The sequence below is a fragment of the Rissa tridactyla genome, chromosome 8 (assembly GCF_028500815.1).
Source record: "Rissa tridactyla isolate bRisTri1 chromosome 8, bRisTri1.patW.cur.20221130, whole genome shotgun sequence".
NCBI classification, from domain to species: domain Eukaryota; kingdom Metazoa; phylum Chordata; class Aves; order Charadriiformes; family Laridae; genus Rissa; species Rissa tridactyla.
Window position 1 is genome coordinate 5,595,223 of NC_071473.1, and position 110,274 is coordinate 5,705,496.

At 59.2% G+C, this 110,274-nt stretch overlaps 9 protein-coding genes across 21 annotated transcripts; 6 read left to right on the forward strand and 3 right to left on the reverse strand.

Moving 5' to 3' along the window:
• Positions 1-2,903: 2,903 nt before the first annotated feature.
• MYO15A (myosin XVA) lies at positions 2,904-26,431 on the forward strand. The gene is made up of 63 exons (XM_054212392.1): positions 2,904-5,915; positions 6,831-6,913; positions 7,159-7,222; positions 7,329-7,438; positions 7,696-7,770; positions 7,989-8,079; positions 8,199-8,204; positions 8,550-8,653; positions 9,194-9,257; positions 9,338-9,451; positions 9,640-9,801; positions 9,906-10,019; positions 10,124-10,182; positions 10,456-10,579; positions 10,667-10,762; positions 10,855-10,986; positions 11,426-11,551; positions 11,743-11,820; positions 12,213-12,367; positions 12,522-12,567; positions 12,708-12,832; positions 13,078-13,195; positions 13,287-13,462; positions 13,536-13,620; positions 13,915-13,968; positions 14,154-14,235; positions 14,326-14,456; positions 15,196-15,291; positions 15,382-15,617; positions 16,124-16,302; positions 16,426-16,498; positions 16,680-16,871; positions 17,018-17,112; positions 17,228-17,316; positions 17,412-17,609; positions 17,897-17,960; positions 18,061-18,199; positions 18,535-18,625; positions 18,710-18,806; positions 19,052-19,173; positions 19,309-19,368; positions 19,536-19,611; positions 20,012-20,127; positions 20,205-20,323; positions 20,407-20,548; positions 20,820-20,931; positions 21,079-21,153; positions 21,570-21,775; positions 21,847-21,980; positions 22,059-22,116; positions 22,272-22,344; positions 22,575-22,648; positions 22,751-22,833; positions 23,057-23,187; positions 23,308-23,402; positions 23,814-23,891; positions 24,148-24,244; positions 24,325-24,485; positions 24,585-24,718; positions 24,815-24,948; positions 25,547-25,680; positions 25,990-26,130; positions 26,245-26,431. The coding sequence occupies exons 1-63, from the start codon at positions 2,919-2,921 to the stop codon at positions 26,344-26,346; spliced, it is 9,777 nt and encodes a 3,258-aa protein (XP_054068367.1). The 5' UTR covers positions 2,904-2,918; the 3' UTR covers positions 26,347-26,431.
• A 443-nt stretch (positions 26,432-26,874) lies between these two features.
• ALKBH5 (alkB homolog 5, RNA demethylase) lies at positions 26,875-43,188 on the forward strand. Of its 3 annotated transcripts, none has more exons than XM_054211816.1 (5): positions 26,875-26,916; positions 27,574-28,402; positions 35,000-35,080; positions 39,496-39,651; positions 41,402-43,188. In XM_054211816.1, the coding sequence occupies exons 2-5, from the start codon at positions 27,678-27,680 to the stop codon at positions 41,583-41,585; spliced, it is 1,146 nt and encodes a 381-aa protein (XP_054067791.1). In that variant the 5' UTR covers positions 26,875-26,916; positions 27,574-27,677; the 3' UTR covers positions 41,586-43,188. The 3 variants fall into 3 exon arrangements, with proteins under 3 accessions (XP_054067791.1, XP_054067790.1, XP_054067789.1); XM_054211815.1 differs by lacking the exon at positions 26,875-26,916 and adding an exon at positions 27,055-27,366 and having other exon boundaries at positions 27,571-28,402; XM_054211814.1 differs by lacking the exon at positions 26,875-26,916 and adding an exon at positions 27,056-27,366.
• A 4,259-nt stretch (positions 43,189-47,447) lies between these two features.
• LLGL1 (LLGL scribble cell polarity complex component 1) lies at positions 47,448-60,094 on the forward strand. Of its 4 annotated transcripts, none has more exons than XM_054210781.1 (23): positions 47,448-47,651; positions 50,403-50,500; positions 52,585-52,666; positions 52,744-52,874; positions 53,295-53,453; positions 53,534-53,696; positions 53,795-53,930; positions 54,018-54,072; positions 54,187-54,344; positions 54,426-54,643; positions 54,767-54,834; positions 55,089-55,242; positions 55,660-55,764; positions 55,977-56,269; positions 56,359-56,512; positions 56,591-56,744; positions 56,841-57,124; positions 57,383-57,647; positions 57,758-57,872; positions 57,969-58,063; positions 58,175-58,298; positions 58,404-58,483; positions 58,725-60,094. In XM_054210781.1, exons 1-22 carry the CDS (start codon positions 47,571-47,573, stop codon positions 58,480-58,482), a joined length of 3,171 nt encoding a protein of 1,056 aa, XP_054066756.1. In that variant the 5' UTR covers positions 47,448-47,570; the 3' UTR covers position 58,483; positions 58,725-60,094. The 4 variants fall into 4 exon arrangements, with proteins under 4 accessions (XP_054066756.1, XP_054066755.1, XP_054066757.1 ...); XM_054210780.1 differs by having other exon boundaries at positions 58,743-60,094; XM_054210782.1 differs by having other exon boundaries at positions 58,772-60,094.
• A 21-nt stretch (positions 60,095-60,115) lies between these two features.
• Positions 60,116-70,508, reverse strand: FLII (FLII actin remodeling protein). The gene is made up of 30 exons (XM_054210779.1): positions 70,356-70,508; positions 69,456-69,566; positions 68,206-68,277; positions 67,953-68,033; positions 67,367-67,452; positions 67,051-67,212; positions 66,842-66,945; positions 66,562-66,737; positions 66,318-66,475; positions 66,110-66,194; positions 65,663-65,810; positions 65,396-65,529; positions 65,067-65,279; positions 64,806-64,985; positions 64,650-64,732; positions 64,496-64,570; positions 64,154-64,237; positions 63,915-64,086; positions 63,727-63,831; positions 63,334-63,525; positions 63,040-63,228; positions 62,798-62,937; positions 62,457-62,682; positions 62,106-62,260; positions 61,917-61,977; positions 61,699-61,827; positions 61,488-61,594; positions 61,118-61,223; positions 60,941-61,006; positions 60,116-60,758 (listed from the first exon to the last, which is right to left on the reverse strand). The coding sequence occupies exons 1-30, from the start codon at positions 70,416-70,418 to the stop codon at positions 60,624-60,626; spliced, it is 3,798 nt and encodes a 1,265-aa protein (XP_054066754.1). The 5' UTR covers positions 70,419-70,508; the 3' UTR covers positions 60,116-60,623.
• A 101-nt stretch (positions 70,509-70,609) lies between these two features.
• Positions 70,610-75,199, forward strand: MIEF2 (mitochondrial elongation factor 2). Of its 2 annotated transcripts, XM_054210790.1 has the most exons (4): positions 70,610-71,009; positions 71,139-71,292; positions 71,779-71,956; positions 72,810-75,199. In XM_054210790.1, the coding sequence occupies exons 2-4, from the start codon at positions 71,146-71,148 to the stop codon at positions 73,862-73,864; spliced, it is 1,380 nt and encodes a 459-aa protein (XP_054066765.1). In that variant the 5' UTR covers positions 70,610-71,009; positions 71,139-71,145; the 3' UTR covers positions 73,865-75,199. The 2 variants fall into 2 exon arrangements, with proteins under 2 accessions (XP_054066765.1, XP_054066764.1); XM_054210789.1 differs by having other exon boundaries at positions 70,610-71,292.
• Positions 75,200-76,407: 1,208 nt separating this feature from the next.
• On the reverse strand, positions 76,408-88,003 carry TOP3A (DNA topoisomerase III alpha). Of its 4 annotated transcripts, none has more exons than XM_054210785.1 (20): positions 87,919-88,003; positions 87,378-87,632; positions 86,129-86,188; positions 85,633-85,706; positions 84,946-85,021; positions 84,284-84,392; positions 83,838-83,981; positions 83,128-83,298; positions 82,804-82,904; positions 82,593-82,667; positions 82,393-82,475; positions 82,066-82,273; positions 81,703-81,888; positions 81,143-81,272; positions 80,613-80,726; positions 80,363-80,528; positions 79,791-79,934; positions 79,378-79,500; positions 78,401-79,131; positions 76,408-77,349 (listed from the first exon to the last, which is right to left on the reverse strand). In XM_054210785.1, the coding sequence occupies exons 2-20, from the start codon at positions 87,561-87,563 to the stop codon at positions 77,171-77,173; spliced, it is 3,060 nt and encodes a 1,019-aa protein (XP_054066760.1). In that variant the 5' UTR covers positions 87,564-87,632; positions 87,919-88,003; the 3' UTR covers positions 76,408-77,170. The 4 variants fall into 4 exon arrangements, with proteins under 4 accessions (XP_054066760.1, XP_054066761.1, XP_054066762.1 ...); XM_054210786.1 differs by having other exon boundaries at positions 87,378-87,635; positions 87,919-87,953; XM_054210787.1 differs by having other exon boundaries at positions 87,378-87,635; positions 87,915-87,930.
• A 387-nt stretch (positions 88,004-88,390) lies between these two features.
• Positions 88,391-96,554, forward strand: SMCR8 (SMCR8-C9orf72 complex subunit). Its single transcript, XM_054211518.1, has 2 exons — positions 88,391-90,840; positions 93,048-96,554. Exons 1-2 carry the CDS (start codon positions 88,487-88,489, stop codon positions 93,499-93,501), a joined length of 2,808 nt encoding a protein of 935 aa, XP_054067493.1. The 5' UTR covers positions 88,391-88,486; the 3' UTR covers positions 93,502-96,554.
• Positions 96,555-97,912: 1,358 nt separating this feature from the next.
• On the reverse strand, positions 97,913-104,587 carry SHMT1 (serine hydroxymethyltransferase 1). Of its 2 annotated transcripts, none has more exons than XM_054211520.1 (12): positions 104,485-104,587; positions 102,917-103,038; positions 102,214-102,359; positions 101,793-101,908; positions 101,544-101,704; positions 101,295-101,376; positions 100,833-101,045; positions 100,451-100,567; positions 99,970-100,092; positions 99,558-99,674; positions 99,263-99,373; positions 97,913-98,780 (listed from the first exon to the last, which is right to left on the reverse strand). In XM_054211520.1, exons 1-12 carry the CDS (start codon positions 104,570-104,572, stop codon positions 98,611-98,613), a joined length of 1,566 nt encoding a protein of 521 aa, XP_054067495.1. In that variant the 5' UTR covers positions 104,573-104,587; the 3' UTR covers positions 97,913-98,610. The 2 variants fall into 2 exon arrangements, with proteins under 2 accessions (XP_054067495.1, XP_054067494.1); XM_054211519.1 differs by having other exon boundaries at positions 104,498-104,530.
• LOC128913610 (chemerin-like receptor 1) lies at positions 103,502-108,426 on the forward strand. 3 transcript variants are annotated; one of them, XM_054211522.1, is made up of 3 exons: positions 103,502-105,501; positions 105,660-105,824; positions 106,017-108,426. In XM_054211522.1, the coding sequence occupies exons 1-3, from the start codon at positions 105,418-105,420 to the stop codon at positions 107,118-107,120; spliced, it is 1,353 nt and encodes a 450-aa protein (XP_054067497.1). In that variant the 5' UTR covers positions 103,502-105,417; the 3' UTR covers positions 107,121-108,426. The 3 variants fall into 3 exon arrangements, with proteins under 3 accessions (XP_054067497.1, XP_054067499.1, XP_054067498.1); XM_054211524.1 differs by lacking the exon at positions 105,660-105,824 and having other exon boundaries at positions 103,502-105,526; XM_054211523.1 differs by lacking the exon at positions 105,660-105,824.
• The last annotated feature ends 1,848 nt before the right edge of the window (positions 108,427-110,274 follow it).

A 110,274-nucleotide genomic window follows, 5' to 3' on the forward strand; every position in this document is an offset into this window, starting at 1 on the left:
CCTGGGCACAAATGCCCCTTCCCCAGCTCTGCCATGCCAAAGGCAGGCGGTGAACGCCGTGCCCATGGATGAAGAAGCCAGGGAGTTGTGGTGGGTCTGGTATGGGAGCTGGGACCGTGGAAGGCAGCCCCTGCGTGGCGTGAAGCCTGCTGGGCTGAGGCCAGGCTGCCCACTCTCTCTTGCTCTCCCTTCCTCCGTATCTCCTCTCGGAGAACCCTTATCGCGGCCAGGCACCACGGGCACAGCCATGGCAGCGCAGGGAGCCCTGCCAGCACAGCCGGTCCCTCCTCTGCCCTGCCCGGCTTGGCCCAGGGTGGCGGGGACAGAGGTAGGGGCCGCTGAGGGCAGTGGGATGGAGGTGGGGACTGCACGGGTGGTGGGACAGAGGTGGGGACCGCAGAGGGTGGCAGGATGGAGGTGGGGACCTGTAGCAGCTTGTTGCCAGACAGGTATCCCCTTGCTCGCTGCCGGCAGCCAAGGGAGGGGCCATGTCTGTGGTGGTTGCCCACCACATCGTGGTGCCCAGGTGTCATTCCGTGCACCCGTGCCAGGAGGAGGGACAGCGTGGTGGTGTGGGCCAGGCTGCTGTCCTGCGGGCAGGGCAGGCTGCATCGGCCCCATACGGCACGGTGGCAATGGCAGACCTGTGTGTGGACCGTGCCAGCACCATGGCGGGGGGTCTTGCAAGGTGATGCTCCCCGCGTAGCTCGGGCTCTGCTGATGCTTTTTCCTATTGACCCCGTGTTTGTGTCACTCCATAGACCCTCTCCTGATACCTGCCAGGTGTCTCCTCTCCTGATACCTGCCAGGTGCCTCCCCTCCTGCTCCCTCCCTCTGCTCTCCCTGCAGCTCTGGGGTGACCTCCCTTTGTGCAGACCCCACCGTGGTGTCTCCGGCCCAGAAATCGGTGCAGGGAGGATGCCAAAGCCATCAGGTCACAGCTGATGTCCCCTCTGACACAGGCAGGGACCGGGCTGGGGAGAAGACAGCGCTGTGGGATGCCAGCCACAGGGCTCTCCTGGTCCTGGGGGAGGCCAACGGGTTCGGTCCAGTGACCGCTGATGGTTCTTGGGTATCCCCAGCTGCTGCACAGCTGGATGCTGACGCTGCTCCTCCTCTGATCTCCCCAAATACACCCTGCGAAGGGGTGACGCGGGTGCTGCCCCTGCCCGCACAGCTCCTGCAGGTGATCCGCGCAGGGCAGCAAATTTCCCAGTGCTGCTGCTTAAACTTTTATGAACCTGCGGCCGCAGGAATCCAGTCCTGGCATTAACATTTGATGTGGTCACCCTGCGTCTGGGCACGTGTGTGTGCAAACGCGTCGCCGGCACCGCCATGGGGAACACGTGTGGCACATGGAAGCCCCATTGCCAGCTGCGTGTGGGCACACGTGGCACCCTGCATGCGCCCGCAACGTGCCTGGCACAGCATGGGGGGTGCCTCCATGGGCTCCTGTCTCCTCTCTGCTTCCCAATGGGGCTGCAGGATCTGGTCTGGTATCGGGTCCCTCCTCTGCGGTGCTTCCCTTGGCCGTGCTCCCGGTGCCGGGGTGGCAAGTGCCTTGGGCTGTGCAGAATTGTCACCTCTCAGTGACACAGTTTGGCTTTGCGGGGTCAAACGGGTCCCTGTGCTTCATCCTCCTGATTCCCCCGGGATCTCCAAGGTGTGGGGAGGTGGCAAGGTCCAGTTTTGGGGTGGTGACGGTGCTCTGTGCCGCTCCCTGCAGCGTCCCGCCAGGGGATGCTCCCATGGGGTCCAGGCACTCCCCTGCACCCGCCGCGGGGGCCATTTCTTGCTCCTTCGGAAAAGTCTCGGGGCCGGAGTGGCGCATCCCTTACATTATTCATGCCGCCGCGAGCCCCGGCGGTTGGGTTACAGCCGGAGCCCAGCCGGCAGCACCGCGCTGCCCAGCTCGTGGGGTGCCGCGGGAGGCAGGAGGCAGCTCCCGCCGGGCTGCGCCTGGGCTGCCGTACCCCCGCCCCAGCGCCATGCCAAGCAGGGGGCCACCGGCGGCCAAGGGAGCCACGCACGGGCACGTGCCTCGGCGAAACTGGGCACAGGTAAATACCCCCCCGGGGCAGGCTGTGGGGTCGGGAGCCGGACGGTGTGCCGGGAGCTGCCTTGTGCCGGTGCAGGGCATCATCTCCCAGGGCTCCACTGGGGCCAGAGCATGAGCGCCCGCCACCGTCGGGATGGTTGGCAAGAAGGGGGAGCCCAAAAAGGATGCGGAGGCCAAAGGGAAGGGGGGCAAAGGGAAAGGGAAGGATGGCAAGAAGGGCAAGAAGGATGCGCCCAGCGAGTCGGAGGAGACCTCGGATACGGAGCTGCTGAAGGCGGAGGAGAGCGAGGAGACGGAGGTGGTGGAGGAGGAGAAGGATGAGAAGGTGGAGGAGGAGAAGGAGAAGGATGAGGAGGAGGCAGCTGTGGAGGAGCCCAAGAAGGGGAAGGGGAAGGAGAAGGAGAAGAAGGGGATGCTCAAGGGGGTGGGGATGAAGAAGCCGGGCCGGGGGAAGAAGGTGCAGCTGGAGACAGAGGAGGAGGAAGGCGAGAGCGATGCCGCGCAGACCAAGAAGAACCTTAAGGGCACCTCCAAGTTGGTGATGGGGCTGGCAACCGACAACGCCAAGAAGAAGAAAGGGGCCAAGGGCGTGGAGGCCAAAGGCCAGCCCAAAGCATCCGTGGAGCCCGGCCTGGCCGAGGAGGAGGAGGCAGCGGCAGCGGCACCGAAGGCCCGGGCGAAGCGGAGCCTCCGCAGCACCTCCAAGCTCTTCCTGGGCTTCAAGAAGCTGGGGCTGCAGCGACCCAAGAAGGGGCAGTTCAAGAACACATCCCGCTTCTTCTGGGGGCTGCAGAAGCACAGCACCAAGAAGAGGAAGAAGAAGAAGAACAAGGCGGTGCTCAAGTCCACCTCCAACCTGATGGTCCGCTTCAAGCGCGTGGGCAAGAAGAGGAAGGAGGCAGCCAGCAGCTCCCCGCCGGCCAAGCCGTCCTTCCTGCTGCTGCGGCGGGGCGGGCAGGTGCCCGAAGACAGCGAGTCCCTCTTCCGCCGGCGCCCAGAAAGGAAATTCAAGCCACGGGCACAGGTGTTGAGCAAGGCGGCTGCCGCCACAGGCTGGCTGGCCAGGAAGGTGCTCTCCCGGCGCGGGCGGCTGGTGGGGGGCGGCCGGGCACCCGACGCGGCCTGGCTCACCCGTATTGGTGCCAGGAAGCTGCCGTTCCCCGCGGAAGACGAGATCCTCAGGCACCGGGCCAACATGAAGCGGATCCCCGGTGGCGACGGACTGTCGGCCCCCGGCGCCGCACGGCACAGCCAGGAGAGGCACAGCAGCATGGCGCGGCGCCCGTCCCGGCGGCGCTCCCAGCGCGCATCCGCGGAGATGCCGGTGCCACGCTATGGGTGGGCCGAGGAGGAGGATGGAGCCTACAGCCGCCGGCGTGGCTACACCAAGGAGGAGGATGGAGCCTTTGGCTCCCGCCGTGGCTATGCCAAGAAGGAAGATAGACCCTATGGCACCCGGCATGGCTACACCAAGGAGCAGGATGGAGCCTACGGCCCTCAGCGTGGCTATGCTGAGGAGGATGGAGCCTATGGCCCCTGGCATGGCTACACCGAGGAGGAGGATGGAGCCTATGGCCACCGGCAGGGCTATGCTGAGGAAGAGGAAGGCTACATCCAAACCCCAGCCTACCCAGCAGGGTACGGCTTCGAGGACGTGGTGCCAACCCCCTACACCGACTACCCCGGCTACGAGGCAGAGGAGGAGTATGGCTTCTACGGCGGTTTTTGGGAGGAGGGTGACCCACCGGGGCACCCCTATGGCTACGCGGAGCTAGAGGACGAGGGGCCATTTGGCCGCAGATCTCCCCTCGCCCTCTATGACCCTTACAGCAGTGACCCAGAGTATGGCGAGGAGGCAGCCGGGCCCTTTGGCTATGGCAGGGACCCCTACGAGGACTTTGGGGAGCCCCTTGCCGGAGGGTACCCGGGGGGCGAATACCCCGAGCATCGCATCCAGTACAGCGAGGGCGGGTGGGCGCCGCATGCCCAGTCCTCCTGCAACCCCTACGCCCTGGCCCTGGAGGAGATCGCCGAGGCTGAGGAGCCCGAAGAATGGGAGGAAGAGGAGGAAGAGGATGGGGAGTATCCCTTCTCCATCCTCAGTGCCTCCTCACTCCGGGGTATGCGGGAGACCCTCTCCTCCAAGCTCTCCCTCAATAGGAAATTCAGGCTCTTCCCCCGGCCCCAGGTCAAGCTTTTTGGCAGGGACCGCCTGGACGTCCCCCTCCCGCCGTCCCCCCACCTGCCTGCCGCCCATGATGAGGACGACTACGATGAGTACGAGCCACCTCCACCACCGGCAGCCCCCGGCCCCGTGGCACCCCCGGGACGCCGTGTTTCAGCAGCGCGGGCGTGCGGGAGCCCCCTGGGGCAGTTCCTCCAGCGCTCCCTCTCACAGCCCCCCAGCCGCCCGCCTCGGGGTACAGGGGGATTTCGGGACCCCCACACCCCCCAGTCCTCTTACAGACGCTCCAGCCGCAGGCTGGCGGGGATGGAGAGTGCCGGTTCGGGGGGCCGGGACCCTTCCCCAGCGGCGGGGCCCTGGGGGCAGCCCCCTCTCCGAGAGCCGGGGGCTGCGCAGTGGCTGTCACTCCATAACCCCTTCGCCAACCCTGGGCGCTCCCCATCGCCGCCGCCAGCCCGGCAGCCCCCCGGCAGCGTACGGGGCGAGGGGCCACGGCGATCCCCCTCCCTCAGGGCCAGCCTCCGGCGTTTCGGCCCCGAGCCCCCTGCCCCACCGCCGGCCGCCCCCCGCTCACCGGGGCCGGTGCGGGGGAGGCGTTTGGGGGTGCCCGTGGCAGGGTCGGGGAGACCCCTGTCCCCACGACCGTCACGGAGGAGCAGCCCCCCCGGGCTGCCGCTCCCCCAGGCCTGGCCTCGACTTCCCGAGCCCCCCACCAAGGCGGTGAAGCCGCTGCAGAGGACCCCATTCCTGGCATCGACCTCCCGCCCCGGCAGCCGCCGCCTCAGCCCCCCCGGCCCCTCCTGGGATGCGGATCTGCCCCCCTGGCAGGGTCCCACACGGGGTCTCGCCGAGGTGCCCCCACCCCCGAGTTCTGCTCCCAGCACCCCCAAAACCTTCATCCAGCGCATTGGACAGCCCCTTGCCGGGATGGCCCCCCGCTCCCCCCCGGCAAGGCCAACTCCAGCTGAAGTGGGGGCACGCACCCCCTCCCCGGGGCGCTCTGTGGGGCAATCCCTGGCGTCACTGCTGGTGGAGAGCATGGCCCCCACCGAAGCCCCTCCATCCTCACCGTCCACCCGCCGTCCCTCCTCCCGCTTGCCCTCCTTGCCCCGGCGCCCATCCCGGCGGGATGGGAGCACACGCAGATCCTCGAGCCCACCGGTGGGTCACCGGGCTTGGGCCGACACCAGGCACCCCGTCCCCCCCTCCTCCCCGCGCGGTGACCGCAGCCCCTCGCCACAGCGTCGCGCCGCTTTCCCGGCACCCCGCGGCCGAGCCCCCGGCTCGCCAGCCACCCCCTACCGTGCTGCCCGTACCCCGGGGCCGGCGGAGGCCATCGAGGGCGAGGGGGTGGCCGGGGAGGAGGGCGCGGGACGCTACGCGGTGGTGACGCCGCAGGTGCAGAGGTTGGGTTCTTTCCGACGGGCTTCCCGCATGTACAAGCAGCACTGGTCCACGCAGCACGTCGTGCGGGTGCGGGAGATGCCCGACGCCTGGACGGCTGAGCAGGGTCTCCCCCGGCAGCCCACCCAGCGCGGCCGGCGGTGGGCGAGCCAACGGGGAGCCGACATCGCCCGATACCTGAGCCAGCGCTCGCCGGCGGGCGGCTGGCAGGACAGGCACCCTTGGGCGGCCGGCTACCTGGGCACCAAGCAGCCCTGGCGCAGCAAGGTAACGCCGGCGGGGAGCCCGCCATGGTGGGACGGAGCCGGGGGGCGACCCGGCAGATGGAGGGACCCAGGATGGGGTGGCGTGTTGAGGTGGCTGCCAGCTCACCAGGGCACAAAGCCACCAGAGACGAGGGGGTTGCAGTGCCTGGCGTGGGGGGTAAGTGGCTATGGGGGGACACTGGATTCTGGCAGGGTCCTGCTGTGGGGAGCAGGCTGGAGGGGGGTGGTCATCGCCCATTGCGTGTCCCCCCCTGCCCCATGCACGGGCCCCTCGGGGACACTTGACTCTCGCGTATGGAAATGCTGAGACCTGATCTCCGGCTGGGACGGGCGCAGGTGACACGCTGACCCGGCGGGTGTCCGCTTTCTGCCCGTCACCTGGCTGGCCGCCAGCGTGGCCTCCTGCGTGCCACCCGCCCCGCGTCGCCTCTGCGCCCCTAGCCCCACGGCTCAGCCACCACCGCAGCCCCCTTCCATCATCTCCCCTGGAGGTGCCACCCTGCCCCGGGGGTCTCCATTGACCACCCCTTGCAGCCCCTGCAGGGGTTTAGGTGAACCGCAGGGTGCTGCAGTGCGGGTGGCACAGCCGCCTCCGCCTGTTCCCACCTGCCCACGTCAAGTGGGACTGGGGTTCACCAAGAACAGCCTTTCCTGGGACGGTCCCCAGGGATGCCTTGGTGTCCCCATGTCCCCATTTCCAGCACTGCTGCTCTGCCCTGGTATGCGAGGCTCTTTCCAGGGGACCTGTTTCGGGGCTGTGGGATGCTTGCCCACGTCCCTGCTGTCACTGGCTTTGGGCTGTATGGTTTGGGGTCACAGATGGTGATTTTGGGGTGGTGGCGGTGACTGGGTGGGATGCCGGCGGGGGTTGGCACAGCCCTGCCGTGATGGAGCTGGGCTGGGTTGCTCCATGCAGATGCAGTCGCTGTGCAGCCTGCCCATCGTGCGGTACCAGGAGCCGCAGGAGGAGGACGGGCTGGAGGACATGACCCAGCTGGAGTGAGTGTCCCCGTGTCCCCTTCACCAGCCACTGTGACCCAGCACTGCAGGGGACAATAGGGCTGTAAATGCCCCCCTCCATGCACTCCACAGCCCCCGCTGCTCCCCCACCCCATCCCAACACGGGGTCCACTCTGGCCTCCCGGGCCTGGGGATGCTGGGGGCATGCTGGGGGCATGCTAGGGGATGGCAGACACCTCCTGTCCCCCACCCCCCGCCCCAATGCATCCTCTGCTCCACGCCAGGGACCTCCAGGAGGCTGCGGTGCTGAGCAACATCCGGACACGGTTCGAGCGTCAGCTCATCTACGTAAGCTTAGGGGCACACGGCGTCCCCCAAAGACTCCAAGTGTGGGGTCTTCAGGGAGGTCATCTTTCTCTGAGCGCTCGCAGCCCCAAACCTCGCTCTCCTGCAGACCTACATCGGCAGCATCCTGGTGTCGGTGAACCCGTACCGGCTCTACAACATCTACGGGACAGAGCAGGTGCTGCAGTACGAAGGCAGAGCGCTGGGCGAGAACCCACCGTGAGTACTGGGGTGTCCCTGAAGGCCCTGCGGGGACAGGAGCACCCCTACCCACCCTCACCCACTCTTTAATAGCAGCCCCCAGGCTGGGTGGTCCCAGGGCTCCAAGGACCCTCGGTCGCGGGGTGCTGGAGCGGCTGCGTCCACGCGTGGGGATGCTCAGGGTTCATTCATGGGGATGCTCAGGGTGCAGCGAGGGTCCCCGTGCCGGGGCGATGTGGCACTGCACCCCCCACCTCCGCTTTCTTTCCCCTCAGGCACCTCTTTGCCATCGCGAACGTCGCCTACTCCAAAGTGATGGATGCCAAACACAACCAGTGTATCGTCATCAGGTGGGACACAGCTGTTCCCCAGCACGGCGTCCCCATCGTGGCCCCTTATCAGTGCTGCCGTAATTACTGGTTGCAGGATGATGCCGCCTGCCTGGCCCAGCCCCCGGTGGAGGGGTGCCACTGGGGATGGGGTGCTGGGTGTGTTTGGGGTGGACACACTCGTCCACCTCCTGCTGGGCTGCTGATGGCCCCGGCCATGCCCCTCCTCTGCGTTTCAGTGGGGAGAGCGGCTCGGGGAAGACCGAAGCCACCAAGCTGATCCTGCGCTACCTGGCAGCCGTCAGCCAGAAACGCAGCACTACCCCGCAGGTAGGGTGCTGCCCTGGGGACATCCCTGTCCCCATCCCCTTGTCCCGCTTCCCCGTGTTCTCCTCCACCCTCTGCTCACGACTCTGCTTGTCCTCATGCTTCCACCTGGACCACAGCAGATAGAGGTACCGGGGGACACACATGGGCTGGGACGGTTCAAAGGGACTGAGCGTCGTGGTGGTATCTCTGCCATGTCACCCCAGCGGTGGGGGGACGGCCGGGATGGACAGCAGGAGCTCGGTGCATGCGTGTGCATGGGGTCCTTGTGTTCTCCTGCGCCCTTGTGCAGCCCAGCTGCGGTGCATACCTTGAATTTTGGCACCCATGTGTGTCTGCACGGGGCGGGAGGTGGCAGGGAGGGTGGCACAGGTGGCAGGGTGACAAGGGGGGGCTCCCCTAGCCATGGGGACAGCCTGTGGTGTGTCGGAGTGCCCAGGCTGACCCCATGGCTCTCCCCATGGCCGTGGCAGATCCTGGAGGCGACCCCCTTGCTGGAATCCTTCGGCAACGCCAAAACCGTGAGGAATGACAATTCCAGCAGGTTTGGGAAGTTTGTGGAAATCTTTCTGGAGGAGTAAGTAATGCCGAGCAACACCCGCGCGCGGCTGGCCCCCACCCCCTGTGTCCCCCCCCTACCCCGGGGGTGCCCAACCCGGCCCCCAGCCCCACTGCCAGGCTGCCCCTGCCCCTCGGCGCTGGGGACGAGGCACACGGGGATGCTTTTGGGGACAAATCTTGGTGGGGGAAAGGAGATGGCATCTGAAGACAGGCAGCGTTTGCTGTCCCTGGGTTGCTGTGCCCTGGGCTGGCTCCCTGTGCCCTCCCGGTCCCTGTCCCTGTCCCCACGGCCAGTCCCACCCGCGCTCAGCCCCACCGATCTCAACAGGAGGGGGTGCCTGATTTCACCCCAGGGTGCAGCAGCTCCAGCCCTCACTCACGACCCTGGTGTGGGCAACTCTCCCTGCCCACAGATCCCAGTGGGAGGCACCTGGGGGCTGGTACTGACCCCCCCGTGTGCTGGGAGAGCACTGGGGCAGTGGTGGGCACTGGTGGCGGGGGGCGCAGCCCCTCTGCGGCAAGGTTGCCAACCGGGTGCCTGCGCTTGCCCCTGCAGCGGCTTGATCTGCGGTGCCATAACCTCGCAGTACCTGCTGGAGAAGTCCCGTGTGGTCTTCCAGGTGGGTGGGGGTCCCGCGCTCTGCTTCCCCATGCTGTCCCCCCTGGTCCCCCCACCCCAGCTTGGTCCTCTGCTTCCCAGGCCAAGAGCGAGCGCAACTACCACATCTTCTACGAGATGCTGGCCGGGCTGCCCACCCAGCAGCGGCAGCGGTACTGCCTGCAGGGCGCCGAGACCTACTACTACCTGAACCAGGTAGTGTGTCCCCTGCCCGACGCCCCCCACCACTGCCCACTTTTCGGGGGCCTGGCCAAGCTCGGGGTGCCGGTGGGTTCCAGAGTCCTCCTGGATTCAGCGTGTGGAAGGGGAGGGTGCTCAGGGCAGGGTGTCACCCCCCACACCCTCCCTGGGATCCCCTGATGGCACTGAGGGGGCCATGCCAGGGTGGGAACTGCGAGATCCCCGGCAAGGATGACGCGGAGGATTTCCGTCGGCTGCTCAACACCATGGAGGTGCTGAGCTTCAGCGTGGAGGAGCAGAACAGCATCTTCCGCATCCTCTCCTCCGTCCTCCACCTGGGCAACGTCTACTTTGAAAAATACGAGGTACCCCAAGGGGAGCCGAGCTGCGCTCCTTGGGCCTGATTCGGGATGCGGCGAAGAGGCTGGGGGGGGGTCACCGCATCCCACCACCTCGCCGTGTCCCGCAGACTGACTGCCAGGAGGTTGCCACGGTGGTGAGTGCCACGGAGATCCGGACGGTGGCTGAGCTGCTGCAGGTGTCCCCCGAGGGCCTGCAGAAAGCCATCACCTTCAAGGTGACGGTGAGTGCAAAGTGAGGGCACAGGCAGGGAGGGGGGGTCCCTGGGGACCACAGCTGGTGTTGCTAAAGCTCCATCCCATGGTTGGTTTTGTGCACCCTAACCAGGAAACGCAGCGGGAGAAGATTTTTACCCCTCTGACCGTTGAAAGTGCCGTGGATGCCAGGTAGGGGGAAGGGGGAACCGTGCTGTGTGGGGATGCAGGGGGTGTCTGGCCCCTGGGGACGGGGCGGGACGTGAGATTCCAGGCTGGGAAAGGGGACAGTCGTGTCCCCCAGAGCAGCTTAGGCTCTCTGGTGATTAAAACCGCAGCCTCGAGGGCTGCTCCATGCATGATGTGAGGTTGTGATGGGTGCTGGCGACAGTGGTGGGGGTGTGTGCCATGCTGTGCCACGTCATGACGGAGCTCCAGCGCTCTGCTCATCTACCCCCTCCCCAGGGATGCCATTGCCAAGACTCTCTACTCCCTGCTCTTCGGCTGGCTCACGGACCGCATCAACAAGCGGGTGTACCCGCGGCAGGAGGCCCTCTCCATCGCCATCCTGGACATCTATGGCTTCGAGGTGGGCAGGATCCATCCTGGCTCCATTTCTCCGGCCGCCAGCCCCGGGGTGCAGGGTTTCAGGTGCCACGGACCTTCCTTTTCGCAGGACCTCAACTTCAATAGCTTCGAGCAATTGTGCATCAACTACGCCAACGAGTACCTGCAGTTCTTCTTCAACAAGATCGTCTTCCAGGAGGAGCAGGTGGGCCGGCGAGCAGCGCCAGGTTCTGCCCCATGCCAAGCATCACCGTGGGGCTGGAGGCATTGGGGGCTGACCAAGTGCTGGCCCTGCAGGAGGAGTACCTCCGGGAGCAGATCGAGTGGAAGGAGATCCCCTTCAGCGACAACCAGCCCTGCATTGACCTCATCTCCCAGAAGCCCTACGGCATTCTCCGGATCCTCGATGACCAGAGCTGCTTCCCCCAGGTAAGGGGCTGCGGAGTCAGCAAAGACAGCAGCACCGGGTGGTCACCGTGCCCGGGGTGACACCATGGCCCAGGGGTGCTTTACTCCTGGGCTGTCCTGGACAACCTGGGAGACCTCACGGATTTCTCCAGGCTGGACAAGCCCCAAGAGGTTCCAGATCAGTGCCACTGGCTCAACTTCTTCCTGAGGACTTGCTTTTGCAGGAATTACTGAAAAACCCCTCCCAGCTGCCCCATAAAAGAGAGAAGGGTGGTTGCACCCTCTCTGCTGATGGGGAAACTGAGGCACAGAGCAGCAGATGTCCATGGCCGTGCAGCTACTTGGTGGCAGAGCTGAGAGCGGGGTCTGGCCAGTTGTCCAGGCATCCCCATCCCAATGACTACATCTTTGGGACTACTGAACAGCCCAAGCCATGTCTCACCCCTGCATCTGTCCCCAGGCCACCGACCACACGTTCCTCCAGAAGTGTCACTACCACCACGGGATGAACCCACTGTACACCAAACCGAAGATGCCGCTGCCCGAGTTCACCATCAAGCACTACGCGGGGAAGGTGACCTACCAGGTGTGTGACAGTGGGATGCCTAGCTGGGGTTTTAAGGAGGGTTAAAGAGGAAGTTTATGGGCTTGATCCCACACCAGGGTGTGAGGGGCAGCACAGGGGGTCCAGCTGGGGGTCCCCCATCCCAGCCTGGAGCTCACCCCTGTCCCGCCGTGCCACCAGGATCCTCACCATGAGGTTTTGCTCTTTGTCAGGTTCACAAGTTTTTGGATAAAAACTACGATCAGGTCCGTCAGGATGTGCTGGACCTGTTCATCAGCAGTAGGACCAAGGTAGAGCCCTGCCTGGCCCTGGCTCTGTGGTGCTGGGGGGACACCGGGCATGGATAGCCCATTCCATACACACCACTTTTCATGTCCCCAAGCCTGTGACCCCGTGGCAGGTGAAGCCCAGGGGGAACAGGAACAGAGGATTCCTCCAGCTCTGCCCTGTGCCCTCTTCCCACTGGGTTCTCTGCGCTTTCACCCCTCAGGCATTGGCACAACTGGCCATGTGGGCTGCTCTTGCACTTCTCCATCCCCACCTGGGGAACCCAGATGCACGTAGGGGATGCGACTCGCTGAGGGCTGGGCAAAAAGGCAGTGGCCGGGCTGGGAAGAGGAGCCAGGAGAGCTGCATCATCCCAGCCATCTTCCTCCTCCCTAACCCTTCCCATCTCCTCAAGGTGGTGGCCAACCTCTTCTTCGGCCATGCTCAGGTGATGGCCCGGCAGAGGAGCCTAATCAGGAGGAGCAGCACCAGGACACGGCGGTACAAGGCCCCTACCGTGGCTGCCCAGTTCCAGCAGTCGCTCCTGGAGCTGGTGGAGAAGATGGAGAGGTCAGGGCAGGCAGGGTGGGCAGAGCAAGCAGGGCAGCCAGCCAGGCCGTGCTCTGGGCTGGTGGGAGAAGGGTGACAGCCAGACCGGAGCCCGGGGTGGCCAAGCTGGCTTTGTCCCCTGTCCCCCGTGGCCAACGGGATCTTTCCAATGCAGGTGCAACCCCTTCTTCGTGCGCTGCCTCAAACCCAACAACAAGAAGGTGAGAGCCAGCCTGGGGCTTTCCTGCCCACGGTGATGCCGATGCTGCCTGACCTCGCCAGCACGGGGAGCATGGTGGGAGCATGGTGGGCGGGGGTCTGCCTGCACGGCCACCGAGGCGTCTCCCCATCTCACCTCCAGGAGCCGGGACTCTTCGAGGCTGACGTGGTCAGCAGCCAGCTGCGGTACTCGGGGATCCTGGAGACCATCCGCATCCGCAAGGAGGGCTTCCCCATCCGCATCCCCTTCCTCGTCTTCATCGACAGGTGCCTGGGGGCTGCGGGTTGGGTACCACCATCCCAGTGAGGGGAGACCACAAGGCTTGTGGGTGTTTTGGGGGGACAGCGTTTGGCCTCGGGGTCCCCAGCAGTGGGACCTGGGAGCCCCCCACTGTGGTGCACAGCACCGGGAGAAGCTGCTTTCCCAGGCATGGTGCTCATCACCATGGGGATGGTCTGTGCCAGTGTCCCGATGCAGTCCCACATGGTGATGGTGTCGTGGACTTGCTCAGGTACCGCTGCCTCGTCGACATGTGGTCCAATGTCATTCCCAACGGGGCCAACTGCGTGGAGATGCTGAGGAACCTCTGCCCCGTCAGCCCCAGCATGTACTACGTTGGTGTCAGCAAGGTACCACCTCGAGCAAGGGGCTTGGCTCCAGTGATGCCCTGGGGGAGGACGGCCGAGGCGGGGGGGCTCACAGCGTCATCCCCCCTCCCAGCTCTTCCTGAAGGAGCAGCTGTACCAGGCGCTGGAGAGCAAGCGAACCCGTGCCCATCACCTGGCCGCGCTCACGCTCCAGCGCTATGCTCGCACCTTCTTCATCAAGAGGCGCTTCCGTTCCCTCCGCCGAAAGATTGTGCTTCTGCAGAGCCGGGCGCGGGGATACCTGGCCAGGTGGGGGTCCCGGGGGGGGTGGTGGTGGGTGAGTGCTGGTGGGTAGCAGAGGGTGACGGGTGCCCTCCCGCAGGCAGCGGTACCGGCGCATGCGGCACACGCTCATCAAGTTCAGGTCGCTGGTGCACATCTACGTGAACCGCCGGCGGTATCTCAAGGTGAGGTGGGGGCTGGCACATCCCAGGGGGGGTCCCAGGCACCCGCTCCCACCCTGCTGCATGCTCGGTGGTGGGTCTGAAGAGGGGACAGTTGCGCCCCTAGACCTGGGGAATCCTGACCCCCCCCAGATCCCGTCCCCACCACCTCCTCTATGCCCTGTGGAGTGTGGGCAGTGCCTCTTTGGGGTGAAAGCCTGGTGATGCTGGGGGGGCAATGGCACCCCAGTGGGGTCTTGCTGCCTCTGGGTATCCCTCCATGCTGGCGGGGGCTCAGCACGGCTGCTCTGCTTGCAGAGGAAGGAGGATGCCCACCGGCGGGCGGAGGAGGAGAGGGAGAGGATGAAGAAGGTAATGGGGTGCGGGCATGCAGCGCTGGGGGGAACGTGCATGTGTGACGCCCGTGTAACCCATGTTGCTGTGCCCTTGTCCCTGCCATGTGCTCGCCCGTCCCCATGCTGCTGGCCAGGGCACCCATGGGTGCTGGGACAGGGAGCAGTGTGGCGAGTGGGTGCACCCCTGTGCTGCCCCAGCAGGAGCTGACGAGGAGGGAGGTGGTGGACGTCACCCACCTGGAGATCCCGGCCGAGCTGATGGGACTGCTGGAAGCTGCCGCAGGTGAGCGGGTCCCACACCACCACTGGCAGCGTTCCCAGCCCCTAATCCCCATCCCTGTGGCCATGCTTGTAGCTTCCCACTGTGCCCTAGCCTCCCGGGAGGTGAACGCTGGCTGTGTGGTCCTGGTGCCACCGCCGGCGCTGCAGCCTGACTCCAAGCTCACCCTCCCACTCGACATCAACGACTACCCCATGGCCAAGTACGTGCGGGGCCACTTCCAGGTAAGGTGGGCGCCGCGGCCCGGTGGCGGGGAGCCTGCCCCAGCAGGCAGCCAGATTTCGGGGAGTCCTCGGTGCCCTGGTCGTGGCTGAGCAGTTAGGTTCAGGGTCCCCACAGCGGCTCTGCCCGGCGGCTCCCCGCACCGTCCCACCGGGCTTTGCCCCGGCTTCGGCCCCAGGGATGCCGCAGGGTGTGAGAGGGGCCGGATCCGGGGCGGCTGCGGTGCTGTGGAGAGCTGGCTGCCGCCTCCTTCCCTCCCTGTGGGTTCCTGTCATCTCCAGAGGCCGGGGGGACCCCGCTGAGGTTATCGGAGAGAGACCCACCGAGCCCTCCTGGATGCCCGGCGCAGGGTGGATTCGGAAACGCTGGGGCGGGAGACCAGGTCGCTTTGCTCCCGGGACCCTGGCCTCATCCCCCGTCGCTTTGCCCCCCTTCCTCCTCCTCGACCCCTATTTTTGCACTGTGTTTCCCAGTCCCCGGCATCCCAAACAACAGTGCTGGGGCCAGATCCTGCTCTCAGCCTCTCCAAGGTGCCGGCATCTCTGGTGCTACCAGCACAGCCTGAGCCCATCCCTGTCCGGCTGCCGGGAGGCTGCTGGCCCCATCCTGTATCCCAGCCCCTTCGCAACCCCATGCCCCCCATCCAGCATCAACGCCATGCTCAGCGCCATGGGGCTGGACCCCCGTGGCCTGGGGCTGTCCCCAGGGCCCGGGTAGCCACAGGTGCGGGTGTCACCGCAGGAGCCAGCGTTCGGGATGCTGACAGCCCCGCTGGCTGCCCCCCTCACCCGGCTGGATGAGGAGATGTGCCATGAGGCTCTCAGCCTCTTCCAGCTGGTAGGTGGGAAGACATGAAATCCATCATCGCAGTCCCCTGCCCAGTCCGTGCCCAGGGACAGAGGGAGGACCTCACTGTCCCCATGGCAGATCCTGCGGTTCATGGGGGACCCGGGGCTGGGCGGCCCACAGGAGACCCTCTTCGGCAACTACATTGTGCAGAAGGGGCTGTCGGCACCGGGGCTGCGGGACGAGCTCCTGGCACAAGCCGCCAACCAGGTCTGGCGCAACACCAATGTCAACAACGAGGAGCGGGGCTGGCTGCTGCTGGCCACCTGCCTCAGTGCCTTCACCCCCTCTGCCGCCTTCGACAAGTACCTTCTCAAGTGAGCCGGGGCCGGGGCCGGGGCCCAGGGCTGGTTGGGACCCGCGGGGATAGCCTGGCACTCATGCCTGGGGACAATGCTGGGTCTCTCCAGAGGCTCTCCAGGCCAGCCTGGCACACATGCCTCAGGACGCTGCCCAAGTCCCACCAGGTCCCTCCAGGATCCCTTGGGCCAGCCTGGCACATGTGCCCAGGGATGCTACCGAGGTCCCTCTGAGGATGCTCTGAGATCCCTCCATGGTCCTTGGAGCCAGCCTGGCACACATGGCCAGGGACTGTGCTCAGGTTCCTCCTGGATCCCTTGGACCAGCCTGGCACACATGCCATGGGGTACTGCCCAGATCCCTCTAGGGATGCTCTGAAGTCCTTTCATGGTCCCCGGGGCCAGCCTGGCACACATGCCCAGGAATTACGCTGAGGTCTCTCCAGGATGCCTCTGGCCAGCCTGGCACACATGCCTGAGGATGCTGCCCAGGTCCCTCCTGCAGCATCCTCCCTTCCCCACAGGTTTGTCTCTGACTACGCCTTTGCCGGCTACAAGCCAGTGTGCCAGCGCAAGCTGATGCACGCCATGGCGCGGTCGCAGCTGGGTCCCGCGGCCGCCCGCGCCTTCCCACCCTCGCTGCTGGAGTGGACGGCGAACCGGCAGCAAGCCAGCATGGCGCTTGACCTCCACTGCTTCAACGGTGCGGGGCGGCGCGGGGCCAGGGGCACGGCAGTGGGGAGGGCTGGTCCCAGTTTGACCACCCTGCTACCGTCATGGGCAGGAGGTGACCGGCAGGACCTCCTCACCGCCCGTCCCTTCCCAGGCGACCAGTTCTCCTGCCCCATCCACTCCTGGAGCACGGGCGAGGACCTGGCAGGGGATGTCCTGAAGCACAGGTACCCACCAGTTTGGCACCCCCCCCACCCAGAGGGGCAAGCACGGGGCACAGCATCACCCTGGGGCCATTTTGGGTGACCCCAGGATCTGAGACCCAGGATGCCCAGCTCCTGGGTGTTCCCACAGAGCCAGGGCACCACTGGCAGCCTGTCCTCGTCCCCAGCATCCTACTGTTGGCAGGGGCCTGGCGGAGGGCTGGCGTGGCTGGTCTGTGGCCATGAAGGCAGGTGCCCAGTGGGCCGAGCTGGCCGGCCATGACTATGTCCTGGACCTCGTCTCCGACCTCGAGCTGCTCCAGGGCTTCCCCAAGCAGAAGTCCTGCTTCCTCGTCGCATGGGAGGGGGCTGAGAGCCGCGGCGGGGACAGCCGGGCGTAGGTACCCGGGCAGGGATGGGTCCCCCAGTGTGGGGCTGGTGGGGAAACAGCGCTGGCCTGAACGGGTGCTGGCAGAGGCATGGGTTGGGGTGGGGGTCTGGCATCCAGCGGGTGCAGGATGAGCACTCCCTCCCTCCCTACAGGGTGCTGGGACACGGCTTGGATTTGGATGAAGTGCCTCCTCCTCCAGCCGTGAAAGCCCCCACGCTGCCGTCCACGGAGGTGTATCCCTCACACGGTAGGGCATCATCTCCCCCAGCCCCCAGGGCTGTTGGTGGGGCCGTGCTGGTGAAGACCTGCCGTGCTGGTGCATCCCTGCTGCCGGCAGCTCATCCCTCCTCGTTCCCCAGCAGACGGGGAATCTGGGGAGCGCCGGAGCCAGAAGGGTCTGGACCGGTACCTGGACAGCCTCTTCGACCCCGTGCTCTCCTACGGCAATGGGGTGAGAGGGGCGTCCCCCTGCCCCAGGCAGAGGGAGTCCAGCATTTTGGGAGTGCGGGTGGCTTGGTCACCATCCCCTCATGCTTGTCCCCCCAGGAGCTGGAGAAGCCGGCTGCTGTCTCGCAGAGGATGAAGGGAGGAGGTGGCACGGGAGGTGGGGACAGCGGTGGTGCCGAGCGGAGCGGACCCCCGGTGCCCGCGGAGATGTGTCAGCCGAGGGGTGAGCGCCCCGAGCACTCCTGCATCCCGACCCAGCTCCTTGCCTCAGTTTCCCCACCTGCTCCCTGGTCCCTGGTGTGGGGGACATCCCTGCACCTGGCGCCCCCCACTACAGGGCCGCAGGATGCTGAACTCTCCTCCTTTGCCGTCACAGGCCCGGATCCAGCCCCGTCCCAACAGTGCCAGGCTGATGCCAACCAGCCGCCTGGGCCCCCGGTCAGTGGGGCAGGACCCGGGGGGGACCGGGGCTGGGGGTCGAACCCTGCCCAGCCTCTGTTGTGGGGCAGCTCTCCCACGTGGCTCCCCAGGGATGGGGACAGCTGGGGGGTTGCCATATCCTCACTGCACGGTGTCCCTTGCAGGGCAGAGCCGTGGAGGGGACACCAGCCCGCGCCCCCCAGCCCCGGCCCTACTTGCAGAAATCAGGTGAGAGGTCCCTGTGCAATGGGGGGGTGATGGGGACTCGTGGTCCCAGGTGTGAGGGTGATGCCTGCCTCCCCCCTGAGACGCCTGCTTGGCCCCCCAGCACCCGTGGGCCAGCGGTGGCCGGGTGAGCTGGTGCAGCATTCCCGGCTCAACTCGGAGCACTTCCCACGGCCTACACACGACATCCGCAACATCATCCGGCAGTGCCAGCCGGCCCCGCGTGGCTCCCAGCCCCCCAGGTACCCACCCAGGCTTCTCCTGCCGGGGTGCAGGCAATGTTGGCATGCAGGCGATGCTGGGGGTGCAGGTCATGCTGGGGTGCAGTTGATGCCAGGTCCAGGTGGGATGCTGGGATGCAAGCAATGCTGGGGGTGCAGGCGATGCTGGGATGGGGGTGATGCTGGGGGTGCAGCTCGTATTGGGGTGCAGGTGATGCTGGAGGTGCAGGTGATGCTGGGGTGCAGTTGATGCCAGGTCCAGGTGATGCTGGGGTGCAGGTGATGCTGGGGGTGCAGGCGATGCTGGGGTGCAGGTAGCACTGGGATGCGGGCGATGCGAGGTGCTGTCTCCGCAGCAAGCTCTTCGGGAAGAAGCTGGACCCCCACGAGGAAGCCATGCAGATCCTGAAGGAGCAGCTCTCAGCAGCCCGGGTACCAGCGGCTGTGGTAGGGATGCGGCTGCCCCCGTGTCCCCCATACTGGACTGGGGGAACCGCCGGCCCCAGCTGCAGCCTGCTCTCTGCCTCGCAGGGGCCCAAGGAGGTGGTGGCCACGGTGAAGCCAGTCACCAGTGGCAGGTACCCGCTGCGAGCGCCGACGGGGCGTCCAGCGGCCACCCGGCCCCCAGGTATCGCAGGGCAGAGCTGTGGCATTGGGCAGGGGGGGGCAGGGTGGAGTAGGGCACCTCATCCTCCCTGGTGGCACCAGGTGATGCCTGATGAGGCTGGGTCCTCATAGGATAACTCCTGTGCCTGGCTAAACCCTCCTCGCCCCACAGCTGGCCCCTGTGCCTCAGTTTCCCTGGGTGGAGAGGGGCTGTTGGTTGTCCCCCCCCCGCCCCAGGGATGTGCAGGGCTTTCCATCCCTTTGCAGTCTGCGTCTCGCGGGAGCTCCCGTCCGAGGGGCAGCAGGTCCAGACCCAGCTGCACCGGAGCTGCAGCGAGGACTTCTACACCTACCACAACGTGCCCTGGAAAATATACATCCGCAAGGAGGTGCGGGGAGGGGGGGGGACGACAGGGACAGGCTGGTGTCAGGGTGCTGCGGGGATAAAGGGGGCTTTTCATCGAGCCCGAGGCCCTGCGGGGTGGGCGATGCCAGCGACGCTGTGCTGCTCTCCTTCCTGGCAGGTTTTCTACCCCAAGGACAGTATCAACAACCCGCTGCTGCTCGACCTCATCTTCCGGCAGGTGAGGCACCCAACTGGCCCTGAAGCCCCCCCAGGGGTCCCCTGGGAGCTGGGGTATCCCTTCACCTCGGCTGTCCCAAGCCGGGGGGGAGGGTGTACAGGGCAGAGGGGGTGGGGGGCACACCGCTCCCCCTGCATGGCCCCGCTGCTCCTCACCCCCTTCCCCAGATCTTCAATGACACGCTCTCCGACACCTGCATCCGGATCAGCCAGGAGGAGCGGCTCCGCTTGAAATCCCTCTTCGGTAACGCTCGCCCGCACCCCTACGTCCCGCTGCTTCTGGGCTGGGGGGCCCCAGACCTGGGGGGGCCCCAACATGGGGGTCTCACACACAGCCATTCTGGTGCCTATCCTCGTCTCCTGGGCGTTTCCAAGCCACAGCTGTCTCTGCTTAAAGCTGAGGTAGTTTTGCCTCCAAACGCGACGAGTTTCCTGTGATTTAGTGCTCCACAAAGTGATGAGTTGTGTCCGGTCTCAGCCAGGATTGCTGCAGTAGGGAGTGCCCGGTGGGGGACACCTGTCTCTCCATCACAGCCCTGCCAGGCTGGGGAAGGGGATGAGAATCCCTTCTCTCCCCATGAATGCTGTGTCCGGATCTTCCCCGGGGAGGGGGGACACTCACCAGCAGGTATTTCCCCCTGCAGCGGAAAACAAGCTGGACTCCTTCAGCCCCGTGGCCACTGAGAGTGTCAAGAGGGAGATCATCACCGCAGCCCGCGATGGCTGCGAAGTGTACTTCTCACGCCTCTTCCCAGCCACGGTGAGGGTCTGTCCGTGGGGTGGGTTGGTGTGGGGGGCACCGCAGCCCCCGGCTGAGGCAGTGTCCTGGCCCCGCAGGGCAGCGTGGGGACAGGCGTGCAGATCCTGGCCGTGTCCCACACCGGCATCAAGCTGCTGCGGCTGGTGAAGGGCACCAACGTCCCCGGGGAACAGCTGCGGGTGCTGCGGACGTACAGGTAGAGGCGAAGAGCCGGGGTGGTCGGGGTGGGACGGGTGCTGTGGGTGCCGGGTGTTTCAGCCTCCCCTCGCCCTGCCCCAGCTACGCCGACGTGCTGTTCGTCACCACCCCGTCCAGGAACATGTTGGAGTTCAACCTGCGCAGCGAGAAGCTCATCCTTTTCTCCCCCAAAGCCCCTCAGGTCAAGGCCATGGTCGACGACTTCATCACGGAGCTCAGGAAGGTGGGGGGGGGGGGGTGCCCTGGGGCCAAGGGGACAGCTGAGGGCATGTCCTGGGGGCCAGACCCTGCCTGGGTGCCCATGTTTGGGGGGCTGGGGTGGGCAGTGGAGGGCACCCTGCAAATGGGACCGTGCCTGGGGAGGGCACCTTCGGGTGGTCCTGCAGCCGTGGGTGCTCGAAGCCCCTGTGCTGGGTGGGATGTGTGTGCGCATGGGTGCGCATGGGTGTACCGGCGTTGCGTGCACGGGCTGTGCCAGCCCCTCCTGTGCCCAGGACTCGCAGTACGTGGTGGCTGTGAGGAACTATAGCCCGGAGGACGGGCGCAAGCTCAGCTTCCACAAAGGGGACATCATCCACCTGCAGCCGCTGGAGTGTCCCGAGAGAGGTGAGCGACCCCCCACAGCCCCCCCATGCCGAAATGCCCTCAACTCAGGGCACGGGGGTGGCAGGACTGATGGCTTCACTGCCCCTGGAGGTGGTCATGCCCTGGCCTCGCATCTTGTGACACCGTGTCCCCATGATGTCCCTGCAGACCACTACTATGGCTGCGTGGTCCGCAAGAAGGTGATGTACCTGGAGGAGCTGAAGACGGGCACCCAGGATTTTGGTGGGTGCCATGATGTCCCTGTGCGTGTCCCCAGCATGCATACACTGCCCTGAACCGTGTCCTCTCCTGGGGCTGGGGCAGGATCCTGCCTCTGTCACCCACCGCAGGATGGTCTGGGCTCTTTTCAGCACTGACCTGATGCAGGGGGATGCTCCCCTGTGGTTACCGCTCTGGGTGGCATCGGCTGCTGCCCCACGTCCCTGCAGGCGACAGGCTTTGTGGTCTCTGGTCTGTGCCATTTCCTTGAGCAATGCCAAACCGCAGCCGTTTCCAGCCAAAACCAGTGGCCAATCCCCCAGGAAAGGGGTTGGGGTGCTGCAGGGTGCAGCAGGCAGGAGGGATTGGGTGGAGGCTTTTTGGGGGGTGACCCCCAGGGCTGCCATCCCGGGGCCATCCCCACCATCTGCCCGGCGCAGGGTGGAAGTTCGGGGCCATCCATGGCAGGTCGGGGCTCTTCCCCGCCGAGTACGTCCAGCCTGTCGCAGCCCCTGACTTCGTCCATTTGTCAGCGGAGAGGAAAGAGGAACCTAGGGACAAGCAGGGCAAGGTGGCATCTTCGGCGGCTGTGGCTGTGGCCGTGGCCTCCACCGCCGTGGCCCAGGAGCTGGACCGGAAAACCGAGGTGGGTGCTGGCCTGGGGCTATTGCCGGCATGGTGCTGGCTGTGCCCAGCACCCACCATCCCACTCCGCAGGTGTCCCCTGCCAGCACCGCCTTTGTGGAGGGTCCGGAGCGAGACGGCGGCGAGTGGCTCGGTGCTGGCATGGGGACCTGCCCCATGCTGGCCTTCGCCCAGCGGTATTTCCGCGCAGCGCGGCACAGGACCATGTGAGTGCCCAGCGGCGGGATGGGGACAACCCGTGGCGGGGACACACGTGCTCACCTGTTCCCTCGTCCCTCTCCCAGGGAATCCTGTGGGACCAGGACAAAGAAGGATGTGCTGGAGATGTTGACGTTCACCAAGGTGCGGGGGAGCGGGGTGTTTTGGGGTGCCCCTGCTCTGCCATCACCCGTGGGTACCCCCGAGGTCCTGGCATGCTCGGGAACTCCCTGAATGCCACCCCAACCCCAATCCCATCCCTCTGGCTGCTCCTGGGAGCTGACCCTCTCCCCCTCCAGACCCCCATCCAGGAGTCGCTCATCGAATTTGTGGACGGTGGCATCAGCAAACTGGCCACCGAGGCTTTCCAAGGTAGGTGAGGGGGCACAAGTGCCCCATCCCCCTGCACCACAGCTGTCGCCAGTCCCATCCTTGGAGGAGGGGGGTGACAGGCACGAGGTGGGCAGATGGGGTGGCCAGGAAGGGCTTAGCTCCTGGTTCCACTGCCCCAAGTGCTCGGAATATTGCCCACACCCAGGGGAGTGTGTCTCTGGGGAAGGGATGGGGTGAGCTGTGCCACTGTGTGCCTTTGTCGTCCCCAGCCGTGATGAAGTTCATGGGTGACCACCCTCTGCGGGGGCAGACAGAGCTGGACACCATCTGCACCATCCTCAAGGTAAATCCCCCATTGGGGCGGTGAATCCTGGGGGTGGCCTGGGCAGGAGAGTGGCAGCAGGGGACATCCCCAGCCGCAGAGCGAGCTGTGCCTGTCCCCCAGCTGTGCGCGGAGCACGAGGTCCTGCGGGACGAGGTGTACTGCCAGATCGTCAAGCAGGTCACCAACAACACCAGCTCCAAGCCGTGAGTCCCTGCACCCGTGCTGTCCGCCCCAGCTGGAACAGCATAGGCTGGCACTAGGGACACTTGTGTCCCCGGCCAGGCTGAGCCACCCCAGCATGGGGGGACACCCGGGGAACCCCCCCTCGCAGTGGGCTGCACTGCACCCCAGGGTGGTGGGTGCCATTGCAGCTGCTGTGGACACCCTTCCCCGCTCCGGGGGCTCAGCCCCAGTTCTTCCCGGCAGGGACAGTTGCCAGAAGGGCTGGAGGCTGCTCTACATCCTCGCCGCCTACTACAAGTGCTCCGAGGTGCTTCGGCCCTTCCTCCTGGCCTTCCTGCAGGATGCTAGCGGGCATCTAGAGCTGCCCTTCCAGGGTAAGGGCTCCGCACGCCCCAGGGTGCTGAGTGCGCGGTGGGGAAGGGCACCCAGGGGTGTCACGGGGCTCCGGAGACGTGGCTCAATTCAGCCTTCATCCTGGTTCCCATCCCCACCAGGCATCGCCAAAGCCTGCGAGCAAAACCTGCGGAAAACCCTGCAGTTTGGTGGCCGCAGCCTCTTCCCCAGCAGCACGGAGCTCAAAGCCATGGTGGTGAGAGCGGGTGCCTGTTGGGTGCAGAGCAGGCACCTTGAGATCCCCCCCGGATGATCGAGATCCTCCATGGGCTTGGGATCCCTGCTGTGGGTTTGGCGTCCCTCCCAGACACTGCCCTGGGGCTGAGCTGATGGCCCCTTGCTGGTGTGAGGAGCTCAGTCCTTTGGGGGGGGGCTGCTCTCCAGGGGCACTGCTTTGGGGGTGCCCTGAGCTTTCTGGGGTCCCCAGCAGGGATGCAGCAACATGCACGTGGTGGTGGTGGGGGCACGATGGCTCACTTGGGCAAGATACAGGATGATCCCCATGGGACGGTCACCACGGAATAGCCTGGGGATTTGGGGTGTCCTTTGGGGTCTTGCCGTGCGAAGGGCCCCCCTGCACCCCAACATGTCCCCCCCCCACACACAGGCTGGACGCAGCGCCAAGCGCCAGCTCTTCCTCCTGCCCGGCGGCATCGAGAGACACCTCAAGATCAAGATGTGCTCGGTGCGTTGGAGGGGACAACAGGCTCAGTGCACCCCATGCTCATGGTGACCCCAGGCTGTGGGCACCCCAAGGGTGTGGGTCTGGGGGGGGCTGCACTCTTTGTCTGTCCCTGAGCTGGGGGACTTTATTCTCTGGGAATGGAACATCCCTTCCCCGGGGAGCTGCATGGGATGAGCCTCAATGCAGGACCCGTTGGTGGCCCCATGCATGGCAGGGGGATGTGGCAGCCCCCCATCTGCCTGTCCCCTGTGCCCAGGTGGCTCTGGACGTGATCGAGGAGCTGTGCAGCGAGATGGGCCTGCAGCACCCGGAGGCTTTTGATGAGTACATCCTCTTCGTGGTGACCGACAGAGGTGAGGGGTGGGCAGGGACAGCCATGCCACTGCCAGGTGCCACGTGTGGTGGCCATGCTGAGGCTCCTGGGGTGGTGCAGGGCAGAGCGTGCGGCCGCTGACCCGCCGGGAATATGTCCTGGATGTGGCCACTGAGACGGAGTGCCGGGACACCAGCTACACCTTCTGGTGCCGCCGCGTGGTTTGGAGCCAGCCCCTCAAGTTTGACAACGAGCTCTATGTCACCGTCCACTACAACCAGGTTGGGCCACCCCGCCAGGCTCCCCTGGGGCCACCTCCCTGCCACCCCCCCCAGCATCCTCCGTCCCTAAGCCACGTCCCTGTGTTCCGTCCCCTCCAGGTGCTCCCTGACTACCTCAAGGGGCTGTTCACCGTCCTGCCGCCCGCAAGGCCGGGAGAGCAGCACTTCCCGCACGTGGCCAAGCTGGCCGCCCTCCAGCACCGAGCCAAGGACCGCCATCATGTCCCCACCGCGTATGGCCCGGGGCAGGGGGACTGGGGGGGGGGTCACGTCCCATGGGGTGCAAGACCCACTGGCCATCACTGGCCCTGACCTCCATCTCCCTGCAGGCGGGAGGTGCAGGACTACGTCCCCCCCCAGCTTTTCCGCCTGCTGAAGGCACAGTCGTGGCTCCACATGGTGACGCAGCACATGCAGCAAGCCCAGGCGCTCAGCGCCCACCAGGCCAGGGCACAGTTCCTGGGTGAGTGGGCACTGCACCGTGATGGGGATGGGATGCCAATGGGGAGGCGATGTTAACGGGGAGACGATGCTAAGGGTAGGTGATGCTGCCAGGGATGCAGTGCTAATGAGGACACAGTCTAATGAGGATGCAAGGCTGCCGGGGATGCGATGCTGCTGGCGATGCAATGCTGATTGTGTCTTCCTAACGAGGACACAATGCTAACGAGGATTCAATGCTGCTGGGGATGCGATGCTGACAAAGATGAGATGCTGCTGGGTGGCTCCTCCGCGGGGAGGCTGGGACAGGCAGACCTTGGCCCTGTGTGGCACCTGGGGTGCTGCACATGGGGGGCCGGACCGTGGCAGAAGGGCAGGGTGCTCTCAGGCCCCACACTCGGCCACCCACTTTCCCAGCAGGCTGCAACGGGGCCCCTTGGCCGCTCCTGGGTCCGATCCTGCTCCTGGTCCAGAGCCTGAAGCTGTGCAAGGCTCTAGGAGCTGACCCAGCTCCTGCCAGGCTGCGACCCCTGGCAGAGGCCCTGTGGGTGCAAGCCACCCCGGGATCCAGGCAGCAGGGGGTGGCAGCGGGTGCTGAGACCCCCTCCTCCACCCCGCAGGGCTGCTGAGTGCCTACCCCATGTTCGGCTCGTCCTTCTTCTACATCCAGAGCTGCAGCAACAACGCCATCGTCTCACCCTGCATCCTGGCTGTCAACCAGAACGGCCTCAACTTCCTCAGCAAGGAGACCCACGTAGGTGGGGGGCTGTGGGGGACACGGGGGCCCGTGGGCACCACCCTGTCCCCCTGCTCCTGCTGCAGGGACAGAGCCAGGCAGCACCGTGAGATGTGAAGGCGGGGGGTGGTCGATGTCCCTCTCCGAAGGGGACAGGGTTTGGCCCCAGGAGGCCAGGTCTGCCCGCCTGTGCCCTCCCTGTGGGGGGGTCGGGGGGCTGCATCGCTGGCACCCTCCGTCCTGCCCTCCTCCGCACCCACTCCGGTCCTCGGTCCCCTTGGGCGGGGGGTTCCTGGGTTGCGTGGGCCACCTGCCCTGTCCCTCCAGGAGCCCGTCGCCAAGTTCTCGCTGAAGGAGATCCAGTCGACGCGAACGCAGCGGCCGACGGCCGGATCCAGCTACCCCTACGTGGAAATCACGCTGGGCGACCTCCTGGCCCAGGGCATCACCCAGCTGCAGCTGGAGCAGGTAGGCGACACCCGGGGGGATGTCGGGGGGTCCGGGGCGGGGGGGGGGGGGGGGGGCCCTGCCGGGGGTCCCGCGGTGGTGGCGCAGCCGCTGATGGCGCGTGTCGCCCGGCAGGGCCTGGAGCTGTGCCGTGTGGTGGCCGCGCACATGGAGCGGCTGCTGGGAGCCCGGGAGAAGAGGCTGACGCTGCCGCCCAGCGAGATCACCCTGCTCTGAGCCCACCGCCGACCCCCGCCGCGGGGGACAGGGGACGCATCCGCCCCGTGGTGTCCCTAGCCTGGCTGGTGGCCGCCGTCCCCCTGTCGCCCCCTCGCTGTTGTTGTGGTTTATACACGCCCGTGAGCCCGGCCCGACTCGGTGTCCATGATTTTGTGCCGCGCTCGTTGCTGCGGGGGGGTGCTGCCCCCCGTGCCTCAGTTTCCCCCTGTCCCCACGCACCAGCTCCCCCCAGCTCTCTCCTCCGGTGTCCCCGTACCCCTGCCCGCTGCCCCCGAGTGGCGCTGTGCCGGCTGTCCCGCTCCGCCCGCCCGCCAGGGGGCGCTCGGGCCCGCCCGCCCGCAGGCACCTCGGCAGCCACCCCAAACCCTCCGCCTTCCCACCCCCGCCGCGCGCGCACGCTAGGCCCCCCCCCCACCCCCCGCGCCGCCCGCCAGCCGCCCAATCAGCCGCCGGCTCGAGCCGCTCGCGCCCGCCCCCCTGGGCCAATCAGCGCCGGGGCGGGGCGGGGCGGCGCTGCCGGTACCCGTTACGGCGCGAGGCGAGGGCGGAGGCGGCGGCTGCGGCCAGGTGGGTACAGGGCCGCCGCGTCGCCGTACGTCCGGACGTACGTACGTGTGTGCGAGGGGCGGGGTCTGCCGGGGACGAGGTCGGGGGGGCGGTGGCGGCGGGGCGCGTGCGCGGCGGGGCGGGGCGGGCGCGGTGGGCGGCCCCGGCGGCGATCCGGGATGTCGGGCTGGCTGCTGGTGACGTAGCGCGCCGCTCGCGCCGCGGGAAGGGCCGCGCCAGACCCTCCCCCGGTCCGCCGCCTCCCCCCCGGCCCGGCCCGGTCCCCTCCGTTCCTCTCCGTGCCCCCCCTCCCGTCCGCCATGGTCAGCGCCACCGCGGCGGCGGCGGCGGGAGCGGGCAGGGCGCCGCGTCGCCCCGGGGCCGCCGCCAGGCATGTGCCAGGCCCGGCCGCCGCGTGAGCGCCGCCACCGGCACCGGCAGCATTGTCCGCGCCCGCCCCGGGCCCAAGCCGTGAGTGTGGCGTTGGGCGGGCCGCCCCCTTCCCACGGGGAAGGGCGGCGCGGCGGGAGGGAAGCGGGAGGGAGGCGGGAAGGGGGTGTGTGGGGGTCCCACCTCCCCGGGGCAGGGGTGGGGGGGGGGTGGGCACGGGCCGGCCGGTGGCGGGAGGGGGAGTCCCCGTCCTCACCTCCCGGTTCCTCCGGTGCTCTTCCCCAGCAGGGCGGCGGGTGCCATGAATAGCAGCGTCGCGTGTCCCCCCGCCGCCGCCTCCCGCCGCCGCCTGCAGCGTCGGGATCGATAGAGGCGGGGGCTGCGGGCGCACTATGGCCGGCAGCGGCTACACGGACCTGCGGGAGAAGCTCAAGTCCATGATGCCCTACCGGGACGGCCACAAAGGCGGCGGCAACGGCGGGAGCCTCCCGCGGGAGCCCCCCGAACCCCCTTACGATCGCAAGCGGCGGCACCAGGAGGACTCCGGCTCCGAGCCCAGCGACTACGAGGAGCAAAAGGAGGAGGAAGAAGCTCGGAAAGTCAAAAGCGGCATCCGCCAGCTTCGCCTCTTCAGCGCCGAGGAGTGCGCCAAGATCGAGGCGCGGATCGAGGAGGTGGTGTCCCGGGCGGAGAAGGGGCTCTACAAGGAGCACACGGTGGATCGGGCCCCGCTGCGAAACAAGTATTTTTTCGGGGAAGGCTACACCTACGGGTCTCAGCTGCAGAGACGAGGCCCCGGCCAGGAGCGGCTGTACCCCCGAGGGGAGGTGGACGCCATCCCGGAGTGGGTGCACGACCTGGTGATCAGGAAGCTGGTGGAGCACCGGGTGATTCCCGAGGGCTTTGTGAACAGTGCCGTCATCAACGACTACCAGCCGGGGGGCTGCATTGTCTCCCACGTGGACCCCATCCATATCTTTGAGAGGCCCATCGTCTCCGTCTCCTTCTTCAGCGACTCGGCGCTCTGCTTCGGGTGTAAATTCCAGTTCAAACCCATCAGGGTCTCGGAGCCCGTTCTCTTCCTGCCTGTCAAGAGGGGAAGCGTCACGGTGCTCAGGTAACTCGCCCGCATCGCCGAGGCCTCCGCTAATGTGCCGGGGCTGGGTTGTGTAACGCGAATCACGAGGCACGGGGATGCACACCCTGACGGCAGTTCGGGCTTGATCTCACCCGCCTATAGGCATGCAGGGTCTCGCTGCAGTGGAAGGGGTGAAGGAAAGAGCTGGGGGGGGTCCTGCCGCCACGGTGGATGGGGATTGAGGGGGGTGTCCTCTCCACAGGGCTCAAGGCGAGTCCTGGCAGGAACGTGGCCACTTGTGGAGCCGAGCTTTGCCGTAGTTCCTGTAAATGGTTAAAATAACACATCGAGGCACAAAATGGATTCTCTGCCCAAGAGTGATCAGAGCGGAGCAGCTGGTTGGGACGGGGCTGCTGGGTCTATTCTTAGCTCGGCCGGTGTCTCCCTGACCTGACCTTAAGCATGGAGAGGAGGTGTGAATGGCCTCGTCTTCCCAGTCTGTAAACTGGGAATGCTAAACCCTTCCCTGCCCGATGCTGTTGGGGAGACCGGAGTGCAGAGCCCTGTGGGACTGTCACTTGGAAACGTGGTGGGTCATGTGTGCAAGAAAGGACTTCACGTGTATTCTTGCAAGCGGGGGAAGAGCTGTGGAGGTGAAATGACCTGCCCAAGGTCACTCAGCCGGTCGGTAGTAAAGCTGGGATTGGTACTGGGAAACACCTGCTTCCTAATCCCCCCTGCTTCCCGATACGCGCTGGGCAGGCAGGTGAGGGGACAGGCAGGGTGTGCGCAGGCTGGTGCGTACCGACAAGCCGGTGTGCAAGCCTTGGGGAGGGCGGACCAAAGCCCAGCGCCGGGGCTGCCTGACTCGGTGAGGTGTCCCTGAAGGTCAGAGTGCTCCCTGCAGGTTTCGCCAGGGCTCTGCCAGCAGTGCTTCCAGCTACCAACTGTATCCTCGTTTGGGGTTTTAATTTTTTTTCTAATTTTTTTTTTTTTTTTTGGCCTGGTGAAGGTCCAGGCTGCTTTTCAGGGCTCCCAGGCCGTAACACAATCCTCTGCTTTGGCTTGTAAAGTGATCGCCACAGGGTTCGGGAAGGAATTTTTCCCCCCCCACGTACACGCAGCCTCACACCGTTGACTAGTGCATCAATAATAAATGCTGAGATCTCGCGTAGCTTTTATCTCGGAAAAGCTGCACAAACATTAACTAATCCTCGCCGTACCCCCTGCGTTAGGTAACTTCTGTGGATTAGCGAGGGATGAGGGAGGCTGCAGAGGGAAGCGTGAATGGCGTTGAGGTCATTTTCCTGTTCTCTGGTGGGTCAGCCGGGGCAGGGAGGGTGCAGGGGGTGGCAGAGGTCAGGGTGATTTCATGAAACGGGACCAGAGGGGGACCTAACCTGCCGCACGTCCTTTTTACCGCAGAGCAGGCTCCGTCCCTGGGGATGGAGGCTGCTGGGTGCAAGGCAGACACTTTCCGTCGTCTCCTCTTAGACAGGAGAAGGGAAACTTTCTACTCTAATTTTCCTGCTGTTGATGTGAACCCCTGTGCTGCCTTTCCCTGGGGAGGGGGGGCTGGTGTAAATAGCTGTGTGTCCTTTCACAGCCAGAAGCCTTGGTTTTTTTTTTGAAGGACAGTGAGAGTTTTTTTTTCTGCCTACGAGCGTACTGGCAGAGCTGTTAACACAGGGTCTGTCTGTCGTAGTCAAAGCCAGTAGGAAAACTCTCGTGGCTTTAGGTCCGAAGGAGCATCGGGACGCCTCAGTGGAGGATGGTGAGAGAAGGGAGAGGTGCTTTTCTCTGCTCTGGGACAAGAAAATGACTCTCACTCTTCTCCCAAAACTGCCGGGAAGAGGCATCTTGTCTCAGGGCTCCCGGAACCAGAGCAGGGTGTCTCCCAGGCCTGTGTGTTTGAGTTGTTGGCCAGCGTCACCTGGGTGCCGTAATCAGTATATTAACGTGGCTGAAACAATGGTACAAATCAAACAAAGGTATCTTTTTCCCTCTAAATTTAAGGGTTGCTTTCTGACTGACCTGCCACAGCCGTTCACTAGCTTAATCCGTGGTTAGACATTCTGCTTTCCAGCAAATAATAGACTTTAAACCGGGGATTATTTCAATTTTGGTACAGCAGTTAGCAGATACTTAGCACTCACTTAAGAGAGATTCCGCCAAAGTGATTGTTCTGTGATGATATGATCCTGGCTGGATACAAGTTCCTCGATTCCGAGACTCCCGGCAGATCTCCTTGTCTCCTGCAGATCTCCATGTCTCCCCTCTAACCCCAGCAATTTGTGAGGAGTGGGAAGAGGTGCAGACTTGTCGGTAGGCTCTCGGGGCTGTACCTCTGAAATCCAGCCCTTGGTCATGTTTAAGTCAGCTCCCCAAACTTGGCTTTTTCTCCTGCCAGTAAACAGTTGCTGAAAGCAGTTGCCCTGGAGATGGGGAAACGGCGCAGATAGAAATGGCATGCTTGTAATGTCTGTGATTCAAATATTGCTGGGTCAGTGGCTGCTGCTGGCGTGCCGCCTTTCCGGGGAAGCCAGGATAGCCACATGTGTTTGGTTACCGTGTGGAACTCGTGAGGATCTAAAGAAAGCTGTCAGATCTCTCTCTTTGCCCCCACGTCGTTCTCCGGCTCTCCCCAGATCACCCGTGTCCCGTTCCTACTCTCAGCAGCCTACTCCGAATTGTCCTCCTAATTTTGTAGCCACCTACCCGGCAGGGAGTTCACAGAGGGGCTTTCCCCGTATCCCTCCCTTGACTTTATTTGCCTACCACGAAGCAGGCTGTGGTGTTGGCAAACACTGAATCCTCCTCAAAGTCGCTGGAAAGTATTCAGATCTCGAGATGACAGGTTAGTGTTTAAAAGGTGGACAGGAGATTCTCCTGGCTGGGCTGTGCACCTCTGCCAGCAGGAGAAAGGCTAAGCCACCCCGCGACCTGCTAACGAGCCCTTTACTCTTCCAGCAAGGTACTCCTTCCTCTCCTTTTGCATGTGCCGTGAAGATTTGCCCTTGTAGGTTTCGACATCTAGAAGATGTCCTCCAGTCCCCTCTTGTCCCGCAGCCCCAGGAAGCGGGTGTTCCTGCAGGTTTGTCCTGCTGCCAGCCAGGCCAGGAAAAAAGCGTCAGCAGTGCCTTGGCTTGTGCTGCTCTTCTCGGGCAGTCGGAGTGAAGGTGGATGTCCGTCCTGTGGACCATCAGCTGTCTGTTGGGGGCTGCTGGCTGGACCACGTTTGTGGGTTTTCTTTTTTTTAACAATAATTTGATAAGCATCAAATCGATAGAAGCAGTGGGGAGGAGATGGAGGAATTTGCCCATTCAACTTGGGAACATGTGCTTTGACACGGAAAAAAGGGTGGAAGCTGAGGGGTGCGGAGCCAGCCGGGGCCGGTGGTTCCAGCCGGACCCCTGCACCGTGCGGGAGCCCTACACCATGCCCTGTAGCTGCTGTCATGGGTAGCGAATCTCAACACCAAGCCAACTTTTGCATAACTGCCGGGTGTTGCGTCTCAGTACTGTGGTTGGAAATAGCGGAGCTGCAGTTAGCCAGAGGAATAAATGACCAAAGGTAACATTTCCCAAGTTCTGAGAGCCTGTGTGCCATGCAGGCTTCCCTTCTGCAGCTGGTGAGTGCTCCAGGTCGTCTCCCTGCTGTTTGTAATAGCAGTGGAAACATCATGATGTTTGTCTCTCCTGTTGTCTCGAGGCATGCCTGATGGTAGCGTAATTGGAGCTGGTTGGAGTCTCTGAAGGATGAACCTGCTTTCTTCTCAGCTGGAGGAATCTCTCCGCAACTGCCTGGATTAGAGGCTTTTCCAGAAAAGTCTGATCCCTCAGAACAGGCCGTTGGTGCAGAGGAAGTTCTGTGTGTGCCAGTGGTGATGAGGCAAATAGATTTGTTCAAGCTCTGCTTGAACTGGTTGGTGTCACATCCGTGGTTTGTGGCAGCAGCTTTCCTGAACCACAAGTAAAGCCTCGAGTTGCTCAAACCCTGCGATGGGCCAGCGTGTGAGGGCCCTCTGCCTCTGAGCTGGCCTGGCTGTCGTCAACCCCTAGAAATATTTCTCGTTAGAGACTCTGCAGAACTTCATGGCCTCCTTTCTGGTGATGTTTGTACAAAAAAATCTGATCTGCTTTCATCTCCCTGTGAATCAGTTATGTTGTGGCTCGGCAGCAGCTCTTCTGGACGGAAAAAGAGAGTCGGGGAGGAGTTGGGGGTATAAGATCTGACAGGTTGGTTAGGAGTTGGAGTGTTAGTTGGGGGAGTGTGTGAATGGCATCTGCACCTCCCTGTGTTCTTCCGGAAAATGCTCTAGGCTGGAGACATCACGCTCAGGTGTTCTGGTGGGCAGCAATTTAGGTTTTTCCTTACCCAAGTTATCTTTTACCTTGTGCTTTGATTTTTGTTTTCTGGGCAATAAATCTCTGGGTAGACCCTCAATATCGTTACAGGTGTTTTGTTGCAGTGTTTGCCCCTTCACCCATCAGCAGGATGCGGCAAGGCCGGGCAGTGGGTGAGAACTCCATGCTGGCACGAAGCAGAACAAGTGTGACAAAACCAAATAATCTTTTTCTTCCATTTCTCTGCCTGCTGCCTGTGCGAACCCCTTTGCTGGAGCGCCCTGTAGAGAGATGCCATCACTATATCTGATAAGGTGCAAGCTGAGTTTTCCCACACCAGCATGGCACTGGGGCAGACTGGTGGGTCCCCATTAGGGCCTCAGATAGGGGTAGTGGGGCGGTTGCTTTGGTGCTGCCCACGTGCATCTGGGACCACGAGCTCTGCCTGGCGCTGCCCTGAAAGTAGCTGGGAAGCGGGTTCCTGCCTGGGGAGTGAGGACGAGTGGCCAGGCTGACATCTCGTGATGGAGAGCGCAGGTCTGGAAGCAGACCTTTTCCTGATGTTCAGGGTGTCGCTGGGGATGTGCTGAGTTGAATCTTAACGTGGGTGATATTAATGAATTCGCTGGAGCTTGACGCAGAGATTCCTGGAACATAATAGAGCATCATCATAAGCCCTTTCGCATAGCGTTGTCTTGTTCTGCAATGCCCCGGAGGACGGGGAGGATGGACATCAACCCCTGTTGTAACTGATCAGGGTTCAGACTCTTAACTCTCTTCTCAAAGCAGTAAATCCATCTCTGAGGTGTGCGTTTCTCACTGAGTGGGTGGGTTATCTAACCAGATGAAGGAAACCCAGTCCCATCCCCAGAGAAAACCCGTGTGTGCGTGATCTGTTTTCTGCTCCGAGTGTCCTGAATAACCTGCAAGGCGATGACCCTGGCTGTGCTCCTGGAGGGCTGGCTGACAGCCCGCGTGGCAGCAGCTTCATGGTAAAGCCTCGTGGGGAGAGTGGGCTCAGTGATTTCTGCTTCAGATTAAACTGGCGTGGGGGTGTACTAGCTTTGTGTGGCATGAGCAGCCTTCGCCCAAGTCCCTTCAAAGGTCCTCCTGTCTTTGCCAGCCATTTTGGGAGGCTCTGTAGGCATTTACCTTCTCTTTTCCCCGTGTTGGACTCTAGAAGGCTCTTTTGTGAACAGACACTCTCCAAACAGCAGGTAGAGGGCAGGCCCACCTCTCGGACCTGCTCGTTGGCACCCATGTGAGTGACGAGATGTGCTCCTGGCAGGGTGGTTTGTGTGTCCAAGCAGGTGTTCTGGTTGCTCTCCACAGACCTGCTGCGATCTCATGTGCTGTTCTGGACCCCCGTAATTGTGCTGAACAACCAAAGCAGCTGCAAGAAAAACAATCCTGTGTGGTGCAGGTAGCTGGGGCCTTCATTGTCCATGACTCTCCTCCCGCCTGCTAGAAATGTGGAGTAGGTGAAGTCACCTCATACAGCAAAAGACTCTCCTGCCGAGAATGGCTACTTGTGTGCCGTGCAGCTGCTTGAGCCTGGTGTAATATTCATCAGCCCAGGTAGCTGGGCCCTGGCAAACCAGGGAGGTTTGCAGGTCTGAATTTGAAGGTTACCCCCTGTGCGTTGTGTTGGGGTTGGGCTGTGCTGGGGGGTGGTGTTTGGATCGTGGCTGAGGATGCGCCACATGGCGGGTAGCAGAGAAGGCGAGGGTGCTGAGATGGCAGCGTCTGTGCCCAGGTAAGGGGAGTGAGATGCTCGACTCTTACCACCGCCGCGCTGCCTCCTCGACTAACAAATATTCTCATCGACTCCAGCACGTGTCCGTGTCTGGGTATGCTGCACATGTCAGCCGTGAGAGATGGTTTTTCTTGGCGACATGCATGAGAAGATGCTTTGGAGCAATGTGCTGATTTTTTCCCCTGTTGCTCTCTAATTTCTTGATAAATGAATTGGCGGAATTTACACTCCATAAACTCATTTTCTACATGTCTTACTTCACAGTGTTGTGGCGGGTGGCAGTTTCCTCTGGTGTATGCTAAAAAATCGAGTCCAGAAAAACACACAAAAAAAGCCCCGACTCTCCTCATTCTTTCCTGAAGTTTCTTCCTTCCAATAAGTCTAGCTCCTGTGTGCCTGGGGAATGGTGTTTGGAGGAGGAATTCCTGGTGGAAGTTAGGAAATGACTGGCCAAACTGAGTTGTTGAGGCTGGCAACCACTTTCTGCTTCTGCCTGTCATCTTTCTCACAGTGGCTTTTTGTTTTTGTTGTCAGTGGATATGCAGCCGATGAAATTACACACTGTATTCGACCACAGGACATCAAGGAGAGAAGAGCTGTCATCATCCTTCGAAAGTAAGTGTTGAAGCCCTCTGGACAGTAAGATAAACTTGGATGTGGTGGTGTGATGTTTCCTAAGGTGCTTTTGAAGAAACACTTTAAAACTGCCATGCTTGTTAATTTCCTGGCTTGATCTTACATCTTGATTAGCTGTCACTCTGATGCTCATTTGTGTCTTGCCGTACCCATTGCTTGGCCGGTGGAAGTAGATGGAACTTGTTACTGCAGAGTTAATCACTTCTTGGCTCTGTGCAGCAGTACTTCATTGTAATGTCTGTGTTTGCAAGCCCTGTTCATGTCCAAACACCTGGCTTTCATTGGCTGCCTAACTCCAAACAGCTAGGATTTCAGACTCTTGTTCTGGGCTGCATATTCAGGTGTCTGATTGTGTGATACCCACATGTGTGAGTTACTGGGCAGTCCTTTGAAGCTGGTGCTCGCAATGAAGAATCTCCTATAAAGCAGATAAGGTTTTCTCAGTAGCATGGCTTTCATTTCCTGGGGAGAGGGAGGAAGACACTGGCTTTGAAGGGAAACGGATGCAGTGAATTTAGCAATCAATTTACAGCGCTTGTCCTTCAAGTCAGTGTTGGGAAGCCAAGCTCTGTGAGCTGTATCACACGCTTCCTGTTTTAGAAGATACGCTGTCCTAGTCAGCTGATGGCGTTTCATCAGCCAGTGCCTGTTCCTAAAGGTCCTCAGAAAATGGAGAAAAAATAAACCAACCTCACCCCAAACTCCCGCAGTATGACCCTTTTTTGTGCCCAGAAATGTCCTCTCTCCTCAGTTTCTTCTGCTAAGAGACCAAAAAATGTGACTGCCACATGTTCACCCGTGTGGATTGTGCCTTAGAAGATGTTAGCAGTAATTCTGCTGTCAAGAAATATTTTTGCAAGTGGAAACACACATGACTTGAGTAGTGCAAACTCAAGACGAAAGCGTGGGCATGAGGGCAGGGCTGCAGTTGTGGCCCGGGCTGGCATAAGGCTAGCAGGCAAGCGGTCTAGATTCACGCTTGCTGAGCTTTTGGCCAGCTTAGTTGGTTTTAAAACAAGTCTGGCAACTTTGTAAAGATACGGCACAAAGCCAGTGGAGTGGCGTTGGACATCTGGTTAGAGAGACCCATGAAATGGAGGCAGGAAAAACAGCAGCCCTGAGGCGTTAGCCAGGCGAAATCAGCACACACCCAGCAAGGCAGGTTGAGATGTGGCAGGTGGGATGAAAGAAAGAAAGATTAGAAGCAAACCACCCCATAGCTGGTTATTGCCACATGAGGTTTAAGGCGAGAGGGTTGTGATAGGAACTAAAAGGCTGTTACGTTCGCCTTACTGGTTACTGCAGCCAGCGAAAAGCAGTGTGAGTGCTGACAAGTGGAAGACATCTCCAAATCCCGTAGCTGCTTTAGTTGGGCTTTGGGATAGAGAAGCTGCCTGTCCTAGGTTGTGGACCAGTTCCCTAGACGTGGCAGACTCGGCTAAATAAGCTAAAGCTGCCCAAACTGATGTAGATATTTAACATACTTGTTTCGACTGGCTTTGCCTCTTGCTTTCCCCAGCCTCAGTAAGATAAGGGTGCTGAGTTATTTCAGCCTGGCCTGACTAATCTCCTATAAACCAGATACAGTTGGATGTATGTATGGCTGGCTGAGATGTACCCGGCTGACCTGGTACATCGCTGCTGAAGAGACAAAGTCAGTTAGCTCCTAGCAGGGCCATATTGGCTGTGTTTGCTTAGCCATCCTTCTGTAGCAGTGTGTCCTTCTGTCTTCCCCTGATTTTTAGGGGCCTGATTTGCTTAGCGTTAGAGCAGAAGTGTCTCTGCCCAGTCAGATGCAGACAGCGATGGGCTGACTTGACTGTCAGGCTGAATGAAACCACAACGGGATTTTTCTCTTGAGCAAAGTGGAAACCCCCTGGTAATTATTTTTGTGTAATCTCCATAGAGCTTAGCAGCCTGGTGAATACACGGCAATTGCCCATTTGCCAAAGGGTGCACGCTGATTGCTGCCAAATAGAGCTTATTAATTGCTGCTTATCCCTTGTGACGGCGGCTGTCTCCTCGCCGAGTCCCGTGTGCATGCATGCATGCACAGCAGGGCTGCGGTGACCTTTGTTTGCGCTCGCATCCCCGCGGCATCTCTTGCTGCAGCGAATGCCATTCCCTCGTCCCGGATCATGCGACTTCGTGCAGTCTGAAATAGCGAGTTATGCAACTAGCAAAACAGCTCCTTCCGCTGGTAACCTGCTAGCACAAGAGGCTTGGGAGCAGCCAGTGGCCTGGTAAAACTCCTCTTCCTCCTTTTCGTAGTAAGAATCAGCCTCGAGCTTTCCAGCAGGAGCGGATCAGTTGGGGCATACAGCAGCATAAACTTTGCTGTATCTCGGAGCTGGGATATTCGGCTCTGAATAGGCTTCTGAATAGCTCTGAATAGAACCTGCTGGGTTCCAGACGTTTGAGTCTGGATCTGCTCTTGCCTCTACTCCGAGTGTGTCGTTCTAGAGATGGTTTTTGCTGGCAGCAGCAGGAGAACAAAGCTGCGCGAGCTGGAGAAGTGACTGAGTTTTGCAGGATGCTCGAGAGTGGCGTGGTTACCAAGTAGGTCATAAACACTTCAGTGCTGTAGTGTGATGATATTTACAGTGTTTCCTGCGTATCGGAGTGCAGGGTTGCGGGGAGCCAGCAAGGTTTGGAAGCGCTTTGAGCAAGAAGCTGGGGGAGAGGAACGATGCTCTCAATTTCAGGAGAAGCTGAAAGAGGTAGGGGATAGAAATGAGACCTATTGAAGTGGGTCTCAAAAGTCGTTTTGGAGGGTTTATACTGCCATTTAGAAGCAGTTACATAGGGGGGTCATTCTATTTAACTTGAACTTTGGTAGGTAGTTTGCTCTCTGTTTTTAGTGTAGCCTCTCCTCGCACCTGCTCCTGCAGCTCATACCTGCATTGCTTTGTGGACAGAGAGAGCGTGGCTGGTGTTCCCTTGCCCTTGCAGTATATTTGGTGGTTTGTTTGTTTTAATTGCAGGCCTGTAGTTGCTGTTGTATTTGAGAGGTATTTAAACCACCTAACTTGTCCAGGGCAGGATCCACAACGCCTTTGGTGTTCCTAGCTGGACTGGGTCCAGTCCTGGAGCCGACAGCAGCTCAGGAGGACGGCGTTGTGGACTAGCGCAGGCTCCAGCCTGGCAGCTGCCTGTGGAAGTGTTCCTTGTTTCTGGCATGCTGGCCGGACTTGGGCTGCCGTGCCCAGCTTTGCCTGTGCCCAGCCTGGCATCGCCCTGGTTAACTGAAGAGGCTCTTCCCAATGGGGGAGAGGAAGCTTGGCAACTGGACGTGCTTCCTAACAGAAGTTTAAGTTGGGGTTCTCCTGTGGAAACTCCCTTAGGAGCTAAAGCTCAGCGCTAGAGGGCAAGTAGTGGTTCTCCCCTTTCTTTCACCCAGACCCCTTTTGTATTCACCCCTAATCCGAAGGAGGGAGACAGGCTGCGGCAACACTATCAGGGAGCCTTTCCTTCTGGGAAGCGGCTTGGATCCTCCTGAAATGGGCAGCTCTGGAGCACGAGCACCACCTTTTAGTGTGCTTTGCCCGTTCTTAGGCTTCAGTCTGTGTTTTGAAATAGACTTCAGCGGTGCTTGTAAACTGAGACTAGTAACTGTGCTGTGCTTGGAGACGGTGATAGCGCTGTGATAAGACGCTGCGCCATCGAGTTTTCCTTCCTGCTGCTCAGTCTGCTGCCTCCTTCCACGTGTGCATGGCTGCAGTTTTGCCTGGACTAGCGACAGTTCTGCTCTGGGACGAGCTGTGCTTGCTCTCTGGTGTAGCTTGAGCACGTTTCTATCCGGGCATGAACAAGGTGGTGCTGTGCTGGTGGAAGGGATGTGCTGCAGCTTCTGTTTGCTAGACCTTCTCCTGACTTGTACTTCAACTCTTTAAACCTCTTAGTCAAGCTGAGAAGTGCCTGCCCCCGTGAGGTCTTGAGACAGTAGGGAGTTTCCAGATAGAAGCAGTTATTACTGTTGTAGGTGATGATGAATTTTGCAGGGTATCTGCCAGGTGGCTTAACTGGAGCTGCGAGTTATTGAGGAGTCACTGTGATTTCATAGGATTTCACAGGGGCTCCAACGCCCCTATTCTGTACCCTGTAACTGGGATTGCAGTGAGCCCAGCACCATTCGCATTCACCTCATGACTGTGCTGTCCCTAAGCCTTCCTCTTCCCTCTAACCAAGGCAGCAAATGTTAAAGCTGAAGCTTCAAGTACCAGAAAGCTGCAGCTTGCTCCGCTGTTGAGCGTGACAGTCCTGACCCTCTTCCTGAGCTAAGTGGCTGGGATTGAGGGTTCTGCTTCAGCACATCTTGGACAAATGTCTGCTGTAGCGTGCTAGTGGTTCTGTAGAAACTCCTTGCAAATTCTCTTCTCTTTAAATATTTGCAGAACAAGACTAGATGCACCTCGATTGGAAACAAAATCCCTGAGTAGCTCTGTGTTGCCACCAGGTTATAACTCTGACCGTCTATCGGGAAGCAACCGGGACCAGATCCTGAAACCAAAGCGGTCCCATCGCAAAGCAGATCCTGACGCTGCTCACAGGTAGGATGATCTCTCAATGAGCAATGTTTTGGATGGTATCTCTAGGTCAGTGCATGTTTGAGGCTCCTGGCCTTTGATAAGAGAGACTGCACAGCACGCTTGAAAACATCTTAGTTTGCACCTCCCAGGTGCTTCCTGTGGTGTACAGATCTGTTTTATCAGAATGAAGTTCTTCATATGTTCCTCCTAGGCTTGCGGAGGCTAAGCTCTGGCAATAAGCAGCTTACATTGTTTATCCTGTGAGTGGCATAATGAAGAAGCAATAGATTTGGCTGGCTCTTGATAATGCAGTCATTCAGAACAATAGTTTCCCTGCAGCTAATTATTTTTGACCTCTATTGCCAAGCAACCTGTGCAGCTGCGTTAAACTATATTATGAAAGCAGTCTTGGGAGAGAACGCGAGGTTTTGCTGTCTGGGAAAGGTGAAGGCCTTCTTGGGAAGCTTCTCAGACATGTTTTGGTTCCAGAGCTGCATGTGTATATTTTTGGGTGTGTAACCAGACTGTGGGAATGTGTAAGCCTGACCTTCAGGGGAGCTGCTTGCTGAGGTTTCAGACAACTTGAGCTCTGCAGCAAGGCTTCCCTTAAACACCACCGTGCTGTGTGTGAACGTACTGATAGCCGTGAGCGATAGCCAGTCTGCCAGCTGTCATGCAATATTTCTGGTATTCTCCAATTCCAAAGCTTCCCGAAGATCAAGACTGCGTTCTCTGCACATCCTCTAAAAACCGAAAGTTGGCTTGGTCTCAGGGCTTGGCCGCTGTGTGGTCCCAGACCGTGTTTCAACCTGTCCTGGAGGGAGGAGGGTGGGGATGGCTTGTTTATGAGCAGTGTTCATTCACCTGGACTCGGACTGACTGGGAAGATAGATCAAGAAGAGAAGGTAGCCTGCAAATGAAAGCTTACCTCTGAGCACGCAGTGAGCCGGCGTGTGATTAGAGAAGCGATCACGCAGGGCAAATCTGCAGATCTGTGAGAGCTGGTGTTCAGCTTGATGTGACCTTATCAGGGTGAGGGTGTGTGTGTGGGGAACGGACCTTGCATAAACTTCTGCTCCAGGTAGGTATCAAAAATATGTTTTTCTCTTCCTTTGGCCTCAAAGACTCCAGTTTAACATACGTAAATAGCATGGATATCAGATAGCGGTATCTCTTAGAGGAGCTCTGCAGTTGGCACCTAGGATAAAATAAGTGGTCTGTGCAGCCCACCAGCCCAGTCCGACTACAAAGCGATTGCAGGCGAGAGTAGAGGCAGCTTTGCAGAATAACAATTGCACAGTGCTAACATTTGGGAGAACTAGTGAGAGGACAGAGGATTTTGGAGCTGTGGTTTGATCCTGCACCACAAGCACCCCAGCAGCTTAAATAGGAGCTCAGCTCTGTGCTGCGAGTTCTGCTGTAGGAGAGGCAAACCCCTCTGCCCAAGGGATGTTTCTTGAGGCCACAAGCTGCACTTAAAAAGAGGTGACTGAGCTGTTTGGAAGCGTTCCTGGTGGAGGTAAAGACCAAAACTTGCCCTGGGAAGGGGAAGGACTTGCATCATCGAAAGCAAAGTCCTCAGCCTCCTCATGGGAGGTGCAACTTGGTGATCTGTTCCTGCTCTGCTGAGTGCCCAGTACTGGGAAAGCAGTGTGGAAACAGTCAGTCATAGCGCTCGAAGTATGCAAAACTGCAGATGGTGTCCGCACAAGGAACGTCTAAATCCTGTTGTGGATGTGCTCTCACTCCCTCTTTCTCTCTCTCTCCATAGGCCACGGATTCTAGAAATGGATAAAGAGGAAAACAGGCGCTCAGTCCTCTTACCAAAACATAGGAGACGGAGCAGCTTCAGCTCCGAGAACTATTGGCGAAGGTCTTACGAGTACACGGAGGACTGTGATGAGGAAGAGGAGGATGGCAGCCCAGCCAGGAAAGTTAAAATGAGGCGACACTGAGGATTGCACTTTCCAGGCTCGTGGAGCTGATGAGATTGGCCTCCAGTCTGTGAAAACTTTTTCCTCCCTCTGGCTATCTTCCATCTAGCTTCAGTTTTGGTTTTTCCTTTCAGGCTGAAGAGTAAACAGGAAGGATCTAGCAATTTGTTTTTATGAATGGAGGAATGCTGAGACATACATAAGGATGGAACATGTCCAGTGCACATGATGTCCTGAGTCATGGGTCAAATGGGCATCTCTCTTAGGAAGCAGATAAAGTTATGCCAGGCTGTCTGTTGGGATTTCTTTTGAAAACACCAAAAAGTTTAACTGTTTCATTGCGCAAGATTCAAGAATTGTATTTTTGGGGTTTTTTTTTTTTGCTTTAACTTTCTTCCTTTCCAAATGTTCTAAATATGATGTTTGACCCCAGGAGCTGAAACTCTGTGGGGTGGCCTTGTATTCCTTGCTTCACCAAAGGGCTCCTTGGTCTGCTCTTACATAGTTGTTGGGTTTGTTTTAAGGGTGCCCTGCAGTAACTGGAAGTTTGAAGCTTTGCAGACCCCTCTTACTGCAATTGATTTCAAAGGGTTTAGGACATTTTTGTTGCACTTTAGTATCAGTTTTGAATGCCGTAGGTTTCCTTTCCAGTCCCTTTTCCCAAGCCAGTGTGGGCTCGCAGCCTTGTGTCCCTGTGTTGCCCTCTCCGAGAAGAATGTACATGAGCTCTGGTTTCTCAGTGCTGGTCTGACATGGGGTGTATTTTGCTTGAGGAGGAAGGAAAGGTGGCTGGCTTCAGTGAGGCTGGCCCAGCGTTGACCCGAGGTCCATATTGGAGCTCCGGGGCTGCCGAGCGAGTGATCGCATTGAGTACATGCTGCTTCCCAGAGCTGGAGATAGCAAAGAGGGGTAGGAGAGACGCTGTGCTTGTGAGGACGCTTGCCTTGGGACCCCCTGAGAAGAGCTCTTCTCCACTCCCTGGGGGACTGGCTTTCAGGCCCCCTACCCCTTTTAGGTGGAGAGAGTTGAGATGGCACAGCATCCCATCCCGAGGGACCGGCTACGCTCTGTCAGAGCAGGAACAGGCACTGCCGTGGCCTTGGGGGAGCTGGGCAGCTTGGCTGCAGTCTGTCCCCTCCGAGGCTGGCTCTGGGAGCGAGGACGCTGCGAGGGTCTAGTTCGACCCCAGTTCAGTGCATTCAGCAGCTACTACTGCAGTAGTAGCCTGCCGCCTCCTGGCTTATTCCTGCCTGCATTCCCAGGGTTGGGAGTTTTCTGGTTGCTACAGAAAACGCTGAGAGGAATAGGAATTCGGCCCCGTGGAGTTAGTGTTAGAAAGTCTGCCGCCTTCCTCCTCTTCCTCCACCCGGTTTGCGTTAGCCAAGACCGAAGCCTCGGCGTTTTCAAAGTTTGGGGCCCAACACCATATTTAGAACCGTACTTTTAAGAAACTTCCTCCAATTGATTCTTTGAACCCAAGTGATGGCAGTTGTAAGGAGTAGTCTTATTTTTAAATTTTTACTGCTTTGCCCTCCCTCAAATTGTAGTTTTTCTTAGTGTTGTGTCCCTCACACACTTCATGGTCTGCACGCTTGGCAATAAAAAGATGTAATATATTTTGAAACGCGTTTGCTGCTGTCTTGAGGGGCTCCCAGTCAAAAAAACAACCAACAAAACCCAAGCATTGTTCCCCAGAGCGTCGTTCCTTGGCGATGGAGCACGTTTGCTGACATCTGGGTCTCGGTGTCCTTTTCCTTCCTTACTGACTTCTGCAGCTCCTGCCACTCGCCCCTTGTTAGGGTTACTGCTCAGGCTGGATTTAGCAGCCACATTAGTGCAAAGGAAATAACCATCGTGTTCAGCGCTGCTGATCTGCGAGGGGCTCATAGGCGAGATCCCCAGTCCCTGTCTCTGATTCTCTTTATCCGATTGCTTTCCTGGTGAGAGCCCCCATCGGCTCAGTGCAGAGGTACAGGCACAGCCTTGCAGCCAGCCTTCAAAGGAACCCATCTTGTCTGCCCAGAGATCTGAAAGTTCACACTTCTGCTACTTCTGAAACCTTTAAAAAGCCATTTCAGACCATGCTTAGTGTTTGAAGCGGTGTTCCTCGCCCTCCCAGCTTTCTGCAGAGAATCCAGGCCAGCTCTTGGCAACAAACCCCCTGTTTTGGAAAGTTTGGCATTTCCCTGATAGCAAAACCACATGCTGGGAACAGCGTCCCTTCTCCTCCTTACGGCTGGTGCAAACATCTCCAGCAAGCTAGAGACCTGCTAGCAGGATGCCTAGCAATGGCTGTTTCTCACTGTCTTTCTGGATTCATCCTGCGTGTGCCCCGTGTCCTGTTCAGTGTCAGGTGCTGCTGACGGTGGCAGTGGTCGCTGCCAGAGGTCTCAGCTCTGCACAGCCTGCTCTCCCCCTCTTTCCCCTCCACCAGCTCCCAGTTATTGCTCCTACCTCTGCAATATGGATACGTACCTTGGTGTCTCAACTCAAAATGAAGCTGGAAGCAACCTGCCTTTCTGGGTCCACTTCCCAGTGCAGGGCTCCCGTTGGCTCTTATTTCCACTGAACAAGGCATCCTGAGGTCTTACCTCTAGCCCGGTACCAACCATCACCTAATCCCTGGCCTTGTGCAGTCTATACGCATGCAGGTATCCTTCCTCTCCCAGTCTGTTTTGGTATTCCTGCATACCATGGTCAGGAGCTCTCCCTTCCTTCCTTCCCCACTTCCCCGCATCTGTGCGGTGGGTCTGAGCCGGCAGCTGTGGCTGGAGGGACAGGAGAAGCTCCTCGCCGCAGCTGCTTTCTAGCCGCCATCTGTTCTCGTGTGCGCGTGGCTTTCAACCCTGACTGGTTGGGGCTTGACACCTTGCAGAGAGAGAGAGTGGGATGCAACCAGTCTGACCTGTATCATCTCTTGGGCGAGGAGTCCCCAGCGTATAGGCAGGCCACCTTCCCCACTTGTACAGACATTTTCTATACACATGGATGTATATGTGTAGATAACATGGTTTTTTAACTCTTTTGCACTGAACAACATTGGAGTGAAACCTTGATTTGAAACCAGAAGACACATTTTGACGTGGATCCAGATGTCTAGATCCCTTACTGTAACCTGTCTGGTAAAACTGTGGCTCAAAAATGCTGGTGATGCCCATACCTGTTCTCTGTCGCCAGTTGTGTTGGGCTGCCTGCGGGCTGCGGGTCAGGTCGGTGGCATGGGTCTGCTGCGGAGGATGGGGGTGGTGAGCTCCAATTTGGAGACAAAACTTCTCCCCATCCACTCCGCAGGGCGGGCTCATGCACGGACCTGACCCGTTCAGCTTTGTCGTGTTTGTCTGGTGCGGTCATGCGGTCCGACCTCCTCTCCATCCACCCGCAGCGTGTCGTTTGTGTAACCTGCTCAGCCCAAAACTGGGAATAAAGCTACGTCCAATGTGACAATCCCACGCACCCCAACCCACAGCCCAGACTGTGAGAACCGTCTTTCCTAAGGAAGGGTGAGGAAGCTGGGGTTTGTCCCTGCTTTTCCTCAAGCAGCGGGAGGAATTGGGGTTTGTTGCTGCTACCCGTATCTCGAGAAGACTTGGTGATCGAATTAAAGCTCTTGCATCGCTTGCGTGGGCTTGGTACATCCGTAGGAAGAGAAGGGAGGGCTGTTTGCCGGCGGGAGGTGAGCTGGCCCAGGGAGGGGCTGTCTGTCTGCCGGCAGGTCCCTGCCCGGCTTGGCTTGGCAGACAGCAGGGAAGCCCGCCTTGACACATCTGGCTCCGCACCTGCTGAACTTCTGTCCAGCTGTTAGGCAAGAGCTGTGATCCCCATCCCGAGGGCGGGTTCATCCTGGAAACGGGGCGGGGGACGTTGCTGGGACCTTTGGGGCACTCGCACCCTCGTGGTCCAAGCCCCATGGGTCGTAACAGCTGCTGTGCTTTGAGGAGGGCTTGCGGGGGGCCTGGGTCTGGACCCCTGCCAGCGGCAAATAGTCTTTTATCTGCCAAAAGCGTTCCCTTTCCCAATCGGGAGGAGAAATGTTTGGCTGAGAAGCGCGTCTCTGCTCCTTCCCGTGCCCCCTGCCCACACTTACAAGTTCTGGCTGACTTTAATTTTGTTTTTTAAAGATTCTAATTTTTTTTTTTGTTACGAATAGAAATAAATAAAAAAAAGAAACAAAAAAGAAAGTGGCAATATTTTTTTCTGTAAGCTTTTCCTAGGAAAAAGCGTGGTTTGTAACAAAGTTGTACAGTTCTGAAGTTTGAGATACGAGAAGTACTGTGTGAAACGCTGTAAATGGGGCAGAGATTATTTTATGTACAGTCTGACGCGGGGGGAATCTTTTAATTCTGGTTGATTCTTAGGAAGAATTTGGTTCTTCACTGTCAGGGTTTGGAATTTCATGGTTTCATTATTTTTTTTTTTTCTTGTATAGATTGCTGCATTAATTGAATAAAAGCAGAAAGCATCGTTCTGCCTGCCTGTGTGGTGGTGCTGGCGGCTGGGATGTGTGCCTTGCTTCTCCGCTGGCAGAAACGAGGTTGCAGGGAGCGGGGAACCGCTTCTAAATAAAGGGAGTCTCCGGTTCTCTGGGGACGGGGCGGCCAAATGCAGTGTCTGTCCCTCCCGCGCTGGCCTAGAAAGCAGGGATGGAGCACACTGCCTTCCTCCTCCTCTTCTCCATCCCTGGCGAGCAAATGTGGATGCTGTCCCCCTCCAGCTTCCACCCTGCCCCACTGCCCAGGCTTGCTGCAGGCAATGCCTGGTCCCCAGATGGCCACAAGATCCTGGGGAGGCTGCAACCCAGTTCTTCAGCCTCACGTGGAGCCCCTTAACCCCCCTGCAAGAGGGAGATGGTGGTGGATGGGCGTGTGCTGCCAGAGAGGGGAAGGGATGGATGGGGTCTGCTGGCCTCACGTGGCGGCCTTCCTCCTCCTCTTCTGTGATGAGCTCCTGCCTGGTCTGGAATGTCCTCTCCATCACCCACCCTGGAGCCCTGGGGCTGTGCGTGGGCTCAGATCCCTTCCCTCCATCCTGCAGCCCATCGCTGGGGTGTGAGGGCAGACGGGCCACCCGCTCACCTCTGGAGCGTTTTTCAATCGAAAAATCTGCGTCACCTCAATGCGGCACCTTCCCCGGGGCCCGCGTTAGTCAGCAGGGAGGGGAAGCCCTGCCCTGCCCGGGGTGACTCACCTCAAACCCGGGTGCAGGGCAGGGTTCTTCCCCTTCACCCTGGGCCTAGGCCATGCCATGGCAGGGACAATTGGTCACCAGCTGCGGACAGGGCCTGAATACAAAAGGCAAGAGCCGGCAGGGCGCTAAGCACGGCCCCGCTCGGCGCATCCGCGCCGAGCGGGGCCGTGCTCAGCGCCCTGCTGGCCTAGGGCCCAGTGGCTGGTGCCGCCATGTCGTTGAGGCACACCATGGCTGTGGGGCCTTATAGGCCAGGATGAAGCCTTGAATCCAGGATACTCCATGACCGTGGAGGCCTTGCCGCCAGGATGAGCCGTCCTCGCTGTGCCCCCAACCAACCGGGAGAGAAAAAAACGAAAGAAAGTTGGGGGGGGGGGATAAAATAAATAAATAAATAAATAAAGCGCCCACAGAGGGCGCCTGAGGTGAGGGACTACAAATCCCGTCGGCCCCCGCGGCGGAGCATGCGCAGCGCGGGTGGGGGGGCCGCGCCGCGCGCTGAGCACGGCCGCGAGCTGATTGGCAGAGAGGCTTGTCCGTCAGTGGCCGCGCCCCGCCCCGCCGCGGCGGTGCCTGCCCGGGGCTCGGCGCGCGGCGCTCGGCGCTCGGCGCGCGCACCGAGACCCGCCACCGGCACCGGGACCCGCCACCGGCGCCGCCCCCCCATCCCCCCCCCCCGCCCCCCCTCTGTCCCCCGCCCCCCGGCCGGGACCGGCACCGTCCGCACCGGGACCGGCACCGGGACCGCCCGCCCCGGTACCGGCCCCCGGGATCGCCGGCCCCGCCCGCCCTGCCCGGTACCGGGCCGCTGCCGGCCCCACCATGATGAAGTTTCGGTTCCGGCGGCAGGGCGCCGACCCGCATCGCGACCGTCTCCGGCACGATCTCTTCGCCTTCAGCAAGGTGCGCCCGGGGCGGGGGGGGGCGCGGCGGCGAACCCTCGGTGGTGGTGGGGGGAACGTCCACCGGGAGCTACCGGGGGTGTCGGGCAGAGCCCCGGGAGTGGGGTGCGGGCAGCCCCCCGGTGGTGCAGGCTCCGGCACCCCCTGGGCGGGATGCCGCCGCCGCCGGGGAGCAGCGCACGGGGCACCGCCCCCCCGGGGACCGGGGTACACCCCCGGGGGGGGGGGGGGGGTCGGCCGCGGTGGGGAGCAACGTACCGGGAATCCCCGGGGAGGGGACACCCCTGGTGGGGCGGGACCCCCGGGTGGGGGCGGGTACCGAGACCCCCAGGCTGGGGGGCTGCCCTCCTCCCCGGGGGTGCAGCGGACACCCCGCCTGAGGGGACACCCCCTCCGGCACCCGGGAGGCAGCCTGGGGCAGGATGCGACCCCCCCCACCGGCGCGTCATCCCCCTTCCCCAGCCCCCCTGGGGTGGGGGCTCCCCCGAGCACCCCGGTTCCTGCGCTGCCCCATGGCTCCCCCAGGCCTCGCTCACCGGCAGCGGCTTTTCGGGGCACCCCACGGCCCCCCGCCCCGTCTAGCCCCGCAGCATCCCCAGCTGTGTGCTCTGTTGGGGGGCTCAGCCCCAAACTCCCCTGGGGTGGGATATGGGGGGGGACAGACCCCCTACGTCAGCAGGAAAAGCTGTGGTGGTGACCCCCGGTGCTGGGGGCTTGGGGTCCCCTGGCACCCCAAAGCTGTGTCTCAGGGGGACAGAGGACATCGAAGGCCCAGAGCTTGGCTCCCCCCCCACCGGCACCAGGGAGGTTTCCCGCTCGGCCCCCCTCATGTGGCGTGGGCAGCCCCCCCGCCTTGTCAACCAGGGAGGGACCCCGCCAGCCCCGGGGTGCCGGACCCTTCCCTCGACACATTGGCAGGACGTGCTGTGCCGGTGGGTGCCCAGCCGGGGATCGGTGTGCCCCATCCCCGGAGCCCCATGGCATTGGGAAGATCCTCCAGCCCTGGCTGCGGGAGCAGGAGAACACCGGCACTGGCCCCTGGCTGAGCCCAGACCGTGTCCGTCCGTCCGTCCATCCTTCCGCAGCATCCTGGCACTGGCGTCAGGCGCTTGCTGTGGTGGGGACTGTGGGGTGCGCCGGAGGGACCGCTCCGGATCACCCCACAGCGGGGCCGGGTTGGGAGGTGTTGGGTTGCGCCGCGGTGGGGGGGGTCCCAGCCAGCACCCACCGCCTTGGCACAGCCCTGTTCCCCCCAAAACTCACCACTGTGGGTGAGGGTCTCACTGGGCTGCGAGGCTCAGCCCAGCCGGAGCCCCCCGATTTTGGGAAGGATGGTCCCATGGCCGGATCCTGCCCGAGCAGGCGCCCTGGGGGGTCTGCACCCAGAGGGCTGTCCTGGGGGGGGCTGGGGGAGTGGCCCCACTCTGGACGGCCCAGCGCTTGGGCTGCCGACTGCCCACCTGCCTCCCATTAACGGTTGTTTTTCCTCCCGAGCTCCAGATCTGCCTGGGATTTGCTGTAATTTGGCCGGGAGCGCTCCTTGGCCGGGCCGGCACAGCCTTCCGGATGCGGCTCTGCTGCCAGGCGGGAGGAAGGGCTGGGACCCGGGACCCCCATCTGGGGCTCGGGGTGCAGGGCAGCTGGGAGGGCGCTTTTGGAGGAGTGCTGGGGGGTCTTTTCCGGGGTCGTTGTATCGCTTCCCGGCCTAAAGCATCACCGGGATGTCCCTGTGCTGCTGCCGTCCCAGCTCCCGCCACCATCCTCCAGTGCGGCGTTCATCCTGGGGGTATTTCAGGGTGACCCTGCGTGGAGCTGTCACAATGACTGGGACACACAGACATCCGTTAATTCGCCCCCCCAAGCCAGGCTGGGACCCTCTGGGTGCTCTGGGGACGTTGTCATGCCCCTGAAGGTGTCCCTTCGGAGGGTGAGCGGGAGCCAGGGGGTGACGGTGGCTGTGCCGGCGGGTGTGAAAAGCTGCCCCGGTGCGCCTCGGCCGCCCCAGACAAAGGGAGCGGGTCAGGATCCGGCCAGTCTGGCTCCGGCGCCTCCGTATCATCTGATCCAGCCATCGCCTCTCAGCCAAGCTGCCCCCGGGGCCACTCCCCCGGGAGCCCCACGGTCCCCTCGCCGCGGGCCGGGGCGGCGGATGCCCCCCGCGTCCCCCCGCTGCCAGGCGGGCAGCCCCTCCCCAGCCAGCGAGCCCGGGCATGCCGTCGCCGGCCGGGACTTCCTTGGGAAGGTGCCCGCGGGCGGCACATGGCTCCAGAGGGGATGTCCCCGGCGCTGGCAGGTCCCGCTTGCCTGGTTCTGCCACCCGGCACTGCAGACCCCCGGGGATGTCATGGTGGGGGTCCCGCCTGCCTGTGGGGCTGAGCTGGACCCCGCTCACGCCTCCTGGGGCACCCGCACCTCGGGCAGGGGTTTAGGGTGGGGGGTCCCTTCCCCAAAGTGCTGGCCGGGGGGGCCTTGTGCAAGCTCAGACCTCCCCCGTCCTTCAGCATGGCTTTTGGGTTTGGTCCATCTTGGGGTGTCAGGTGGAAGTTGGGTGGGGAATTGTGTCCCCCCACCCCAAGGACACCCCTTGGTGGCACTGGGGGACAAGGCAGCGTCCTCATGCTCCTCCATCATGGGGATGAAGCTCAGGCTGGTGCCGGATGGGAACTGTGGATAGAGCCGTGGGGCAAAGAAGGGGTTTGGGGGGATCCAAGAGTGGGGGGTCCCGGCTCTGACCTGCGTGTCCCTGTGGCAGACGGTGGAGCACGGCTTCCCCAGCCAGCCCAGCGCCCTGACCTACGACCCCGTCCTGCGCGTGATGGCCATCGGCACCAAGGCGGGAGCCGTGAAGCTGTATCCTTTTCCCCCACTGAGGGCAGGAGGTAAGGACCCCCCCGCGCCCCCCCTGGCTGCCCCCATCCCGGAGGATGCCGGGAGACATGGCCGTGCCGGCGTCCGTCCATCCAGCTGGGCTGCAGCTGGGCTGGGAAGGGGGGGGCGGAGGAAACCCCCGCCTTGCCCGAAACACCAGGCGTGGGGGGGGTGCTTCCCAGTGTCACCTCCCTTATCCCGGGGCGGGGGGGCTCCTGGCCACCTTTGGGGGTGGCTGCCGGATCAACCGGGCGAGGGGCAGCAGGGCCTCTGGACGGCCTGACACTGGGGTGGGGGGCCCGGGGGTGGGGGGGGACACAACACGACACGACGACGCGGGGCCCGGCCGGGCTTTGTTGCCGGCAGCGTGCAGGGAGACTTCAGAGGGCTGCTGGCGGGCGGCCAGGGCTGGATGCGGCCCGCGCTCGGGGGGCCCCGTGCCGCAGGAATGTTGGGGGGGGGGGACGGGGACGTGCCGGGGGGGTGGATGCGGGGGTGGCTGCGCCCAGATCGGGGTTGGGGTCAGGGTTTGGGAGGCTGGGGGGCCGCCGCGCTCCTCCTCCTCCCCCCAGCCAGCGGCTCGCTGCCTCCGGAGCACAAAGATGGCGTTTTTTTTCTTTTTTTTTTTTTTTTTTTTTTTTTTTTTTTTAACTGCCAGTGCCAGCCCGGTCGCGATGTCGCTGGCCGCTCCGCTCGGCTGCCCCGCTGTGGGGTGCTGGCTCCAGCCACCCCTGGATCGAACCCCCTCTGGGGGCCGTGGAGCCACCGTGGCGGGGGGCTGTGGTGCCCTGTGCATCCTCTCCGGGGATGTTTTTGGGGTGGTACCCGGCTCGGGGCTGGCAGTGGGGTGGCACGGTCTTGCCCACGGCACTGCAGCTGGTGGCCATCCCGCCCCGCTCCGGCTGCCACCCAGAAGATGCTTCTGGAGGTTCAGGGTGCCGGGGAAGCTGGGGCCGGGCGAGGCGGCAGCCGGAGCTGGCCTGACTGGTGCTACTGGTTAGTGGGGGCACCCATGGGTGCTCCCTGGCTGGGCTGGGTGGATCTGGCTGCAGACAGCCCGGCATCGAGGGGCGCCGCAGCCTGGGGGATGCCCTGGGGCAGCTGGGGGTCCCTGGGCTTGGCGGTGAGCTGCTACCACCGGCGTTCCCCGGCCACCGAGAGCTGCCTGTCTTTAGGCCAGCGGCACCATTGGGTGGGGAAAGCCCCCAGGAGGGGTAAGGACGGGTGGCATCCCCCGTCCCTGCAGCACCCAGACCCCCCCTGCGTGCTCCCCCTCGCCTGCCCCGTGCTCTGGCCTCCCCGAAGCCTCTGCGGCTCTGGCCTGGCTCTGCCGGCTCGGCACAGGCTCGGCTGTGCCCAGCGCTGCCAGACAGCTCCTGCCTGTCGGTCCAGGCAGAGCCGCCGGGCCAGTTCTCCACGCCGAGGGCACCGGGGGGGGGCGGCCGGGGGCAAGGACCACAGGGGCTGGTGGATGGAAGCCCCCGGCACACGGTGTGTGCCGAGCTGTGGCTGCGTTGTGCACCGTCGATGCCGAGCTGGAGGAAGGAGCTCGTTGGGACCGGGGGGTGTCGGGGAGGCGCTGGGTCAGTGTGCACTGTGCGGTGCTGGAGCTGCCGCCCGGGTCCTGCCCCGGTTCCTGCTGAGCGGCGTTACCGGTGGAGGAGCCGGGACCAGTCGGGTGAGTGCGGCTGTGCCGGCGCATGCCGAACCCCACCCTGCTGCCGGTGCCTCTGCACGGCCACAGCCCTGCAGCTGAGGAAGAAGAGGGTGGCAGAGGGCAGGAGCCGGCCTGGCCCTCGCACACCCACCCCAGCCACGCGCCGGCTGCGTCCTGACCTGGGGCATCCCGGTTGGAAGTGCTTGCTGGATCCCAGCCAGCCCGGGGGACCGTGGTACTGAGCCCTGGCTCTGGGATGCTCAGCCCTGTCTCGCCCTGGGGACGTGGGACGGGGCTAAACTGGACCCTGCTTGCAGAACTGTGACCTGAGGAGGGAGGGGGGGAATTTGGACGGGGGGGTCCTGGGCATTCTCTACCTTTGTTGCTTCTTTGACGGCCCCCCGCCCAGATACGGCGCGCCAGGCGTGGAGCTGACGGGCTTACACAAGGAGACGGCCACTGTCACCCAGCTGCACTTCCTCCCCGGCCAGGTAGGTGGGTGTCCCTGTGGGGCCCAGGAGCAGCCCCCCCAGCCCCCCACCCACCCTGCCGTGTCTGTTCCCCCCAGGGCTGGCTCCTCTCCCTGCTGGATGACAACACGCTGCACCTTTGGGAGGTCTGCCAGAAGGATGGCTGCTCCCACCTGGAAGAGACCCGCAGCTTCGGCCTCCCGGGACGCCCAGGGTCCGACAGCGCTAAGTACTTGCCTGGGGGGGCGGTCCTCAGCCGCTCCCCACGTTGGGGCTGCGGCCGGGAGTGATACCGCTGCCGGCTGGGAACCGAGCGTGGGAGCAGCCGTCCCCACTTAGGGCGGGATGGCAGCCAAGGTCCCCTTGGTGGCAGTGGTTTCCTTGCTGGGATGCTCCTCCAGTCCTGACTGGATCCCTGACTGGGATGCTGCGGCGGCAGGGGGGGGGCAACGCAGCCCTGGGCTTTTTATAGGTGCTGGCAGGTCCCCTAGGGGTGATTAATGGCTCTAATTGCTGTTAGTGCTGAGGCTGTCCCCGTCCTCCTGGTCCGATGGGGATACAGTGTCAGGGCAGGGGAGGTTTGGGCTCTCTCTGGTGCGCCCTCAGACCCAGCATGGGGCTGACGCAGCCCCCCGCTCCCCCCCTCCAGCTGCTCCCCCGGCATCACGCGGGTGACGGTGGTCCTGCCAACGTCTGCTGGCACGGTGGCCTGCCTGGGCACCGAGGGCGGCGCAGTGTATTTCCTCTCCCTGCCCACCCTGGTGCTGCTGGAGGACAAAACCCTCTTCCCGGACGAGATCCTGCAGAGGTGAGCCCCGCCAGCCCCGCGCCCCGTCCCCACCACTCCCAGCCCCCCCCTCACCCCCCTGTCTGTGTGTCGCCCTGCAGTGTCCCCGATGACTACCGCTGCGGGAAGGCGCTGGGGCCAGTGGAGTCCATCCAGGAGCACCCACGCGACAGCAGTCGGCTCCTCATCGGGTACAGCCGGGGGCTGGTGGTCCTCTGGGAGCAGAGCACGCGCGCCGTCCAGCACCTCTTCCTGGGGAACCAGGTACCGGGGCTGGCGGGGGGCTGGTGGGGCTGTGGCCTCCTGTGTGTTCCCCCCCATCCCGTCCTGGGTATCGAGCCCCTCTCCGTGTGCCCCCGCAGCAGCTTGAGAGCCTGGCCTGGGAGCAGAGCGGGAAGAGCATCGTCAGCTCCCACAGCGACGGCGGGTACATGGTGTGGGCGGTGAACGGTGCCGGCCAGAAGACCCAGCAGCCCGTCATGTCCACCATCCCCTACGGTATGGGGGAAAATCGCAGGGTTGGGGGCTGATCCGCTCCATCCCGGTGCCGGTGCTGCAACCGCAGGGCTGATATTTCTGTTTCAGGTCCGTTCCCTTGCAAAGCCATCAGCAAAATTCTCTGGCGGACCTGTGAGTCAGGGTATGTCCCCCGTACGGGCTGGGCTGGTGATGGGCACAGGGGCTGGGGGGGACCTGGGCTGTGGGGAAGGTGGGTCTGAGGTCTGATGGAGGCTGCTTCACCCCCCGCCCCCAGGAACCCCTTCATCATCTTCAGTGGGGGAATGCCACGGGCCAGCTATGGCGACCGGCACTGCGTCAGCGTGCTGCAGGGCCAGACCCTGGCCACGCTTGACTTCACCTCCCGCGTCATCGACTTCTTCACCGTGCAGAGCGCTGAGGTGGCCGAGGGAGGTACGTCCCACCGGGGCAGCACTGGGAAGGGGGTTGTGGTGGGGGGTTTCCACTAGTAGCAGCCATTTCCCCCCTCCCCAGGCTTTGAGAACCCCCGTGCCCTGGTGGTGCTGGTGGAGGAAGAGCTGGTGGCCATCGACCTCCAGACTCCGGGCTGGCCCACCATCCCTGCCCCGTACCTGGCGCCGCTCCACTCCTCTGCCATCACCTGCTCCTGCCATGTTTCCAATGTGCCCCTCAAGCTCTGGGAGAGGATCATCAGCGCCGGCGAGCAGCAGAGCCCCCGGCTCTCCTCCGCGGTGAGTGGCAGAGGGGGGGAAATCTGGGGTCCCCAAGCCCCCCAGGATGGGCTGGCGGAGGGGTGACCCTTGCTCCTGCTCTCCATGGGTGGGCTCGATCCCTTCCTCCATCCCTCCCTCCAGGCTTGGCCCATCGATGGGGGGAAGAACCTGGCCCAGGAGCCCACGCAGAGGGGGCTTCTCCTCACCGGGTGAGTGGCCTGGCAGTGGGGAGGGGGGCCTGGGAAACCCAAAATGTGCTGGAGGGTGGTGGGACACGCATCCCCAACTCCTTCCTGCAGTCAGGGAGTGGGATGGGGTGGTGGTGGGGCAGGAGTGTGTCACCGGCTGTGTTGTCCCCTGCTTCTGGCACGGTGGCTGCCAGCACACAGGCGGCTCTTGTTAGCCAGGCAGATGTCAGGGCCCTGTGCTAACAGAGCCTCCCCATGTCGCCCCCCCGGGCCAGGCACGAGGATGGCACGGTGCGGTTCTGGGATGCTTCGGGGGTCTCCCTGAAGCCCCTCTACAAGCTGGGCACCGCCAGCATCTTCCAGACGGACTGTGAGCACAACGACAGCCTCAACCAGGCGGGTGAGGAGGAGTGGCCGCCTTTCCGCAAGGTGAGGTCCCTGGGGCGGGGGGGACACTGCTGCGAACCCCGGCACCCCCCTGCCTCCACCAGCAGCGGGGAGGGGACAAGCCCAGAGGCGGGCATGGAGGAGCACCCGCCAAAGCCATCCCAGCTGCACCCTGGGGACGTGTCCCCCGGCTCGGGGCACAGCTGCCGTGTGATGCCCCGTGGGGACACAAGGGCTGCTTGTTCCTCATGCCCCGTCTCATGGGTCTGCCCCAGCGTCGGGGGGGAGCTGGGGGACGCGTGGGGACAGACCTTTCCCGGGCGTGATGCCCGGAGGAGCCCGTGTGCCACAGCTGGTACCCGCCAGCTGGTGGCGGGGGCGGGGGGGGACATGGGGGTGCACTGGGGAGCTGCCTTGCAGCTGTATGAAGGTGCCTGCCCCTCCCCGTCCCTCCCGCAGGTGGGCTGCTTTGATCCCTACAGCGATGACCCGCGCCTGGGTGTGCAGAAGATCGCTCTCTGCAAGTACACGGCCAAGATGGTGGTGGCCGGCACGGCAGGGCAGGTAGGGCAGCAGGGGACAGAGCCGGGGCTGCCGGGCACCTCTTGGCTCCCCCATCAAGGACACGTGGCAGGAAGGGGGCTTCAGACCCTGAAGACCCCCACGTCTGTCCACGAAGGGCTTCTGCTCTCAGAGTTTTGCCCCTGGCTTGCAGCAGGGTGGCTGTCCCGGGGGGCTGGCAGGCATCCCCCACCGTCTGCGCTTCTCCCCTACAGGTGCTGGTGATGGAGCTGAGCGACGAGAAGTCGGAGCACGCGGTCAGCGTGGCCACGGTGGACCTGCTGCAGGACCGCGAGGGCTTCACCTGGAAGGGCCACGACCGGCTGGCCCCCAGGAACGGGCCCCTGCCCTTCGCCCCTGGCTTCCAGCCCAGCGTGCTGGTGCAGTGCGTGCCCCCTGCCGCTGTCACCGCCGTCACCCTCCACTCTGAGTGGAACCTTGTGGCCTTCGGCACCAGCCATGGCTTCGGACTCTTCGACTATTACCGGCGGAACCCCGTGCTGGCCAGGTATGGGGGGGATCTCGGTGCTGGGGACCGCATCCCCCCTGGAACGACGTGGCAGGGGTCCGGGCGCTGAGCAGCATCGGTGCCCGCAGGTGTACGCTGCACCCCAATGACTCGCTGGCCATGGAGGGGCCCCTGTCCCGTGTGAAGTCCCTCAAGAAGTCCCTGCGGCAGTCCTTCCGCCGCATCCGCAAGAGCCGGGTGTCAGGCAAGAAGAGGCTCAACAGCAGCAGCCCCTCCAGCAAGGTGGGCAGCGAGCGGGGCCGCCATGGCTGCTCCTCGTCCCTGCTGGGCAGGGGGTGACCCCCGTGTCCCCGTCCCCAGGTGCAGGAGGCCAACGCGCAGCTGGCCGAGCAGGCGGGACCCCCCGAGGTGGAGATGACACCCGTGCAGCGGCGGATCGAGCCCCGCTCGGCTGACGACTCGCTCTCAGGGGTGGTGCGGTGCCTCTACTTCGCTGACACCTTCCTACGAGATGGTAGGACTCCCCCCTTCCTGGAAAAAGCCCCCGAGCTGGGCCTGGCTGGTGCCACACTGTGAGGCTGGGGCTCTGACACTTCTCCAATCCCCGCAGCCGCCCACCATGGCCCCACGATGTGGGCAGGGACCAACTCTGGCTCAGTGTTCGCCTATGCCCTGGAGGTGCCATCGCAGGAGAAGTTTTCAGAGCGGGCAGTGGAGGCGGTGCTGGGGAAGGAGATCCAGCTGATGCACCGGGCGCCGGTGGTGGCCATTGCGGTGCTGGATGGGCGGGGGAACCCCCTCCCCGAGCCCTACGAGGTCTCACGGGACCTGGCCAAGGCCCCTGACATGCAGGGCAGCCACTCCATGCTCATCTCCTCCGAGGAGCAATTCAAGGTGAGCGTGGGGCTTGGAGTCCTGGTGTGGTGGGGCTGGGACGCACCACCTGCAACGTGTCTCATGTCCTCTCTGGGTGTCCCCATCACCCTGGGCAGAGGGATGGAGACGACCGTCCAGGGGCACTCCTATGCCTGTTCCCAGGGTAGTGGCTCCGAGGGAAAGGGGCTGCCCTTTGCCAAGGGCTTCTGTGGTGGGATGCTGCTCGAGTGCCACCCCGTTATCCCCTGGCACCTGCATCCTCTTGCCCATCCCCAGGTCTTCACGCTGCCGAAAGTGAGCGCCAAGACCAAGTTCAAGCTGACAGCACACGAGGGCTGCCGGGTGCGGAAGGTGGCCCTGGTGAGCCTGGCCAGCGCCGGCTCCGAGGAGCGGCTGGAGAACTGTCTGGCGTGTCTCACCAACCTGGGTGACATCCACATCTTCACCGTGCCCAGCCTGCGGCCCCAGGTCCACTACGGCTGCATCCGCAAGGAGGACATTAGCGGCATCGCCTCCTGTGTCTTCACCAAGCACGGCCAGGGTGAGGACACCAACCCTGCGCTGGGGGTGATGTCCCTTGTAGATGGGACATCATCTCTGGCTGGAGCCCCGCGGGGGTCCCTAAGGATCTTTGTTGTCCCCTCCTTCTAGGTTTCTACCTAATTTCGCCATCTGAGTTCGAGCGCTTCTCGCTGAGTGCCAGGAACGTGACAGAGCCGCTGTGCCGGCTGGAGGTCGCCCGGCTCCAGGACACCTCCTGCCTCAGGTGGGATGTGCCCCGGGGATGTGGGAGCTTTGCTATGGCAGCACCCGCCCCGTTGCACCGGCTCCGGCAGTAACTTCTCCCCATGTTTCCTTCCAGCAACAGCTTGATGGCGACGCCGAAGCTGCCGCAGGCGAATGGCACCCACGTCCCGTGCAGCCCTGAGGGCCGATGCTCCCCCACCGACAGCGACCGTGAGCAATCACTCTGTCCCCATCATGTGCACTGCGTCCCTGTGGGCCCTGCTCTGGGATGGCCTCGTGTTGTGGCTGTCCCAAAACCTTCCCATCCCCGTGGCTCCCCAGGGTCCCCCGAGGAGCACCCGGCTGCCTCCTCGCCTGGCACCATCGATTCCCCCAACAGCAGCATGGAGAACCCACTGGACACCACCGGGGATATCACCGTGGAGGAAGTGAAGGATTTCCTGGCGTGAGTTGGGGGGGAAATGGTGTAAGCAGTGCTCGTGGCCCTTGCCGCTGGCACCGAGGAGCTGCGGCGGTGCCCCCGGCTGCCTCTTATCCGGCTCTGCTCCAGGTCCTCGGAGGAAGCGGAGAGGAACCTGAGGAACGCCAGCGAGGACGAGGCACGGCCCACGGGGATCCTCATCAAGTGAGGTGTGTGAGGGGCTGGTGGTCCCCAGGGTGGGCACGGGGGTGGGTGGCCCTGTGCCGCGGCGGGGACATGGCTCCGGCTGCAAACCTTGGGGTGCCACGGGCTTCGGAGCTGTGACCCCCGTGCAGTGCCGCAGCATCCCCATCCGTCATGGGACAATGGGACTGTGGTCGCTGGCGCTTGTAGAGGGGTGGGGAGCAGGGGGGTACCATGTCCTGGAGCCCCACCAGGTCCCCTTCTCAGGGTCTGCGTCACCCGCAGGCATCACCGGCCTCCCCGGCCCATCTCAGTGCTCGGATTCCCGGGATGCGTGACTCGACTGGACCCCCCCGTGCCCTCTCCCTGCGTAACGTAGACTCGCCTCTTCTCTAACATCCGCGCCGGCCGCCGCTGCACCCCGGCTCTGGCACGCTCCCCCCACGCCTCCCTGCCCGGCCGCCCACCCCGGCCACCCCCCACCGGCCCCGAGCCGGGGTCGTGGTGCACAAACTCTTCCCGGGGAAGATAATTTCGTTTTTTATACACGGTTGAGTGTCACTGTCCCCGGCTCCAGAGCCCACTTCCCGGGGGATGCTGCTGCTTCCCTGGCTCCATGGGGAGGGCTGGGGCTTGCGGACCCTTCTCATCCCCCCTGGTTTTGGTCCCTTGGGGAGGTGGGGGGCCGGGAGCCCCTGGGCACGGCGCCCCCCAGTACCCTGGTCTGTGTTTACATGCCCGGCTCCCTGCAGTTTACAGCCCCGTCCCCTGCCTGCCGGGAGGCTCCGGCTGCTGCCTGGGGACTGTCCCCTTCCCGGGGGAGCCCAGCGTGGACCCCCTGGCTTCCAGGTGGTCACTGGAGGGCTTGAGCAGCCTGGAGGGGGGGGGGGTCACAGGTGGCCTTTTTCTCTTGGTGGCTTCTCCAAGGGCTATTCTCCAGGTTGGGCTCCGTGCCTGCTGCTCCTTTCTGACACTAATTCCTGCCACGGGTGGGTTTGGGATGGGATCGCACTGCAGGGGACACACCAGTTCCTGGCCCTAGTCCATGCTGGTGCTGAGGGCAGGTGGGGAACACAGATGGGGCATGGAGTGGCCCCATCCTGGGGGGTCTCATTGTGCCAAATCCCCTCCCCAGGCTCCCCAGCTTGGCCTCATCCTCACAGGGGGCTGCGGTGACACTGGCTCTGTCCCCCAGGGGCTGTCCCCGTGTGGCTCTGGGGCTCAGCCTGGTACCTGTCCCTCTCCTTTTGGGGTCCTGGGGCCGTTTTGGACACACCCCCCTCCCCCCGCCCAGCCCTGGGCTCTCTTACGGTACGTGTGTGGCTGGGGGGGGGGAGCCGGGCAAGGCAGCGGTGCCCTGGGCTCCATCGCTGCCTGACGGGGCCGGGGCTGTAGCGTCCCTGGTAGAACCCCCCCCGACCTCATCTTTTTTTTTTTTTTTTTTTGGTAAGATGAATTTAGCATTGTTTAGTTATTAAAAATACTGGTTTTTAATATTGAAAATAAAGCATTTAATAGCAACTGCCCAGGCTGCAGGTGTTTGAGGAGCTGGGTGGATGCGGGACCCCCCCCCCGCCTCCCCGAGCCACAGCGGGGCAGGATTGGGGTTGGGACCCTGCTTGGGAGTCAGATGGGTGCAGTCAGAGCCTGGCACGGCCTCGGGGTGAGAAGTGCAGCCTTTATTGATATGATACCAACGGGCTGGCCCCTGCTGGGGGGGCTGGGATCCCCCCAGACAGTGGGGCCGGGTGTAGGGCCCAGGGCTGAGAGCCCCTTGTCCCACCCCCCCGCCCCACAACTCCAGCTCAGCACTCCCTGGCAAAGCATCCTCCCACCCAAACTGGGAAACACTCCTGTTCCCCAGTTGCAGGGGGAGCTCGGCACTGGTTTGGGGCAGCAGCATCCCCAAGCAGGGTGTAACAGGCGCCCACACTGCCCCATATACCCCCCCTTCCACAAGGAGGGGAAGGGGCTGAGTTGGGCCCCATGCCAGGAGAAGTGGAGGACAAGAGGGTCAGCCCCAGTGCTCCCCGCTGGCCCCAGTTTGGGGGAGAAGCGGCTCCAAGTTGAGCTTGGCTGGGAGAAGGCATGTGCGGCAGTGCAGGGTGCTGGGGGGTCCAGCCATGCCATGGGGGCCATGGCCAGAGCACTGGGTGCCCCCATCCCTTAGGCAGGTGGCTTGCGGAAGACGCTCCAGGCATGGAAGCAGCGGGTGAAGGGCCAGGGCTCATTGCCTTTCCGCACCAGCCGGAGCTTGCGGGGACGCGTGGGGTCCTTGGAGCGCATGTGCTGGATGTAGACCTGGGGCAGAGCACAGTCATGGGAGTCCCTGGCCCTCACCCACCTCTGGGGGCTGGTGTTCCCCAGCCCAGGAGCTGCTGGGAGCTCTGCACCACCACGCACAGGGCAGGATCTGGGCCCCAAGGGGAGATGGAAATGCCCGAATCCTCCCTCTCCATCAGAAAGCAGGAGGGAGGCCCTACCTGGCATGCCTTCAGGCTCAGCTTGATCTCCACCTGGCTGGTCTGGGTGCCCACCCACATGTAGACCTGTGGGAAGGACGTGCAGCCGGGCTCAGACAATGGAGCCACTGGCAAATCCAGCCCCTGCCACGCTGCCCCCGGACAGAGGACACAGGACAGCCTCCCGCCCCGGCTCACCTCCCGCCCGTTGTCCAGCAGCATGATGTCATCGTCGGCCAGGTCATCCTGGCAGAAATCGGAGCACTTTTCCGACACGGAGAAATAGCCCTTCTCGTTGGAGCACCTGCGGGGACAGCAAGAAGTGGACTGCATCAAAGACACGAGTTTGTTAGGACTCAGCTCATGCAGAAGGAAGGGATATGATGGAGCAGCTGTTTTCAGCAGGTTGGTGCCCAGAGATGAAGAGTTGGGAGAGGGTTTTTCCTGTCGTGCCCTGGCTAGTCTGGGAGCACTGAGCCCCTGGTAAAGGCCACCATGGCCCAGGGCACCCAGGATGAGGAAAGGGACCAGTACAGACTCGAGCAGCCCCACCTGGGTCAGGACCTACCTGAAGAGCCGGGAGTGCTTCATGTAGTCAGCGTCTTCATCATAGGGCTTCTGGCTCCCGATGCCCACCCAGAAGAAGTTTTCGGGCTCTTCTCCCTCGTTGATCACCTGCAAGGACAGGGACAGGGTTGAGCGCAGCCGTCGCCTGCCCTGGTGGGTGCTGCCACCCAGGTAAGCCGGAGCCAAGCCCCTCTGTGCCGCCACCCACTCACCTGCTTACTGTAGGAGTCATCAAACATGTGGTTCATGATGTCCTCGGCCAGCTTGGCCTCATCGGGGTCAGCTGCCCGGCCCACCCAGGTGTAGACGATGCCCTGGTTGTCCGTGCTCTCAAAGGGCACCTGGGGGAGCACAGAGAGTCGGGGCTGCTCAAGAGGGGAGGGGGGCAAGTGGCTGAGCATCCCTGAGGATGCTCAGCTGTGAGCAGTACCTTGAGGATGAAGCAGAACTCTGAGTTGAGCAGACCAGCATCTGTGTTGATCTGGATGCACCTAGAAAAGAATCCCACGAGGCACCATCAGCAAGAGATCAGGCAGTTGCGCCCACTGGCACGTACCCTGCCGGGAGCCTGGCACCCGTGGGTGCTGCCTGGCCCGGAGCATCCGTCGGGAGGGCTGACCTGGTGCAGAGGGCCCCGCCGTTGGTGCGGATGTGGTAGAGGCTGGGCTGGGGTGGGCTGGCCCTGTCCTTCCGCTTGCCCCGGTGGATGACAAACCTCCTCTTGAAGTGCGAGAGGAACTTGGGGTTCTCCTGCTGCTGGGTCATGCGCACGACCTGGCCAGGGGTGGGTGTCAGCAGGGCCATGGGGACCCCCCCAAACACAACCCCAAGCCCCAGCTGCACCCCCCTGCCAGCCCCCATCGCTGCTGCTATCCCCTGCCCTTGGCCTGAGGGACAGAGGGGATGGGGAAAAAGTGCGGCAAAGATGGGGACCCCTGTGTCACCCCCCAGAAGCAGGCAACGGAGTCACCTCCAGCTTGCCAGGGAAGAGACTCTCGAACTTCTTCTGGAGGCTGAAGGTGAAGGTGAGCCAGCCCATGTTGGAGGCCTCCCGACCCTGCCAGAAGTAGACGATGCACTGGAAGTCTTCCTCGGGCTGCTTCTCCTCCTCCTCTTCCTCACCCTCCTCCTCCCCTTTGCCTTCACCCTTCTTCTTCTTCTCCTCCTCCTCTTCGTACTCCACCGGCACCCAGTACCTGAGGGCAAGAACAGGGGGTGATGTGAGGGATGGGGCAGGTTGGGGCTCTGGGCAGGGAGATGGGGGGATGAGGTGGTCCAGCAGCCCCAGAGAGGGGTTGAGCCGGGTGTTACCTGCAGAGGAAGACGTAACAGTCGTGGGTGTGGAAGTGGCCGAACTCCTCCTCAGGCAGGCGAGCGAATTTTTTGCCCTCCAGCACGAAGCCCTCCATGCCGTCCAGGTCCTCGTTCCATTCCTCCATCAGCTGCTCCGCCTGTGGCCCCACGTGCTCCGTCAGTCAGCGACCACCCAGCCCCTCCCATCAGCACCCAGCCCAACGCCATGGGGACACGCACAGGACAGTCCCCAGCCCTACCTCGCTGAGGGGCATGGGGGGCTGGCGGGGCAGGAAGAGCGCCGTAAGATCAGCCTTCATCTGGTCCTTCTTCTCAGCATCCTTGCGGACCTTGCCGGCAAGGCCGCCCTCCTGCAGCACCGTCTCGGCATTGCGGGTGTAATCCACACGCAGGACATCGTCCCAGTTCTTGAACTTGGACTTGAAGACCTACGTCGGGGAGCAGGTAACGCACCCTGCGGCCCAGTACCCTCCCTGGCACCCAGCACCCCATCCGAGGGGTCTGTGCCCCCGCAGGCACGTGGGCTGCCCTACCTGGCACTCGGTGCCCTCCAGGTTCCTGGTGACCATGGCGTGCTTGGGCCGGTGCAGCATGCCGCACAGCTCCTGGCTCAGCTTCAGTGCCGCCGCCCGCACCAGCCGCGGCGACTTCCTCCCGATCCAGATGAAGACGTCGGACCAGCAGTCCAGGATGTACACGCTCTTGGTGTCCAGCAGGCTCTGCAGCTGAGGGCACCGCAGGGAAAAGGGGTCAGGCACCCCTGGGCTTTCCTGGCTGGAAAATGCTCCCCAAAAGACAGTCGGGAAGAGCAGCGCATCCCCCACCCGCGCCCCGAACCTGCCTCTCCCGGGGCACAGCTGGAGGCAGAAAGGGCACAAAACCAGTCTCACTGGTCAGACTGGGAGAACCTCCCCGCCACATCCTACCAGGCGCATCTCCGGCATCAGATCAGCCTTCAGCCTCTTCTTGTGCTCCACCGAGAGCTTGTAGTTGATCTGGGGCAGCTCCAGGTAGCCCAGGCCCAGGCCAACCTGCAGAGCGGAAGGGGACACGGGTGAGGGGGGGCTGCAGGGCCCTGGCAGCACCGATAGCCCCACAGATGGCAGCTCCCCACCTTGTACAGCTTGGGCTTGTGGGGCTGGAAGTCATCGGGGACGCAGGGCCGGATCTCCTCGGGCTGCCCCCCCAGCGCCTCCCAGAAGTCGGGGGTCTCCTGGCCCTGGGTGAGCAGCGTGATCTCCGCCTTGCCCTTCCGCTCGTTCTTGTTGATCTTCTCGGCGAAGAGCCTGTGGCGGGGGCAGGTGAGATGGCAGGTGGGCTCCCTGCACCCCCGTCCCCCCAGCCCAGCCCTACCTGGCCTTGGTGGTGCTGCTCAGCGTGGCCTGGCTCCCGCGCCACACGAAGAGGTTGAGGCCGTGGTCCAGGAGGAAGACAAAGCTGGTGGATACAGAGGTGAGAGGACAGTCAAGAGAGAGTGGGGTGCACCGTGTCCTCCCCACCCTAGGGGTCCTTGCGGAGCAGGGCACCGCAGCTGCTGGGGCTGCCCAGTGGGGTTTGGACCCACATCCTTGTAGAAAGGTGCTGCCATGGCCAATTTTCACCCCAGAGCTGCAGCTGCAATGTCTTGGGTGGACCCTGCCAGCACCCTGTCCCTCTGCAGGGACCCTGTGTCCCCTGGCCGCTCCCCCTGCTCACCGCGGGTCCAGCGATGTCCCTTTCAGTGCCACCGGTTCCAGCTTAACGTTCTTCTTCCCATAGACACGGTACAACCTGAGGGAGAGACAACCACAGTGGGATGTACGGCACCGCCTGCCCCACACATCCCTCCAGCCCCTGGCCCCAGCAGTACCTGGTGACGTATTGTGTGTCCTCGACGGTGAAGAAGCCACTGGCTGTGCCACCCTCGATGTAGGAGATGTCATTGTCAAAGACCTAGGGGCAGGGAGGGGGTGAGGGTGGGAGAGGCAGGGGTGGGGGCTATGGCGGGGCTGGGGGTCAGCCTCACCTGGAGGAACTCGTCGCTCTCGTCCCCCATCTCCTCCCGGATGCTGCGGCACTCAGCTCCCAGGTAGTTGCGGAGATTGACGGCATGGATGGCGGAGCAGGCCTTCTTGTCCAGCGTGGCCTCCTGCCCGATCCAGTAGTAGATCTCCCAGTTGAGGGAGCCATTCTCATCCAGGAAGGTCTGGGGAAGGATGGGGTGTGAGATGGGATGGTCACAGCCCCAGGCTGGGGATGTGGGGGACCCTCTGTCCTCCCCAGGTACCTTGAGCACGATGTAGCAGTCGGCCTCATAGAACTTGCCGTGGAAAGCCTCGTCCACCAGTGTGGGCACAAAGTTCTCGATCTGCCAGACGCAGAGGCCGGGCAGTTGCCCCACGTCCTCGCTGAAGAACTCTGAGTAGTCCAGCTGCGGCTTCTCCAGGCCCTGGTCCCAGCGGCGCGTCTTCAGGTCCGGTGCCTTCGCCTCCCCGCTCTCCTGTGGGGACGGGGACAGGTCACTAAACTGGGGGCAACTGGGTCCCTGCTGGCAACCGGGGTGGGCCAGGGGCACCATGGTGCTGCTCGAGGACCCTCTCCCACCTCAGACCCTACCTCTATCTTCTTGTTCTTCTCCTGGGCCACGTCCGACATCCCCTTCAGCACCTGCTTGGCCTGGTCGTCCTGTGCGGAGTCCTTGCGCCGCCGGAGACGCATCTTGCGGGCCAGCGGGTCCTTGGTGCCGCTGCCTGGGGACAGGGTGAGAGGCAGCCATGACACCTGTGCCTTGTGTAGGGCATGCCATGGGACAAAGCTCGTTTCCCGGCCTCTCCCAGGGTGCTGCCCGAGGCAGAGCTGTCCCTCACGTCCCCGCACATTTACCTGCTGCGGCAGCGGCGACGGTGGCCGGGGAGGCTCCGGCCAGGCGGAGCTGGTTCTGCAGGGAGAAGTCGATATTGTACCACTCCGACGTCCGATCCACTGGCTTCGGTGGCATCACCAGGTTGGGATTTTCGCGCACGTCCAGGATCTGCCAAGAAGGGGACAGGAGACCTCACTGTTCTGAAGTACAGGTTCACGGGGACATTGAGGATGTGGGCTGGGCCAGGAGACCTCCGGAGCACGCTGGGCTTCGGTGAGGTGAAGGTATGTGGAAGGAACCCCAAATCCACCACCTGCCTGGGCTGAACTGTGTGCTAGACTGCCTGTATTGGTTCCAAGACCCCTTGTCCTCACCTTGCCCATCCCACCCTACAGCCCCGGGATCCCAGGGACATGCTGGGGCTGTGCTGGACCCAGCCCAAGGTGGAGGGGATGACGGGCTCTCACCTCCACGTCCGTCAGGAAGTGGATGGCCTCTGGCAGCGTCACCAGGCGGTTCTTGTTCAGCACCAGTTTCCTCAGCTTGGAGCACCTGTTGGACATGGACGTGCTGGTTAAGGCCCAGGGCAGGGACACTCAGAGAGCCCGTATCGCCACACAACCTCCGTGTCCTCTTTTGAGGACAGAACTGATCTGGCTGGGGGCTGTCCCCTACCTGCACAGGCTCTCGGGGATGAGCTCCAGGTTGTTGTTGGCTGCCATGAACTCCTCAAGATTGGCAAGCTTGCCGATACCCGAGGGGATCCCATCAAAGTCAAGCTTGTTGGAGTTCAGGTACATCTTCTTCAGCTTGGTCAGCTTGCAGATGGCTGACTGGGGAAGGAGGAGATGGCAAGGTGAGGGAGAACCCAGTGGCATGGAGACATGGGCAGGGATGCCATATATGGGCAGGGACATACAGGCAAGGAGGTGAGCTCGTTGCGGGACAGATTGAGGGTCTCCAGCTGGGTCCACTGGTCAATGCAGAGGGACAGCTCTGTGATCTGGTTGCTGCTGAGGTTCAGGCGCCGCAGGCTGCCCAGTGTGTAGAGGCACTCGGGAACACGACTGAGGTCGTTGCAGGACAGGTCCACATCTGGAGCAAGACAACGGGGTGACGATGCCAGCCAGACCCATGCCAGGGCTGAGAGAGCCCCTGGAGGGCCCTGAGCACCATGGGGCTGGGTCCCCTGGCCCTACCTGCCAGGTTCACCAGGCCCTCGAGGCTGGTGGGCAGGTTGCTCTGCGTGCGCTGGGTGTTCCTGAGGTGGAGGGTCTGCAAGGCTGTCATCGCCGGGAGCTGCCTGCAGACCATGGAGAACCACGGGGCAGAGATGGCATCAGGGCTGGAGCAGGCACCTGGCCCAGCCCTGGCACCGTGGGATCCAGCCTGGAAAAGGGGGCCTTACCGGAGCTGCGCATGCAGGAGGGGGTTGTTGTTGAGGATGAGGGTCTGGAGGTGAACCAGGCGTCTCATCTGTGGTGGGAGGCTCTCCAGCTTGTTGTTGCTCAGGTCGAGGTAGAGCAGGTCCGTCAGGTTGATGAAGAGCTGGTTGGGGATGGTCTCAATGCTGCGGGGATATGGACATCTTCAGGGCTGCCTGGGACTCGCACCAGCACCAGGTCTCCCTCAAAGAGGGACAGAGTGCAGTACCCGGAGTGAAGGGGGTGATGGATGGAGGTGGCCACAGCTAGAGGGAGATGGCTGCCTTGGCCTGGACCCACCTGTTGTGGCCAAGGTTGAGGACCAGCATGTTCTTGGCATTCTCCAGTTCCCGGGGACATTCTGTGAGCTGGTTGTAGCTCAGGTCCTGGAGCAAACAGGAGAGCAATGCAGGCATCACCCTCTGCCCCACACCCAGCAACCACCACCCAAACCCGAGGAGCGAGGGGCATCTTTGGGGACATGGCGTGCCTACAGCCACGCTGGGCCTTGCCCTGTGGATCAGTGCCCAGCAGCAACTGGACAAGTACACGGGGAACCCAGCTGCAGCATCAGCCTTTACAGGAGGCATTGCCATAGGGTTATCCTGCCCGCAGCCAGATTCCCCAGCGCTTGGGCATGGGGTCAAGACTGGCACTGAAAGGGCACAGGAGCTCTTGCTGCAGGGAAGCTACTTATGGCCTGGGCACCCAAAAATCAAAGGGAGCCTGGCAGCACTGAGTCCTGATTTACTCCCTGCACCTTTCCCCCAAGTTCTCTTCAGCTCCACCACGCTCCGTGCGGAGCATGAAGGGCCACCAAGGTGCAAGAACAGGATCCAGGAGCCTGAGCTGGCTCTTGCATTAGCCAAGGAGACTCTGCACCTACCAGCACCGAGAGGTCGTCCAGCTGGAAGATATCGTCAGGGACTCCTGAGTTCTTCAGGCTGTTTGCACGAGCCACAATTGCCTTGAAATGGGAGAGAGAGGCATGACTACAGCCACTCACCGGCTCTACGCCGGCTGAACCCCTCGGGGTGGCCATAGATGATCCTCGTGTGCCTCCAGAGCCAGGGGCTGGCCAAGGGGTGCGTGGGGATACCAGCCCCGATGCAGGTGGGACGCATAAGGGGGACACTTACCCGGAGGCAGGGCAGGCCGGAGAGCTCACCATGGAGCGTGGTGAGGCTGTTGTGACTCACGGAGAGGTGTTCCTGCAGGGAAGCCCCAGACAAGCCCCAATGAGAGGAGAGAGGAGACAGGGCTGCGTGGGACAGCAGTCGGGTCCCCACGCTGATGTGGGGGCTCCTCAATCCCAGGAGAGTCGGGGGCTTGCGGAGACATGGGGTGAGCTCAGCCCTGACACCCATGAGGCTGTGGCGATGCCCCCAGTCTCAAACTGGTTGATTTGCCCCAGCGTGTCCATGCTGCCTCCGCGCCCCTCGTTCCCTCGGGCAGACCTGGCTGAGACACCCCAGCCCTGCTGCAGGGTTGGGGGCACTCCGGGCTGCTACTGAGCTGGCTTGTGGCAGTTCCGTACAGCCCCCAAGCAAACAGACCCCAGTTCTTGGAAACGCTTCTCCCCGGGTGATCTGGAAACGGGCAGATGTGTGGGGACCGGCAGGGTAGGAAAGGAGCCCAGGGAAAATTTTTGTTTTCCTCTGACAGCCCGGCTGTTACCTGCTCAGGAAAATGAGGAATTGGCAGACTGGGGGCGAGATGCCAGGTTTTAAGTCTAGTCGTGGCGCCCGAACATCTGTCAGGACTGGCAGGAGCGTGGCTCCAACCAGCATGGAGGGCTTCCCCGCTCGCTGTGCCTCAGCAGGGTGCACCCGGCACGGTGACGAGGACTTTTGGCAGCATTTAAAGCATCGTGTTTGTCTGACACCAATTTAACGATGTCCATAACACACTGCAGGACACCGCCAAAGCAAAGCTTAGCCATGGACTCCACCAAAGGCCTGGCCGTGCGCGCAAAACTTGAACCACCCAAAAAACAAAGCCAGGCAGCTGCCAGCTACGGCTCTTTATATCTTCTAGTAAAGGCGGAGGAAAAAAAAAAGAGCCCCAAACCCTTACTCCTCCCCATACTAAACCTTCATTCTTCCCTTCTATTAGAGGGCAGAGGATCTAAGTGTGGTTTTCAGTCTGGTTTTCTAGGAAAACAAGGTGAAACTGAATACAAGTCTGCCTCATCTGTCTCAACCCCACTCCTAACAGCTCCTGCATCCGATTTCAACCACACGTTGTAGCTCAGCCCTATTATTAGACACCAGAGCATCTGCCGATGAGCCACGAGGCTGGCAGGCACTGCCGCGCAGGGTCCCGTCTGACCCCGCAGCCCCAGTGGGAGCCGTCGAGCCCCATCCCCTGCCTGAAAAGTGCCGCTCACCAGCTTCTGGAGGGCGGCGAGCTCCTCGGGCAGGTAGCAGAGCCCCGTGCGGTTCAGCTTCAGCCAGCGCAGGCTGGTCATCGCCTTCACGTGCTCCGGGAAGTAGCCACCCTGTGAGGAGGAGGAGGGTGAGAAAACCACCTGCCCCAGGGGAGGATTTGGGGACCTCAGTGTGACCCACCCTGTGTGGTCAGGGGGAAGGCCTGTCGTCGCCCAATGCTATGGGACTGGGAGCTGGGGAGCCACGATTGCCCAGTCCTATGGGATTAGGAGAGGCTGGGATCACCCAGTCCTATGGGATGGGGAGCTGGGAGGTTGGGATGGCCCAATCCTATGGGATGGGGAGCTGGGGGGGCGGGCTGGTATTACCCAGTTTTATGGGATTGGGAGATGGGGGACTGGGATCGACCAGTCCTATGGGATTGAGACCTGGGGGGATGTCTGGGATCACCCAGTCCTATGGAACCGGGAACTGGGGGGTCGGGATCACCCAGTCCCATGGGACTGGGACTTGGGATCACCCAGTCCTATGGAACTGGGACCTGGAGGGCCGGGATCACCCAGTCCTATGGCACCGGGAGGCCAACATCCCCCGGCTCTCTAGGGCCCCATGGGTTGGGGGGCAGCAGTTGCCCAGCCATGGAGGCTGGGGGGCCAGGGATCGCCAGGCCCTATAGTACCGATGGGGCCAGGGCCCGGTGCTGCCCCTGTACAAGCACCCCCGGCCTGGGGACATCCCCCAGCCCCAGGGCACCGGGCCCGGGCGGGCCGAGCTGAGCCTGCGGGGCCGGGCCGGGCCTGACAGGGGCCGGGTGGACAGGACCGGGCCTCGCCCGCCGCTCGGGGCCTGGGGCCGGGCTGTCCCCCTCGTTCCCCGCTGCCCCCCGCTCCCCCCCGCACCTTGAAGTCGTTGCCGCTGAGGTCGACGCCGCGGACGAAGGGCAAGACCCCGGTGGCCGCCATGGCGGCGCTGGCGACGGAAGGGCGGAGGGACCCGGCGGCCACCCGCCCCGCCCGGCCCGCTCAGGCCACGCCCCTTCCCCGCAAGCCACGCCCCCGCCGATGACGCTCTGCCGGCGGGAGGGCGGGGCCGGGTTCTGCTTCCGCACGCGGGTGGGCGGTGCCGCCCCGCGCCGCGCCCTCATTGGCTGGGGCCGCGCCGGGAGGGGGGGGGCTGCGGGGCGCGCGGCCGTCCCGGTCCCGGTCCCGGTCCCGGTCCCGGTCCCGGTGCTGGGGGGCCGGCCCGCTCCGCTCCGCTCCGCTCCGCTCCTGCCCTTGAGCGTGTCGGGGCTCGCAGGCGGCCCCTGGCTGTGCCCACGGCCCGGCCGCCTCCTCCCTCTTGGCAGCGCCAGGGTCTCCGTCCCGGTGTCCCCTCCCCGGGGGGGTGCGGGCCGCGGTACCCCGCCTCCAGTGCCGCCGGGTCCCCTCGAAGCGGCGGTGGCTGCGGCAGGGCCGGGCGGGTGACCCTTCTCCAGGGTGACCCTTGCTCCGCCGCACCCAGGCGTCCCGGCAGCGGCGGGAGCCTTTGACCCGGAGGCGGAGGGGAGCGGCGGGGTGGGCGCTGCAGGACACCCCCCCCACACACCCTTTCCCCAAAAAACTGCCACCCTGCGGGCTCCGCGCCCTCCGGGGCGGTGGGTCGCCCGTCCAGGGTGACACCCCGTTGCTCCTCTCCTTCCACAGGGCGACCATGGCCGAGTTCGGGCGGCAGCGGGGCAAGCGGCAGGAGGACGGCGGGCTGGGCAGCGTCCTCGACCTGCTGTTGGCCAACGCCAGGCTGGTGCTGGGAGTCACCGGCGCGGCCGTGCTCGCTATCGCTACGCTGGCCGTCAAGCGGGTAAGGCTGGGGCGGCCGCCGTCGGGGCTCGGAGGACGGCAGCGGCCGGCCACCGTGTGGGGGTGAAAGATGAGCCACGGACCCCGTTGGCTGCTCCCGAGCTGCGGAGCTGCTCCCTCCAGTCCGGCAGAACCGCTGCCGGTGTGGGGTTGCCCGCTCCCACCCTGCGGGGGCACATACAGCCCCCCACACTGTTTGCCTGGAACAGCACGCGTTTGGGGTACGGTGTCCCATCCAGAAAGGCACCTTGGGCTTAATTCACATTTGGCCACCTGACTTTTTTTTTCCGCTTAAAGTCTGTAGGAAGAAACTGTGTGCCTTTGTGGCCCCCTAAACTGTATATTTTTGTTAGTAGAAGCCCCGCGTGGGGCCGTGTCTCCCCGTGCGTATACCAGCGGGGCTGCCGTCCCCCTTAGCTTGGGGTGTGACCACAGGGAAACGGTACGGAAATAATAACGCATCCACGTGGGTTTTCCTCCCCTCCAGCTGATTGACCGAGCCACCAGCCCTCGCGACGAAGGCGATCCCAAAGCCGAGCAGAAGACCCTGGAGGAGAGCTGGCAGGACTTGGCCTTGATCAAGGCGATGCCAAAACCCCCCAAGAAGCAGAGGAGGGAAGACCTCGGCGAGCCTCTGCTCTCTCCGTCTCGGCCACTGGTGCCAGGTGAGACTAGTGGTGTGCATGCCAGCTCCCACCATGACTGGGAAGATCACCTTGGCGTGCTCGGGGCCGGCTGTGCTGCTGCTCCCTGCGGTCTGGGAGTTCCATGCTATTTTTAGCTCGGTGTCCGGAAAGCCGACCCGATTGTGCCCTCCCTCCTGGGAGGCTCCCAAGCCGCGGCCCCTTTTTAGGCAATGCCTGCGGTAACGGCACCTCTGATAACATCCTGGGTGCCTTGGCCACCACGGCATGGTGGAGGCTGCTGGGGCTTTGTTTCCTTCGGAGCGGTGGCTGCTGCGCTCGTTTTCTGGGTCAGCTCTGCCTAGAGGAAGGTACGCTCTGGAGCTGCCACAGACAAAGGCTGCCTTGTCCAGCTGCCTACAAATACGGCATTTTTCCAAGGGTGAAAGCAGCCCAGCTCCGTGCAGGGCAGGTCCTGAGATACGGGACACGGAGCGGGATCGTTTGTAGGACTCGGCATCGGGGCAGGCTGGATCTGCCTGAGGAGCCTCAGTGGGGCCAAGACGCGTAGGGACCCTGGCAACGAGTCCCTTGCCCGGCTGCTAGTGCGTAGCCTGGTTTTACCCATCCCTAGCTGGGGGGTGAGGCCGGGCGCTGACGGGTTTTGGGGTTAGTTTGGGCTCTGCCTTGGCTGAGAAGCGCTGTTAACATTGGAGGACTCTGTGGTGGCCCTCTTGGCAAGGTCAGCCTCGCATCAGAGAGGTGGGCTGAGAGCTGGGCACCCAGCTCACACCTCACCCTCGGCTGCGGCAGGAGAAGCTGCTGCTGTAGGTTGCAGACTGTCTGCTCAGAGCTGTGACTTCTCCCTTCCCTCTGTCCCATCCCCTTCTCACAGAGCCCAGGGTCTGCTCTGCTCCTCCAGAGACCCCTCGGGTCGAATCCAGCCCTCTGCGCTGTCTCACGCTGCAGGAGAAGCTCCTCTCCCACTACAGCAGCCAGCTGGCCGTGCCCAAGGCGCAAGTGTCCCTCGCCCTGCAGCTGGCCAGGAGCATCTGCACCCAACTGCAGAACTTCCTACGGAACAAGTGCCCGGAGCTGCCCTTCGGCAGCCTCTTCCTCAGCGGTCCCCTGCTCGATGGCCTTGAGTCTCTCTCAGCCGACCACATCCACCTCATGCTGCCGGTGGTCCTCGATGCCACGCTCTGGAGCCTCATCCCAGGAGAGGACACTGTGGTGAGGAACCCCCAGTACTGGATGATCAAGAGGACCGATCTGGAGTATTTCCCTCGTGGGTGTAGCCCCTGGGACAGGTTCATTGTGGGCCGGTACCTCTCCTCCAACACGCTCAACGAGACCCTCCACAAGATGCTGGTGGCCTCCATCAACTGGCCTGCCATAGGCAGCCTGCTGGGGACCGTCATCCACCCAGTCGTTGCCTCCCAGGAGCTGAAGCTGGAAGTCAAACATGATCAGGTTGAGCTGAGCATCACCCTCTTCCCGGTGGTGGAACTGGAGGACAAGGTTCTTCTGGCTGCTCCTCCTGAAGGACTGGTGGAAAACCTCTGGCTTGAGAGCTTTTACAGGGCAGAGGTCTCGAAGGTGAAGGAGCTGGATGCTGGTGACTCCGGGGCTCGGCAGCACTGCCTCTGCATCCTGAACGGCATCTGCAAGAGCCATCCCACCCTGCACAAACTGAGCGGCAGCCCCTTGACCCACGTTGTCCTTCACCTCAGTGCCACCAGTTCGGACTGGGCAGAAGAAAGCCTTGCTGACAGGTTCCAGCAGGTGCTTGAGGAGCTGGTAGGCTACCTGGAGAAAGGGGTCCTGCCTTGCTATTTCAACCACAAAATCAACCTTTTCTGCGAGCTGTTGGAGGATGAAATCGATGAGATGGGCTTCATGCTCTACAGGGCCATATCTGAGCCGGAGCTCCTGCTGGAGGAGAAATGATCGGTGTGTCGGGAACTCCTGAACATAGGGTGTTCCTCACCCATCTGCTGCTCCCCGCTGTGAGGGTTGCGATGCTTCTAGTTGACTAGTCGGTAAGAGGCAAAGTTCTTGCACTTTATGAGAAAAAAAAAAAAAAATTTCCTGTCTGAATAAAAGGTGCCTGAGCAGAGGTGGGTGTTGGCGTAAGGAGCCTTTGGCTGGGGGGGCTCTGCCGAACCCAGGACGAGTGCAGCCCGCACCTCAAGTACCCACAGGTGAGTCCTGTCCGCTGGGAGCTGACGTGAAGCATGTTTGGTCTCTGGTTCCCAGTGTCCTCTGCCTGTCCCAGCCTGCTGTTGCAGCTCTCGGGCTCCCCTCACGCTCCGAGACCAGCTGGAGGGGAGCGATTCCTCGCTGCTGCTGTGTCCTGCAGACCCCACGGGGTGCAGTGTCCCCTTGGACACTTGGTCTTACTGTGCCATGCCCTCCGCCAGCTTTTGGGACAGGGTGTGAGCCTCATCCGTCTGCAGGATATTGCCCGAGCGATGACCTGGGTGGTTGTCTGGGCACTTGAAGGTACAGCCGTAGCGAACAGGGCGTTGGGTTTATTCTTTGGAAACCTTTTCAGCTGCCAAAAGGGGCGAGCTCAGCCCTGCCTCTTCGTTCTGCCAGTATCGGCTCTGCCCCGAGGAAGGGGCGCGCTTCCAGCACAGCGCCGGGGCTTCGTGGCCCTTGTCCCATGCGGTGTTTTGCTGGAAGATGTCCTGAAAAAGGCAGTGGCAGGAAGAGAGCTGCTGACTCCCAAGAGGCTCCTGGTATCGGTCCCTTGGTGGAGGCTGCAGCAGGGCTGTGCGTCCCCTTCCAGTCTGTCCAGTGACCTTCTCACACATGTATTGCTGCTGTCTTGAGGTCCCGTTCCCCCGGAGCTGCGTGGTACGGGGCAGGAAAGTAGGACAGGGATGGTGCTCTGAGCAGAGCGCTTGCAGGAACTGAAGTGGTTTATGCTTTTTATTAAGAAGATATGTTTTGTTTGGGTGTTTTGTTTTGTTTTTCCTTTGAGTGGCTGCTAGTAGGCTTTGGTTCTGGCTGTAGTCCCAGAGCGAAGTAATATATTCTTATATTTAATGGGAGGAGATGTTTTTTGCACACTGGTGGAGATGGAGAAATCCTGTGGACTTCAATGTGAGCAGCTGTTGTGGTTTAGTTTTGTTTACAGCTATCATCTTGTTTATGGGAGGGGAAAAAAAACCCAACAACCTGTGCTTTTCCTCCCAGTCTGAAGATTACTTAGTTTGTCCCTCCAACCCACTTCTCGGGTGTCAGCGATGAGAATAAACCTTCCCTGTGTATACTGGTTCTCGTGTGTCAGCTCTGTTTTGTCTCCTTTCTGGTGGTAAGGGCTGAATCGATCCTCCAGCTGCGGTGGCATGCCAGAGGACTGCCCAGGGCCTCCCCGCCTGCGAGGAGAGCCTTGGCGGTGGTCAGACCCTGTCCTGCAAGGCCCTTCTCCTCCTCTTCCAAACCCCTGTGCCTGCGGAGTGCCTGGCTGCGGTATGTGAGCCATCCCGATGCTGAGCTCTGCCATTTACCCGGTGGCTCTAACGGCTCAGCTGCCTGAACGCTGGGCAGGGTTAGACCAGTAAAGCTGGTAACGGCTGATGCCACCAGCAACGCTTAACCTGCTGCCTCGGTGCTACACCGATGCTTTCTGCTGCCGTTGCCCGTTCAGAGGCTGCTGCCTGGGCTTCTGCCGTGCTTTTGCCAGATCAGTGGTTGCGTTACAAAGCCTCGTAATCCTGTTATTTTAGCCGGCAGGTCAGTATTTTTAGGCCACAGCTGTTAATCGTGGGAGTGAGGGGTACAGGGAAATGGAACCCGAGTTCTCCTGACCTTATTCCATAGATTTAGGCTCACTAGCAATGGACGGCTGAGGTTAAAGGATCTCCTCTCTCGTGCAGACCTTAAAGCGAAGCTGTGCTGCTGTGATCTCCTCTGCTTTGAGCTAGACTGTAGAAAGCGCTTCAGCCTCCTGCCCACCCTGGCTGCTCCGTGTGCTGCGTGTCACCTCAGTGCTGACCCCAGGGAACCGCTCTGTGTCCCAAAGGAGCAGGGTCATGAGCAGCATCGGGGGCCCTGGGGGGAAAACCGGAATGCTGTCCTCCGGCAGAAGAGGACACCGGTGTCTTGTGGATCTACTTGTTTTGATGTACAGAGGAAGCCCCAACAGAGAGGGAGGAGGAAGCCTGGCTTCCCGGAGAGTTCAATCTAAACCAAGTGCAGGAAAACAACCTCCCTTCAGTTCAGCCAGCCGTCTGTCCGTCTGTCTGTCCCTGGGTAGCAACACCACAGCAGATGCAGCTGGTGAGATAAACCCACTTTCCCTGCCCCTCTGCAGCAGCTCGTTTCTAAATAACTGGAGGGAGTTTCTGCCAAGAAAGCTCCTGTGTTGTTCCAATGAGTGAGTGGAAAGAGAAAGATTTGGGTGGATGCTTTAAAAGTAACAGCGTAACTGTTTTTAGTAGGAAGAAACAGTAAGGCGGAGTTAAGGTGTCACTGCATCAAACTTTTAAAAATTAAATAATATTTTAATAAGAAACTTATTAGTTTGACAAAAATAACTTCCATTAGCTAGCAGCATCACAGAGGCATCTCTCCAGGTTTGAAGAACAACTCAGTTTCAAATTCGGGAACTATGTAAAATGAAGGCTTTTCCTGAGCACCTGCAGCTGAGCTTCCCTTTTAGGGCAAGCACCAGACCCAACTTCTCTGCACCTGGCCCTCCTTCACTGGCAGGGACAACCCCTGGTAAGGGGTATGGCACTGTGACAAAAAAGAAAGGAGAAAGTTGCTCAGGTACCATCAACTTGGAAGGGAACTTAAAATAAGATTCCACACTGTGGAAAGCCAGGGACTAAGAAGCACTAAGCAACCCTGGTGTCTGTCCTGGTGCTCCTCCTTGCATAGAAAGGCTACGTACAACTACCACCGTGGCAGGAGCTGCAGGTGGACTAGATCCAGTGCTGTTTTCTCTGCAGATTCAGTTTCCAGATGCCTTCTTGAAATGTTTAGACTATCCCAATCTGCTCAGCAGAAGAGCAGCTGGAAAGAGCAGCAGAGGTACCTTTCAAAGCTGCTTTGAACCCTTGCTGCTCAGGCATGTAATGCGTGTGGGAGGATGGTATCCCTTGGGCAGGAGCGGCCTGCAACCAGCCCTTCCAGAAAGCACTCAATAGGCTTTTTCTAGACTCCAGTTCCTTTCAGCAGTAGTTGCTCCCGTAGCAGCTCACAACCCTGGACCTTTCCGGCTCTCCAGATGTCCCTCCAGGCTCAGTGGTTTTGAGGGCAGGTTTTCCTAGTGTGGCCAGGCTGGTGGCAAATGCTACAGGTCCGTGGTTTCTTGGCAGTGGCTTCTGAGGAGAGACCGCTTGGTCTCTTGGCTTTGCTTCCCACTCCTCTTGAGTATCCACTGCTGCCAAAGTGGTTTAAAGAGACATCTCCAGAAGGCCCTAAAGAGAAAGGAAATGCATTTAAGTACCTTCGAAAATACAAGTAGGTGAGAAACAGAAGTTCAAAACGTCCAATCAAGGATTTTACTATCCCAGGCACTCAGATTATTCCCAAAACTACACTTGCTTTAGATCTCTCTAAACAGTTGTTAACCGTTTGTCTTGCAGCATTAGAGAAATGTGGGAACAGAACAGGGGAAACTGATCTGCCTGGCTGCATGCTCTGGTCTACAGCTGAAGCAGAAACAACAAAACATGCCAGACAAAAACTGGGTTTTAAGTAGTTTTGAAAGCTTGATTCTACCCCTTTAGGCCCAAATGTCTAAGGAGGAGGAGGCCAACGTTGAAGATCTCTCTCAGACCAAATTTCCACCTCTGTACTTCGCTCACTGTCCCTTTGTGTCAGTGCTCTTTCTTTCGCATCCTTATTTTGTTATTAAGTTTTTTGTGGATACTTGTTTTCAGCATCCTTCCAGAGCAGCCACACTCAGTTTCTCAGCTCTGATCAAAGCTTCAGAAAGACGTGGCCTTTTATTGCATTCCTAAACTAGGGCAGAGGGAGCAGCATGGTTTCCCTGGCATGACGGAATGGGGTTAAAGATCTCCAAAAGCAGTGCCACCGCTTCAACTATGCACCAAATTGATTACAGCTCTCACAAAGCTGAGCACCATAATTTGGGAAGAAAAATTCCCAAGCAGACTGTTGGCAGGAATGCTGGGCTTTATCCAACGAGTCACGGATGGACGGACAGACGCTCGAGCTTACTGCATGCAGAAGCAAAGCATCCTGCCCAGAGCTCGGCAGATGTGTGCTCTGAGGACATATGCTGCTAGCACTTGGAAAGGTAAGCCAGACTCGGTTGTTACGAGCAACATTTGAAGTGCTGTAATGCTGCTGACAGATGTTCAGAAGACAAACCTGAAGTTCAACATATGAGTTGCTACGAGAGCTGTCACACTGTGGTAGCATTACACATCTGTGAGAGGTGTGTTCAGTTTAGCTTCAAGAAGAGCCTCCAACCTTTGCGTCTCACCCCAAGCCCAGCCTTACCTGGTGCCACGTTTTCATCTGCCCACTGGAAGAAGCCGCACTGCTGCTCGCGGGGTTTAGAGCAGCTGTGGAACTGCCGCCCTTTGTTGGGCCCGTCCTTTTGGACAGTGCGCGTGACGGCTGGCTGGTCGCAATTGCAGACTGTGCCGCCTCCTGCATCGGAGCTGTTGCTTCCAAAGAGCTCTGGGCCTCTCCCTCCTCCTGGCCGCTGAAATCCTGCTGGGCCCCTTCCTGCAAAGGGCTGGGGCAGGGCAGAGCCCTGCGGAGCCACGTTGCTTCTGTCCTCTGACTGCTGATCAGCCCAGAGAAAGAAGTTGCAGGTGCTGGCGCTGCATTTGTAAAACTGCCTGCCTTGATTGGGCCCTTCTTTGCGCACAGTTAACAGCAGGGCTTCGTTCCCGCAGTTGCACACCACTGCGTTGTTCCCGTCATCTGGAGCAGCTGAAGGAGCAGGCCTGGGTGCTCTCATTGAGCTCCGGGAGAGTAGATGTCCTGGCGCTGGGTTTGTGGTCCCCCTCATGTGCCTGCTTTCACCATTAGCTCTGTTAAAGGAGTTGTTGGCCTGCAAGTGATTAGCTTGCTGGCTGGCTGACGAGGCGGGTTGGGATGACCTGTGTAAATACTTGAGGTCCAAGAGCTCTTTTAGCATCTCATCACAGCCTCCGATGCAGCCAACAAACTCCAGGGGCATCACGGGTGGAATACTGCCTCTCTTGAACTTAAACTTCAGTCTAAAAGAAAAGGAAGAATAAGTCTCCCAGTTAATACAACTTCTCATCAACAGATCTCGATTTGGACTTGAATTTTTATGTTGTTTGTTTTTTTTTTTAAATTCTGCTATATACTGTTTTCCCCAATCCCTCCTCTTTCCATCCCCAAGCCATGAGAGCGCTGCTCCAGCTTTCCAAGACTGGAATGGAAAATGGTTGCCCAGCCCAGGAGCTGCATTTCCCCAGGGGATAAATGGTATGACCTACCTGTGAACTGGATGCGGTTCACACACAGCGCAGATGCTCTCGTCCCTGGCCACGTCCAGCACGAAATCAGGAAACCAGACTGCAGCTTTACAAGCCGGATAGCCCGTGCAGCTGAGGTAGAACCTGTCACGGGACAAAGGCACTGGATGAGGAAGAGGCAAAGTCAAGACAGTCAGTGATCTGTTCTCCCATCTTCTCAGGCGCCAAAAATTGTCAAACCAACAATTTTTAAGGGCAAATATGTACTTGAGAGAGAGGTTCAGCTGAGTCCACACAGCTTATGTAGCTGGTGGAGTTAGCTAGCTGCAGCCCAAGTTTTCATGCTTGCTGCAGAGGGGAGGTAAACAAACAACACCTAGAAAAACACAAACCACCAGAGAAGGCTACTTTCTACAACAGGGAAGATCACCAACCCGCCGTTCTTCTTGGTCTTCAGGACCATGTCGTTGTTGCACTGTGGACACTTCCGAACAGAAACGGGCATTGCCGGGTAGACCTCCTCTTGCTCTGCAATTTCTGCAGCTTCTCCAAAATACTGAGCCAAGGCCTGGTCCAACCTATGAAGAAACAAGCAGAGCATCCTGTGTGTCTCTTCTGCAAAGAGCAATCAGGCACTGCAGTGAATTAGTGCCTGCTGCCCTCCACACAGCCCCTCTGAGCTTCTCCATGAGGATGTTGATTCAGGACCATGCCTCTGCAACAGGCTACGTGTGGGGACAACATGAAAGAGGTCAGTGCACGTTGCTGTCTCCTTCAGCCAGCTCTGAATTTAATCTTTAGGGTTTAAACCAAGATGAGCAGTTCGTTGGTACCAACTCATGACAGTGTGCCAGGCTGCGAGTCATCCTTTCCCATGCAAATGCCTACACACCCTGGGCAGCACTCCAGGGAGAGTGTGACAGGATCCCACTCCAGGCTGAGCCCCAGATGAAAAGCACCTCCCAGAACAGCAAAGCAAACAGAAGAAGGCAAAGACAGGACTCACTTGTTGGCTCTGGCCACAGCTTCGATGAAGACTTGCTTGTACTTTTGGACCTGCTGCTGCAACACTGCAGCTTTGTCTTTCTTCCCTTCACAGATCAGTTTCAGATCAGCTTCCAGCTCAGCTCGAAGGTCAGGCTTGGACATCTCGTAGCCCATGGAATCGTAGCCTGAGGAACACGCCACACGGTAAGTGAAAGGAAGGAGCAAGTAAGAAACTTGCCATCTTCCTAACAGGTACTGACTGCCCTTACCTTCAACCAGCCCCATGCCCAGGTGGCCTGGGAGGAACCGCTGATCTGCGGTAAGGCCCACGTACATCCGCGTCTTAATTGTCTCAATGTGCTCAGCGTGAGTGGCATCAGTCCCTGAAAGCAGAGAGGCTGTTAGTCGAATTAGGTGCCAAGAAGTGATTTCCCCTGTACCTGTTGCAGAGCGCACGGTGCTAAAGGGACAGGGAGACAACTTATGGTCAGGGGCAACACTGTCCTCACGTCCCACTGGCACTGAGGCCAACAGTGTGCTGGCAGGCACACCCTGGACCCTAAATCACACCTCTCCCTGGGTACTGGAGGCACTCTGCAGGCTCCTTAGGATCTTTGGACTTGGCCTGCAGGTCTCTACTATTCCTTTGTTCTGTACGTTTAAATGATTCCTTACCTGAAGTTGACATTTACAGAATTCCCTACTCTAAGGGTGGGACAGAACCGGTGTTAGACAAGTTGAGAAGACACTTATGAACAAAGCTCTCCCAAGAGCGAAAGGCCACGCTGCCAATACTGACCAATGCCATGTTTCTCCATGAGAGCAATCAGATCCGCTTCTGTGAGGAGCAATGGAGGGCTGGTTTCCCCATCCACCATCTCCACTGTAGTGGGCTGAAAGCGAGACCCTTTCTGATACAGTGGGATAACCTGAAGGGAAGGAGAATCTCTTTGAAACTGCCTTCTGGTCCATTCACTGACGACAAAATGTCACGCTAACAGCAGGCCAGTGCAGTAACAGAGCCAGCACCCTGTTCTGGAGGAGATCCAGTCTCAGGGTCCTCAGGATTAGACAGTAATGAGCTGCCAGAGAGACCACTGAACAACAACTGCAGCTCCTCTGGGTGAGTAAAATCAACTCCACAGCCCTGTATGCTCTCTGCTGTGGGGTCAGAAGGGGAAGAATCTATCCAAAGCTGGCACAATAAAGCTGCACAGGTTTTCAGCAGAGATGGCTCTGAGTGAAACAGCCAGTGGGCCAGAAATTGTCTGTAGAGGGGTCTGAAGTTGGCAGTGAGGTGTGATTTTTAAACTCCAGGTATCTTAGCCATCTCCCATCAACGTTATTCAAGGGTATTACCTTATCGCTCCACTTCTCATAAGGATAGACTTCCAGATAATTTCGGGCCAGGATCATTAGTCCTTGAGCAATGAATCGCTCATTAGCAATGTCAATCTCCACAGTTGTTTCCTGTCCCTTGGCATCTTGAGAGCAGCAAGCCAAAAAATGGCGCACGATGAATTCGTATAGTCTCTGCTCATTGCCCTGATATTAAAACAGAAAAAGAGGATCAGAGTCTCCTCCAGCATCAATGAGATGTCAAGAAATTTTAGTGAGATCTCAGGTGACAATACTGTGCTAATGACCATATTACTAAGACTTCTATCTTTATTTATCAAGCAATACAAACCATCCAGTTATCTCTGCCTTAGTTAAACTCACCTGCAGGTTAGCAGTGTATTTTGTGGGGTGAATGGGAGGGTGAGCCTGATCTGATTTGGTTCCGTTCCGAGGGGTTGGCCCACCCTGATCCAAAATCCTCTGTGCAAATGCCCCCCAGTTTGGGTCCTGTGTTTGCTGTTGCACTAAGGCAGAGAGGTTCAGCTCCTTGGGGAAAATGTTGGTCTCAGTTCGGGGGTAGCTAATGAACCTTAAGAAGAAAGACAGAAGAGCACTTTAAGAGGTGCTCCAAGATGCTTCCCATTTTGGACTAAAGGCCATTTACTTTTGAAATAATTAAGTTTACCATGCCAAGTTTTGCTTTCTTACCCTTGAGTATAGAGTTTTTCTGCTATTCTCATGGTTTCCTTTGCGTTTATTTTCAGTTTGCGGGAAGCCAACTTCTCAAGTTCCTGCATTGGGAGGAGCCAGAAAAAAAAAAAAGTATTTGTGCGTGATTCAGAGTGGTGAGTAAAATATCTGTTCAAAGCGTCTTTCAGCTAAGTCCTTTCAGTGTAGTTCAAACGTACCACAGTGTCCAGGGGCACGGGCCTCCATTTGCTTTTTGGCTTGCTCCCAACCTCAACAACAGTTGCTACCGGATCCTAAACACAGAGTAAGCAACACACAAAATCTCCTTTAAGAGTTTATATGAACCGTTCTTTAAAGGTCTTGAGTGAGACGGATGCAGGAACTGTTTGGCTGATATGGGATCATACAATTATTTAAAAGCTTTCCTACCTCCATACACATCTGGTAAAGGACCAGGCATGCTGTGTGATTGAAGAGCCGGTTCCTCTTCCAGTTGAAGACCACACTGCCGTCTTCATGATCATGTGTCACTGCGTTGAACAACAGATCTGAGTGATATAGTAGTAATACAATGGAAATAGAGCAGAGGCAGTGGGGCCACGCTATTGGGAAGCCTTTCGGTTCTGCTTAGTGGTCACGGCAAAAGAAGAGGAAATCACCTCTCCAGCATTGTTTGTTGCCCTGAAGTCTTTCCTTTCTATACAAGTCAAGCCCTTTAAGATGGAGCCCAGGACTCGCTTTCCTCAAGCATACCTTTTATTTTATAGAAGGCTTCAGGAACAAAGGCTTGGATGGCTTTAAAGCGTTCCACTACAAACCCCAGCGTTGGGAACTGGCAGCTACCATAGCTGATCAGCTGATCTGCTAAAATATCAGGGAAGATCTTCCGGAGCCTCAGTGTCTGGAATCTGGTAAAGGCAGCACCTGAGAAAACAAAATGGACACCAGAACTGAATACAACAACATTGAAGAATAATCACAGCACTTCAGATGGTTCTTTTTCATAGTCTAAGTATTAATTTTACTCTAAGTTTAATAGTCAGCTGCAGAAGCCTGTCAGTGCTGAGTGAGCTATAAACCTAACATTTGCTTCAAAGAGCATGTTTCTAGTAAAACATGAGATGTGATTTAGTTGCATCTGATCTAAAAATCAGATTTAAAACACTATAGAGGGCATTTCTGTCTTGTGTTGAGGATACAGTAACAGATGACTTCTAAGCACCCCTTGCTGGGCTTTAACAATGTGCATTCAACACGGTTAGACAAGAAGCGACGAAGAGCTTGATGCCCAGCTATCTTCTTGGTACAGCAGTCTGAGGAGTTCAAGTATTTACAGACAATAAGCTATACACTGATAACAAAGCTGTCCCCTGCCTACTTCTTGTTCACTTCCCTTTAGTAGAGGTGCATGCAGCAGCTCAGGCCTGGCAGCCTGCTCTCATCTCCAGTGGGCGTTTACGTACCAATCCTGAGGTCCAGCTCCTGCCTGACGTCAACTGCATCACTCGTTTTTTGATCTGGTTGGGTGAGGTTCTCGCAGGCTGTTCTGACAGCATGAAGCGTAATCTCTGAAAAACGGGCTCGGAAAACCTGGAGGTTTGGCTTTACTGTCAAACACACGCACAAAAAAAATAATATCAGAGAGCGACTCAAACACCAATGGAAAGGAGCAACTAATAAACAGTTATCTTTGACAGAGTATGCTGTCAACCTCTTCTATAGCTTTCCAATAGGTGAATATATTTATGGTATATCAGAGCCACGTATTTATCAGAATTACAGTCAACCTATTAAACCTGGACACAGTAAGACTGAGAATACGCCTCTGTTACGAGATCTCCGAGCAGCGTTACCTGTTAAACCAGCACTTTAATGGAACTCAGTTTGATGAAGAAGATGCTTTACGCACCAGCTTTGCAAACGTGAATTATCTCAAAGCCAATGTTCTCTCCTTCTCGATCACAGTCAGTCCAGATTACCAGAGCTTGGCACTGCTGGACTTCTCGTTCAAGGGTTCTCTAAGATAAGAAAACAACAGACTGAGACATAACCAGGCCACTTGCTTTGTCATTTAATTTTAGAATGACTCACTAACTGAACATGAAATGCAACACGTATCCATAGAGACAGATTGTTGCAGTAACATTTTGTAATTGTGTCTCTCATGAGATTAGGCAGCTTTCAAAAGAATTGAGTCATTTATTTACATCTAACTCTGTTAAAAAGCGTGGCTTGGATTGGATTGTACCACAATCTGTTTTCTGAAAATGCCATTTTTTATTTTTTTTTTTGTAAAATTGAGACACAGTTACCAACTCTACCTTATTGGAAAAAACATTTCTACTTTTAGCAAACTAGTTGTTCCTTTACTGCACTAATTGTACAAGAGCAGGAGACTTTGTGTTACAAATGAACAGCATATATAGTTCTAGGAAATGCAGGAGGAATTTGCTAAACTCTAGAATTTAGATGTTGAGGACGAAGGTACAATCTTCCTTCTGTCTGAGACAATATTTGTAGAACTAACCTCTGAACTTAAGAGTTTCAGGGAAACTCTTAAAAACAACTTACCTTGATATCCATGTAATTTTCAGGGCAATACTTCTCAATTTCAGCATCAAAAAGAGCTAGAGGGTTGCAGCTATGCCTGGTAAACAGAGGATAAACAGTGTGCGTAACAAAAACTAAAAAATATGTTGTGAGACACTAACTGGTGTCGTCTTGTGAGGAAGCGCTGTTCAAATACTGGAATTAATAATATATTTTATTACGGGCCTCGTCTTAGACAACTTAAGCATTCACATGAAATACCGAGTTACGCTTAAAAGCAATAGAACCAAAAAGCAACCAGAGAAAACAACAGCTCTGGAAGGCAGCCCTAAACAAGCAACTTCTCTTATTTCAAGTACAGAGAACACAGGAAAGGGAAGACAGAGAAAGCGCCTCACTTCCCAGGACAAATCCTAACTGAACAAAGAACACAAAAGCATCAATCAAGTTCTAAAATCAGTTTAATTCCTTGGGTCTGCCTTAATGTATTTTAATCAATATTATGACTTTGGGGATTTTTAGAGCTCTGAAGACAGTAATTTGAAACAATACTTTAGCTATTCTATATAAAATTCGGTGCTCATCGCCCTGCTCTGCGTGGCTCCTTGAAAAATGCGGTGTCAGAGTCCCTCCCTACTCCCACTCAGCTCAGGCTTGAAAGCAGAAGATGACAGCCCCCCTTCCTGCCAGGGGGTATTAAGTACTAACCATTTGCGAAACGGCAGCTTAAAATCGTGAGCCAGTAAGTGTCCTGACACGGACGTCATCACCATAGTAACGTTCTGCAAGAGACAGGGCAAGGTTAATTAGCGCCCATCGTTTTCTAAAAACTACCCAGAACCCCACGATCTTGATGCAGTTCTCCATTTACACAACCAGTGACACCTCTCTCCTGCTAATATATCATAACAAGCTCTTCTCTTACTGACAGCTAAATCTATGGCCTTATCCTCAATTTTTGTAGGAAGCTCACAATTCTAAATAGCAACATATTTTTGGCTGATACAAACCCAGAAAGTTGAAAGACTTAAAGCAACAAAAAAGGTCAGTGGTTGAGCCAAAAAAAGAACATCTGACTTTTCCTCGTCTTTGGACAAAACATCCCTGTCACTGGATGTGTGTTTTGTAACTTCTGACCAATGGCTTTTAGTAATTAGTATTTTGCACTTCTCCGATCCAGCAGTAGAATGAAAGAAAACTCTACCTGGCCAAACATCTGGTAGTCGTATTCATAGATCTTGTTGAACTTGGAAAACCCTTCTCGCTAGAAGGAAAAGGAAAGTTGCTGAGTTTCTGGCTCCTAACGGAAACCCAACGCGTTCCATCTCGCTTTATACACACTGTTACGGTAAAGCACAGAGAAGCACGGGGCAAGTGAAAACCAGGTACTGTAGCCAAAACACAAAGGCAAGGTGGGGTGAATGGAAATTGTCTGTATCATTTATGAAGATGCTGAAATGGTGCTTTCAAACGTAAGAGGATTTTAAACTGAAGGGGATGCCAGGGTTATCTCCTCATGGACAGTGACAACAGCGAAGAACAGATTTGTTTAATGGGGCTGGCTAATTATATTCCTGACAAACAACTGTCCCGCTCCAAACGACAATTAGTGTGTCAGTTGCGGGTCACCAAGACTGCCCTCCACCCAACTGAGACTCATAGAAGTTTCTAGATTGGGTATTTGCTGCTTTTTCTACAGAAGGACAATATCTTCCTTGATTGGGACTGTCAGTGCTCAGGTTCTCAATAACCCCTTTCATTCAAATGTAATTCTGCTCTAGAAGAACATTCTAGTTCCTTAGCTTGGAAATACCAAGTAATTATGCAAACCGTTAAAGGTCACAAAACAAAGCAGCAGAGAGGAGAGATCTTTGAACTCCTCTTCTCCAAACCGCAGACCATCTTTGCTTTATTATGTGAACTTCAGTAAACCCCCGACACTTGCTGATGCTGCAGAAGCGTCGCTTTTTGACTGGGAAATACATGCTAACAGATGGTTTCGCTTCCTGAAGCCTTTTGCATACACTGCAAAGCTAGGAAAGACACAGGGAGCCCTCGCTGCGGAGCTTAGTGCCCTGAGAAGGCAGTCCGGGCAGAGGGAGCGCAGCTGGGGAGCTTAATTCCAACAGCAGTTAAGTCACAAGGAAAAGGGGTCCAAGACTCCCAAACGCGTTGGGGGAAGTGGTGTTTGTCCACAAAAGAAAGCCATTCTTGTACCCTTATGCAGTCAGAAGTGGCCAGAGAGAAAAACAGTGCAAGGTGTCACGCATGCTGATGCGAATCGCCCTACGACAAATGGGCAGAGTGGGCCGGGGCTACCACACGAGAGACAGCCTACAGCCGAGAACAGGACTGCACTGCACGGTGGCCCTGATGAGCTAACCCTCTCCAGACAGCTAAGCCAGACCTGTATGCCTGTCAGCGAGCAGTAAGGAAATGTGGCACATTCCTACCCGTCGCATTCTGCTGTTGGAGAGCAGATCTGCAATCCCTCGGGCAGCATCGTTCTTCTCGGCCACGCACAGGACTTTCCGGATCCTCTGCAGTGCCATATCCTCCGCAGCCCGGGAGAAGAGACGCCAGGGCGGGGGCAGCATCCTGACCCTGCAGCTAGCGAAGAGCTTCGCTTGAAAGTTCATTACAAGAGACGGCGACAGCTCCCGGGGGGGTCAGGGCATGCTTCTGCGTCCTTGCCCCGTGGCCGGATCCTGCTGGGGACGGAGAGCGATCGCTGAATGTCCCTGCCACGGGGGAACGTCCCTGCTCAGCCTTTAACCGGCGACCCCGGGAGGGCCCAGGGCACCCTCTGCCCGGCTGCCCCCTCAGAGCTGCAGAAGGCTTCTCCCCCCACCAGAAACCCAGGCAGGGCCCCCGGCCCCCTCCTGCCCTGCCAAGGCCCACCCTCAGGCCGGGGCAGATGAGGCCCCCATCACCACCCCCGAGGCTCTCCCCGACCCCCCTCGGTGTCCCCCCGGTCGGGCTCTCCTCACCCACCGCCCTCACTCCCGCGCTCGCTCTGTCGCAAAGCGGGGGGAGGACGCGGCGCGCTTTCCCGCACCGTCATGTCCTGCCGTAAAGCGCCGCAGTGGAGGGAGAGAACTACAGCTCCCAAGATACCCCGCGGCGCACCTCGGCAGTTTTCCCCCGGGTCGGTTTGCTGCTTCCCCCCGCCGCTGGGTCCGTCCCGGGTTAAGTAACGTCACGGGACGGCGACGGTTAAAAAAAAAAAAAACAACAGTCGCAAAGGGTGCGGGGGAGGTGGTGGCTCCGCTTCCGGGTGGCGGGGTGAGAGGTCGCGGCGTCATGTGACCCCAAGATGGCTGCGGGGCTGCGGCGTCCGTGAGGGAGGCGGCTGAGCGGGGCCCGGCGGCTCCCGGCCATGGTGGAGGCGTGAGGCGGCGGCGGCGGCGGGAGAAGGGGCTGCGGCGGGGGCCCGGCTACGGGCGGGGGGGGGGCCGGGGCCGGGGTCGCGGCGGGGCCTCCCGCAGGGCCTGACGGTGGCGGTGGCGGGGGGGACCGGAGGGGCCTCGCTGCTCCATGTCGGTCCCCTCCTGCGGGAAATATGATCAGCGCCCCTGATGTGGTGGCCTTCACCAGGGAGGAGGAGCTGGAGGATGAGCTGTGCAGCGAGCCCCCCCTGCCCGAGGAGTACTCGGTGCCGCTCTTCCCCTTCGCCAGCCACGGCGCCAACCCCTGGGCCAAGGTCGCCAGCTCCAAGTTCACCCGGGACTTCATCCTCATCTCTGAGTTCTCGGAGCAAGTGGGGCCCCAGCCCCTCCTGACCATCCCCGATGACGCCAAAGTGTCGGGCACTTTCGATCTCAATTATTTCTCCCTTCGGATCATGTCTGTGGATTACCAGGCTTCCTTCGTGGGGCACCCTCCCGGCTCCGCCTACCCAAAGCTGAACTTTGTGGAGGACTCCAAAGTGGTGCTGGGGGACTCGAAGGAAGGGGCCTTCGCGTACGTGCACCATTTGACTCTCTATGACCTCGAAGCCAGGGGTTTCGTGAGGCCCTTCTGCATGGCCTACATTTCTGCCGACGAGCACAAAATCATGCAGCAGTTTCAGGAACTCTCTGCAGAGTTCTCCAAAGCCTCCGAATGCCTAAAGACGGGGAACAGGAAGGCTTTTGCTAATGAACTGGAAAAGAAACTGAAAGATCTTGACTACACCAGGACTGTCCTGCACAACGAAACTGAGATACAGAAGAAAGCAAACGACAAAGGTTATTACACAACCCAAGCCATCGAGAAGGCCAATGAGCTGGCCAGTGTGGAAAAGTCTATCATCGAGCACCAAGATCTGCTGAAACAAATCAGGTCATATCCCTATAGGAAGCTGAAGAGGTCCGACTTCCACCCCTATGAGCCAGAGGGTGCGCTGGATCAGGCCAACGCAGGCTGCGACCAGGACCTGACTACCTCTGACCTTGCTGATCCTGGTGAAACGCAACTTTATGCCCATGTGCCATCCTATACACCCAAGCTCATCAAAGCGAAGTCTGCCAAATGCTTTGACAAGAAGCTGAAGACGCTGGAGGAGCTCTGCGATATTTATTTTTTCACCCAAACCCTTGACCAGTTGCATCAGATCGAGAGGACTTTCAGAGGTGATGTGTGCTACCTCCTGACAGACCAGATCAGCAGGGCGCTCTTAAAGCAACAAAGCGTAACTAACTTCCTCTTTGAGGATGTGTCTTTTCTGGATGAAAAACCACCTGAAAAACAGTACAGAGGCTGCCAGGGGCTCAGTCAAGATGCCGTCGATAGAAAGTGCTCAGAAGAGTCTCCTGCTCCTAAAGTGGTCATCAGCCTGGGATCCTACAAGTCCAGCGTGGAGTGTGTGCCCATCAAGATGGAACAGGAAATCGAGGACCCCGAAGAACCCAAAATGACTGAGTCCATCATGTTTGAACACCAGGAGAACCTGGACTATCTCGATGCAGATATTAAAGGCAGCATCAGTAGTGGTGAGAGCATCGAGGTTCTTGGAACAGAGAAGTCTGCATCTGGCTTGACAAAATCGGAGAGCCAGGCCAGCCTACCTGTCAGCCCCAGTCCCCAGGTGGGCAGGAGCAAGGTGGGCAGCCGGCGGACCGTCAGTGAGGACAGCATCGAGGTTCTCAGCACATGTCCCTCCGAGTCGCTCATCCCGGAAGATTTCAAAGCAAGCTACCCAAGTGCCATTAACGAGGAACCTTACGTGGATGATGAAGAGGGAGGCCTTCATTTCACCCCCAAACTAAATCCGGACAACGCCGACGAGCAGGAAGACATTTCAAAACGGGAAAACTTAGTGCAGGTTGATTCTGCCTGTTGTATCGGGAAGGAGAGTCCCAACTTCCTTGAGCCTCTGCCTGACCTGGGACAGAAACCCTGCAATGAGGATGGGGTGGTCAGGATTCCCCCGCAGCCGTACCGGCAGGTCGAGCCGGGGCTGCGTGGCAGCTTCGGGAGCTTCCCCTCCCATGACGGCATCTCGGGGGGGCTCCTTCCCTACGAGCTTGACTCGCGCTACCTGACAGGCAGCAGGGAGGTCAGTAAGAGCAGTCTGGACGAGTGCTCGGACTCCACGAGCTATATCAGCAGCGCCGCCTCCACGTGCTCTGACAGGACCCCTTCTCCTGCTCACCTCGCCTGTCAGGCGAGCGAAAGGCACAAAAAAAAGGCTGGCCAGAACGCGCTGCGGTTCATCAGGCAGTACCCCTTCGCTCACCCCGCCATCTACTCCCTGCTCAGCGGGAGGACCCTCATCGTGCTGGGGGAAGAGGAAGCCATAGTCAAAAAGCTTGTGACGGCGCTCTCCATTTTCGTGCCGAACTGCGGCATTTACGCCAAGCCCGTGAAGCACTGGGTCACTTCCCCTCTGCACGTTGTGGATTTCCAGAAGTGGAAGCTGATCGGACTCCAGAGGTAAATTGAGAATCTGTTTGCTAATCGGTATCGAGGTGTATCATAAAAACGACTTCTCTTAAGCAGGAATTTCAGAGGGGAATGGGTGTGCAGGGTGGGTCTCTGTCTAATTACCTATGCAGCTGCCATGATTTTCTGCTTGTGGGATATATTTGTGGAAGGCTGGTAGATTTGTCTGTCTCTTTGTATCCAGCCTCACTTGAGAGTTAATATTTAAAACATCTGCTGGGCACTTACTGCTTGGCACATACTAGTTATTTGGTCAGGAGGCTTCCTTCTTGTTTAGGTCTTAGCCCGTCAAAGTGGAGAACAAACACATGAGTCACATGTGATTTGATAAGAGCGTTCCTGGAGTCCCTTGTGCATTTTCTCTCATCTCCTGCCAAAAATCTTATGACATTTCTAGCTAGAATTCTGGTTTTTTCAAATGGCTGCTTTGATATGGGGTGGGTTTTTTTTCTTGTGGACCCTAAGGAAGAGATGATGCGCTGTCGATGAGATTGGTAGGTCAGAAATTGGACTGCCGGCACCTTGGGCTGTGCTGGCGAGGGAGCGCCCGCTGGGTGTTGTGGGGAAGGGCGGAGGCTGCAGAGGGGGGTGCAGACCGGCAGAGACTTATTCATAACCAGCCTCAGTGCAGGAAAAAAGGTCCATGAAACTCAGCGGACTGCGGTGTTGGAATTGCATTTCAGATGCAAAGGAAACTTCTGCTCAGGGTGAGGACCATCACAAAAGCAAGCACCTCTTTGCTGACACACAGTCCTGAAATGTGGCTTCGTAGTTTATAATAGCAAATAGTGATTGCTCAGCTCTCAAGATTTTGTCCCTGCCTTTGTTGCTGTTATGAAAAGGATTTTTTTTGTGTGTGTTACCAGGATGTGTTTGGCGCTTTGGGTGCAGGTGTGACATGGAATGACCATTGCTGTCACCAGCATGGAAAACATGAGTCAGAGTGGCAGCCCATTGCTCAGAGCCGGGCTGGAATAGCTCCTGAAAGAGTGTTTCAGAACAGCGCAAAAATCAAAGTACAGAAATCTGCTTTCTGGGCTGCCGGGGATTGCGTTGCTGGGGGTTGTGGATGACGAAATTATCCTAAGCTGTGAGTTTGTTTCTGTGCTCATGAGGCAGGATGACAGATCTGCCAACAGCTGCTCCCAAACTTTTCTGTCTGTCAGTGAGGTTTTTAAAAGCCCGGAGTGTTTACTGGTTGCTCAATGTTTGTGGTTAGATGCAATTTTTATAAACAAAAGTATTTTTTTTTTCTTTTGAGAACTGCTTGTAACATGTGTCAGTCATTTAAACTCTCCTCTGTGGAATGTTAATTAAGTGTTGATTTTAATGTAGGTGTTGTCAGCAAGCCATTTGTACAAGGGCTTCGGGAAGGAACTTAGAGGCTAAATTAATTATCCCGGTAAGGGTGTTGTGTCTCCTATGGCCAGATGCTGCCCGGGAACAGAGGCAGCCCTGACACCAGCAGCTGGGGATCTTGTTTTTGAGGGTGGGAGCTTTAGCTCAACCAAGCGACTTCAACCACACAAAACTAAGGAGCAGAAGGTAGAGTTTGCGTAGGCTTGTAATTTGCATTTAAATAACATTAATTTAGGCTTGTTGGATAATTGTGTGTTGTGAACGTGCTGTGGGTTTGCACCTGAGTGAAAAGTGCCCAGGCTCAGCCAGGGAATATTCTGGTTTAAGGATGTGCCCTTTTTAAAGGAAAGGTAGAAGGTTTCGCTCTGCTCAGGGCTTTGATCACCTCAGAGCGGCTCTCTCCCAAAACAGTGATAAGGGGGAAAAGTGGAGCTCCTCACAAGGTGGGTCTGGTTTGGGTTTCTGGGTCCTTGTTTTCACATCCAGAAGCTACCAGCTGCTGCAAGATTTGCTTCTGTTCACCAGAGATGTCCTGTCACCCCATCTCTGCGTCGCCAAGGGAGGCAGCTGCCCCACAGTGCGGTGGTTTATGAAGTAGCGCACAGACAGAGCAGATCAGTGCATGTGGGGATCCAGGGGATCGAGGGTTCTTTGGGATCTGGCAGGCTGGAGGGACTACTTGGCCATTCTCTTCCGTGCCAGACTCTATTTACCCACAGAGGCTCTTGCACCAGCTTGTGAACTAGAGGGAAAGTACGTGTGATACAGGGGCACGGACGCAGTCTGCTGCTTAACTGTCTGGTCCCCTCCAGCCATGACCTCTCTCCTTGCTGTTTCAGGATGGTGTCACCTGCCGGGGTGAACATGCTGCACACCCTGAGCCGATACAGCCGGTACGTCAGCATTCTGGATGCCGACAGTAAGACTCTCCGCTGCCCGCTTTACAAAGGCACCTTGGTGTCCCGGCTGGCAGACCACCGCACGCAGATCAAACGAGGAAGCACCTACTATATGCACGTCCAAAGTATCCTCACCCAGCTGTGTTCAAAAGCCTTCCTCTTCACCTTCTGCCATCATTTGCACCTTCCCATCAGTGAAAGGGAACCGGAGGAATCCGTGGTGAATCGCAGGATGAACTTTTTGAAGCTTCAGCTGGGCCTCGCCAATGAAGATATCAAAATTGTACAGTATTTAGCTGAGCTGCTGAAGCTGCAGTACATTCAGGAACCCGGCCAGGGGGTGAACCCTCTGCTCAGATTTGACTATGTTCCCAGCTTTTTGTACAAAATCTAGCCTCGCGTGTAGGCTGTCTGCCTGTGTACTCAGAGTCTGACAAAGCTCATCCGTGCTTGACATTGATGCTGTCTGCAGTAGCTCTCATACGTTGGGTAGGGGCGAAGAAGCCGATGCATTTGCAAGCTTCTCTGCTCCACAGAAATCAGTGTCTGAGGGGCCGGATTTCTGTGTGGTTCCCTGTAGCCAAGAACATAGATATTCCATCACATATAACACTGGGCACTCTGTTTTTAAATGTTAGAAGGGGCACTATAAACTTGTTAAGCATATCATGGCAGCATCCCAGGGAGATTATGGCACGGAGAGAGAGGTGGGCTGTCTTGGGGATCAATACTTACTAGTGTGCAGCCCCCAAAATAACGCAGTGCTTCGGGTGCTTCTGCCAGAGCCCTAAATGCTGTTGGTCCCTTCCGTGGAGCCGGGGCGGAGACTAGAGGGGGAGATGTAAAGGCCACGTGAAGTTTTTTAACCCACCAGTGTCTCACGTGAGTGTAGCTCGGAAGCTCCCTGGCAGGATGGCAGCTTGCAGTTACATGTCTGTGCGCAGCAGTAGTGGATGGTGTCCCTTCCTGCATTTTTCTGTGTTTCCTGGAGCTTCCCAGGACAAGTTGTCCCTGTTCGGGTGGGAGAGCAGTGGAGGCACACGTGCTTCTCTCCAGAAAGCGTTTGCCAGTTTCAGCTTTGTTAAAATCTGGAATGTGGAAGGACTCCTTAATGCCGGCGAGCACCGAGGCGCCCGCTGCTGTGAATGTAGAGCACTGTGCCTTGTTAATTTGTCACGTCCCATTTGCTGGGTGACCTCCGAGAAGGGTGGGAGGGAGACCGGGAATCCTCAAATCATTGAGGTGGAGGGTGGCCTTTTAAGGAATGAGGGGAACTAAACAGAGGTGGGGGGGGGCTCATTATTGGGGCATTTTGTGATGGGGAAACGAACAGTGCAATTCAGCTGAAGCTATGCTGTGAGACAGCAAGCTGTTAGAGCCGGCTGCTGGGATGGTGGGTTACCAGTGCTCAGGAGAGATTGGGGATGAATGTACTGGATTCCATGTCGTATCCGTAATAATTTCTTTTCTCTTCTTTTTTTTTTTTTTTGTCGGGTAATTGACTTTTGTGCTTTGCAGTAAAGCAGGGTCAGCGTGGCTGCATGCTGCTTCTGGCTGAGCCTTTGTCGTGTCTCGACTACCTCTCCCGGGGCGCTCCTGGGTAGCTCTGGACCGGGCAGAACTGCCACTATCTGAGCCTAGATGCTGGGGACTTTTCTTTTCAAAGCTTCTACGCTGCTGCCTGTGCCATAAAGGTTGCGCCACTGGCGTGGTAACACTCCCAGATTGTTCCTGTTAGTGCCAAAAGCTTTGTGCCCAGGCACAGCTCTTCCCTCTGGAGTCTCGTAGGAGATGCTGTTCCCTCGCCACCGGTGCCGGGCTGCAATCTGCTCTGCCCGGTGCTGTGTGGCAGTAGCAGCCCCCGTGGTACTTCTAAGCAAGAAAAGCCTTGCTAGGAAAGATTAGCCTTGGTTTTATTTCTTTTTATCACTTTTCTGATTATGGAGTGAGAACAGATGAGATCTTACAAGATGAGCTGAAGCGTGGTTTGGTTTGGGTTTTTTTAAACCTCTGTTTATTGTGCTGGTGTGAGGCCGTGCTGGAGATGAATGTGATGTTCCTTCCATGCCCAGGGGAAGTTTCAGTGTAGGGTCTGGGGTTCGTCAGCGTGGCTTAGATCCCACTGAAACTTGCTGTGAGAACCGCACTGCTCCGAAACCTGTGTCCCGAAGGCAAGGAGGTCTCCCTGGGGAGGGTGTTGTCTGGCACCAGCACCTGCCCTTCGGTACCGCTGCCCCCTCCTTCACCTGGAAAGGGCTCTCTTGGGTAGCGCAGGGGGCGTAAACCAACAGGGCAGAAAGGCTATTTTAAATGTTAGTGTTGTTTCTGGTGGCCGACCGTGAGGCCAGCTCAGCCGGGCAAGTTGAGCTCTTGGTACTCTCCAGAGGGATTTCCAAAGTCAGGGGACCTCGTGATGGTGTTTTCAGGTAGCAGTTGGGAAGCAGCGTGGTGTCGCCTTCGCTGAAGGTGAGTGGTGTGCCTGTGTGCGGGGCTGCACACCTTTAAAGCATGTTTAAAGGCCTTTTCCTTTCCTAACCGTGCCCTCCTGTCACGTGAACTGGGTCTGCTGGCAAAAGACTTCCGTGTCCCTCGAAAACGCTTGCTCTCAGAAGTGACTTGAGGTGTCCCCTTGTCGATTCGTGTGCACCTGAACGGCTTCCACACTACAGCTGAGGCGAGATTCCCCGGAGGAAGAGGCGTCTCGGTAAATGAGTAATGCAGGCGACACCGGGCAGACCGAAGCTCCCTGCGTCCTGCCTGACCCTCAGCGCTGGAGGAGTGCTCAGCGCGGGAGCTTGTTTCCTACTGGAAAATGACCTGATGCTATTTGGGTTTGAGGAGAGAGGGAGGAACTTTTTTCCTGCTGACTCACTTACGTCTTCCTCCAGGCTGACAGCGCAGAGCGGTGGAGCAGGACTGACAATTAGTGTTGGCCGATCTCTTAGTCGCAGCGGTCTCTACCTGCGGTGTTCAGCTGCGCTCATAAATTGATAAATAACTCACTTCTCGTCGCTCCCTCTATCAAACCTGTAGTATCGGATATTCAAGGTTGAGCAATACTTGCACTACCACCTGTCTGACCTGCTTCATCTCCGCCACAAAGCAGCTCTGATTTGGGAGGATACTCGAGGGGCTCTGCTGGGACCCTCGGCCTGTTTTGAAACAGGAGCTCTACACTATCTGCAACTCGACTATTAAGCAGGAGCTGTGGGGAAACGCACCTTGGAGTACTTGTCATCCAAAAACTGACTCACGGCAGGGTCACTTCTGAGCTCGGACTCCAGGAAAGGGGTAATGACATCAGGCTGTGGCACCTCGGTGCAGCTGGAGACAGAAATCGAGGGGGAGTCTGGGTGGAGCTGGTGATTCGGGAGCTGAATTCCTATTTGCTCAGTAATTTCTCTGACCTGCTTCTGTACAGTAAAGATTCCTATATTGGCACTTTAAGACTTTTCCCCCTCATCTTCACTGTGTTACCTCACTAGTTTCTGGTATTCGCAGACTTACAGCAAGTTACGATCTTCGCACTAACAGCTCCCGCAACAAACCTTGGCATATGTGTTCGTCGCCTCGCACCGCACCATCCGAGCGCCGCCACCCAGCCATCCTTTTCCACCAGGAGCAGGGCAGGTTCCTCGCAGCCGCAGTGCAATACTCGCCAGCCCTCCCGCACCCACCCTCCGGCCGCTGGAGCCGGCGGTGCTCTGCATGGCCGTCGACTGCTTCCGTGAGTGCTGCCAGCATGTCCCCACCTCCCGCACCGCGGCTCCGGCTCCCTCCTCTCTCTCTGGCTGTCAGGGAGAGGAGGCGTTAAAGCCGGACCGAGAATTCATCAGAGCAAAGGTCTCCCCTGGCCGTCCGCTGCCCGGCCGGGAGGGCAGAGTTCCCTTTTCTTACTCCTCCACTTTCCTGCGCTGGGAGATGAACCGCCAGCTCCCGCTCTACGCTAGAGTAGCCCACTAGCCCGAGTGCTTTCAGATCCCACCCCGAGGAGGGTCAGCCATAGGAGTAAGTGATATTAACCCTACACAGGTTTCATTTCTCAGAGAATAGTGCTCGGATTTACTTTCATCCAGTAGCAATCACTTCTAAGCAGCTCCAAGGCTGTCTTGCCTTGCCTAGGGAAGTACCGCCTGTACTCTAGCAATATTCACCATTGGGAAGGGGTGGGAGAGGTGCTAGAGGGGTGGGAGCTGGTGGCTCTGTGCCCCCAGGCCTGTTCTTTGGTTTTCACTGAGCATGGGGGGCCCTGAAGCCCCGGTTTGGTGATGGGTGACAGCCCACGCTGCAGATTCAGCATGTTGGAGAGCTGGGCAGGACCTGGGGCTTGTAGCAGCGCTTTGAGAAGGCTCCTGCAATAAGGTGGGATGGGAAATGCTGCCTGGGCTGAAGGAGGGTGCCTGCTCCGCTCAGTGCCCCAGGAGCACAACGTCAGAGCACCAGTAGCCCCATACTGGAGGGGTCACAAACCCACCGCACGCCGGTCCCCGAGACACGTTTTAACTGGAAGACAGAAACACAGGGTACCCGGCCCCGCTGGCCACCTCGCTGCCGGCACGGGGATGGGGCTGGGCTCAGAGCTGCCAGGCTGTGATGAATTCTCATCTTATTTTAAAGCACTGTATCCTATTACTGCATGTTGAGTTCTGTGTGTGTGCCTGTGCGTGCCGAATGCTTGCGTCAGTAGTTAGAGCGAGTGTGACCGGGAGAAATCCAAGAAGCATGTCTTAGTGTCGTGCTGTAAGTGTTACTGCACAAGAGTTTAACTGATGTTAACACCAAATGACTAGTCTGAGAAATGTACTTTTAAAAAAAAAAATTATTTATTTGGGTTCAGATATTTTTGAAATACAAAAAAAAAAAAAATTGGTTGTATTTTTTAAAGCTTATAATTCTTGTCATACATTGTGGTTAAATTCTTAATTTTACCGTGCTTATTAAAAAATGGTTCTACCTAAGCTTTGTAACTCAGAGGTCTGAGGAAATACTGGAGACGCTGGCTAGGATGGGATGGCGATCCCGGGAGGGCTGTTCTCGGTGGGTTTGGGACAAGGCTGGGCCTTGTAAAAGCCTGCAGAGGCTGGAAGGCACCAAAGGAAATTCTCGAGGCAGAAACCAGGGAGGCTTTTAGCAGCTGTGATGTCTCTTGTAGAGCCAAGCACAGTGCGCCTGGCCGCGGGGGTGATTCATGGCAGGGGTGGACCCGCCACTCGCAGCCAGCGAGAGCTGGATCAAACCCCGGCCTGTCTGCGAGGCTGAGGGTTCCCTGGTGCTCGGTCCCGGTTGTGACACTGGGCGGTGAAGGGGCTAGTTTCCCCGCGGTGGGGGGCGGCAGCGGTGCTCAGGGGGGTCCTGTGCCCCAAATGGGAGGGGAGAGGTTAGTAAGAGCCACTGGTGCTCCGCAGCCAGGGCCAGCGGGGAGGTGCTGGGAGAAGGCACTGGGGTGTTGATCTCGGGCTAGAGGTGTTTCGGCGGCTCCAGGAGCAGGCACAGGTGCCTCCCCTTACAGGACAGGCAGCCCCGGGAGCGGGAAAGTGGCTGCGAAGGCCTCCACCTCTTCCTTCAGTGCCTTCAGCTCCCGCCGGTATTTGTCCTCCTCCAGTTTTTCCTTGAATTCCTTCAGTGTGGCTTTGGGGCTCATGTCTTTCTGCACGCGCAGTGTCAGCTCGATCCCTGCCAAGACGGGAGATGCGTCGGCCAGCTGCAACACCTCTGCCTGCGCCCGCAGTGGGCAGCTGCCGCATTCCGCACCTCTCCCAGCCCTGCCGCAGGGAGCCTGCGAGGCTGGGCTGCGGGCTTAGCCCTGCACCACCCCGCAGCAGCACTGGGGCTGCTCCCTAAGATGTGGGAGGGTAGGAGCAGGGCTGCGAGGGGCTTACTGCCCCAGGAAACCAGCGTGGGACCCCTGAGGACAACTGGAACTAGACTGGGAAAGGTACAATTCTAATTCAGGCTTTCAACCCTCTGCTAGTGCAGTGGGGAGGGTTTGGCTGGTCCCAGCTGTGGACAGATGTCCCACATCCAGATGTGCAGGTGGGACAGTTCCTCCTCACTTGTGTGTGTGCTCCCTCCCCAGCTGCTGGGGAAACCGCCCAGCTTGTGCCTTGTCACCCGGAGGAGCTGCCCTGGGGCCACTCACGCCCCCCCAGCCTCACCTCTGTGGATGTACTGAGCCACCATGCGGAAGTCATCCTGCCGGAAGCCGCGGGAGGTGAGAGCCGGCGTCCCGAACCGCAGGCCACTGGGGCGCAGGGCGCTGACATCACCTGCACCAAAACAAGTCATGTGTGACCAAACCAGGTACCAAAACTGCTGTACACAGCAACTTGGCGTGGTTCCCAGTGCCTGGGGTGGACCAGAATTTGGGAGCCCTGCAGGAAGCTCTGCACAGGCCACAGGAGAACCCTAGTGTGTGGGGCAGAACACAGGAGAGCTTGTGGGATCTCTCACCAGGGCACGTGTTCTTGTTACAGGCGATGGAGCAGATCTCCAGTACCCGCTCAGCCCGGCCGCCATCCGTGCCTCTGCTGCGCAGGTCCAGGAGAATCAGGTGGTTGTCGGAGCCCCCTGCAAAGAGAGGGGTTTAGTGGGGGATGTGGGATCAGGGTAAATGCTGCTCCTGCACGACACTTCAGCAAAAAAGGCTTGGGATTGAGCTGGGACCTGCCCCTGGTTTTGGGGATGGAAGGGGGCCTGTCCTTAGGAAGGGGAGCTGCTTCAAAATAGTTTTGTGGTTTTCCTGAGGAATTGCAATGGCAGAGCCCTGCCTGTTGCATCCGTGCACGTGCTGCCCTCGTGGCCTGGCTCAGACCCTTGGCCACACAGGCGTCAGCCCCGTCCCACAGCCAAGACCTGTCCTCACCTGTGACGATGTCGTAGCCCAGCTCCATCAGCGCTGTCGAGAGCGCCTTGCAGTTTGCGACCACCTGCTGCTGGTAAGCCTTGAACTCGGGCGTCATGGCCTGCCGCAGCGCCACGGCGATCCCTGGGGAGGAAGGCAGACCAGGGTGAGTTTCTGGGGGCTCTGACCAGGAGAGCTGGCGGGGATGTGTGGCACCGCCAGCAGAAGTCATCATGGAAGCTGAGCGAACTGATGAACAGTCCCTTCCCCTAACCAGGCTGGCAGCGGTGCCATGAGCCAAAAGGCAGGATGGGACAAGCCTGGTTGCTCCTTGGGCAATGCTGGATCACGCCAGCTGCTCTTTGCTGTGTTATCTCCAGGCTGCAAGCCCCCCGTGTCACCTGGAGCCCCCTTCACTGCTGCTGGGGGTCAGAGACCAGCCAGAACACCTTTGCCGACTCCCTTTGACACCCTGGAACTGGTGACCAGGCTGGATGTGTACCTGCGATGGCATGGTTGTGCGGGCCTCCCTGCAGCCCGGGGAAGACCGCCTGGTTGATGAGGCTCTCCAGGTTGTAGAGTGTTTCCTTGCCTGTCTTGGGGTCCACGCTGCGGGTGCCTGTGGGAGGGGAAGGCAGGATCACTCATGAGGCAGCTCAGCCTCCCTTCTCCCATGAGCTGCTGTCACCCTCTGGCCTCTCCAAACAGGGATGGTGGTTGTTCCTCTCCAAATCTGGGCCACGTTTGGCACTGAGAAGCTCCCCAGATGCTCCCAGGAGGCCCCAGACCTTCTTGCCCTCCCTCTAGAGCAGGAAGGAGCTTTAACTTGCAGCCCCCCAGCCTGGGGGGAGCGTTTCTCCCGGCTCCCTGTCTGGGTCATGCACCTTTGCGGTAGAAGATCATGCCAGCCCTGCAGCCCCGCAAGGTCTTGTGGGTGGTGGTGGAGACGACATCACAGTGGTCGAAGGGGGATGGCACCACACCAGCAGCCACCAGCCCGCTGATGTGAGCCATGTCGGCCATGAGGTAGGCACCATTGGCGTCAGCAATCTTCCGCATACGGGCATAGTCCAGGTTGCGCGAGTAGCAGCTGACACCTGCAGGGAGATAGCACGTAGAGGGGACAGCAGCAGATGCTTGATGACCTTGGGACAGCCACGGGTCCAGCCCTGCGATGGGGACAGCCCAGCTGGGGACAGCACACAAGCTCCTGACAGTGTGGATGTGTTTGAGGTCATCTCCTGGCACTGCAGCATCCATGGGCTTACCAGGCTGCTACTGGCTTCAGTGAGCCACCCCCACCCAGTGCGTGTCACCAGCGAGGTTGGTAAGGGTTTGATCCTTACCTGCTATGATCAGCTTGGGGTGGAAGAGGCGGGCATTCTCCTCCAGCTTGTCATAGTCGATGTAACCGGTCTTGGGGTTGACCTGGAAGAGGAAGAGGAGGGTTCAGCTACCTTGGCATGGGTGAAGATCAGCTGCAGCACCATCCTGCAGGTGAGTGTGCCGAGAGCCTGATGCTACTACTTTTAACTTTAAGAGGCACCAACAGTTATGAAGACCACATCATGGCTCTGGCTGGAGCAGCTGTCTACCTTGTAGGGCATGGACTCGAAGAATACAGAGGTGGCAGAGATTTTCTTCTTGTCTGTCATGAATCCGTGGGTGAGGTGGCCCCCGTCAGGCAGGTCCAGCCCCATGATCCTGCCGTGGGGCTCCACCAGGGCCGTGTACACCGCAAAGTTTGCGGGTGACCCTGCAGCGAGAGCACACCAGGCCGGTTATGGGTGCTGGGATGCACAGAGGCTGGGCAGATGGCCTGGCTCTCCTGAGCACACCGTTACCTGAGTAGGGCTGGACATTGACGCCCCACTTCTCGGGGTCGAGCCGGTACGCCTGCAGGGCTCGCTTCTGGCACAGCCTTTCCAGCTCATCTACAAACTCCGTCCCACCATAGTACCTGCCGGTAAAGGACAGGGTAGGGGTTAAAACCAAACTCATTGCTCAGAATGGTCCCCGTGACCAAGCTGGGGAGAACCTGGGGTGACGCCGCGTTTGCTGCTGCAGCAGACATGACCCTGCTGAGGTTGTCCCATGTGTGGACAAGGACAGAAGTGGAGAAGGTCAGATCCTGCCCTGGAGGAGCTTGGCTGCCAGCACCAGGACATCGCTTCCTCTCCAGAGGTGAGGTCTGGCAGCGTGGGTGGTTCCTCTCCCTTCCCTGTGAGGGTTTGGGTTGGGTGGGACTCAGCCCGAGCCCCATACCTCTGTCCTGGGTAACCCTCAGAGTATTTGTTGTTCATGCAGGATCCCAGGGCTTCCAGGACTGCTCGGCTCGCAAAGTTCTCTGACGCGATTAACTCCAGCCCCAGCCTCTGCCGCTGCTTCTCCTTCTTGATGATGCTGTGCACCTTTGGGAGGGAAGAGAAACAGCTTCACCCGTGCCAGCTCTGCATGGAGGCGTGGATGCTCTGTGGTAGGGGATGCATCCTTGGAGGGGACAGGGTGTGGAGAGGGGCCTGGAAAGATGGTGGAGAAGGGAGAGGAGATCCCTTCTCTGTACAGCTGATCCTAAACAGTTCACATGTCCAGTCACAGGCCACGTTTTGGGTTTCTACATTTCAGGAAGCTGCCAGATAATTCATCTGTCATTTGGGCTAGAGAGACAAGGGTAACTGCCACGTGGCCTGGTGGGCCAGCTGCTTTGGTGTGGGCATTAGAGCTTCAAGCAGAGGGGTATAAGCAATAGATGCAAAGTTATGACCATGTTATGGGCAAACAGTTGGAGGATGCCTTCCCTCTCCACCTCTTGCTCCAGGCAGAGAGGGCACGGAGGATGGATGGGCCCCACCAGCTCAGCCTTGGTCCGTCTCTGCCACAGCCCTGGCTTGAGGAGGTCAGCATCCCTGTGGCTGCCCGGGGGATGAATGAAGTGGCTGCTGGGCCGGGCCCAGGAAGGGGGTCTCACCTCCGGGTCGTTGCTGTCGAGCGGCTCCATTACCATCTTATTATGGGAGGCCCAGAGCTCCGCACTGGGGAGAGCCCCCTCACCCTGCATTGAGTTTGCCATTCTGCTGGGTCCAATGTCACCTGCCAGCAGAGAAAGGAGTCTGTGGGATGGCAGCGGGGCTGGGTGCCTCCCTGCATCCTGCCTGCTCCTATCCCACGTTTTCCCTGGAAACAGAGACCAGCCATGGGCTGGAGCCCACTGGGAGAGGAAAAGAGCAACAACTCTAAGGTTTCCCCCACTGATTTAAGACCAGATCATTAATTATAATGCTTTGATCATTTCTTACAGTCTCCCATCACCGCCCTGCCTGAAGTCCCGCCACCCAGCTCTGCAGCGCCTGGCCAGACACCTGGGGACATGATGAACCCATGCATGGACTAAACCGTATCAGCAACACGACCAATGCCTGTCCCTCTCGATCCCATATAACCGTGAGTCTTAGGCTTCTAGGAAATGCTAGCGCATGCCCTCATGGACATAAGGGTGTCTTATTAAAACTGCTGTTTAGTTTCAGTGAAGTGCTCATACCCACAAGACCTCAATTTTAATGTGAGTTGCATTCCCCAGCATTCCTAAACCTCTCGGCTGCTTTCCTTTGTGCATAGCCATCAGGGCAAAGTCCCAGCAGGTCGGAGTCCTGCCCCAAACCCTAACTGATGCAAGCACGGCTCGTGGAGCAGGGCCCCGAGAGACAGCAGCTCTGCCTCAGCTTGACTCCACAGCATGTGTGATGCCCAGGCCTGGCAGCAGCCCTCTGTCCCCATCCATGCAACTGCTGGTTGCATTATAATGCAGAGCACAAGCTCCCGGGCAGGCGTGACAGCCCAGCTTCTGCCTTGGCTGAAAACAATGCATCTTTTTAACCATTAACCCTGCAAGGCCAGCAAAGGGCCGTGAGCAGGTTATTAAGCAATCATACTTGGCTTGCTTGTGCCAAGCTGCTGAAGTCCATTCAGCGCAGGCCTGTTGTGTGCTGCCCTTGCTGGGCAGGGACACCCGTCTGCCCTCCTCCCTGAGCCTGGGGCCTTGCTGGCAGGGTGGGAATCCCCACTGTCAGAAAAGCTGCATCGGGATGGGGAAAGGGCTGCAAGGGAAAGGGTAGGGTGCAGTGCTCTGGCTTTGAGCAGGACAGCTGGGTCAGCGCACGGGTGGCAGCAGTACTCACACGCAGTGGTTTCACAGACCTGCAGAAGGCTCAGGGGAACAGAGCTCCCCGTTTGCCACCCAGGTTTGAGACCCCCATTTCCACCCTCGTGGCAGGACACCGATCCGGCCCTGGCAGTTCACCTGCTGCAGGGATGATCCCCAGCCCCGATGCTTCTTCCCCACCCGGCTCTGAACCCCTCTGTATCCCGGCTCCGTCGCCTTCCGCATCCCTGAGAAGCTCCCACTGTTGCCCTGCCCCGACACCGGTGGTGGGGAACAGCGCTGCCTGCCCGGCTCTCGCCCCGCAGCGGGGTGCCCTGCTCCTTCACCCCAACCCTCCCGGCCCCGCACGCCCTGTCCCGGCCCCGCACGGCCCCTACCCGCCCGCCGTACCGGGTCCCGGTCCCGCTCCGCCACCGCGCGGGAGCCCGCGCGCCTAGCATAGACCTTTCGGACACGCCCCTCCATGCATCGCCCAATCAGCGCCTCGGTCGGCCGGCGGCGGGGAACACACTCCGAGTATCTGGTCCAATCAGCGCCGCGCTCTTCCCCCTCCCCGCACCCTATTGGTCCGCGCTGAGGCGGGGCTGGCGGCGCTGCCAGCACGTGGCGGACTGGGCGCGGGTGACCTTGACCGGGGCGGGCTGGGGCTCCGCTGCCACCACCCTTCTGCCGTCACCACCCCTCTGCCGTCACATCTCCTCTGTCGTCGCCCCTCTGCCGTCACCCCTCCTCCGCCATCAGACCTCTGCCGTCACCACCCTTCTGCCGTCACCCCTCCTCTGCCGTCACCCCTCTGTTGTCACCCCTTCTCTTCCATCAGACTTCTGCCGTCACCCCTTCTCTGACGTCAACTCCTCCTTTGCTATCACCCCTCCTCTGCCGTCACCCCTCCTCTGCTGTCACCCCACTGCCGTCACCTATCCAGCTATCACTCCTCCTCTGCCGTCACCCATCCTCTGCTGTCAGCCCACTGCCGTCACCTCTCCTCTGCCATTACCCCGCACCCTGTAATGCCGCTGGGGGACCTCTCCCCCAGCCCTGGGGTGTTCCCACCACCCCGCCATCCCGGGGGGATTCTCTATGGAGGATGGGAGCCCCCTGGCCACCCTGCAGTGGGAAGGAAGCGGTTCTAGCCACCCTCCCTGGGCAGCCGAAGCCATGCCTCAAGGCGAGCAGGCATGCCAGGCAGCAGCACGGCGATCACCAGGGCATCAGGGGTTAAATCAATGCACAGCAAATTGAGGAAGAAGATTAGGGAATAAAGGGATCCCACTAAATTCCTCGTGATCCCAAGCCAAGGGGAAAATGGAATGAGGCAGCATGAGTCACTCACCGGAGAGGAGCTGCGTCTCTCGGGGGGTCGGACAGAGCCGCGAAGGAGAGTCCTGCCGGCGGTGAGTCCTGCTGGCACCGAGCAAGGCGGGGAGTGGGGCAAGGGGATCGTGGGTGGTGGGTAACAGGCTGAGGGTTATACCAGAACACACCTTGGAGACTGTTCTGCCCTGGAAGGTACTTGTTGAACAGTCTTTTAACTTGATCTTTATCAGTCCAGGTGTTTTTTGCTACCGTAATGTGTGGTTGGTCATCCCAAGAGGACTTGTCACAGCTGTGGGGTTTGGGTTCCTGTGGTTCTGCTGCTGGCCCATGTCAGATCGCTGTTGTAGGCTGGTCACGGAGGTGGTGTTCTGACAGTGCCAACACCAGCAGCAAAACCCGGGTCGGTTTCTCTGATTGCAGTGGTTTCTGTGACATGCAGATGCTGTAGAGAAGGACTTTATATTAATTATATATTAAGTTATATAGTCTGGCTTTGCATACCCAATTTGTGTACATCTGCTAGCAAAGATTTTTACCTCCCCTGAGCAGTAGGAGCTGCACATCACAGCGGTGTGTGCTGTTATGATTTCAGGACTCCGGCGTGCTGGTGATGGAGAGCGTCTCTTCTTCCCCTTCACCCTTCTCCGCCAGTTCCCCCACTGTGCAGTCCGAGAACGCCACTGCCTATGACTACTACTCCGGCCTCCAGAAGAGCATGCATGTCCTCTCCATGGTGGTGTACAGCATTGCCTGTTTGCTGGGGGTGACAGGGAACGGCCTCGTCATCTGGATTGCTGGCTTCAAGATGAAGAAGACGGTGAACTCCATCTGGTTCCTCAACCTGGCCATTGCTGACTTCATCTTCACCTTTTTCCTGCCCCTCAGCATCGCCTACACTGCCCTGGGCTTCCACTGGCCGTTTGGGAAGCTCCTGTGCAAGCTGAACAGCACCATCGCGTTCCTCAACATGTTCGCCAGCGTCTTCCTCCTGACAGTCATCAGCATGGACCGCTGTGTTTCTGTTGCTTTTCCCGTTTGGTCTCACAACCGCAGGAGTCCGGAGCTGGCAGCCAGGATCGCACTGGGGACGTGGGTCCTGGCTCTGCTCCTCAGCTCCCCGTACCTCGTCTTTCGGGACACTGTGGTCAGTTCCAGGAACATCACCAGCTGCTATAATAATTTTGCACTGTCCGATGACTACACCTCCGAGGCAACGCGGAGGCTGTGGAGGATGCGGCATAAAGCGATGATCATAACGCGATTCTTATGCGGGTTCCTCATCCCTTTCACGGTGATTCTCATCTGCTACAGCATCGTTGCTGTCAAGCTGAAAAGGCGGCAGTTAGCCAACTCTGCAAAACCATACAGAATTATCATTGCTGTCACAGTCTCTTTTTTCCTCTGTTATTTCCCCTATCACGTCTTCTCCTTGCTGGAAATATCCAAAAACTCTTCCAGTCATGAGATGAAAATGGCCCTTTACATAGGGATCCCCTTGGTTTCCAGCCTTGCCTTCTTCAACAGCTGCATCAACCCCATCCTGTACGTATTTGTGGGGCCGGATTTCAAGGAGAAGTTTCGCCAGTCCATCCTGTCGACCTTTGAAGGGGCCTTCAGCGAGGAGTCGGTCCTGGGCAGCCTGACCAGCAGGCGAAAGTCCAGGTCTGCTTCGGAAGCAGAGGTCCCGAGGGTCTGAGTGGGTGCTGGTGTGGAGGTGCCAATTTTTTTCTCTGCAATTTCCCTTCATTTCAGAGCTATAATTGCAGGACTGGGGGCTGCAAAGGGCTGTGCATGCTAATGAAGCGTGATTTGACCTTTTGGAGGTATCTCAAACCTACTATGACTTAATGTACTATGGAAATTAAACAACTATCTGGAGCTGCAGCAGGGTGGGAAAGTCAAAGTACATTTTGCTCCTTGTGCCCCTTCCTTGGCTGCCTTGTTTCCCTGCAGCTTTTCCATCCCCTATGATCCATCATACCTGGCAAAATGTCTCCCTGGTTGGATGAGCTGAGAGGGCAACCACAGCCTGGGTGGTGGCTGCCAGTCATCAGACTTGTGTGCCTCTGCACTGCTGGTCTGTTGCAGCTTCCAGTTTTTAACAGGAAGCCCTTTAAAAAATTCGCTGGGTTTGTGGCTCTGCTGGCAGAGCTCCCTTTCCTTTCCTCTCCTCCTGGCTCCCAAGGAAGGAGCTCTCAGGTGCTCTCCACGCTGCCGCCCAGCCCAGGGTCACCTTGTACATGCCCAGGGGAGGCATGTGGGGACAAACCCTGTTTGTGTCTCTGTTGGGTTCACCTGCCTGCAGTGCATTTGCACATGGCGAGCCGAGGGGAGAGTTTGTTCCCTGCCCTTGCCAGACTTTCCTGGCAGCTCATCTTTGCTGGGGTTCCACCAGAGAGCAAAATCGGGTGCAGCTGCACCAGCGGAGTACAACTGTGCCGGCAGCCTGCAGCTGTGCCAGTAGTTTACGGCTGTGCCGGAGGTGTATGTGCCAGAGGTGTATGGCTGTGCCAGTGTTTTGGCTGTCCAGAGGAGAAAAGGAGGAAGGGAAAAGCTATTCCTTAAGTCTCTTGTAAATTAAATTGGTAAAGAAAACACAAAGATCCTTTCCTGTGGATCATTCCAGTCTGACATATGGGCTGCTAAAGCTTAAGGAGAAAATAGTTTAAAAAATACAGCTTGAATGTGCTGTGGGATCCATCCAGAGGCACTCTTACACATGCATCTTTTAAAGAAATAGGGTTAAATGAAATAGCTATATGTATTTGTGTAGGGTCTGGAATAGCTGGTAAGACACTCATCTTTTCTCTCCCCAGATGTGTGGCAGGACAAATTATTGGTTGTGCTCCGGTTACTCACGTTTGATGTACAGCATAACTGTTTCTCAGCAATGCTTGTCTGTGGTTGTGTTTGACATGTTTCTGGCCCTTAAATAGTGGAGATCTGAAGTTTGTACTGTTGGTGAATGAATATTAAATCCCAATAAACTTACGTAAAACATACCCAGCCTGTTGTGTTGCCTGTGTGATAAAACACTTGTTGATCCAATCTGACCAACCATGCTCATCTTTGGTAATAGAACACCCAGATAAAAAGATTAAATACCCAGAATTTGGAAACAAACCACTGGCATTAGCAGCAACTCTCATAACTGAAGTAGACGGGACTTGACCTGGGTGTGAGGACTTGCCTGGGGCACTTTGTCCGTGTGGATCTGATTGCCAGACCGCAGTTCTGGCTTCCCGTTGGGTTTCAGACCTTTTGGTGTATTTGAAAACCAGTGGTTTGGAGAAGAAAGAAGAGCAAGTGTGGCTGAGCTGGGTCTGGTCAAGTTTCACATTTGCAAACTGCCCAGGATGAAGTTGGTGGGAGTCTTCGTCTCAGGCTTGATCAGCCTCTAAACTGCTTTAATTTTCACAAGTAGGAAATGTTGGTCACGTAAAAGGGAATGGCAGCGTTGAGGTGCTGGCATTTGCAGCCCATCCTAGGCATCTGACTGAGCAGGTGAGTGTATCACACCTCCCTCTCCTGGCCTGCCCAATCTGCCTGTAAAATGGCCAAAGCTACCATTTGTCCCGTTCATCCTTCCAGAAACCTGCCTTGGAGCCTCACTTCTCTGATGGCTGGAAAATCTCTGCCTCCCAGCCTGAACGTACAAATTTACACGTACCTCACTATTCTGCATGGATGACACTACCGAGCGAGAGCTCTCACTTGAACATGTTAGGGATTACTTATGGGTCTGCTGGGCCATGCAATATTAAATGAAGGTCGCGATCCTACAGGCATGCATGTACTTAACCTTAAATCCATGCATAAACCCGCTGAGAACAGGGAATGTAACAAGACTATCCATACGTCAAGCACGACTGAACAGAGAGATTTACCCTTTGCCACAAATTGCTGCCTGTCATCTAGATAAAGCTGCAATGTTTGCTATGCACCATGCAACGCCGGGGCTATTTACTTGGTCCTGGTGGTAAACTACAGCATCGATTGCAGTGTCAATGTTGCGCAGACCAGAGTTTGCTCTTTCTGGTTTTCCTTATCTGTTTGCAGAGCCCACGTAATTCCTTGTGACAAGAGTCTCTGAGAGTGTTGGGCCAAGGCCTCGGACTCCTGTCATGCCTCTCTCCTCACCTCGGCACCCTCGAAGGTCAGGACTTGAAATCTTGACCTAGTTTGTGTTAGGAAAGAAAGCAATTTTCTGGGTCATTTGGACATGCAAGGTGGGTACAGGATTCCCATGGGACAACATGACTTAAATGAAGCAGAGTGTCTGGGTGACCTAAGGAATTACCACTGGAATACCGGCAGGTAACTAACCCACAGAGCACCATCTCCTCCCTGGCATCCCAGCCATGCCCACCATACCTTTTGCGCAGCAGCTCTGTTTCATCGGCTAACCCCATTCAACTCCAGCCCTGAGACCAAGCTGCTCTCTCTCTCTCTCTTGCAATATCCTCCCAGAAGTTGCTTCCACTCTAAGCGGCATGTTATTACACCTTAGCAAAACAGTGTGTCTTTACAAAGTTGAACATCCCCCTGCATGATGGGGAAGGGGCTGAGAAAGCTTTCAGACAGCTACTCCTGAGACCACTTGCCAAAATACTATTGGGAGAAAAAAGCGGGAAGCAAATGTTTTATCAATGGTAGTGGTCACTGCTGTGTTACAGGATGCGCTTGAGATAGAGATGGGTCTGTCCCCTAGCCTTTCTGCAACGAGAAACCGTGCTGACATCAGTAGGGGGTCAGGCTGCCAAGGGACTGGTTCCAAGATAAATCTCCCATTGTATCGAGTTCCCTCATGTTCAGACTATCTCATTATCACAGCGATAATTGTGATAGTC

Coding starts and splice junctions, on each gene's coding strand:
- LLGL1 (XM_054210781.1), top strand. CDS start 47,571: ATGATGAAGTTTCGGTTCCGGCGGCAGGGCGCCGACCCGCATCGCGAC. Junction 54,345..54,425: donor CGCTGAGGTGGCCGAGGGAG/GTACGTCCCACC, acceptor CCCCCTCCCCAG/GCTTTGAGAACCCCCGTGCC. Junction 56,745..56,840: donor TGACACCTTCCTACGAGATG/GTAGGACTCCCC, acceptor CAATCCCCGCAG/CCGCCCACCATGGCCCCACG.
- SMCR8 (XM_054211518.1), top strand. CDS start 88,487: ATGATCAGCGCCCCTGATGTGGTGGCCTTCACCAGGGAGGAGGAGCTG. Junction 90,841..93,047: donor AAGCTGATCGGACTCCAGAG/GTAAATTGAGAA, acceptor TTGCTGTTTCAG/GATGGTGTCACCTGCCGGGG.
- ALKBH5 (XM_054211816.1), top strand. CDS start 27,678: ATGGCCGGCAGCGGCTACACGGACCTGCGGGAGAAGCTCAAGTCCATG. Junction 35,081..39,495: donor GCTGTCATCATCCTTCGAAA/GTAAGTGTTGAA, acceptor AAATATTTGCAG/AACAAGACTAGATGCACCTC. Junction 39,652..41,401: donor GATCCTGACGCTGCTCACAG/GTAGGATGATCT, acceptor CTCTCTCCATAG/GCCACGGATTCTAGAAATGG.
- TOP3A (XM_054210785.1), bottom strand. CDS start 87,563: ATGAACTTTCAAGCGAAGCTCTTCGCTAGCTGCAGGGTCAGGATGCTG. Junction 84,393..84,945: donor AAAATTACATGGATATCAAG/GTAAGTTGTTTT, acceptor TTCTTATCTTAG/AGAACCCTTGAACGAGAAGT. Junction 83,982..84,283: donor AATTCACGTTTGCAAAGCTG/GTGCGTAAAGCA, acceptor TGTGTTTGACAG/TAAAGCCAAACCTCCAGGTT.
- MYO15A (XM_054212392.1), top strand. CDS start 2,919: ATGGTCCGCTTCAAGCGCGTGGGCAAGAAGAGGAAGGAGGCAGCCAGC. Junction 13,621..13,914: donor ACCGCCGGCGGTATCTCAAG/GTGAGGTGGGGG, acceptor CTCTGCTTGCAG/AGGAAGGAGGATGCCCACCG. Junction 19,612..20,011: donor CCGCTTGAAATCCCTCTTCG/GTAACGCTCGCC, acceptor TTCCCCCTGCAG/CGGAAAACAAGCTGGACTCC.
- LOC128913610 (XM_054211522.1), top strand. CDS start 105,418: ATGAGGCAGCATGAGTCACTCACCGGAGAGGAGCTGCGTCTCTCGGGG. Junction 105,502..105,659: donor GAAGGAGAGTCCTGCCGGCG/GTGAGTCCTGCT, acceptor TTATCAGTCCAG/GTGTTTTTTGCTACCGTAAT. Junction 105,825..106,016: donor ACACCAGCAGCAAAACCCGG/GTCGGTTTCTCT, acceptor TTATGATTTCAG/GACTCCGGCGTGCTGGTGAT.
- SHMT1 (XM_054211520.1), bottom strand. CDS start 104,572: ATGGAGGGGCGTGTCCGAAAGGTCTATGCTAGGCGCGCGGGCTCCCGC. Junction 101,909..102,213: donor GAGGGTTACCCAGGACAGAG/GTATGGGGCTCG, acceptor CTTTACCGGCAG/GTACTATGGTGGGACGGAGT. Junction 101,377..101,543: donor TCGAGTCCATGCCCTACAAG/GTAGACAGCTGC, acceptor TTCCTCTTCCAG/GTCAACCCCAAGACCGGTTA.
- FLII (XM_054210779.1), bottom strand. CDS start 70,418: ATGGCGGCCACCGGGGTCTTGCCCTTCGTCCGCGGCGTCGACCTCAGC. Junction 65,280..65,395: donor AGAAGAACAAGAAGATAGAG/GTAGGGTCTGAG, acceptor CCGTCCCCACAG/GAGAGCGGGGAGGCGAAGGC. Junction 61,595..61,698: donor ATGACTCCTACAGTAAGCAG/GTGAGTGGGTGG, acceptor CTGTCCTTGCAG/GTGATCAACGAGGGAGAAGA.
- MIEF2 (XM_054210789.1), top strand. CDS start 71,146: ATGGCCGAGTTCGGGCGGCAGCGGGGCAAGCGGCAGGAGGACGGCGGG. Junction 71,293..71,778: donor CTACGCTGGCCGTCAAGCGG/GTAAGGCTGGGG, acceptor CCTCCCCTCCAG/CTGATTGACCGAGCCACCAG. Junction 71,957..72,809: donor GTCTCGGCCACTGGTGCCAG/GTGAGACTAGTG, acceptor CCCTTCTCACAG/AGCCCAGGGTCTGCTCTGCT.